The 110,939-nt window shown below is 40.2% G+C and overlaps 6 protein-coding genes and 1 non-coding gene across 7 annotated transcripts; 4 read left to right on the top strand and 3 right to left on the bottom strand.

Annotated features, from left to right (window-relative positions):
* Positions 1 to 1,564: 1,564 nt before the first annotated feature.
* On the bottom strand, positions 1,565 to 23,623 carry LOC139452275 (lipid droplet-regulating VLDL assembly factor AUP1-like). The gene is made up of 12 exons (XM_071233680.1): positions 23,456 to 23,623; positions 20,430 to 20,567; positions 18,435 to 18,585; positions 17,583 to 17,694; positions 16,142 to 16,214; positions 14,913 to 14,949; positions 13,943 to 13,987; positions 11,948 to 12,021; positions 9,400 to 9,578; positions 7,957 to 8,124; positions 6,869 to 6,993; positions 1,565 to 6,171 (listed from the first exon to the last, which is right to left on the bottom strand). The coding sequence occupies exons 1-12, from the start codon at positions 23,485 to 23,487 to the stop codon at positions 6,037 to 6,039; spliced, it is 1,269 nt and encodes a 422-aa protein (XP_071089781.1). The 5' UTR covers positions 23,488 to 23,623; the 3' UTR covers positions 1,565 to 6,036.
* A 39-nt stretch (positions 23,624 to 23,662) lies between these two features.
* Positions 23,663 to 45,383, top strand: LOC139452506 (TATA box-binding protein-associated factor RNA polymerase I subunit B-like). The gene is made up of 15 exons (XM_071234009.1): positions 23,663 to 23,717; positions 25,268 to 25,395; positions 26,169 to 26,280; positions 30,968 to 31,068; positions 31,530 to 31,636; positions 32,215 to 32,299; positions 32,868 to 33,083; positions 34,309 to 34,436; positions 35,626 to 35,722; positions 37,212 to 37,341; positions 38,752 to 38,923; positions 40,341 to 40,387; positions 41,842 to 41,932; positions 42,562 to 42,674; positions 44,427 to 45,383. Exons 2-15 carry the CDS (start codon positions 25,309 to 25,311, stop codon positions 45,212 to 45,214), a joined length of 2,274 nt encoding a protein of 757 aa, XP_071090110.1. The 5' UTR covers positions 23,663 to 23,717; positions 25,268 to 25,308; the 3' UTR covers positions 45,215 to 45,383.
* Positions 45,384 to 51,042: 5,659 nt separating this feature from the next.
* LOC139451987 (cytochrome P450 26B1-like) lies at positions 51,043 to 54,177 on the bottom strand. Its single transcript, XM_071233267.1, has 5 exons — positions 54,071 to 54,177; positions 53,594 to 53,816; positions 52,863 to 53,360; positions 52,030 to 52,434; positions 51,043 to 51,426 (listed from the first exon to the last, which is right to left on the bottom strand). The coding sequence occupies exons 1-5, from the start codon at positions 54,175 to 54,177 to the stop codon at positions 51,043 to 51,045; spliced, it is 1,617 nt and encodes a 538-aa protein (XP_071089368.1).
* Positions 54,178 to 67,955: 13,778 nt separating this feature from the next.
* On the top strand, positions 67,956 to 76,436 carry LOC139453100 (cytochrome P450 26B1-like). Its single transcript, XM_071234724.1, has 5 exons — positions 67,956 to 68,023; positions 73,061 to 73,280; positions 73,645 to 74,142; positions 74,494 to 74,898; positions 75,562 to 76,436. Exons 1-5 carry the CDS (start codon positions 67,974 to 67,976, stop codon positions 75,913 to 75,915), a joined length of 1,527 nt encoding a protein of 508 aa, XP_071090825.1. The 5' UTR covers positions 67,956 to 67,973; the 3' UTR covers positions 75,916 to 76,436.
* A 911-nt stretch (positions 76,437 to 77,347) lies between these two features.
* Positions 77,348 to 78,383, top strand: LOC139451986 (uncharacterized). The gene is made up of 2 exons (XM_071233266.1): positions 77,348 to 77,354; positions 77,506 to 78,383. Exons 1-2 carry the CDS (start codon positions 77,348 to 77,350, stop codon positions 78,381 to 78,383), a joined length of 885 nt encoding a protein of 294 aa, XP_071089367.1.
* A 2,959-nt stretch (positions 78,384 to 81,342) lies between these two features.
* LOC139453379 (cytochrome P450 26B1-like) lies at positions 81,343 to 83,855 on the top strand. Its single transcript, XM_071235060.1, has 4 exons — positions 81,343 to 81,663; positions 81,916 to 82,413; positions 82,635 to 83,039; positions 83,427 to 83,855. The coding sequence occupies exons 1-4, from the start codon at positions 81,343 to 81,345 to the stop codon at positions 83,853 to 83,855; spliced, it is 1,653 nt and encodes a 550-aa protein (XP_071091161.1).
* Positions 83,856 to 88,975: 5,120 nt separating this feature from the next.
* On the bottom strand, positions 88,976 to 89,048 carry Trnar-ccg (transfer RNA arginine (anticodon CCG)). The gene has a single exon. It is a non-coding gene; the product is annotated as a tRNA-Arg (tRNA).
* Between the last annotated feature and the right edge of the window lie 21,891 nt (positions 89,049 to 110,939).

Below are 110,939 nucleotides of genomic sequence, written 5' to 3'. Positions count from 1 at the left end.
CAGAATTCCAGTCTAGTTTGGCAAGGGTGGAAACTGGACTTTTGTGTTTGGAAGATGGTGAGTGAGTGAGTTGGGTTCAACACTGCATGAACATTACATCATTGCATGTCAGCTTCGGAGGAAAGCCCGTTTGACACCAGTCATATATGTTTACCCAATATCCGGATGAGGCTTTGATTGCAACCTCTGGATCAAAGGACCCTATGGGGCACCACTCAGCATGCAAATATGGCACCTTAGACCATTGGGACATGTGAATAGCATGGAGCCATTCAACACCAAGCCACAATCTAGGGTGTAATCTCATGCATAAGAACCCCTTGCATCATAACCAAACACTTGTTCAATCGGGTCGGGCTCGATGACTTGGTTGATGCATGTCATTGATCCCAATTGCGTAGATCGATGCTAATGATATCAATCACTGGATTGTCTGGTCCAGACTTTATTATTTGCAGACTGCTCTCATAAAGCTGGAATATTGCCGAGTGCGGCATTAAACAACTGTCAAACAGGTGTACTGACTGGAAAGATTGACTTGAAAATGTAATAATGAGACTGAAGATTATTAACTCAATCCATATGGTTATGTGGCAGCACAGATTGTTGTAAGTACATTTGTGGCGATTGTTAGTGGCAGTACATGATTGAAACGTTCATAAAATGCTTAATGCTGCCGTGGCCACATTTTAATAGAAAGAGTGATTAGAGTTAGAGTTGGAGTGTGGTTGTTGTATTGCCTGTTTTGATTGTCAACCTAAAACTGTTGGTTCAATATAATTTATTGATTATCCATTATCTTGCGGTCATTTACTGACTGCACAATCAGTTCTGTATGTCAGGTGAGTGAGTGAGTGAGTTGGATTTAACTCCGCTTTTAACATTATTCCTGTTTTATCACGGCGTGTCAGCTTAATGTGGGAGGAAAGCCCGAAGTGATGCAGGTCTAAGACTTTTACCACTTCGGTGAAACCCATGAGGACGGGTATGGTGCTGACAAACCTAGAAACATACTTGGGGCGAACCGGGATTCGAACCCACAATCATAGGTTTCTGGTGTGCCAAAGTGACGCAACTCTGCACAGCGAATCGCGTCGCCTTAGAGGACTCTGCCACACGTGCCCCTGTATGTCAGGTGAGGTGAAATGCATTCAAGATTATTGCATATTGCACTAATATAGTGACGTGCATGCAAGTGTGTGTGTGTGTGTGTGTGTGTGTGTGTGGGTGTGTGTGTGTGTGTGTGTCTGCTTGTACTATAGTCCGGACTAATGCCGATTTATAGTGATAGCACACTGAGATACCATGCTGCAGTTTAACATGAGACACAGTATACTGACTCTAACCGACCAGTCCTTGTTTTAGCCCCTTATTGCCGAGCGCCAGACAGGGTAACAACAAATACCATCTTTTAACATCTTTTGGTATGATGTGACCGGGGATCAAACCCCGGACCTTCCACTCTCCGGGCAGACGCTCTACCTCTAGACAACAGAGGCAGTCCGAGTTCTGTACGTACAGATTTCAGGGTTAACCTTTGCCATTTCAATTGGAAATCACCTCGTAACAATATATCTTTATTTCCAGAGCTTATGAGAAAATTAGCCCCTCAATACAATTTCCATACATCTCAAGGGGACTAAAATGCTATTTTCTAGGCTCTCAGGCCAACTGCATAAGCAAAACATGTTGACAGGAAAATAGTTTAATTAAATAAAATTCTCATCCTCAGGTACCACATTTTCCCCCAAATAAAAACAGGTTTTCGCAAGTTTTTGCCCTATCACCATCCAACCTAGGGAATGAAATAAGGGTGTCTTAAGGATTGTGTGAGTGAGTGAGTTGGGTTTAACGCCGCTTTTCACAGTATTTTAGTTATGTCACAGCGTGTCACTTAATCACTTAATGTGGGAGGAAAGAAAGCCTGAAGTGATGCAGGTCTCAGACATTTACCACTTGAAACCCACGAGCACGGGTATGGTGCTTACAAACCTAGAAACATAATTAAATAAAATTCTCATCCTCAGGTACCACATTTTCCCCCAAATAAAAACAGGTTTTCGCAAGTTTTTGCCCTATCACCATCCAACCTAGGGAATGAAATAAGGGTGTCTTAAGGATTGTGTGAGTGAGTGAGTTGGGTTTAACGCCGCTTTTCACAGTATTCTAGTTATGTCACAGCGTGTCACTTAATCACTTAATGTGGGAGGAAAGAAAGCCTGAAGTGATGCAGGTCTCAGACACTTACCACTTGAAACCCACGAGCACGGGTATGGTGCTTACAAACCTAGAAACATAATCGGGGCAAAGCGGGATTCAAACACACAATCATAGTTTCTGGCATGCCCAAGGGACGCAACTCTGCACAACAAATCATGGCGCCTTAGACAACTTGGACACTCGTACCCGCAGTGTGTCTTAAGGAGAAATATCCTGAATATTATCATGATGCGTGTGTTTGTTGTTTAACGCTACATTCTGCAATATTCCAGCCATACAACAGCAGTCTGTAAATATCGTCTGGACTGTTATACTTTAAAAACTGAAAAGTTATATCACCCTATGAAATGCTGAATGAAATATTGGTTACTTGAGTGTTCACCAAATTTCTGAATCATCTGTATGGATGCATGTGATACGTCAGTCACGTGTACCCACTGATGGTTGATCCCCAACTTGCTTCCATGAAAATATAAAGTATCATATTGGCAGCTCGTTATATTATAAGTACAAAATGAAACAATCATAAACCTACAGTCAAGTCTCGTTAATCCGAAACTTATTAATCCGACAATCGGTTTTAGCTGACACTTATGATGGGAACCTATTAAGTCAGTGCTATTTAGACCCATTAAACCGACAGTCTCGCACTCCTACCCCGACACACCTAATTTGCAACAGTCTCGTTTATCCAAACACAGTGATCAGCGTACTCTGTGGTCATCTGCCCATGAGTACACAGCCCGGTGATGAGAGACGAGTTGACGAGTAGCAGCATATTTCAACGGCTGCAGAGATAAACTTGCTTAACAATAAACAATTACTGCTTTAAATAAACAAAACAGGATTAATCACACGCCTAGATTACCTCGATCTCATTAAAATCATATATATGGTGTATGAGGGTGACATGTAACACAGTTTGTACAGACAGTCGAACCACTCCTCCAGGTCCTCACGTTTGACACGAAGTGCAACTGAATATTGGAAAATACTGTTTTCTGCTTGTATGTACACTATTTCAGTATTTGACTCAAACCTACTAAATATGTTTCAGGTGGGATTGATTTCAGTGTCTTTGATGACGAAAAGTGCAATATTTTATGTACTGTATCGTGTATTGTATCGCAACTTGCTATTGAAATATGTCTCGTATTACAGCAAAGTGTATCAATGAGTGAGTGAGTGAGTGAGTGAGAGTGAATATGGCTTTACGCCGCTTTTAGCAATATTCCAGCAATATCACGGCGGGGGACACCAGAAATGGGCTTCACATATTGTACCCATGTTGGGATTCGAACCCGTGTCTTCGGCATGAAGAGCGAACGCTTTAACCACGAAGCTACCCGACTGCCCGTGTATCAATCAAGCCAACAGGGACCAACCATTTGATGTTCGGATAATATTTGATTAATGGTCTGAAGCAGTGATCAAAAATAATATCCTGTACAAAATTGTGGCGTTTTTGTATGTTATTAAATATGAAATACAATAATATTCAAAACATCCACAGCCAGAATATTAAATGGTTGGTCCACTACAGATAAGGGTTGTGGCTTCACAGGTGGCAGCCATTGTAACTGGCAAATAACCAAAAGTCATTTTCTTAATCATAATTATGCAAAGTAATTGTGACATGTGTTGTGATCATACAATGAATTATGTTTAATTACAGAGTTCAGAATCAGAAACCATCCTCCTCCTCCTCCTCCTAACAGCCATCCATCACCACACACACACATACCTGCCCATTATCAATAAAATATGAGTTTCCCCGAAGATGTCCAGAGTTATCAACTAAGTGAGTGAGTGAGTGTGTATGGTTTTACGCCACTTTTAGCAATATTCCAGTAATACCACGGCGGGGGACACCAGAAATGGGCTTCACACAATGTACCCATGTCGCGAATCAAACCTGGTTCTCCGGCGTGACGAGCAAACGCTTTAACCAGTAGGCTACCCGACCGCCCCTAATCAACTAAGCGCTGAGGACAAAACTATATGCTCCCAACCCAGACTTACAATTTCTGCTATTACAGGGGCCTGGTTCCGAAACAAACTATCATCACCTCAGCTCAAGAACAATTCCCTCATCTACATTTTAAGTATTCTTGCATTTTGACTGAGTGAGTTCGGGTTAACACAATCACCCATGACCGGTGGATCCTACCACGTCTAAGGGACATAACTATACAGTGAATGTAAGAGTTAAAGCCCACATGATCTCATGTCCCTCTTGCATGTTGTGGGCTCCCGTGGAGTGACATTTATGTAGAAGTATGATGCAAGTATGGTCCAGCTCTTGACACTCTAAGTTTACAAATCTGACAACCCCAAACTGCTTGTTCAAATTCGTCAAACGCAAAATTTCTACATAATAAAATGAATAATGTAAAAAAACCAAAGCAAAAAACTACAGAATGTACTGAAAACTTTAAAGTGATGCATGGTGCTGGTGCTGGTGCAGGATCCCAGCATGACTATGTCTGTGATTCTTTTGTTAAATAATATCTTGGTCCTCTGGCACTATGTCTGCGCTAAAATGATCTATATTTGCTAAGGCCAGAACAGTTGGTTTTTTTTCATTATACAGACAACGCCAAGGTGAGGGGGGCCAAAAACATAAAAAATGATTAAAAAAAACAACAAAAACATTATTGCAAGAGATGATTCAAGATCTAATAGTGTGAATGTTTAGGTAATATTCTTACTAATCTTAAGATTCAGGATGTTTTCTAATCGGTAACATTCAATCAAAAAAATATTTTAAATTTTTCTCCTAATTTTTTTGCAGTTTCAATAAAAATAATGTTAAGGGCAGTATGATCGATAAAACAAGCAAAGAAATTAATCTGGCATGAAACATTGAATCTGACACCCAAGAAGCTCTTTTTTTCACACCAAAATAAAAGAGTCTATACCTCTATAAATTTTCAACAGTTGTTACCTGAGAACATCAATATGTTGTTATTTAGATGACCGACACTCAATGTTCCTTAAAATATAGGTTAGTTTTACAACATGCTCAATGCACTAACAATATCGTCTCAAGAAAGTATTGCATTTGATTGTCCAGGTGAACACATCATCAAACAACACACCAACTGTTTGGTATCCAAATGTCATGGCATGTGAATATGAGAAGTCTGACGACTCTTCACATTATAGGAAGATGATCCACAGTTCAGCATGTTGTGCCAGGCCCTCCCTTTCTGTTGAATGCCAGATGTTGTGCAATGCTCTCCCTTTCTGTTGAATGCCAGATGTTGTGCAACGCTCTCCCTCTCTGTTGAATGCCAGATGTTGTGCAACGCTCTCCCTCTCTGTTGAATGCCAGATGTTGTGCAACACTCTCCCTCTCTGTTGAATGCCAGATGTTGTGCAACGCTCCCCTCTCTGTTGGATTCCACATGTTGTGCCACGCCCTCTCTCTGTTATATGCCACGCCCTCCCTCTCTGTTGAATGCTGCATGTTGTGCCACACCCTCTCTGTTGAATGCCACATATTGTGCTATGCCCTCATTCCCTGTGGAATGTCACAAGATGTTGTGTCATGCCCTCAGTGTCTGCTGAATGTCACAAGATGTTGTGTCACGCCCTCAGTGTCTAGCGAATGTCACAAGATGTTGTGTCATGCCCTCAGTGTCTAGCGAATGTCACAAGATGTTGTGTCACGCCCTCAGTGTCTGCTGAATGTCACAAGATGTTGTGTAACGCCCTCAGTGTCTGCCTAATGTCACAAGATGTTGTGTCACGCTCTCAGTGTCTGCCTAATGTCACAAGATGTTGTGTCACGCTCTCAGTGTCTGTTAAATGTCACAAGATGTTGTGTTTCTCCTTGTACCTCTTCCGGGCTGCCTCATACATGGCTTTCTTTCTGTCTTCTAAAGACATCTGGCGGTTTCCTGCATTACGTCCGAAATTGTCCGACTTGAACGTCAACTGTGATGGCTGGAATGAAGAGTGAAGCAGTTGTCAATACTGAAAAATTGCTGAGTGTGGTGTTAATCACGAAACAAACAACCCAAAACTTTCTCTGGCTTTCAACAGATATGAATGAACAATTATTTAGGGTGGTGTGAGCCCAAACACCAATATATTATAGTTATATAAACCTTCAGATCTATTAACCCACCTCATATGACTAACATGGGCGATTTATCAACTTTGGTTAGACCCACACACACTGGTGTGGCACAAATGTTAACTTTCGTTAGGTGAGGTGATGTGAAATGGGTTTAATGTCCAAGATTATTGCACTTATATAGCGACGTGCATGCACGTGTTTGCTTGGCTGCTTGTTCTTGTCCGGACTGATACCGATTAAAAGTGCTTGCTCACTGAGATACTATGCTGCAGTTTAACATGAATATCCCACTCAGACACAGTATACTGACTCCAAGCCGACCAGTCCTTGTTTTAGCCCCTTAATGCCGAGCGCCAGACAGGGTAACAACAAGTACCATCTTTTAACGTCTTTTGGTATGACGAGGCCGGGGATCGAACCCCGATCCTTTAAATCTCCGGGCGGACGCTCTACAACAAGACCACGGAGGCGGCCCGTTTACCCCTGAGCACAGGTATGGTGCCATATCAACTTTGGTTTTAACACAGGTAGGGCACTATATCAACTTGAACATGTTCTTACACAAACTGTCTGTTGAGTTGGGGGTGATACTGAGTTCCCATCGGGGGCCTGTACTTCCTCGGGGGTGAACTCAACATTCCCCTCCAGAATGTTGGTGATGACAACGTCCACATCTTCACACCTGTCTGAAACACACATCAAAATTGTCTAAAACACACATCACACATGTCTGAAATACACATCACACCTGTCTTAAACACACATCAAACCTGTCTGAAACACACATCAAACCTGTCTGAAACACATATCACACCTGTCTGAAACACACATCACACCTGTCTGAAACACACATCACACCTATCTGAAACACACATCACATCTGTCTGAAACATACATCACACCTGTCTGAAACACACATCACATCTGTCTGAAACACACATCACATCTGTCTGAAACACACATCAAACCTGTCTAAAACACACATGAAACCTGTGTAAAACACACATTATACCTGTCTAAAACACACATCAATCCTGTCTGAAAGACGCATCAGACATGTCTAATACACACATCACACCTGTCTGAAACACACATCACACTTGTCTGAAACACACATAATACCTGTCTAAAACACACATGAAACCTGTGTAAAACACACATTATACCTGTCTAAAACACACATCAATCCTGTCTGAAAGACGCATCAGACATGTCTAATACACACATCACACCTGTCTGAAACACACATCAAACTTGTCTAGAACACACATCAATTCTATCCAATATACACATCATAAATTTCAATTTTCACTACAGTCTGTGAATGTTGTATCCACATCAAAAAGATAACTGTCAGTGATGATACATTATCAGAGGGAGTGATTTGAGATTAATACAGACACAGCTTATCAGACCATAGTGGGAGAAAATGCCAAAGTGATGCATGTTGTTTCTACGTTGACAAAACCATAAACCACAGGTAGAGTGCTGATAAACGATCCTCATCAGGGCAAATCTGGGATTCAAACCCATGATCATAGGATCCTGGCAGCCCTAAGGGACACAACTCTGCACAGCAAATTGCAGCTGCTTAGATGGCTAGGTCACCTATGCCCTAATGGAATGTGAGACATGTTGCTTTCATTTACCCAGCTCAGCTATGATTGTGGCAATAGGGACATGAGGCAGGACAGTCTTCACTTGATCTACCATGACCTTGACCTCCGGAGCTACTGAGATCGGATCAGCTGTGACTGGTGGTGACGGGACTCCTTGAGATTGTTGTTTAGCTGCCGGAGCTTGTGTTATTTCAGCAGCTGAAGAAAATTGATTCTGTTGTCAATACAATCATGAATTCTTGAATCATTAGTTCAAGAAAATTGATAAAAATAAACTTCCCATAAACATTACAAAAGTAGTTGTTGAGGAACGTTGTGTATAGGTTAGAGCCCGGTTGATGGGCAATATAGTTATTATATCATACATTTATATATACGGCAGGTATCAAGGTACTAATAGTTGCTCAAATGTGGTTTTATTTGTTATGTTTGCAGTCCAGTTATCATTCTCAACTCCCAGGGGAGTATACAACCCAAGCTGACTATGGGTGCAAGAGGGTTTTTACATCCACCTCACATATTGGGTATCCATTCCCTGCTGGGTGAACAGAGGCACATTTGAACTAAGTCACTTGCCCAGGCTGACACGACACATTTTGACACTTGTGTCTCGGGTGCATGTATGTATTTGTGTTTCCACCATTCGTTCATCTACCGTCGGATGAGTAGGTTCTTCTGAGTGTACAGGGTGAATGTATACACTATGGACTGTCATCTGTTGAGGTCCATAAATACATAAACATATTGAAATCAATTCTAATCAGTAAATATGTCAGAAATAAAAACTTCACAAAAATCTGATTTAATCATCAACACGCCAAAAACTGGACACAATAATATAAAATCAGTGTCATCGTTCAGCTCAATAATGCAACACAAGCCCCTCCCATTCTATTGTCACCCAATCAGGAAACAGTAGTCCGTTAGTGGGCGTGACCTGACATTTATTAAATATTTTTTTTAAAACAATAAAAACAACTGCAAGGATAGCCAATCAAATACCAATCACATGCATTTTACATATTGTGATTTAAAAATTCTTTTAGACCAATCAGAATCGAGTATTTTGGGGGGTTCACAAGATCTACTTATGTTTGACCAGTGGTCGATAGTGTGAACAACAATCCATGCTGAGACATGTTGCAAATGTCATAGATGGAAGTGCAAAGTCAAATCCTAACAAGCATGAAATACTCATATCCTCCACCAATATGACATGTCCGGTTATGTGCAAGGCATTAGCACTCCAGAAACGAGCACTACTGCCATTTTCAGTCAAAGTCTAAGTTGTTGCCATGGAAACTAAAAACTTATCAAAAATCCCAAACTGTGTAAAGTTTGGTTAAGATATCTATCATGTTTTTTTAGTTCTGCTCCGGAAACGAAATGGGACAGCCGGAAGGACAGACAGCCCCGATTCCTATATCCCCCTTCCGCTTCGGATGATTATGATAATCATGCTGCCACACTTACTATTATTAGGCACTGGTGTAGCTGGCAAGGGGTAAGACTGCCTCTTGAGGTAGTCAGTTTTATCTGAGTGGGTGTACGAGGTAGCTGCGACACCCAGACTTCGACACATGTTTTGTCGGACTCTTTCCGAAAACTCTTCACATAACTCAGCTTCCTTCTTCTCAGTCACTGGCAAATATCTGGAACACGTGGCAAAGTGGTTTTTCATGTTATCAAGGGAGTGAGTATGGTTTTACAGTTTTAGTAACATTCCAGCAATATCAGGGCGGAGGGACACCAGAAATGGGCTTCACACATTGTCCCCATGTGGTGAATAAAACCCGGGCCTACGATGTGACCAGTGAATGTTTTAACCACTAGGCTACTCCACCGCCCATCATGTTATCAAGAGATGAGTTTACAGAATAAATACAATACTGTTTCAAATGCTAACCATGGAACATTTAGTGATAGGTTTCTGTAGATACACGCAATGACGCTCACCTCAAGTGGCATCCATTCTTCAACCACATGAATTAAATAAAAAATGATGACTTTGAAGTTTTGTATATACAGTAAAAAGTTCTTATTTTAAATTTTATTTCTAATACCAGCATATACATGATATAGAAGTGGATTGTTTTATGAAATAATACAACCTTACTTAGTTATGATAAATTGTGGTAGAAGTAACGGTATAACCTCAAGAAGTAGAGCATAGAACATTGTCATAGCTTGCACTTTATGAGTCCACTTGCAAGGTATTATTATTATTATAAACATTATTATTATTGCGGTGCACCAATATTTCAGTGAATCTTGCCTTATCCAATGTAAGCTACAGCCTATGCCATAGGGTTAGTGAGTGAGTGAGTTGGGTTTAATGCCGCTTTTAACAGTATTCCAGTTATATCGCGTTGTGAGGGAGGAAAGCCGGAAGTGACGCAGGTATCAGATGTTTACCACTTCGGTGAAACCCACGAGCACGGGTATGGTGCTGACAAACCTAGAAACGTAATCGAGGCGAATCGAGATTCGAACCCACGATCATAGATTTCTGGCGTGTCCAAAGGACGCAACTCTGCACAGCGAATCGCGGCGCCTTAAGACGACTGGGCAACCCGTGCCCCCCATAGGGTTAGAACATCTGTTGTACAATGCCTGCTGTAATTAAGATGTGTGACCTGACTAACATGTTTATTTTCTTCAATTCTTGTTTAACGACACATTCAGCAATATTCCACCATGATGGTGGGCTGTAAATAACCAGACAATCTCGTGATTGACATTATGAGCATCAATCTATGCATTTGGGATACGATGACATGCATAAACCACGTCAGCTAGCTTGACCACCCGATCCTGTTAGTCAGCTCTTATAACAAGCATGGGTTGCTGAAGACCAATTCTAACCCAGATCTTCACAGGGGTCAGCATGGGTAGTTGAAGACCAGTTCTCACCCTGATCTTCATGGGGCAGACATGGGTAGCTGAAGACCAATTCTAACCCGGATCTTCATGGGGGACAGGCATGGGTAGCTGAAGGCCAAATTCTCACCCAGATCTTCACAGGGGTCAGCATGGGTAGTTGAAGACCAGTTCTAACCCAGATCTTCATGGGGGACAAGCATGGGTTGCTGAAGACCCATTCTAACCCAGATCTTCATAGGGGACAAGCATGGGTAGCTGAAGGCCAGTTCTCACCCTGATCTTCATGGGGGACAGGCATGGGTAGCTGAAGGCCAATTCTCACCCGGATCTTCATGGGGGACAGGCATGGGTAGCTGAAGGCCAATTCTCACCCGGATCTTCATGGGGGACAGGCATGGGTAGCAGAAGGCCCATTCTAACCCGGATCTTCACAGGGAACAAGCATGGGTTGCTGAAGATCAATTCTAATCTGGATCTTAACAGGGGGATAGCCTAGTGGTTAAAGCGTTCGCTCGTCACTCCTAAGACCAGGGTTCGTTTCCCGACATGGGTACAATGTGTGAAGCCCATTTCTGGTGTCCCCCGCCATGATATTGCTGGAATATTGCTAAAAGCAGCATAAAACCATACTCACTCACTCTTCACAGGGGACAAGCATGGGTTGCTGAAGACCAATTCTAACCCAGATCTTCATGGGGGACAGGCATGGGTAGCTAGAGGCCAATTCTAACCCAGATCTTCATGGGGGACAAGCATGGGTTGCTGAAGATCAAATCTAACCTAGATCTTCACGGAAGAGGTACTGTTACTTAATACCGTGTTCCTGAACTATGTTGTGTTATTGTGACCCAAATCTTCACTGGGGGACTAACATGTACCCTTGATAGCATGATTTGTTTCTAATGCAATAAACAAGCACTTGTCTGGTCCAGATTCTAGCATTTGCAGCCTATAGTGACGTTACCACATTACAATAACTCACAAACATATACCAACTGTCAGCCATGTAACAGCTGAGAGCAAACAGTCTGAAGGCCACCAGTTATACTGACTATATTCCAGCTATCCATGAAGCCACGCCACGTTCAATATTGACATGAGGACCTAGCTACTCGTAAACACCACAGAAACAACTCACCGTAATTTAAATATTGTGTATGGAACAAAAAGGCACCAGAAAAGGTCACTCCACCAAGCACTCTTGACTGTGGACTGAAACATAACGAAAACAGGGTACTGATAATACAGCCATCTTGGGAACTCCACTATATACTAACATCAACTAACATCATGATGTTTTGTTTGTTGTTTAATGCCGCACTCAGCAATATTCCAGCTATATGACGGCGGTCTGTAAATAATAGAGTCTGGACCAGACAATCCAGTGATAGATATCATGAGCATCGATTCAAGCAATTGGATCAATGACATTGGATCAACCAAGTCAGCGAGCCTGACCACCCATTCCCGTTGGTTGCCTCTTACAGCAAGCATGGGTTGCTGAAGACCTATTCTAACCCCTGATCTTCATGGGTCACATCATGATGTAACAACAGCTGATGATGTACAATTTGTGTGACTGTTGTAGACACTTACAGCTAGGGCTAGCTATCGATATAGATCATGAAGATTGATAATTGCTAACTAAATATCGATCAATTATCAATAAATATCGGAGAAGGAACTTTAAGCAAAAATGCAAGAAAGTCACGAAAAAAATCAACAGATTTCACGCTACTGGTGAGCAGTGACACATGGATTACTTTGTGGACATTTGAGATAAAACAAAAACAGTTGCCTTCCGTCTTTGACAATTGACATTATTGTCTGTTTCAGTAAAATTATATTTAATCACAACAGTTATTATTGATGGCAACAGTTTCATATTGATAATTGTTAATAATTCTTCCCATCAACGATAATTCCAATTATCAATCTTTTTAGCCAGCCCTACTTACAGGTCAGAAGGAAAAAATTCAAAATGGGTAAATTTGATTATGACTTAATACCAGCAGATCCTGAAAGATTGGTTGGTTGGTTTGTTGTTTAACGCCGCACTCAGCAATATTCCAGCTATATGACGGCGGTCTGTAAATAATCAAGTCTTGACCGGACAATCCAGTGATTGACATCATGAGCATCGATCCACACAACTAGGATCGATGACATGTATCAACAAAGTCAGGGAGCCTGACCACACGATCCCGTTAGTCGCCTTTTACAACAAGCATAGTCGTCTTTTACGGCAAGCATGGGTTGCTGAAGACCTATTCTATCCTGGAATCTTCACGGGTCAGATCCTGAAAGATAAGGGTGGTAACTCTGTACACCAGATTCCCTGACCTCAGACTACAAGGCTTGACTTCTGCCTATAACTTGTTTGCTGTTTAATGCCACATTCAGCTATATTCCAGCTACGTTTTAAGCAGGAAATCACGATATATATTAAAAATATGGAACTTCGCGAATGTATCGTGCTAGGTTACGAGCTGTGACAAAGATTTTTCATGCATATATTTTTGCATTAAACATTGTGTCCGAGCCGAGAATTCAAGGCGACGAAAGCCGAGATGTCATTTGACTTACATTACACGCGATCGCACGAAACGATGGAAATAATAACTTAGATGTAAGTTTGATTACTTTTAGATATATTTTTGTTGATTTTATTTATCACTTTGTATAATATATTTAAAGATTTGTTTAAAACGTCTTTATTTTGCTCTTTGATGTGGACCCGTTGTCGAAATGTGTGTCCGAGAATTTTATTTTCAATAACATCGCGGGAAATAGTGAATAATTTTTTAATTTATCGATTAAAAATGATAAATTGAAATGGAATACGTATTTCAGACATTGTGAAATGTGACAGATTTAATAAATGAATGATATTACAGGTAGATCTAGGTCCATAAAAATATATACTATTTTGATGTGACGTGAGATAAACACATATTGATGATTTCAGATTTTCCGAGCGCGCGCCTTCGCCTCGGTTAAACGGCTCATCGTCTATAACGCCCACCAATTATTTGGACCCCATTGGTAGCGTTATAGCGAGCGATCACTGTATATGATTGAGGCTCCTGTTGTGACAAACGCAACAAATGTTAACATGACATCAGATACTTACAACATTTACTTTGAAAATATCTATTCTGTTTGCTTGAATTGTTATCTGAAACAAAGAGACATAATAACACTAGTAAACAGTATAGTGTAAGGCGCTTTGAACAATATTGAAGTTATATCACAGTGTGTCAGCTTGATTGTGGAGGAAAGCCTGAGGTGATGCAGGTTTTAGTCTTTTAAAACTTTGGTGAAACCCACGAGCACGGGTATGGTGCCGACAAACCTAGAAACATAATCGGGGCTACCCAGGGTTGGAACCCACGTTCAAAAGTTTCTGGCATGTCTAAGGGACACAACTCTGCAAAACGAATTGCAGCGCCTTTGATGAATAGATTTTCACCCATTTAATATGGTTGGTTGGTTAGTTTGTTTGTTGTTTAACGCCGCACTCAGCAATATTACAGCTATATGACAGCGGTCTGTAAATAATCGAGTCTGAACCAGACAATCCAGTGATTGATATCATGAACATCGATCTACGCAATTGAGATACGATGACATGCATCAACCAAGTCACTAACATTGCTTAACTTCACCTGATTTGTGACTTGTGCACTGTAAACAGGACCATGTGCCACCATTTGAACCAATGTGAGGAATCATACCGCGGGCGTTACGACAAATCGTGCTATGACCGATGCTCATCATGTCAATCACTGGATTGTCTGGTCCAGACTTGATTATTTACAGACTGCCGTCATATAACTGGAATACTGTTGAGTGTTAAACAATTATGATCACATAGCAAAACATGGCCCACTTCATGATTTTAATAAAATCGTAATTATTTTCTATATGTTTATCCTTTTCACAGCTTTCTGAACTAGTTCACCCAGTTGGCTTCCAACCTACTTCAGAGTGATAGTTGTTACCAAGGTTACTTGCATATTGTTGCATAAAGTAGGGTTTCATTTCCACATTAGAAGACATACAAGCAAAAACCCCAGGAAAGTTCAACAGGAAGCACTCACAGGTTGTATTAAGTGTCCTAATTCAAATGGCAGTGACCTGCAAAAAACATAATTGCCATGAAATGATATACAGTTTTTGTTTGTTTGTTGTTTAATGCCACACTCAGCAATATTCCAGCTAAGTGATGGCGGTCTGTAAATAATCAAGTCTGGACCAGACAATCCAGTGATTGACATCATGAATATCGATACATGCAATTGGGATACAATGACATGCATCAACCAAGTCAGCAAGCCTGACCGCCCGATCCTGTTAGTCGCCTTTTACGGCAAGCATGGGTTGCTGAAGACCTATTCTCCCACGAGTTGATAGACAGAGAAGTGAGTATCAACATTTATATGTATGCAACATTTATTTAAGAATGGGAGTGAGTGAGTTAAAGTTTAACATCGCATCAGCAATATTTAAGAATTGGCTTTCACTTTATGTGAGTTCATTGGAGTTTGAATCTTCAGACAGTTTGTCTCGCACTCCATGAAGGTTCCCTCTCCAATGAACTCACACAAATTGAAAGTTAATTCTTCATTACCTTTTAAGAAGAGCTTAACGCAACGGGGAGATTTCTGAAGCTGTCAAAAAACCTGTAGCTATTACAAGCATCAGTCATTATTGATCAATTGGCCGATCATTCAACAGGGTTGAAGTCATAGTGAGTGAGTGAATGAGTATGGTTTTATGCCGCTTTTAGCAATATTCCAGCGGGGCGGACACTAGAAATGGGCTTCACACATTGTACCCATGTCGGGAATCGAACCCGGGTCTTCGGCATGACGAGCGAACACTTTAACCACTAGGCTACCTGACCGCCCCTTTTGAAGTCATAGATTGCTGTAGAACATTGTCGGGTGTCAGGGTCAGTCTAGGCACAGATTGCGTTGATAGTTTGCATGTGCATGTCTTCGTTCCAAAACTTAAGTACCTAAATGATCAGAAGCAATGATCTGTATCAATTCGTGCTTGGGAATTCCCAGGGTTTTCTTGAGGAATGTGTACATAATCCATCAGTGCTGATGTCATTTCAATAAATAAGTCTCATGAAAAGCACAAAAATGTCAAAACGTGGCGCTAATACACACAGGGTTCAACTTCTGATTGTAAATGTATGTCTAGTCTTATGATATTTTCTCAGAAATTTCAGCAAAATGGAACAGGTTGGCATCTCCAGGTTGCATAGCAACACATTATCATTATAGCATATATGTATTGTTATCTTGAGTGCTAAACTTACCAAAATTTTAAAAGACCTATTTTCCCACTTGTTGTGGTCTTTTCTGGAAAAAATAATAAGGGCAACGTTGTACCTGAAAAAAAGACGATACAGATTCACAGTGATTAGATAGAATCATACGACATCACGCTCGGAGATCAGAGATCAAACAAATTCACAATGATGGGATATAATCATAGAATGTCATACCCACCAGTGCTACATATTACCGATCAAACTGCCGATCTGACTTAGGGGATCCCTCATAGTTTGTAGATTTTACAATTCTTCTTGAAACTTTTCTTGCTATGAGAGTTAGGGAATTATTATTACTTTTTCATAATATTAATATTAATAATAAAAATAATAATAATAATAATAATAAAATAATAATAATGAATAATGATAATAATAATAATAATAATAATAATAATAATAATAATAATAATAATAATAATAATAATGTTATATTTTTTTTTAGATATATCATTTGTGGACCCTTATACTTATAAACACATAAAACATATTGTATCAGCATGATCAGCATATATACTACTCAAAAGAAGCTAAAGAACACCTGATTCTTTCATGGCATGACAGATTAGCTATAGTAGCATGGAAAGCTATATTATCGTGGTAGTCAATTTGTAGTGCATCATAATGGTGAATGCTTACTAACATATTAAATATGTCATACGCAAAATGTTTCTTGTTCTTTATTCAACATGACATTATTATGACATATCAATTGAGATTGATCGATGCTGATTTTCTTTACCGAGTTCGGTAAACAAAGTACCTAGCATTAGCGACTCAAGGGCGGGCAACTCTATATTATCACGGTATTACTATCTTGTGGTGTGATATGTGTGGATTATGAGGTTTATATCACTTCCTGTTTTGGATTATGCATAATCAGTGTACATAAGACCTATGTTGGGTCAAGGGACATCGTCCAAATAAGTGGATTCTTTTTTCGAATTGAGTAAGGGGTAATTCCACTTCAAAAACATTCCAGAAACTATCATAAAAATGTTAACATGTATATTTACTAGTAGTCGTGACATATCGTAATGAGTCCTGTATTCGTTCATGCGATGAAATATCATGCTTAGATTTTCATAAATAAACAGTCAACAGAGGGTTTGGATTAGGGGATTTACCGTTACTGCGATAATATAGAGCCCACGGTAATATAGAGTCATACTGTACTACTCAAAAGAAGTTAAGGATCACCCGATTCTTTCATATTGGTAAAGTTAATCTGCCATGGCATGAGAGATTAACTAATGTAATATGAAAGAATCAGGTGATCCTTAACTTCTTTTGAGTAGTATATAATATGAAAGAATTTGGTGTTCTTTAACTTCTTTTGAATAGTTTATATCAGTTGTGGCTGACCGTGATTTTGATATTTTCATCATGTGTTTAATAACTCATCAGGGTAGGCAGTATTCCTTACCACTATATATAGATTTTACATATTTGACCACTTCTTCTTTATTTTTATCAGGGCTGATTTCCTGGCACCCGGTGACCCACTGCAGCAGTGATGAAAAGTGCCAGTCCAGCAGCTGCAACAGAAACACCAATTGTGGATGATGCTACACATGCCTGAGGAAGAATGGCAACAAGAACTATTTGTTACAAGGTAATTTTAGTCACACCATGGCGTGTCTGCTCAATGTGGGAGAAAGGCCCAAAGTGATGTCGGTACTAGAAATTTACCCCTTTAGTGAACCCCTGAGTACGAACCAAGGGACATAATCAAAGTGACAACAACAATAAGCCATTTATATTGTGCATATTTCCATACCTCACAGGGGCATGCTCAAAGCGCTATTATTACCCCAGTCACTTGATCAGTGTGAACTCAACAATCATTCTCAGCTCGCGTGGCATGAAAGAGACATAACTCTGCATTTGGAAGGGCTAAAATGGATGGGACATACATCTCCCTTATTTCTTACATCATAATATCAATTTGTTGTGGCTTAATGTGAAAATTCAAGGAAGGGAGTGGTCATTTATTATACTTATTATAGGGTGGGGATGGGGATGGCATTGGTCTTTTTACTGGATCATGGTTTGTTTACTCCACTCCCGATGTAGGAAACATTCTTTCATGACTCTTATATTCAATGTCCCTTGAAGTCAAAATAGAGACCGTCAATTTTTTTCCAGGTACACCCCCTCCAACACACACACACACACTCCAGTCCCTAATGTTATGGTTACTTGCACAGATATAAGCATGATGATGGGGAAGGACTAAGTTTATGACAATTGTAAACTGTTTGAGGCCTGAACTTACACAGACATGAGGTACAACTAAGCTTGTGACCAGATGGTCTAGAGGTGAAATGTGGTCACAGACCAGGATTCTGGCCCGTTTGTCCCGATTCTCATCTCCGTCTGTTGATATTATAATGCCAGCGACACCAAACATAAACCTCAGGACCACACTGGAATAAACAAAAATATCAAAACTCAATCTCATTAAAATCAGATCTTAGTTCTCGCTATCGCTAAACAAAGATCTGAGGACTTCCGATTACGGGTCTCATCAGAACAACCTTTCATCCGACCAATCAAAGCGTCGCTTACTAGATCGTGACAGTCGGAATGTGTTTCCTAATCATGCAACCTCGAAAACGTTAACACGAGGTATTCCGGACGACAGTTACAACCTGTATGACTGATTCTGTCAAAATCTCCCGCTTCCATGGGATAAACATTTGAACGGAGTAGGCGTTGCACAGTACCTGGGAAGCACTGCCATACAATCTCAACCATATATTAGACATTCCGGAATGTTCGTTTTATTCAGTTTTCAGAACTTTAATCGAGAATTTTGTCAACATATTTTTCAAGCGTAGTCTGAAATGGAAGTCACCAGTTTGAAACGAGTGCCGTAAAGCTCGAGAAAGCTGCTTTCTAATTGGCTGATGTCAACTTCTTGTTAGTCATTTCAGTGGTGGGTCAAAGTTCTCGAAAGGTCGTTCTGACCCGTAATTGGATGTCCTCAGATCTTTGTTTAGCGGCAACGAGAACTCAGATTTGATTTTAATGAGATTGTATCAAAACTTGAAGTAAATACAGATGGTGTCTCATTCTGTGTTTGAAAATAAACATGTCAAGAGGGTCCTGGGGCCCTTATCTCTGTTCCAATAGTATCTGGATCTAGGGACCCCTGAACCTACCACTTTTAACAAGTAGTGAGACGATACACCGATGCATGACGATTTTTTACTTCTTGATACAAGCATTGATCACAAGTGCACACGAAGTAAAAAGGATCGTTTATTACCTTAAATGCATTCTCTAACAAATGCTACACCAAACACTAATCATGCTAATTACTAGTGAAAATGAGTAGTGAAAACGTAAATAATTTCATCCATTGCACCATACTTGACACTGCCAACTGTAAATTGTTAGTGTACCAGGTATTTGATCATCCTGTCTATGAAAAAGATGGCTTACGCACCACAGATAAAAGCACATACATGTATCGTGATATGGATCACATCGTGAGCAAGGTACTGTGATATGTACCGGATCGCACAGTTGGTGTATCGTCCCAGCCCTACTTTTAACACTAGGAATATGACAAGAAAATCCCTCCAATTCTACCAGGTTGTCAGTTGTTATGAATCTGAAGGATTCCCAGTCGTGGATTACTTGTAATCTGATTGGCCAGTTGCTGTCTTGTAAAAATCGATACATGCCGATTGACCAGCCTGTACGGTTGGTTGGTTTGTTGTTTAACGGCGCACTCAGCAATATCCCAGCTATATAACAGCAGTCTGCAAATAATGGAGTCTGGACCAGACAATCCAGAGATTAATATCATGAGCATCGATCCACGCAAATGGGATTGATGACATGCATCAACCAAGTCGGCGAGCCTGACCACCCGATCCTGTTAGCCTCCTTTTACGACAAGCATAGTCACCTTTTACGGCAAGTATGGGTTGCTGAAGATCTATTCTACCCCGGAATCTTCACGGGTCCAGTCTGTACGAACATGGAAGAGTTTCATCATGTTCATATGACAACATCGCCTTGTCCCTTCATAACTGACCCTGTAGGCTGAACACAATATAGTAACATACAAACCCACTGGGGGTTCATGGCAGATGTGATACAGTCGCAGCAACATTTCACTGAAAACATGTATCTCGACTCGAGAACACATGATGATAAATTTGTCCTATGTGTCACTAACTGAACCTTTGTGTAAACCTCGGGACCAAAGACCAAAGAAAAATAAATGGTCACTAACATTGAACTTCTTTCTGCTTACCTTCTAATGAACCATGTTTTGGGGAGAAGGAAGGACACGAGGAGAGCATGCAGAGAGATGAAGAACCGCAGGACTGCCAGAACTAGCCCTAGTGGGAAGTATAGTATGATTGGCACCATAGATATCCCATCTGGTAACCTGGATACAAGAAGAAAACGTGTTCAGTAAAAGTATGTACAAACATGTAGGGATTCAAAACAGATTAATGTCGCTTTCAACATTATTGCACTTACACCATTGTACACAGCAATGTGTGTGTGTGTGTGCACGTGTGTGCTTATACTAGTCCGGACTACTGCCAGTCTTACAGTGCCAGCCCACTGAGATAGTGTTGAAGATTGATGATTGATTGATTGAGAACAGCAACATTGTACATTGATAGCATTTCAACCAAATATCAACTTGGGCATGTTACATGGCAGTTCAAGATTTGTTTCAAGTCTGCCTGTCTGCAAGAAGTTGAAGGTTATTGGAGCACTGCACTTTTTTTTATCCCACTTAATGCGGCAGAGGTAGAATCAGGTTAGAACTTAAAGCTTGGCTTGGCAAAGGAGTTGATCGTTATTTAGCCAACATTTTACAACAGAACCACAAGTGGTATCTCATAAACATGATGTAAATAGTCCATGTTTACCTTGTGAATAACACCCGATAAACACGATGTAGTCACTTGAAAAAGAAAAAATGATATGTACTTATCTTTCAAAACGTGTTAAAAGAGGCAAGATTGACAACTCTTACTTTAAACACATGCTAAGTATAAGATAGTGGGAGGGTGTGTGTGTTGGCATATCCCTAAATAGGGCTGACTCTCGATAAAGATTATAGAGTTCGATAATTGCAAACTAAATACTGATCAATTATCGATAAATCTTGGAGAAGGTACTTTAAGCAAATATGCAAGAAAGTCCTGAAAGAAATCAACAGATTTCACGCCACTGGTGAGCAGTGACACATGGATTACTTTGTGGACATTTGAGATAAAACAACACAGTTGCTTTCTGTCTTTGACAATTGACATTATCATGATTATTAACAAAAACAATTCTGTTTCGGTAAATCTAAACTTTATTTCATCAAAATAGTTTCTGTAAGTTATTGTCGATGACTACAATTTCATATTGATAATCGTTAATTCATCAAAATAGCTTCTGTAAGTTATTATCGACGACAATTTCATAATCGTTAATATTTCTTCCCACTGGTGATAATTTGGATTATCCATCTTTTTAGCCAGCCCTTTCCCTAACATAACCATACCCTATGGAGGCACACAAGGTCTGTGAAAAGACAGCCGCAGATAATTTGTGCAACATGGCTACGCCCGTCAAACTGCACATATCTTGCCAAGGCAAGTCAATCCTTAGTGACAAGTCACATTCCTTCCAATTATGTCTTTCTCATGCATGTCAAATAACCACGGCGACATACCTTGAATACAGTCACATTCATCTTAGACACCGTAACTTAGTTAAGCTTTGTACTCGTAAAATGAATATGTATGTTTTATGTTTATCAGCTGTTTATCTCTTGTTACTTAATAGGAAATGCACTGAGCTCAAAAGGTAACATGTATGTGCATATGATGATATAGGACAAATGACACATTTCCTAGGTTTAAAGAGTACTTAAGTTACAGATTGTCTGACTATATACCATGTATACCGGTACTCTACAACATTACAACCTTGGTTTCTGGTCACGTGGCTACAGCATGTACAGAACTAACTTTCTGAACGATAAAAAAATATGAATTCATGAATGTTGATGCATATGTGCATTTTTTCCGATCATGGATAGTAATGAAAAATGAAATGTAATCACTGCGCTGGAGCGTGCCAGTCATACTAAAGGCTCCACAAATCAGTCACAATATCCCATGACATAATTTGTTAAAAATTGGCTGCATGCACACCTGCTAACCAAAGCTGTGTGATGTCAGTCTAGCAACAAAGTTTCTGGGGACATGGAGTGTGTGTAAACTCTTCACACTGATACATCATCTCTATATCCTCAGTGATTGGACTGTAAGAGTGATGTTTAGATTTTTCAATAAATAATTATGACAAATTGCCAAGCGCTACACACTATTTCACCATGTTCACAAGTTCAATACATTAATTTTGTCACACTGATTTTAACTATCTGGAGTTTATTTTTGTAGGCATTTGTACATGTTGTAGCGACCATCTGATATGCTCTCACTGCTTATGTTGTTTGAATATGAAAATCATGAGTATTGAAAAGGTCCACTGGCTACCACAATTACAGTGGCTTCCATTACCATTATTATGCAAAAACAATTATGTGTCTAGTTTTTCTGCACACTGCAACTGCATCTGTTCTCCTCTTTTTGAAACTCTAGTACCAGAGAGTGAACAATTGGAAATATCATCACCAGCCATAAAAATGTTTTCACAATTTTGTATGTCTTAATTATTTGTTCCAAAACAGCAAGAATCTAAAAATAGCATAAATAAAAGAAATGAGAATAACTACCAGTTCACCAGATATAATCAACCTGTTCATATCTTGTCAGATCTTTCATTACCATTCTGACACTTGTTCTCCAATTCTTCCACCTATATTCATTTTTGACTTTGCACTTAGATCCCATTATCACTGATTATAATGTTTATTATCATAAAGTTATTATTTCTGATGCAAATACTCATATTGACAATACAAAAAGATGCTGAATGAAAACAAACTAGTGATAAAGTGCAAATCCCTACATTTAATTATATTTTGATGACCATGGTGTTCAGTGATACTGAGTTGTTTTCTGACATGGTCACTGAATTCCTTTTCTTTCTAGGCTTGGATGAAACATATCTTGAAACTTAATCTCATATTTGCAAATATTTTGCATTGTCATAAATTGATGGTTGCCCAGTCCTACATTACCTACTCGAGTAGCATTCTCCATTTCCTGTTGCGTTCGCCCTTAGGTTTTTCACCTATGTTACGTACTAGTGAGAGACCCTGGGCTGAGATTGTCCCAAATATCAACACAATATTCTCACCTGTTGAGTTCAAACAAGCTGCGAATTTCCATCTTCCGGGTTACAATAAACACCCACAGGTGTCAATTATTATATTTCTTTTTAAATTTCTCTACACGAATGAATTTGTAACGGGTTGTATAAATGATTTCTTTCTCATGCAACCCAAAACACCATGGGCGCCGCCATGATGGGCGTCGAACTATGGGTAATGTACGAACTTCCGGTGTTAGACGCACATGTCAGTGTTTTGACATAGCGTCCTGTACATACGTTTGGAAAAGTAAGTTTAGGGATATTTATTGAAGTTTGGCATTACGTTCAGAGATAGGTGTCCTCTAGTCGTTTTAGAAAATATTTGTTGCTGTGGTGAAATCCTTGTTACTACCAGCGTCGTAACTGGGAGCGGAGGCAGACGAACGGCACCATGTAACTCGCCTAACTACTACAAGGATTCATTCATCATCTCGTTATCCGTCTTTCAACACCATATCATGACGTCATCAGTCAATCAACAGCGCTACAATAATAACTTGTCAACTTGACGAACGAACGAAAAAATATCACCGGTACAATAACAACTTGTCAACATTATGAACGAATGAAAAAATATGTAGATCTACAGTACTTTATTTATTATGTACACAGTATTTTCATTGAAAACCTGGATGTCGCAAACAAATTTTAAGGTGCCAGATTGCCTGGTTTTGACTTGGACGGTCTTGTCACGCCTGGTTTTGACTTGGACAGCCCTGTCACACAACTCTGTCTAGTTGTTGTGTGCCCCTGTATTAGAACAAACAAATGTAGTCAACTTGTGTCAGGTATAATGCAAGTGTACCAACCTAATAAAGAATATGACAATAATAAAATGAGCACTAGGTTGGAATAGGTCGCCAACAGCCTTGCTATTGCTTGTTAAAGAGGTGATTGGTCATCCTTGATGACTTCGTTAATCACTCAACACTTGTAAACCGACTGCATGGGACCGTACTCATTATATCAATGACCTGTGAAGATCTGGGTAGAATAGGTCTTCAGCAACCCATGCATGCCGTAAAAGGCGACTTATGCTTGTCGTAAGAGGCGACACACGGGATCGGAGGTCAGACTCGCTGAATTGGTTGATGCATGTCATAGTATTCCAATTATGTGGATTGATGATCATGATATCCATCCAGAGCTTCTGATAAGCTGCGTATTTGCGTAAAATCCCCAAAATATTCAAAACCCAATTACTTTCAATTATATTGCGTACAAAAACATATGCAATAAAGGAAAAACTCAAATGTATAAAAACCCAATAAAGCTTTTTCAGGATGCATACAATGGAGCTAATTTCCGAAACACAATTATGAGCTAATTTACTTTCTGAGTCAAGCCTATATATTCAGAACAGTTATGTACATCTAAAACTTTATTTGATTTTTTTAATATCTTAAAATGTTCACTAATTTTGGGAAAAAAACATTAGAATGATGAATGGATGAGTGAAATAATATTGGTTACCCAGTGAAAAATGTTATAACCCTTATTAAAATAGAAACCCTAGAAAAACTCAATTGCTCAAAAAGTTATCTGGAGCTCTGTCCATCACTGGATCGTTTGGCCCAGGCTAGAATATTAACAGACCGCATCAGTCTTGCATGTTTCAACTTTTATGAACTAGATGATGCAATTCACTAGGAGTAGTTCATGTATTTAGGATGTTTCCATTCAAAATTACTTGAGATGCTTGGATTTTTTCTTCTATGCGAATTAATCCATGATAGTCATTTATGTAATGATTTCAAAGTTGATAAGATAAAGACAAAAAAAACCCTTGTTTTTTAGGAAACATGGTGAACCTAACTTGAGTGTGATCCCAATGTACAATGCCTCAGTGTGTGGTGTGTGGGTTGGAGGACTTTGAGGAGAGAGACGGGCTGTTCTACTGCACCACCTGCCAAACTCAGACTCAGGTAAATTATCATAGCTGTTACTTAAAGATGAAAGGAAGCTTTATAATTATTTGGTCTCTTATGAATAAAAGTTCTGAAAATCTTAATTTTTAAGTCCATTTCGTGAAATTTGAAAAATGTTATAATACTTGATTTTTTCTCTCCATATAATCAGGATAATGGAGTCATTTGTGTGCTCAAAATGTAAAGCAAGACACACCAAAAAGGAAAAGATTTGATGACAGTTATTTTATGTGACACCCGTGGGTGAAGAATAAAAATCATACTGACCATGTAGAACACATTGGTATGGTACACATACTACTGGCATACCATTTAGTATTGTATCACTTTTATCAAAGTATTGATATTCAAGAGGCACTTTGATCTTTCATTGGTTTTGATTGAATGTTGCTAACAAATTGAAAAAATGTCATGTACTAAGTGTGTTTAATGTGTATCCACAAAAGTTCATTGACTTTTGACTTCCATCAAGCAGGGATGCCCAGGTGTCTATGGCGCCACACTTTGCTGTGCAGAGTTGCATCCCTTGGGCATGCCAGAAACCTATAATTGTGGGTTCAAATTCTGATTCTGATTCTGTCAGCACCATACTCATGTTGGTTGGTTTCATCAAAGTGGTAAACGTCTGTGACCCGCATCACTTTGGGCTCTCCTCACACATTAAGCTGACATGTTGTGAAAAACTGGAATACTGTTAAAAGCGGTGTTAAACCCAGTCACCCCATAAAGCATATCCATTCCCCCACTGTAACTCTGTATTACTGCTGTAGGACTTGATAGTTGAAGAAGATGAGTTTGAAGAGAATGTTGACACGGGACAGCCTATTGTGGACCACAGACGGCGGATCAAGCAGGCCAAGGTGAAGGTCGACAAACCTGAAGGTACAGACAAGGGAATGCAAGGATATCACATGAGTACCCATGATATGTTTACAACATGATACCTGGGACAAAACAGAGGATGTACTAGCTCTAGCACCCGTAAAGATTCAGGTTAAAATTGGTCTCCGGTGACCCATGCTGTTGTAACAAACAAACAAACAAACAAACAAACAAACAACATCCTAGTTTCATTACCATTCTGTAATAAGGGCATGTTTGGGCAATTCTGTTGATCTCCTTGTATTATAAAGTGAAACCCAAGGGGTCTCGATAAAATGTCAGGTAGTTATTATCCCCCGCCACGAAGTGGAAGGGGAATATAGGAAGGGGTGCTGTCCGTCCGGCCGGCCGTCCTTCCATCTGGCCGTCACATTTCGTTTCCGGAGCATATCTTGAAAACCATACCATATTTCTTCACCAAACTTGCCACATAGATAGATCTATTGGTGAACTGGTGCCTTTTGATAGTTTGGGATTTTAAAAAATGTTATTTTTCGAGTTTCCATGGCAACGACTTTGATTTAGACTGAAAATGGTGGTAGTCCTTGTTTCTGTAGCAGATCTTGAAAACCGTACCATTTTTCTTCACCATATTTTGCACATTGATGGGTCTAGTGGTGAACTGGTGCCTTTTGATAGTTTGGGATTTTTTTTAAAAGTTATTTTTCGAGTTTCCATGGCAACGACTGTGATTTAGACTGAAAATGGCGGTAGTCCTCGTTTCCGGAGCAGATCTTGAAAAACGTACTACATGTCTTTACAAAAAGGCCCAGTGAACATAGTTCACAGGAGCTAATGCATTGCACACACCCGACATGTCATATTGGCAGGGGATGTGAGTATTTCATACTTGTTATGTACTGAATTCTCCCCATTACTATCTCTGCAATTAAACGTTGGGGGTAAATATATTAATTGGGCATTTAACTGAGGACATACATGGTACATACAGCCATCACAACATTTTGACCACCCTCCTACAACAAGCATGGGGCACTAGGGACCTATTCTACCCCAGAAGCCCCACAGGGTTTATTTACATACAGGGTACTTTCGGAAGATATTTGACATGTCCGGGTTAGAAGAGGTCCACTTCTGGGATACCTACTTAGATAAGGTCCCTATCCAGGATTCCGTGTTAGAATATGTCCCCATCTGGGATTCTGCATTAGAATAGGTCCCAATAGGAGATTCTGGGTTAGAATAGATCCCCATGAGGGGTTCTAGGTCAGAATGAGCCCCTATCTGGGATTCCAGGCTAGAAAAAGCCCCCTTCTGGGATTCTGGTTTAGAATAGGTCCCCTTCAGAGATTTGGGGTTAGAATAGGTCCCCTTCCGGGATTCGGGGTTAGAATAGGTCCCCTTCAGAGATTCGGGGTTAGAATAGGTCCCCTTCTGGGATTCTGGTTAAGAATAGGTCCCCTTCAAAGATTTGGGTTTAGAATAGGTCCCCTTCAGAGATTCGGGGTTAGAATCGGTCCCCATCTGGAATAAAGTTTAGAATAGGTCCTTTTTTCAGGTTAAGGTTAAAATAGGCCCCCAACAGGTATTCTTGGTTAGATTTTGTTCCTTGCAATCTGTGCTGATTGAATGATGTGATTTAATGGATTGGTCAAGCTCTATGACTTGGTGGGAATTGTTGCCCAGAACATGCCATTATGTCAATCACTGGTTTGTCAGATCCAGACTTGATTATTTACAGGCCACCATTATTATAGAGGAGATCAGGGGTTGAAAAATACCATTGCCCGACGCCCGTGGCAAGTAAGGTTTAGATGTCGGGCGTGTAATATACGTTTACTAGCGAGCCCGTGGACAAGTAGAGCACACAAAATGAACTGGGTCAAGTTTCACGCGAATGTAATCATGTGATCATGTTACGGTATTTGATTGGCTAATATTTTGTTAGTGTCCCAGACTGACAATGTAATTTGGATACAGGTACACCAGTCAACCATTGGGATTAATACATTTTGATGTCAGGCAGGGTGCCGTTGTACAAAACAACCTTTACTAAGGTTGAACTTAGTTACTAAGGTTAATCTTAAGGTAACCTTATCAAAAAGTTACGCCCTTTGCACAAAACTACCTCAGGACAACCTTAACGTGGACAGGATACTTTGCGGCAACCTTAACTAAGGTTGAACTCTTTAGTGTGGGAGACTCAATTATGTCCGTAGTTACAGTTGAGAGTTATCTCCCCTGCTCGCATCTGCAGACGACTAATATTGCTACTTCAACATGACACAACCGTCTACCAGCACACAGAAACGGTGTCGGCAATCAAACTTTACATCAAATGAGCTGACACTCTTGGCCGATGAAGTCAAGTGTCGCAGCCATGTTTTATTCGGCTCATTTTCTTCAACAATCACCAATCAATCCAAAATGAGGGAGTGGGATGCAATAGCTGCAAAGTAAGTTTCGCCATACATTCAGCCTAGCTGATGTAGCATCGTTACTTTGTAAATGAGATCAAATTTATGTATCTCTCATTGATATTATATTTGAAAGCATGACATGACATCCAGTGGTGTTAGAAGAAATGTATTAATTTTCATTTTATATCGAATGTAATTACAGACCAAAATAAATAAATAAATAAATATTCCCCCACAACATTAGATCTAGATCTATATATTTCTATTTGAGTTCAAAATGTTTAATTTTGAACAGGATTTTTTTTCAGCCCAAAGTGGCAATGGAAAAAATAGAAACCCTTCATACCGGGCCGGTTTGCGAAATATTTGGATAAAATTCAATGAAGTATCAACCTTAGCGTGGCTAAGGTTGGGTCTAACCAACCTTAAAATTTTCACCTTAACTAAGGCTACCTTAGCGTAAGGTAGTTTCATGCAACAGGGGGTCAACCTTAGTAAAGGCCTAAGGTTAAAACTTAAGGATATAAGGTAACCTTAGCGCTAAGGTTGTTTTGTACAACGGCACCCAGGTCAACAACGAGAACCAGACTTGTTTCATTGTTAAATCGTAGTAACCCTTCCATATATGGCACAAGTTTCTTGGAAATTGTAACGCGAGGTTGAAACATTTTCCGACTTTAGATGCTTCGTTAGGCCTAGCTTTGATGAAACATAATTTTGTCGAACTACAACAAACGGAACTTTTAACGAGTGAAAGTATGGCATTTATTAAATATGTGTTTCTTTTCGTTGTCAACTAAAGTTCATTCGAGGCGCTGACTGTGGTTGCTGTAAATAACGGCGAGTTGTGTGATCTATCGACCCCTTTACGCATGATTTCGGCAAAATTGATCTAAACTGTATTGAATGAAATTTTAAATAAAATTAATAAAATATGCTACAAACATATGTCAAGGTACAAACATGGTTTCTTTTATAATCAGATAGTAATAATAGGATTTAATTGCGGAATTTGTTGATTGGTATTTTCGGTGTTGCGTGCAGGTGGTAATGTTTTTGCAATGGGGAAATGACATCGTGTCAGTGACTTGAGTTTACTAAAAGTGTATACATTACATTAGCCTAGTTAGTTACAACATAGTTAATTGGCGATTACATTACTCACCATTGTCTCTTATATGTTATTACTTCATAAATGAATTTTATTTTACGGGCACCAATTTGGTGTCGTACCGTGTAAACACAAAATGGCGATGTGTGCTGGAGTTACACACGCGACCTATCATTGTAGAAAAAAAAACAACGCAAGATAAACATATTTTTATTGCATATATAAGGTTTGTGTGCGCACTTGTGATGTGTGCAAAATACGCATCAGTCAGAAAGCGCACGTTAAATCTCCAAAGTAACTAACTAACTAACTTGTGATGTCCGTGTGCGAAATACGCTACAGTCGGAAAGCGCACGTTAAATCTTCTATATCATTAAGACTTGTGATGTGTTTCATTCCCGGTCGCCTTATACACGGAGTATAGGATTTTGGGTTGATTTTTAAGGCGAGTACAGGGGGGTCGTCTTAAACGTGGGGTCGCCTTATACACAGCGATATACGGTATAAGTTTAGGGAACCATGTGTTACCGCACACAATAACCGAGTTAGCGCTATATTGAAGAGTGCAATAGCGAGGGATAACTGTAAGTAAATCTGTTGTTTCAAATGAGTAAGCTAGTAAAGGACAGAGTAGCCTCCCTTTGCCTCATTAGCACCCAGGGTATCTGCAATAACAATTTATATTGCCAGTACCGCACATGGCCGATCATGTCTCAGCGGTCTATTTTAAGTTTCTTTGGCGGTGGGGACGAACTTAAAAGGAAGGCAGAGGGAAATTCCGAAAGTTGTATATCATAGAAGTATGACGAATGTAAACGAAAACGAACATTCATCGCTGGGTGGAAAGACCAGTTTCCTTGGGTTGCGTATGATGACACAGCGAAAGTCATGAAGTGCACCATTTGTTCCAAGTACCCAAACATACACGCTTGCAATCGTAAGAGAACGTTTATTGACGGATGTTCAAATTTCAGAATTTTATTCTCAGTTCTGCAGCAGTAACATTTTACTGAATTTGTTAGCTTGATTTTGGGCTAGTACATTTTAATATAGGGCAAGTGAGAATGTTGGTCATACTTGCCCTTGGTCAAGTAACATTTTTAATAATTTTTCAACCCCTGGGAGATATTGGCGCATGACGAGTTGAACAACATAGAATCATAATTGTGTGTAAGATTAATGTTTGTCTTGTCAGAATACAAGGGCAGACCATGGACTATCTACGAAGCCTATCAGATAATCCTCAAACACCAGGTACAGGCCTTCATCAGAAAAGGGGCACATCAAAAACTGGAGGTATGAGTATACGCATTGATGGGTTGTTATGGTGCAATTCACAGTGCAGAGTTGCGTCCCTTGGGCACACCAGAAACCTGTGATCATGGGTTTAAATCCAAACCCTATCTTATATAGCGTGATGTTTCCCAAGATACCAAATGTAACTTGTACAGCAGTCCACTAGCACCCCACCCGTCAATAACATTTTATTCATGAAGACAACATTATGTACAGACTTACCTGAAGTTCCGCCATATTGACAACTGCAAAGCATGAATAAATAAATAATTCTGGATAATAGGGTTGGTGTGCGGGTGTAGAGAATGGCAGAGAAGTGACAATATCAAAATGCATGTTGCATCAATGAAAGCTGGAGAACGAGTGCTGTGCGAGCTGATGTTAGTAAATACGTCATACCCAGACTGGACATGACCAAAACAGATTTAGGCTGGAGATGATGGAATAATGGTACATTTCAGGAGTTTGTGTTCCGGTTATGGGCTGTTTACCTCTCCAAACTCAAGGTGGCCTTCTCGGAGGATGAACACATCTACCCAGAAGCCCTCAGGAAACATGTCAGACATAGGTGAGTGTGAGTGAAAGTGATCGAGTGAGTGAGTGAGTGAGATGTGTTGCATAAGCTGTATTTTAAAATACAGCTATGGTATTCTTGCCAAATTGACATGCAGCTAGCTTTTGAAGATGTTTGTGTTGTTATAAGGGATTAACCCCTAACAGAATTGTATGCACCTTGTTTTTATCCGGACCCGACAAACCTGTCACTGATCCCGTAGTGAGTCATTCTTATAATTGGTTTGGACATGCACTGAGGCCATACGATCTGCAGATGTCAGCTCTTGTTACACACATAGGGTACTGTTGAAGGAATCTCTGAAAAGATAATGAGTTAAGGAAGACGAAAGAGAAAATCACAAACATTTAATCAGTTTCTGAGCTGTATTCATGCAGTCTGTGACTTTAGTTTAGTTGGAGCTCTAGTTTAGCTTCTTCCAGTCTAGTGAGCTTGTAGCCTGTATTTAAGGAGAAACACTTCTAGAAACACACAAAATGATAAGTTTGTGTTAGTCGCTATATAAGTGCAATAATCTTGAACACCTCACCCACCTCACCTGTTGAGTAAGTGCAGGATTTGTTTTGTCGTAGGGAGAAGTACTATGGTACCCTGGAGAACCCCATTGTTCCAGCTGTGAGGAATATCAGGATGCACAAGAAGAGGAACCCCAACAGGGTAGATACTATGTTCATGTGATGTGTACTTCGATTTGATGAAACCATAAAACCTTGACTGCTTATATGTTTTAAATGTAATACTGACTGAGAGGTGGAAATGTAGTCCTATGATGAGTTTACAAACTTAAACACATACAGTGTTTGCAATTTAGCATGAAAGTCAAGGTGACCTTATGATAAATTTAATGTCAAAAGTTAAATATTTATACGGTCCCTAGATTCAAATACAATACTAGAAGACCCCCATGTCCCCTCTTTATTTCAAACACTGAAATATTATGATAAAGTGTCTGTCACTTAACCTATTTGACTTGTGTTTTGGGGGGATCTAGAAGTTGGTGAGTATGTAAGAAACGACATCCCTATGGATAACAACTTCTGGTTTATTGCATATAGCAACGTTTTGATGTAGATTCTTACACCGTTAACAAGCTGAAGTGACAACAACCAAGTGATGAGGGGTATATGTGCATGACATGTTGTGATAATAAATTGGTTGTTGTCACTTCATATTGTTTGGGATGATGTAGAGACGACTTCAGAACCACATTGCTGACATGTCACAGGTAGTGGATGCACTCAACCCAGTCTCAGTAGAAGGTGAGGAATTCTACGAGGGGGACGATCCCACCCAGGTACCTGATGAGGTGGACAGGTACCCCAGCTCGGAGTCAGAAGAGGATGTGGAGGAAATGTATCCTAAATCAGCTGACAAAGTCCGAGAGAAGGACCCGGATGACCTGTCTGATGTGTCTATGTTTGATGATAGCTTCATCTTGAAGGTACTCATCCTTTATCATTAGGCCTTATAAGAAGTGGTTGAGTTTCTGGTAACCGACCAATCCATCATTTCATTTGGGATCTTAAATGTTCAGCTAGTTTTCACAAGAAACTTTCTCAGAACAGTTTTTAAATATAGTTGTAATCACTTTGCCTATGTACATATCTGTTAAGTATTTATTTTCTAAAACTTCATAGCCTTTTTATTCTAGATGGCCTCTTCTCTGTTGAGGCTGTAGTATGCTGTGATATATCTGTAATATTACTGTGATATACTTGTAATATCGCTGACTGATATATCTGTGATATTGCTGACTGTAATATATCTGTATTATTGCTGACTGTAATATATCTGTATTATTGCTGACTGATAAATCTGTTATGTATCTGACTGTGTTATATCTGTTGCTGACTGTGATGTATCTGTAATATTACTAACTGATATATCTGTAATATAACTTACTGATATACCTGTAAAATGACTGACTGATATATCTGTAGTATTGCTGACTGTTATATATCTGTAATATTACAGACTGTGATATATCTGTAATATAACTCACTGTTATATAGATCTGTAATATTACTCACTGTGATATATCTGTAATATTACTGTCATGTATCTAATATTGCTGACTGATATATCTGTAATATTGCTGACTGATATATCTGTAATAATGCGGACTGATATATATCTGTACTATTGCTGACTGTGATATATATGTAATATTACCGACTGTTATATATCTGTAATATTACTGACTGTGATATATCTGTAATATTACTGTAATAAATCTGTAATATTGCTGACCATGTTATATATGTTGCTGACTGTGATATATCTGAAATAATTCTGACTGATTTATCTGTAATATTACTGACTGATACATATTTGTGTAATTGTTGACTGTTATATTGCTGACTGTGTTATATCTGTAATATTGCTGACTGTGATATATCTGTAATATTACTGACTGTGATATATATCTGTAATATTACTGAGATATATCTGTAATATTGCTGACCATGTTATATATGTTGCTTACTGTGATATATCTGTTATATTGCTGACTTATATATCTGTAATATTGCTGACTGTGATATATATCTGTAATATTACTGTGATATATCTGTAATATTGCTGACCATATTATATATGTTGCTGACTGTGACATATGTGTATTGATGCTGATTGTGAGTAATATTGCTGACTGATAACTCCACCAGACCAAGTCGTCGCTGAACCGAATGATGGCCCTACAAATGGAGTGGTTGAATCTCCCCAAGCTGCTGTCGCTGTGTCAGCTAGGCCTTCTTTATACCAACAGCATAACAACAGCAGCCGATATTGTCAGGTGGGAGACTATGTTACCAAATTGTGTTTGCAGTTTTAGGATGCTTTATTGTGATGGGACAAACTATGACTGTATCTGAACAATTACTCGCATAACTGTTATAAATCTTTAGAATCTTGGATTGGTATCCTCTTTTCTTTGATAGTAGATGCATTTGCTTCTTTTTTAAAGTTGGTTAAGTTAAGATTTTGTTTGATGCAAGTCTGGTATACTGGAGGTGTAACGATATGGTGGGGCACAATATGATACATTGAGTGCAGGGAGATTTGTTTCCCAATACAGCGCTTTTGTTGTTGATATTCTTTCTTTTTGCAGGTGAATAGCAACACTGATTCTTTAGTTTTTAGATTCAGAAATTGAAGATGGGGTATTGTAGGGCAGAAACATATGTTATGCTGCTCATGACCAACCAGGAAATACTAGACAGCATTAGAAATTGGCACTTGTCCTGTAGTCCTTGCCAAAATGCCCAATAGTTAAGGTATCATATGGACTAGTAGAAATTTACCATTTTTTAAGGGTTTGTTATGTTTTATCATTATAAGGACTAGTGGGCTAAAATTGTTAGTTTCTACTGCTGCTAGATAATATGCATAAGCTGGTTGTTGAACAGTTTGTGTTATAATGCACTTTGTTTTTGACCCTATCTAACTTGTAATGTGTCATTTGTATCGTAAAACTTGAACGTCGAGTATTGTAATATACCCTTGGAAATCATGATGAATGAGAGTATCCTTGACTGGGCTCACTACTAGTATCTGCTCATATATTTATTATTATGCAGATTTAATATATGTTCAAAATATCGATTTTGTATTATGTAATTAGTGGTAAATCTTTCACCTTAATACGGTACATTTCCATTCAGTGTAACAATGCGGATGTTGCACATGTTAATTAAATGCTCGTGGATAGGTAATCTGTAAATACACATGATCGTATAATTAGCAAAACTATGCCTAGCCCTTTTAGCATCAATACTGTTTCGTACCAGGGTCAGAAATTAAGTTTTGTTTGCACTAGCCACCAAAATGATCTGCTTTAAAGTTGCCATCTGTTTAATAGTTAAAGTGGTAGTCCACAAAGAAATGTCGCTAGTCCTTCCCGAAGTTAACTAGTCTCTGATCAGTTTAGAATCACAATTTTGTTCAGTGTCCCCACAATGTGTACCCCATGGTTTATGTGGCAGGTTGGTGGAAGCAGGGGAGATCCCGTACACTGAGGTGACCACACTTCTCCCTGAAGAGTTCCAGTATGGCAGTTACGACCCGCAGCTCTTTCTTGCTGTAAGTAGTTAGAACTTGCTGTAAGTAGTTAGAACTTGCTGAACTAACATATACTTACTTGATAAAAAAATGGATAGGATAAAGCAGTGAAATATCTTTTCCCAGACATATATAAGCTGAAGTCAGTGGGCTTTTTGCCTTTATTTCTTTATTTTATAACAAAATGCAGTAATCAAGCGATAAACCCACTGTGTTGTCAATGTAGAGCTATGATACTTTTAGAATTAACAGCGCTCTCTGTGTTTGGTTTCAAATGTTAAATTTTGCTTGGTTAAATCTACAGGTAACCTAGCTCTACATTGAAAACACAGTATGTTTATCTCTTTTCTACCATGACGAAATAAAATGTTTGCTCTTGGTATTACCTAAGATACCGAGTGAACTGGCACCGAGTCCAATGATTTTAGTGGTTGTCTATCTGATTTATAACTGTACATGAATTATTTATAAATGCCTTCCAACAATGACTGAGAAGGAAATACTTTTCTATAAATATCAGCTTTTGCTGTGAAGCAGACGTCAAATCGGCTGTTTCTATCTGGTAGTTATTGTGATTTGAAACCTCTGAATGAGCAGTCAGATACCTGTTGAATATATAATCGCTGACTTATGTATAGGCATACATCACTGTACTAGTGAACTGTTACATTTTCCATCACCCTTCCCACTTTGGCAGTGAGGTAGCTTGGAGATGTTTGAGTGCTAGTCAAATACTTTCACACTTTGTTGTTAATGCAGTCAACCACTCGTGTGCCTATCCCTGGTTATTTACAGGCTGCCATGGTGTGGTTTGAAAATTACTGGGTGCAGCTGAAGCTGCAATCACTCTGAGGCTACAGGGTGTGTGCCCCTCTTTTTGTAGCATACAGGACCGCCTCCGTGGTCTAGTGGTAGAGCGTCCGTCTGGAGAGCGGAAGGTCCGGGGTTCGATCCCCTGCCGCATCATACCAAAAGACGTTAAAAGATGGTACTTGTTGTTACCCTGTCTGGCGCTCGACATTAAGGGGTTAAAGCAAGGACTGGTCGGCTCAGAGTCAGTATACTGTGTCTGAGTGGGGTATTCATGTTAAACTGCGGCATGGTATGTCAGTGGGCTAGCACTATAAATCAGCATCAGCCCTGTCAAGTACAAGCAGCCACACACACGTGCATGCACATCACTATATAAGTGCAATAATCTTGGACGCGACGTTAAACCCAATTTCACCTCACCTTGTACCATACAAAAATAAGAAATACGTATACTTCTCAAAACAGGTTACAGAACACCCACAATAGGAAGGCTGTGTGTTGCAGTACCCACCAGCCTTGAAAGAGTCATATGAAAAAATTGTGTTCTTTAACTGTTTTGGAGTTGTACTATGTAAATATATCATTTGGTGAGTGTTTGCAACAAATATGACATGAGTACCAAATGCAAATTGTTTGGTGAATTATATGCAGACATCTAGCATGTTGTCTCACACACTCATGTCGTTGTGGCTTTCAGGAAATACCTAAGCCTCATGCCTTGAGGTACCTGACAGGTAACATGGCTCACTTCCTTGGTATCAGCACCCTGCCGGAGGTACCGGTCAGTCAGCTGGTCAGCAAATACATCCTGATGCTGGATCTCCCAGGTGAGTGTTAACCGGTACACAGTTCCCACATCACCATAGGCAAGGGCGGATCCAGCATTTTTAAAAGGGGTTACAAAATATCAAAATCCTCTCTCAGATAATTTTACTGCCTACACCATACTACATTTGGTTTAAGGGGGATAGGGGGTGCCTGGACTCCCTGGACTCCCTGGACTCCCCCTCTAGATCGGCCTATGAGCACAGGTCCACTCATGGTCTTAGAATCTGTCGTTGTACCTGGTAAGCAGGTCATAGCACCAAGCCTGTCGTAACAGTAGTACTTACACTTACAAGTAAACAATGATCAAAAATTGTCTGTAATTCCCAAACGGAAGCATCATGACTCCTCTTGGCATGTGTCTGTTCTTATCTTCAACATTCTTGTCATTAGAGGCGACTAACGGGATCAGGTGGTCGGGTCGCTGACTTGGTTGATGCATGTCATCGTATCCCAACTACGTAAATCGATTCTCATGGTGTCAATCACTTTATTGTCTGGTCTAGACTTGATTATTTACAGACTGCCATCGTATAGCTTGGATATTGCTGAATGCAGCGTTAAACAATAAACAAACAAACAAGTCTTATGTTCAAATATGATTTAATCGTTATGTGATCATACATTACGTATTGCATTCCCTTCTGTGTCACGTCGGAAACATGACTGGGAACGTCATACCTTTAGAGACGGTCTAAACCATTTGCACAGAAGGCATGCAATACGTAATGCAGGATAACCATTTCATATAAAATATGTCAGATATTAATAATTTGAGAACCAAAACTGCTGCCCAAAATGATTATTACATATTAAACAACATTCTAAAGGAACTCCTTGTAATATTGCAAAATAAGATTTGCTGCTGTTCTCAATACAATTGTTTCTTTTCAACAAACTTAGTCACTGAGTGGAATAAATGTGTAAATGACCCCACAATCTGTTAGTGTCAGACAATCTCTTTGGGTTAAATAAAAAATATGCTGCTTCCCTCAATGACTGTTCCCTTATGTCTCTCCATCAGTATAGGGGCGGTTGGGTAGCCTAGTGGTTCAAGTGTTCGCTCATCACGCTGAAGACCCGGGTTCGATTCCCGACATTGGTACAATGTGTGAAGCCCATTTCTGGTGTCTCCCGCCGTGATATTGCTGGAATATTGCTAACAGCGTCGTAAAACCATACTCACTCACTCACCATCAGTATAGCAAATTATCAACATTGATCAACAAAACATTTTATTTTAACCCCCCCCCCCAAAAAAACCTTTGAGATGGTTCAGATTAGTTCAGGCTACTAAGTGCAATATCAGGAAAATTGGAAGTGCCCTGTTGGAGATTTTACTCCAGCACAGGATGAAGAAGAAGCGTTTTGTGAGCGTACACACTGGTGACCTGACCATCTCTCTGTTTCAGGAGAGTTCCATGGGCTAGTGATGTCTGTTGTTTCCCAGCACCCCCCACAGTGCCATTTCTCCCCCAAAGCTAAAGGAGCAACTGCAGGTCTCCCCTTCTTCGATGGCCTTGCTATGGCGTACATCATCCTGACTCTCAAACTCTATTTTGGCATTGATGACATTACAGAAGTGTGAGTACTATTGTGTCAGAAGGGTCCTCTGTACCTTATGCATGTTGTAAAAGTGACTTCCTTGGATATGCATTAATCATGTGACTGTATTGTGTGTCAAAATCGAATATGCTTGTCTGACTTCACCAGTCTCATACTGAGAATTTCAAGGCCTCGATGCTGATTGGCTGATTAAAAAGTTCACCTTCCAATGGAAGTGTCCTAAGATCTTCATGCCGAGAGTTGAATCGTTTAATCATGTGACTGGAGAAAAGAACCACAATCTCTCGGGATGATGACACACAATACAGTACAATGACACATATCCCTATCTTAATCCAGCCTTACCCTAATCCAATCGAACAGCAAATAGCACCGCTTATTAGAGCTCATTAGAGCTCATTGGAGCTCATAAGAGCACTTAATTCCTTTAAAACTATTTACAGTGTTTTCCTAAAAACAACACACACTTAATATGTTTATTCTGTTGACTGGCATTAAGGCTGTTCAAATGCAATAAAATAGTTGAACCAACAACAGTTCACTGATTCGTATGCGGAGAAGGTGTCAACAAACTTGAAGGCTGATAACAAGACAAAGGCTGTAGATCTGAGGAGTGTGATGAAACCTATTGGGCCTTTGACAAAGTGTTGCTTGGGTGGCATCTGTCTGGACTGCTGGAGTGGTCAATGATGCCTAGTTTGACTCAAGTGGGTAGAACTCTTGACCCCAGCAGTGATAACTCACTGCTCATGTTAATTTCAAGTTTTACAGAATGCTTGTCTGACTGATTCACCACTTGTACTGAGAATTTGGAGGCCTTGATTCTGGTTGGCTGATAAAAAAATTCACCTGATGAGATTTCCTAAGGCAGTGTCCTCAGATCTTCATGCAAAGTATCCGATGATCTTAATGAGAATGTAATAACATTCACTCAGCAGCATTAGTTTATCATTGGCAGTGGATGTTAACAATTTACCTATTCATCGTCTGTGATCATAGACATGTGACCATGGAATGGTTTGATGAGTGAGTTGTTGACTTATTGATTCTCATTATGTCAACCATTGGTTTGCCTAATCAAGACAATCCACGATGCGACCTGTGGAGATTCCGGGGTAGAATAGGTCTTCAGCAACCCATTCTTGCCGTAAAGGGTGACTATGCTTGTCATAAAAGGCGACTAACGGGATCGGGTGGCCAGGCTCGCTGACTTGGTTGATGCATGTCATCGATCACAATTGCGTGGATCGATGCTCATGATATTAATCACTGGATTGTCTGGTCCAGACTCGATTATTTACAGACCGCCATCATATAGCTGGAATATATGCTGAGTGCGGCGTTAAACAACAAACCAACTAACCAACCCATCCACGATGCCTAAGCTGGGACCTTGCTCACTGGCTCATAATTTCATGGTGTTTGTTCATTTCAGGAAACTCTCAGACTATTCAAGAGAAGTCAAGCAGCTAATTCAAGACAGTAAGTGACATAGCACTACAGATCAGGGCCCTGTTCCACAAAGTGATCGTAGCGCTAAGGTGATTGTAACTCCCATAACATAGGCGGGGCGGTGGGGTAGCCTAGTGGTTAAAGCGTTCGCTCGTCACGCCAAAGACCCGGGTTCGATTCCCGACATGGGTACAATGTGTGAAGCCCATTTCTGGTGTCCCCCGCTGTGATATTGCTGGAATATTGCTAAAAGCGGCGTAAAACCATACTGACCACCACCACCATAGCATAGGCTTACGACAGTCATGGTGCTGCGATTGCGTTGTGGAATGGGGCCCTGGCAAATTTGTAGTTAAATGCTTCTTTTCTTGTACCCTGAAATTTGGTGTCTGTTCACAATTTGTTGCAGCTTTGTTTCATCAACATGGTTAAAACCACAATCTTTATTAAGTTAAGATAATCTCTCCTTGAGTGGAGAATGTAGTTGTACCACATTAATTCTTTGGGGAAAGATATTCCATTGTTCTGAGTGTTGATCAAGTTGTCTTTTTGTCTCAAGATGAATCTCGGTTTGCCCGATTATGTGTTTTAGTTTGTCAGCACCATACCCATGCTTGTGGATTTCACTGAAGTGGTAAATGTCTGAGACCTGCATCACTTCGGGCTTTTCTCCCACATTAAGCTGACATGCCGTGATATAACTGGAATACCGGTAAAAGCTGTGTTAAACACAACTCACTCACTCACTCACTCATCCATGACCTCATCCACTCGTCCTTGACCTTTGTTGACATACATCAGCTGAGTTCACAATGGTTCAGATCCATAGAATGGTCTTATGCAATATTAACTTTGAGGGGCGGTCGGGTAGCCTAGTGGTTAAAGTGTTTACTGGTCACGCCGAAGACCCGGGTTCGAATCCCGACATGGGTACAATGTGTTAAGCCCATTTCTGGTGTCCCCCGCCGTGATATTGCTGGAATATTGCTAAAAGCAGGCGTAAAACCAAACTCACTCACTCACTCACTCATTAACTTTGAAATATTACCCATAACAGCGTTTTCTCAAGGCAAGAGTGTCCAATAGCCTATGTCAAAGCCTACTTCCTCCCCTTCCCATTTCAAGCCAATGGGACAGGGAGGAAACCTGGTGGTTTAAGGTGTTCGCTCATGACGCCAAAGGCCTGGGTTCAATAACCAACATGGGTACAATGTGTCTAGGAATATTGCTACAAGCAGCATAAAACCATTACTCTACCACAAATTTGGAAATTACTCGATTCTGATTGGTCAATCAGAGGTGATTGAATAACAATTTCCCCCTTTGATTGAAACAGCCAATTTGACGGCCACATCACCCCGTAAGATAATATTCATAGAATAGTACTTTTTTTAGTCATTGTTGGTAGGTATATTTAAATAATTATATCTACAATTGTAGTATGTACGTCATGTACTTGTATAGAGAAGTTATTGTTATTTCAGAACATGAGCTGTTTGTGTTTGAAGACTGGAAGAACCACCTGACAGAGAAGCGGGCTGAATGTAGGGAACATGTCTCTCTCTTCAGTCATGTGTAAGTGTTACAATTATTTCAAAGACATTTTCAAGAAACATTTGCCTGGATAATAGATTTCACAGACCCAAAACTTTGTTTTCTCTAAAAGCAGGTATTGTGTTATATATAACTCCTTGTAAGATGCAGATACAGACATGATATTTCCATCTAAAGTTTGAATTTCGTCATTTAGATCTTTTTGATTTTGATGTTCTTGTTTTGCCTTTTTCAGGAAGGAAGACAAATCTTAATGGTATTTCTTCAATCACATGCCTATAGATAATGAAGCTCAGTTCTACCATGTATTAAATAAATCCTTGATTTTGATTTGTTAATCAGTGGTTTCAAATCGACTAACCACCTTCGAATGGAACAGCTGCTTGGATGGCGTTCGATTCCAAATTCAAGTGACTCACTCAGCAGTGAACAAGTAACAACCTGCATGGAGAGTTCCATGTGACCACACAACTATATCATGATCAGTGCATGCCTGGTACTGGTTTTGTGCAGTTGCACCATAAAATCAACTTGTCAAATCTATGCTTGTCATAAGAGGCGACTAATGGGATAAGGTCAGACTCGTTAACTTGGTTGATGACATAATGTTTTTGAAGATGAAAAGAATAACCTCTTGTAATTTCCTGCAGTGATCTGACAGATGTGAACAATATCGACGTCCTGCTAGAGAGCTACTACAAGTCCAATCAGCATCGTCGACGCACTCCACGCTACTACATGGGCAAAGGCAATTCAAAGGGAGGTAAGTACTTAAAATTGTTTTATTATGCTACATTTTGAACTAGGGGTGTGCAATATGACTAGTATACCTGTATACTGCAATATGGCCATCAGCAACAACACATATCGCAATTCAACCCGTGTGTATCGCTATTTTCCAATACAGTCACAAAAGAATTGATATATAATCATAATGATTTTTATGTACTATATTGAGATATTTGGATCGACTGGGTTCTTATCTAAAACAGCACACGTCTTGTTCTGTTTACATTAACACTCCATATTGATGACGTCATAGGTATCTCATCCATACTGTCACAACCAAATTCACAATCTGATGTCTGGATTATTAAGTGAAGAAGTACCATTTGAACAGTACAAATATACAGTCAAACACCATTATGTTGAACTTTGATGTGTCAAACTGATGGTTGTCTCGATGTGAAAGCTTGGTCCATATGTATTCCTTCTCTATTCATCATTTTCGATTGTGTCAAACCTCAGATAACTATTTACGTAGGTCCCTTCAACTGCGACTTCAACTGTTTGACTGTATATGATTTGAGCCCCAAACATACTGCAATGTGATATGTGTGCCAATACAACAGCCCTTTTTTGAACACATTTATCATGTTTATGAAGGCAAGGTTTTATGGCTGCGTAAATTTTAAGATATGTTTTGATTGAGATTGATTACAATGGAATTGTTGTAACAAATAATGTATCAACATGTCCCATTGAAATTCCATGTCAGAGTAGGTAGGTACTCGGTTTACCATGCGTTCTAACAGCTCACTAAATGGATTAGGTTGTTACGATGTGTGACACGATTGCCATCTTACGCAAGCGTAGGGAAAGTTATTGTAAAAAAAGTTGTTAGTCTGATTCTCGTTTGATTACACACATTCACTAGTGCGACGGGGTAGCCTAGTGGTTGAAGAGTTGGCTTGTCAAGTGAGAAAAGTGTTTGATTCCCTATGTAGGTTCTATGTATGAAGCCCAAGGTTGTGTCATGCCGTGCCGTGCCGTGACATGACATGGCTAGAAGATGACTCAAGTCAACACTACACATTTATTGCCTAAGTGCACCTACCATAACTTTTGTATGAAAACATGAATCTTTTGTGGATAATAACGGTTTTATTGTTTGTAACAACCTTACACATACAACAAAGAACTTGTTATCCTTAAAAGACTTTATGTTCATTTGACTTCTAAATGCCTATCAAAGACTTAAGTAGCTATCGTAGTTACAAGGAAAACCTATTAATTATGCAGCGTGCTTGTGAGGCATTCGTTCCTAAAGATGAGTGATCATAGTTTCAAGTTTGCTGTTATTTGAAATTTTATTAAGGGGGGGAATTATGAAAGTTATATGCCACCCTACATACAACAAAAGGATATGACATTTAGTTTCCAGTACTGTGGGAGAATATAAAGTGTTAAACAAAAGGACACTCCCAGGACAGGTATCATCTAATAATATGTTCATCATGTTCATCTGTTTAGATGTTGACTACTTGTTGTAAGACTGGTTGTGTCCCAGGTAGCACTATCAAGTTATATCACAGTGGCCTGTAAATGTGTCTTGGACAGACCAACCAGTGGCTTCAATGAGATGTCATCAGCCTTTCCTCATGACAATTTCAGTCAGGTCAGCAAGAATGTGCTGGGGACCTATTCTCACCTGTATCATCATGCAATGAGCTCTCATGTAAAACGCATTACATAAAGCCATTTCCAATTTCTAAATTAGTGATTTGTTTTGTAGATGACTACAATCGCTACCAGCAGAGAACGAAGGAAGACTTAGCTCATCCTTTCAAATTAGTAGCTGAGAAGATGCAGAAGTCTTCAGATATTCCACAAGGTGAAGTTCGTGATGGAGGGGAAGGTCATGAAGACAAGGAAAGATCTATATCAAAGGAAGGTCGTAAATTCATATGTAGCAGCTTGAAACATATCACAACGCCAGCAACATTTCTCGATGACCTTGACCGTCATGGATTATCGGACGACACTATCTACAGCTCATGCATGGAATCTGAGGATGAAGAGGATTATGAAGGCGGTGGTGGTGATAGTGATGATAGTTCTTTATACAGTGGCGCTGAGCCCATGTCAGTCGACTCATTTGATAACTGTCCGACCCAAAGACCTAAAAAAAAGAAATCGGCTGTGAAACAAGCTGTAAGACATGTCATCACCAAGATGGAGTTGCACGAGAAGCTTCACATTCCACATGTCAAGATGGCTGAATGCATGAAAAAACATATCAGTGCTAGTGAGAACTTTGTGATTTTCAAAAAGATTCTTTTAGATGACAGGAAGAAACCTTTGGAGTTGTACCGCCCCAAGTCCTTCTGTTGGCTCCTGAACATTTGTGGTGAGATTGTCCGATGCTCACCTTATGAAATGGATGTGTTTGTCATTCAGCTGTCCTACATCTATTTCAGCTTCAAGGCGCTGAGACACAACCTTCCAGGGAGAGACATCAAGAGATTCAGAGAGAAATATTTTGCCCATGAGGAGGAAGAAGACAATGATTTTGTTATTTAGGTATTGATGTCTTGAAGAAGATGGTGATCTTGTTCTGTAACAATATCTGAAAGGAGGATGGGGCACGAGCTTGGTCTAAAGAAAGCTGAAGTTGAAAAGAGTATGAAAGCTGATAAAGTTTTGGACGTTTCCATTTGCTGAAGAATTTCTACTGTTTCTTCTGTAAGAGAATGGTGAACTTGGGGAAGTGATAGGCACTGTACACACTTCATGCAATTACAATTTATTCAGTTCTTTGTTATTATTCAAGGAGAATAACATTAAGAAATGTTATCAGTTGTTCTATTTCAGGAAATTGACATAGTTCCAAAGTTATAAACATGATGAACATTTCCACAGTATCTTATTACAAGTTGTGGGAACATTTAACTCTGTTGTTGAAGTGGTGATTTAAGATGCCTTTGTGTTACTGTTCATATTGAATACTTCATCAGACATCAACTGTGACAATAAAATTAAAGTGAATAAGTTAATGTTCAGTGTTTTTCTTGATTTTGTGCTTGATACCCCACTTCTGATCTCTCATGCTCATTGCCAGGTGTGAGTGAGGGATTGAGTTGGGTTTAACGCCGCTTTTAACATTATTCCAGTTATATCAAGGCGTGTCAGCTTAATGTGGGAGGAAAGCCCAAAGTGATGCAGGTCTCCGACGTTTACCTCTTCGGTGAAACCCACGAGCACGGGTATGGTGCTGACAAACCTAGAAACATAATTGGGGCGAACCGGGATTTGAACCCACAATCATAGGTTTCTGGTGCAACTCTGCACAGCGAATCACGGCGCCTTAGACGACTGGGCCACCCATGCCCCCTCATTGCCAGGATATCCTTTGTTGTAGCTGTATTGGCTGATGCACTTCTCCTTTTCCTTCATAGTTGAATGTTAAATGTTTGTGTAAATACCAGATGTGTATGATAAAGTTGAAGTGAAGAGAGTGATTAAACTGTCATAACTCTTTTTGAACTCTGGGGGCACGGGTGGCCCAGTCGTCTAAGGCGCCGCGATTCGCTGTGCAGAGTTGCGTCCCTTGGGCACGCCAGAAACCTATGATTGTGGGTTCGAATCCCGGTTCGCCCCAAGTATGTTTCTAGGTTTGTCAGCACCATGCCCGTGCTCGTGGGTTTCACGGAAGTGGTAAACGTCTGAGACCTGCATCACTTTGGGCTTTCATCCCACATATTAAGCTGACACGCCGCGATATAACTGGAATACTGTAAAAAGCGGTGTTAAACCCAACTTACTCACACTCACACTTGTTTGACTGGTCCATTGTCTGTTTAAAATTATGAATTCTTTCAGATGTGTGCGTCCACTTTGATTAGGTTCTTGTTTTATGTGGTGTCACACCTACTGCTTTTGCTGAGTATGTAATAAGTTGGTAGGAGAAATATGCTAATATATGAATGGAGACTGAAAATAGATCTAGCACAACCTTCCAGGATAAAAGCAATTTAGGAAGCACTTCAAAACTTTCCTATCAGATAGAAAACCTAAGTTTCGAGATGTGCCCCGAAACCCTCAGTAAAACTTGAGTGTATAATGATGACATTGTCAAAGAGATGTGTATCTGACATTCAACATTTGAACTGCCTCCTTATTCCATATATATTGCAAGTTCCTAAAAGAATAGCATGGCTGTGAAAATTACCAAAATGTAGGTCACTTCTCTGCAGGAGGTTTCAAAAGTCGTTGCTCACAAACTAGTTGCTTTAATTTGTTTCAGTTTAAGAAGTTTCCCAGTACCAAGCTTTTATTACAAGTACGGAGTATTATTGATATCAAAAGATAAAAAAAACAAAACACATCCATGAAAATATGTGTTCAGCACAATGGAAGGATGCCCCTTCCAATGCCACAGGGGGCATGTGTGGCCCAGTCGTCTAAGGCGCCGCGATTCGCAGTGCAGAGTTGCGTCCCTTGGGCACGCCAGAAACCTCTGCTTGTGGGTTCGAATCCCGGTTCGCCCCAATTATGTTTCTAGGTTTGTCAGCACCATACCCGTGTTCGTGGATTTCACCGAAGTGGTAAACGTCTGAGACCTGCATCACTTTGGGCTTTCCTCCCACATTAAGCTGACACGCCGTGATATAACTGGAATACTGTTAAAAGCGGCGTTAAACCCAACTCCCTCACTCACTCCAATGCCACCGTAAGGAAGTGGACATCAGAGTTTAAGCAAAGCACGGAGAACCTTGAAGACGATCCTATCCTGTCCTGGAACGCCAGTGATGTCAGCAACACCAATACTCAAGACAATCTACGATATGATGACGAGCGACCGTAGAATGACCGAGTGTCACATTGCTAGTTTACTAGGCATTTCCCATGAGATAGTACATTTCATCATATCACAGGAATTCGGCAATGAAAAATATATAAACTCGTTGAGTTCCAAAGCATCTGGCATCTGATCAAAGGGGCACCAGGCACATGTCTCATGGTAAGCTTATTTGGAACTGATCCAGAATATTTGTTACTTTGGATGTTACCGGAGTGCAAACAGCATTCTGCAAGTACTTGATCACTCCACATTCCTTACAGTTTGTCCATGGTCCATTTTTCATGGATCACAGCGAACAAATTTGCTCAGTTGACTGGTCGGGGGTATAAAGTTTTACCTTCTATGTTGGCGATTACTTACAGACCTCCGTCATATAGCTGGAATATTGCTGAGTGCGGCGTTAAACAACAAACAAACAAACAAACAAGCAAATTAGGGCCTATCAATCAATCTCCACATGTATTTGGATTTACTTCGTTTCAGCAGTTTTGTGTTTTGAACAGTGTAATTGTTATGAATACACAATTGTTACTGAGTAATTTCGATTTACAGATGGACAGAAAACCTGATATTACTATCAGAAGAATATCTTGTTCATTCAAGAGGAAATAAAGATGAAGACTTCCCGTAGATCCCAATTCCGTTATTAGAAAACACCAATTGACAACCCTTCATTTTGCAAATGTAAAACAATATTGATGGTTGTTAACTTCTATGACGCATTACAGTGTTTGTACAGAATTTGTTTCTTGTCATATTGATCCTTAAAAACGAATCAATTGCTCTGGCCTCACAATCACACAATTCTAAGATCAAGTTGTTATTATACAGATAACTTGAACATATTTGCAATCAGGATTTGGAGTGAGCCCCATACATGACCAAAATCACTTATAACATAATTCAGTCATAACAAGCTCAAATGTTTATTTCAATCAGGTTAAAACATAACTTCAATATATGTAAACTCATTACTGACTACATGTTGCAACACTTTCCCTGTCTTTTTCAGTGATTTTGTTTTTTGACTTGATGACATCCTATATTTTTGAAAAGTCAATGGAACACGAAAGTGAGAAGCCATAATCTTTGCGTTTTAAGTGACGATCTAAACTGCCCCTGAATCCAATGAGTGAGTGAGTGAGTTTGGCTTTACGCCGCTTTTAGCAATATTTCAGCAATATCACGGCGTGGGACACCAGAAATGGGCTTCACACATTGTACCCATGTCGGGAATCGAACCCGGGTCTTCGGCGTGACGAGCAAACCCTTTAACCACTAGGCTACCCGACCGCCCCTCCAATGAGTGAGCTTGGCTTGTATTCGGAGCCATCCTGTTTTCTAACGCCAATGAAAAACTTGCACATGATCGTGTTAAGTTCAGTTGGAGGGATAACTGCAACTGGGCGTTGCTCATTCATTTTGCCTGAAAGAAATTGTTTGACAACTTGCATTTGAGCATTGAAATCCTGCTCAGGAAAGTTCTATAACCTCGGGGCCATTATAGTGTTTGCATTTTCATTTTCCGCCAAACGTTTGTCAATGTCGCCATCATGTACATCAACAAATCTTTCTGCTTGTCTTGGAACATCAGGGATGTTATTCGGGACATCCAAGAAATCATCATCGATAATGCATCCAAAATTGATTGACTTAGACCAAAATATTGTGTATTCCATTATCGTAAACAAAATAAAATTAAGTTTTTTAGAAGGCAATATATCTACGTATATATAAATGTTCATATATTTCGAATATGGTATACATTACATATGGTATACCATTACATACATATCATCAGTGTATCAGCAGATGTCACCGGCATAGCTTCTTGATATTGATGAATTATGATCTGTTAAGTGTATTAATTACCAAATGAGAAAATGTATAAAACTCCCCTCCAGTTACCAAAACACACAGTTGGTCGGTTGACTGGGGTTACTTCATACTTCATACTCAATCTGCAGGGTTCACCTGAACTAGTCCAGGATCAAAATGATAAGACTGTCTGCCTTACTCTTTAATACGAGTAACACCTGGCTAACTTGATCATATGCTGACTGGCATGTTGACTCAGTTAAAGTGATCAATGTCACCATTGCCTCGCTTCTTTATGTAAAGTGAGTGAGTGAAAAATGGAACTTTGCAGATTGAGATTAGAGGTCTCTCCAGTGTGAATTTTGTCTTGTTCAAAGCTGCAGGGAAGTGAGTGAGTGAGTGAGTGAGATGGGTTTAACGTCGCTTTTAATAGTATTCTAGTTACATCACGGCGTGTCAGCTTAATGTGGGAGGAAAGCTCGAAGTGATGCAGGTCTTAGACGTTTACCACTTCCGTGAAACCCACGAGTACGGGTATGGTGCTGACAAACCTAGAAACATAATCGGGGCGAACCGGGATTCGAACCCACAATCATAGGTTTCTGGCTTGCCCAAGGGACGCAACTCTGCACAGCGAATCGCGGCGCCTTAGACGACTGGGCCACCCGTGCCCCCATCTTTATGTAAAGAACGCTGTGATAGGCTAAATTCAGTTCAAAGCAATGTTACCAAGATAATAGCCTATAAGCACGACCTACTACAGATATTTTTCTGTCCCAAATGAATTAATCTGGCAAGTCGGGAGTCTTGGTGATATGACATACTTGAATGATATGACAGCAATTAGCCATGCAAAAGATAGCAAGTTGGTCACTTGTTAGTCACCTTATATAGCTGGAAAACACATCATTCCCCATTTTGAAAACACGTTCTCGTTCTAGCTCCTGATGTATTGGTTGTTTTGTTATATATGTATTGGTAACCTCAAGAGGGTGATAATTTGGAAGTGCTCCCCCCTTAATCAACGCGAAACGAAAGTTGACCAAGGGGTAGGCATTTATTAATGGATAAAAAAAACTGTAAAAAAATAAAACTGCTCTTGGCAGAGATTTCTTATGAATAGGGAAAGGGTTTAGTCGCTTTTATTTATTTGAAAAATGGAACTTTGCAGATTGAGATGAGAGGTCTCTCCAATAGGAGTTTTGGCTTGTTTATGGCTGCAGGGAAGTGAGTGAGTTGGGTTTAACGCCAGTTTTAACAGTATTCCATTTATATCATGGCGTGTCAGCTTAATGTGGGAGGAAAGCTCAAAGTGATGCAGGTCTCAGACGTTTACCACTTCGGTGAAATCCACGAGCACGGGTATGGTGCTGACAAACCTAGAAACATAATTGGGTCGAGCCGGGAATCGAACCCACAATCATAGGTTTCTGGCGTACCCAAGGGACGCAACTCTGCACAGCGAATCGCGGCGCCTAAGACGACCCGTGTCCCCCTGCAGGGAAGTAGCATATGAGTTGATGTAAAGATTATGCAAAACGGAGCCCAGTGTCAAATAAAATCATGGATGGCTCTGTCTGTTATTGGCCAAAACGGGACGTGGGGTAGTTTAGTTGTTAGAACATAAGCTCCCGGGTTTTGATTCGCCACATGGGTACAATCTGTGAAGCCCATTTCTGATGCCCTGTCTTGTAATACGAGTAGATAGCACTTGAAATGAAATGAAGATTCAAAGTTTGTCCTCTACGTTTTGTTGCACATCCTTGTCAAGGTCCTCGCGAAGGTGAAAGGTCACAGGGAGATTATCTGAAGGCTTTGTAACTGGAAAGTAGGAAATCTTAGGGTTTTTGTTCTTCAGTTCCCATGTGCATGTCTTGATCAGTTCCACAATGAAGATTTTCAAAAACATCCTGGCAAACTTTTCACCAGGACATGCTCGGGCTCCTGCACCAAAAGGAATGTAGTGGAACCTTTGGCCACTCAAACGGGTCTCCTTGTCCATTTCATTCCAGCGATCCGGTTGGAATTCCTCCCTGTCTTCAAAGAGTTTGGTGGTTTGATGAGTGTCCCGGATACTGTAGATCGCAGACCATCCCTCTGGAATCTGGTAGCCCTGAGGATGGAAATCAAGAGTGTATGAGTGAGTTTGCCTTTGCAACCAACATGAAGAACTGGACAACTCTGACAAGTACTCACAGTTAAGGTTAAGTAAAGCTAACTATTTAGGTGGTCGTTGTATTAATAACGCCTCGTATGAGGCTTGGCCATTGTCTTTACATGTTTAGGCTTAGTTTGTTCTAGATTGTTCCAATCCAGGAAGCGTTGGCTAGCAGATCAGTTAATTGTGCTTCAGTGAATTATTCAAAGCCCATCACGATCTCTGGAAGTAGCGACCAATACCCTTTAGGAAAACTGAATCCTACCTGGTGGATTTCATAGGACTAAAATTTCGACTTGGTGTATGCACACAGGAAACTTCAATTTGCCCACAGCTCTCTTCGGATTAGTTTTTGTGTGTAGCAGAACTGGATTTTACCAAAAACAAATACAAGTATTTTGTTTTTACCCAACTAAGGAACACGTCATCTCGTTTAAAGCTCTTTTTGAATTAGTTTTTGTGTGTAGTGAAACTATACTTCATCAAAAACAAGTATTTCGTTCTCGACACTTTTGCTGGAAAGGGACAAATGAACGTTTCTTAATATTTTCAATTTACCTCAATCTCCATTGTTTTCTTGACCCTCCTGAAGCCACCACCAACAGGCGGATACACTCTGAGCACCTCCTTTACCACGTGATCTACGTAGGTCAGCTTCTTTAAACTGTCAAACGTCAGCTCGTCTTCAGAATTCAATAGTCCGTTCTCGGCCAGTTCTTCTTCGATTCGTTTTCGGACACGGTCATCTTTACCTAAAGCCAGGAGTGTTGAATTTGACGTGCTGGAACTGGTGTCGTTTCCTGCGAACCATAATTCCAAGATGGCGTCTGCCATTTCGTCTACTGTGAGTGCAGCAGCCGTTTCATCAAGATTCTTCAGTTCATCAACTAGGGACCAGTGTTGTGTCTCACTCTGCAGTCTTTTCTTAATCTCCTTTATGAGCTGTTCTCGTGCTTTTAGACCCTACATCGAAAGAAACAGCTTTCATTAAGGAAAAAAACCCAATAGAATTTTGAATATTGCACCACCCCTATTTCAGCACATACTCTGGTTAGGATTCTGGACCAGAATGTGTAACCAGTACTCCATGTTTAGTGTAAGAAGGACGGGTGTTCATATTAGACCAGATTAGTCTGGGCAAAACTCGATTACTTACAAGCCGCCATGATAATCTGGAATATTGGTGACTGGTGACGGGAGTTCATATTAGACCAGATTAGTCTGGGCAAAACTCGATTACTTACGGGCCGCCATGATAATCTGGAATATTGGTGACTGGTGACGGGAGTTCATAGTGGACCACATTAGTCTGGGCATGCATTTGTTAAGTTGGTTTTATGTACAAATGTATGTCCTACGCCTGTTCTGCTGAGTAAAAAAATAATACACACCTTGGACAGTCCTGATCCGGGTAGTTCCCATGGCAATGAGAACAAGTTGCCGGTGAAAGTCTGGAAAGAGCTGATTATTGACTGGAGGTTCTGATCATCGACATCAAATCCAATAAGGATGTTGGCAGCAACTGACATCGCCAACCTTTTGGAAATATCTGTTCCAAATTCTTCCCCCTTGTTGCACCAGTCCAATATGTGGCTTCTGACAAGTTTTTGTATTCTTGGAACATGCCCTTGTATTGCGGCAGGAGCTAAAGCCTTTAGGAGTGGCTTCTTCCTGATCCTGTGACTGTCAGGACTTGCATTCACTAGTCCACCAGGCCCCATTAAACGCTTGAGTGATTTTGGCCAGCTGCTCTCAACAGTGATGTGTTCCCCCATCAAAATATGACGCACATTATCAGCTCCAATGACTCTGATGGTAGGCTGTCCCAGTATGTGAGTCTTGTATACGCGGCCGTACTGTTTCCTCCGAGACAGGTAGTAGTCAGAACCCTGAAGGAGAAACAGTTGTCCTTGTTAGTACAGTTAAACCTCCTTAGTCCTTGGACTACACGTTGTTTCCAGTGAAATGTGAGCTAGCAGACCACCACTCGACACACTGATACATTGAAAAACATCGAACAAGCCACCAAAGCTTTTTGACCTGGATTACATCTTTGAACTCAGCAACACTGAATTAGATACAAATATTACATTCTTTACTATGCATTCTTACTAAGACTTACTTTAGTTATCAAGGACAGTGTTTCGCCCACCAAAGGAAAGCCCATTGACCCTGGGGGGAGGGGCAGTTTGCTGCGGGGGTCCCCGGCATGCCGGTAATACTGACGCCACAGCCAGGTTGCCAAGATGATGGCGAGAAAGGCCCACAGTACGAACCGTGAGACGTCATCGAGGATGCCGTCGTCATCCTCCAAGGAGAAGTCCTGGGCCCTCTGCTGAAGCTCACTGAGGATAGAATTATGCAATTCGTGAACAACTAAAATCATGGAGTGAAATGTTTGCCAAATAGATTACATTGTCTTGACGTTGACTTGCCAAAGGAGCTGTTAATCCAAACACCACTTAATGTCAAAGCGTTTGTTAATGTGCATGCCACGGTAGCAACTATCTATATATGATATCAGAGAAACAGGGCATTTTGCCCGCTAATTAGTTATAATATGGTAATTATATGTCATTAGCCACCCTGAGACACTTACCATGTGTTTGGTTTTTTTGGGAGTACACCGAAGACGTTCCAACTTTTCTCGGAAATCAGAGACTTGCAAAGCGCCTTGTCGTGCACAAGGTAGCGTGTTGTTACCATCGTGAAAAGAAAGTGGCTTACTAATGACTAGATATATATATATATATATATATGTAATATTTATATATATAAGAGCTGGGAGCCAATGAAAGCATCGCGAACTGGTACGTCATTGTGCGTAATTGAAGTCAGTAGTTGAACAAAAGTTCAGCTTCATAATTCGTAAACGGTTGAAATTTAGGTTATAATAACAGAAGGCTCACGGGGTCTTTTAGTGACCGCGATTTCTGTATTATATTGATACAACTGAATGAGTTCAAAAAGGTTCATGATACTGTTGTTGACAGCTATATTTGATGACATAATATTTCAGTATTTGTGTCATTTATCTCGATTCTGATTGCTCTTGCAAAGTATCTTGATTTTGAAATGAACGTTTCTAACCTCATTTACACTCACAGTGAACGTATATGTTGTATTGACGAGAAATACTAATTAATCTGATGTAACATTTTTTCAAACGTGACCTTGTTTTTAATAAATAACATGATGACATGTAAAGCGCGTTGAAATATTGCACGGGAACAGAAAATACATTCACAAAGATTAAATAGTTTTGACTTACAAAGCAACTATATATTTCTTTTAAGAAAAAGCTCAAGATGTTTTAATATCATAACTTGTTGTAGCATCGGTTTGTACGCGCAGAAATGTGTGAAGATATTAACAAATCTAGAAAGTATTCTTCAGCATATCCTGGCTACGACAGCGTGGACTGCAACGTCATGAGAAGCGTCTTTTTGCCAGGGCAATATAATTTCGAACTTATTTGAATATTGACTTCAATTTTGACTCTTGTGGCTTCATAGTTTTCAATAAGCACGAATAATAAGAAGTCATGTATAGAAATAAAACAACAAAACCCTTTCCATATCCAATAGAAATCTTTGCATAAAGCAGAGTCGATGGTACGATTCCGATATGTCTGCAATAAAAAAAAAACGTTTTGAAAACTTTACTGAGGCCTTGCGAGCAAGTGTCGTATGACGCACTTTAAAATCTTAGTAGAAAGAGCATGCTCGACTGTGACTCAAACGTAAAATGTAAACACCAAAGGCTGGAGCTGCCTAAATATTGCTCTACATGAAGGGAAAGTTGAAGTCATCCCTTGTCATACAGTCTTGTGGCGGAGGCGGTCTCATTGGTCTCATTTATCTCTAGTTCAGGTGGGTAAATCAGTCAAAGGGAATTGGCCATTCGATTGTTATTGAACGATATCAGATCATCGGTATAACTGAAGCTTAAGTTAAACTTTTTTTTGCCAAATTACCTTGTTTTGACTTTGCCAATCTGAGCAGAAATTCCGATTCATAGGCATAAAGAAACAGATCCGCAAGAAGGGCAGCAGCATTGATGCGGATGCCTACTTCTTTCCTCAATGTCTTACCCCAAAATTTACATCGAAGTTATCAATGAAGAAGTCCAGTATTTACATTCTGATTTCTCGGGAAACTTCTGGTTGCATTTGGTTTAATTTTTAACAAATTGTCCTGAAACTCTGAATATAGATACGTAACTGCCCCATGGGTCAAAGAATGAAGTTTTTCCTCAACTTTGTCATATGGGATAGTGGTATAAAATGTTGAAAATCAGATGTTTTGACAGAATGGAACTTGGTTCATTTCTGAGATTGCAAAAAATCAAGCAAATCCTTTGAACTTTTGAGAATCCACATGATATTAATACTACTTGTCTCAAATACTTATGTGAATATAAAAAAAAGTCCTTGATTGTATTAAGGATTATGGTTAGTCTTTGAGACAGGTATTTCGTGGTACATTTGTTGGACCCAGCAATATATCTCTCTTTGTGCCGATTTTTAGTATCAGGAACAAAAGAGCTTTGGAATCCAGTACAAAAGAGAAATGAACATGAGTCAAGTCAAAGTTGATAGAACTGATGCATGGTTTGGGCTGATTTCTTCCTCAGTTAACATACTCGCCCTATATGTGGCATTAGTTGATAAGTCCTTTATACCAAGTTCTCTGATCAAACAATTAATGTAGTGATGCTTTTACCTATAATGGTTATGTTATTTGAGGCCTTGTCAGTGCGAACAAACTACAGACTTTTTATGTAGGGTAGCCAGACTTTGGATGTGGCTGGGGCATAATTGGTTTATTCCAATTCCGTTTAAAACCTCTTTTTAAGTTTGTGCATTCTACCAATCACAACATCACGCACGCGCTTGACCAACTCTGAAAGACATGCAACAGGTTCCTCTTTTTTTGGCCCATTTTTGGCATGTCTTCGACAGCATCCATAATCATTATAAAGATGTGATCCCAATAGGTAGGAGGTTGCTCACGATATTTTGGTCCATATTTGAATAACTGACGAAGGTTGTTTTTGTCAACAATAGAGATGTCACCTGTGATTATATGACCTGCAAGTTGATAGCAGTGTGATGAGTCTTGGCAGCCACAAGTAGTGGAATGTACATCATGAGCTGCCCAGTCGACTTTCTGCAACACGTTCCTATAATTTAACAACCTGGATGAAATTGTGTTCGTTTTGGAAAATGAAATTGTTGGTGGTTCCTGAAATTTGAAATTTTGTGGGACATGTGTATTAGCTAAATGGGATATAAGACCCTGAATGTGTCTTGGGAGATCTATATGGACGATCTATATGGACGAAAAAGGGCTAGACTCGAAGGCCAGACTGATATTCAGCATTTATTGTTTTGTTAGCAGATAAGGAAAGAGGTGTTCCAGTGTTCTGTAGCTAATTTGCTGGTATTGCCAATCTGCCGACCATAGTCACCTTCAATCTGAAAGTGGGGCTGACTGTCTGTAGGCGGGAATGAGGTGTGAGTTAGTGAGTAGGGTTTTACGCCGCTTTTAGCAATATTCCAGCAATATCACGGCGGGGGACACCAGAAATGGGCTTCACACACTGTGCCCATGTCGGGAATCGAACCCGGGTCTTCGGCATGACGAGCGAACTCTTTAACCACTAGGCTACCCGACCGCCCCGGATGAGGTGTGAAGGAGATGGTATACGTGGCTTTAGAAATTTCTGGCTGTTGTGTGGCACGATCTTTTACCGTTTACCACAAGCCATTCTGGACATATCGGGTGCACATGTAAAAAGTTACTTAAATGTGCGTTTCTAAGATGGCCCCACGCATAAATAGTAGAACTAGAATAATATTCTTTATTATCTGAAATTATATATTCATTCACAACTTACATGAATTTCAAAAGGGCACGTGTAACAGACCGAAAACATTTAGCTCTCCCCCATCTCTCTCCCCATGTTCATCTCCACAACATTTGTCTTCAGCAACAGCAATTTCTAACTCCACTGGCGCCGAATCGCGACCTCTGTGTCGCACATCTGGTGTTTGTTATTCTGTATTGCTGTGATTCATGTGGTATGCAAGGTTCAACTTGCTTATACGCCATACTGAACTCAATAGTTGAACAAAAGTTCAGGTTCATAGTTCGAAAGTTGGAATTTAGGTCCCTGTAACAGAAGACTCACGTGGTCCTGTTTTGGTCCATTATTTTTTCATTATATTGACACAGCGTAATGGATATAAATATACGAAAGGTTCGTATGAAAGGTTCATGATACTGTTATCAGTATTATTTTGTTATTGTAATGTTATTTATCCCGATTATGAAGGCTCTTAAGAATTATGTTCATATTTGAGGGGAAAAAATAATTATCAAAATAAAATTAATAATAACAACAATTTTTCCCAACTCAAAGCCACATAGGGTTATGTTGTACCCGTCCTTTTTCGTATTATTTTGGTTTTGTTGTTAAGACAGAACAAAGAAATTCACACATAGAATCATGTCAGGCAAAAGTCCCACCACCCTCGCTCTTCCCTCATTCGCTCAAATTTACCAATCATAATGGGAGGGCGTGGTTTGATTAACGTGGAGGCTCATCATGATAATTGTGTGCACTTTCGCACATTTGTATTTGTCTTGTGATCCTCTTGACAGGCAAGGCATTCTACAGTGATTTTAAACGAGCCAAGAAAGTAGGACATAATCTCAATGTCAATGTATTTTATGGTTCTGTACAACTGGACGGTACAGACATGAGGGTCAACAAAATGCAGTGCCATATCAAATCGGCACAGGCTCGGTTACTCAACGTAACGACCACATCAGTTTTATGTGCAGTGTGTTGAGAAGATTAGAAACCCTGCAGGGTCCTTGGATGTCGTAGGCTTGCCGGAAAAGTGAAACAGTCACTTCCTACTCGAAAACGTCAAATTGTCAATTTGCATCACAATGTAAATATTACTCATATAGATTGTCCAATGAATTAAATGAGACTGTCCATATCATTGAATTCTCTGTCCCTCTTAACACTAATATGGTTCACAGGATTCAGGAACAACATGGCAAATAATCGGATCAAGCCTATGAAATGTCACGCTTGCACCCGAAGTACCAAGTTGTCCGACTTCCCATCGTTCTCGGTGTCTTAGTTTTGGTACCTACAAAACTTTTGACTGACATTGGGAGAGTATCAGGTTTGCTTTCAAGAACAAAGCTATTCTGACAATCTGTCGATTATGTGTGTTTGTTTTTACGATGTCACGTCACTTGGAACTACTACGGGGATTGGTATAGGTCACTTGTATAGTGGTTTGTAAGTTTTTTGATTTAAACATATTTTATCCAGATTGAAATGGATTGGGAACAAGTTATCCAACTTAGGACTCCCTCTCCATGGTATTTACAAAGCTTGTACAGTAAATCATATACAAGGAAAACAGAAAAGAAGATGAGTGTAAAGATAACAAAAGAAATGTACTAAAGAGAGACTAGTATATGTACATTAAAGTGTTACCCAAATCTCTTTGTATGACTTATAGACATTTGCAATGCTTTAAAGATATGTTGATTTTCGATAATGGACAAACATTCATTTCCGTTTAACATCAAACTTAAATCTAGTTTAACATTTTTGTTCAGGGCGTTCTGTAAAATGTCCCGAATTAATATTAACATAGTTTTTCTTTGGTGGACGTACAATGGACACTTTAATAAATAATGATATGCGTTTTCACATGGATTACCACATTGACATATTGGATCACATATTATCTCTATTCTGTATAATTCATAATTTAACTGGCTTTTCATGTATCTTAATCGAGTATGATAAATATTCAACTTTCTAACACCGTAGGAAAAATATGGAGGTGCAATGACTCGCTCTTTTTGTATGTATGTCTTGAATTGGGATGTAGATGTACAATTTTTACCTGCTGCAGGAATAGTGTTCCATAACCTTACAGTTGATGGAATAAAAGACAAGGTTGGGTGTTTTGATCTAGTATATGGAATCTCAATATTGTCTGAATTTCTTAAATTATATGATACATTTGAACCTACAGTGGTTGGTACAATGACTTTAAGATACGTTGGGGCAATGTTACTTTGTATTTTGTAGAACAAACATAGCTTACGTTTCCTCCTTCGTTCTATTAACGTTTCCCATCCTGTTTCATAATACAGATGTGTGTGCGAAGTATACTTTGGGAGCCCAGTAACTACTCTGGCAGCTTCTAGTTGGAGATTTTCTAACTGAGTTACACCCATCCCACACTTCACACGCATATTCGAAATGGGGTCTTATGAAAGTGTATATACTTTATTTAATGTATTTCTGTTCAAAATGAATTTTAATTTTCCCATTGAATTTATCATTTTTGATGTTGATTGAATTATGTTATCTACGTGACAGGACCATTTTCCGTTTGATGTAAACGTTATACCCAAATGTTTATGACTTTGAACATTCTTAACTTTACATTCATCAAAGTACAAGGTAATAAGGTCTGATTCATCTTTTAAGGAAAATATAACCGCTTCTGTTTTATCTGGGTTGTATTTAATTAACTAGCGTTTTGCCCAGTTACACAGCTTGCTCAGATTTAAATTTAGAGTTGATTCAACAAGTTGATTGTCTAGTGAAGAAAAGCCGAGTGCTGTATCGTCAGCAAAGAGTCTTGTTATGCAATCTAATTCACCAGCAAGGTCGCTAACAAATACAAAGAATAAAAAGGGACCTAACACCGACCCCTGTGGAACGCCAGCCTTCAAAGAGTTTGTTAGTTGTTTAACGCCGCACTCAGCAATATTCCAGCTATATAACAGCGGTCTGTAAATAATCGAATCTGGACAGACAATCCAGTGATCGACATCATGAGCATCGATCAACGCAATTGGGATACGATGACATGCATCAAACAAGTCAGCGAGCCTTCGACAGACATTATCGTCTCTTACAGCAAGCGTGGGTTGCTGAGGACCGGGTACATTGATAGGGTATAGATGGAGGACAGGGGACATATTTAGATTCTGCATCAATTCAACATTCCAGGATGACTGCAATCTAGTGAGCAGTTCAAAAGTGTGTTGATAGATAAGAAGAACTTAATCCCTCATGTTTTGAGACACTCCCCAAACAACTATACAGATTAGTTGAATTAGGATTTAAAGTTCACAAACCGAATCACCAATAAAATAGCAAAATGACAATAGTTTCAAGAGTTTATTTCAATCAGGACATTCTGAGTAGATGTAACCTTTACATTCATACACACATTCTGTCAGACATTTATGTCGATTACGAAACAATAAAAGCGACAAAAACCGTCTCCATATTCTCGCCAAAAGCAGAGTCGATTATACGATTCCGACTATATAATGAGCATGTGTTTATTACCACCAATAATAAACCCAAGTATGACGTCCGAGGTTTGGTACCTCCTGATCTCATGGTGCAGATAATATGGGTGCCCAGGTTCTCAACCAGAAGCGCAGTTCTTCTGACAATCTCGGTAATCAACAAGGCTGCTGTGTTGAGTCTCTGATTGTCTCTGACAATCTCAGTGGTGCACGAGGCTGCTGTGGTGAGTCTCTGATTGTCTCTGACAATCTCGGTGATGCACAAGGCCGCTGTATTGTGTCTCTGATTGTCTCTGATTGTCCCTGACAATCTCGGTGATGCACAAGGCTGCTGTGTTGTGTCTCTGATTGTCTCTGACAATCTCGGTGATGCACAAGGCCGCTGTATTGTGTCTCTGATTGTCTCTAATTGTCCCTGACAATCTCGGTGATGCACAAGGCCGATGTATTGTGTCTCTGATTGTCTCTGATTATCCCTGACAATCTCGGTGATGCACAAGGCCGCTGTATTGTGTCTCTGATTGTCTCTGATTGTCCCTGACAATCTCGGTGATGCACAAGGCCGCTGTATTGTGTCTCTGATTGTCTCTGATTGTCCCGGACAATCTCGGTGATGCACAAGGCCGCTGTGTTGTGTCTCTGATTGTCTCTGACAATCTCGGTGATGCACAAGGCTGCTGTATTGTGTCTCTGATTGTCTCTGATTGTCCCTGACAATCTCGGTGATGCACAAGGCCGCTGTATTGAGTCTCTGATTGTCTCTGATTGTCCCTGACAATCTAGGTAATGCACAAGGCTGCTGTGTTGCGTCTCTGATTGTCTCTGACAATCTCGGTGATGCACAAGGCCGCTGTGTTGAGTCTCTGATTGTCTCTGACAATCTCTGACAATCTCGGTAATGCACAAGGCTGCTGCATTGTGTCTCTGATTGTCTCTGATTGTCCCTGACAATCACGGTAATGCACAAGGCTACTGTGTTGTGTCTCTGATTGTCTCTGACAATCTCTGACAATCTCGGTAATGCACAAGGCTGCTGCTTTGTGTCTCTGATTGTCTCTAATTGTCCCTGACAATCTCGGTAATGCACAAGGCTACTGTGTTGTGTCTCTGATTGTCTCTGACAATCTCGGTGCTGCACAAGGCTGCTGTATTGTGTCTCTGATTGTCTCTGACAATCTCGGTGCTGCACAAGGCTGCTGCGTTGTGTCTCTGATTGTCTCTGATTGTCCCTGACAATCTCGGTGCTGCTCAAGGCCTCTGTGTTGTGTCTCTGATTGTCCCTGTCAATCTCGGTGATGCACAAGGCCGCTGTGATGAGTCTCTGATTGCCTCTGACAATCTCGGTGATGCACAAGGCCGCTATGTTGTGTCTCTGATTGTCCCTGACAATCTCGGTGATGCACAAGGCTGCTGTGGTGAGTCTCTGATTGTCTCTGATTGTCCCTGACAATCTCGGTGATGCACAAGGCTGCTGTGTTGTGTCTCTGATTGTCTCTGACAATCTCGGTAATGCACAAGGCTGCTGTGGTGAGTCTATGATTGTCTCTGACAATCTCGGTGATGCACAAGGCCGCTATGTTGTGTCTCTGATTGTCCCTGACAATCTCGGTGATGCACAAGGCCGCTGTGGTGAGTCTCTGAATGTCTCTGACAATCTCGGTGATGCACAAGGCTGCTGTGTTGTGTCTCTGATTGTCTCTGACAATCTCGGTGATGCACAAGGCTACTGTGGTGAGTCTCTGATTGTCTCTGACAATCTCGGTGATGCACAAGGCCGCTATGTTGTGTCTCTGATTGTCTCTGACAATCTCGGTGCTGCACAAGGCTGCTGTATTGTGTCTCTGATTGTCTCTGACAATCTCGGTGCTGCACAAGGCTGCTGCGTTGTGTCTCTGATTGTCTCTGATTGTCCCTGACAATCTCGGTGCTGCTCAAGGCCTCTGTGTTGTGTCTCTGATTGTCCCTGTCAATCTCGGTGATGCACAAGGCCGCTGTGATGAGTCTCTGATTGCCTCTGACAATCTCGGTGATGCACAAGGCCGCTATGTTGTGTCTCTGATTGTCCCTGACAATCTCGGTGATGCACAAGGCTGCTGTGGTGAGTCTCTGATTGTCTCTGATTGTCCCTGACAATCTCGGTGATGCACAAGGCTGCTGTGTTGTGTCTCTGATTGTCTCTGACAATCTCGGTAATGCACAAGGCTGCTGTGGTGAGTCTATGATTGTCTCTGACAATCTCGGTGATGCACAAGGCCGCTATGTTGTGTCTCTGATTGTCCCTGACAATCTCGGTGATGCACAAGGCCGCTGTGGTGAGTCTCTGAATGTCTCTGACAATCTCGGTGATGCACAAGGCTGCTGTGTTGTGTCTCTGATTGTCTCTGACAATCTCGGTGATGCACAAGGCTACTGTGGTGAGTCTCTGATTGTCTCTGACAATCTCGGTGATGCACAAGGCCGCTATGTTGTGTCTCTGATTGTCCCTGACAATCTCGGTGCTGCACAAGGCCGCTGTTGTGAGTCTCTGAATGTCTCTGACAATCTCGGTAATGCACAAGGCTGCTGTGGTGAGTCTCTGATTGTCTCTGATTGTCCCTGACAATCTCGGTGATGCACAAGGCTGCTGTGTTGTGTCTCTGATTGTCTCTGACAATCTCGGTAATGCACAATGCTGCTGTGGTGAGTCTCTGATTGTCTCTGACAATCTCGGTGATGCACAAGGCTGCTGTGTTGATGAGTCTCCATATCCTGCGGAAATGTCTTGGTAGGTTCGACTTGGGAGTGCTCCCTAGATGTCAGTGCCATAGTGAGTTAGCATAGTTACATCCAGCTCTCTGTAGGGGACGCCAGAAATAGGCTTCACATATTGTATCTGAACTGAACCGAATTCACTTTCAGGCCTTGGTCCACGACATTAGAAGGTCACCTACATATACAATACAAGTACAGTAAACTACGTTAATAAAGAACACGCTAAAACGAACTGTAGGATATCACGAACTGGCTTTTTTGGTCCCAGCCATTTGATGTATGTATGTTGTATATATGTTTATAACGAATTACAGTTATAACGAACTAAAATTAGTGGTCCCTTTGAGTTCGTTATAACCGTAGTTTACTGAACAACATTCGATGTTATTCTGAGGACAGGCAGTTTTGCAACATAACAAATAAGAGTTCATACAAGATATAAATGAGCATATTATCTAAATTGTTGCGTGAAAACTTTTCATTTTTGACTTTGAAAAAACAATTATGCCAAGAACAGTATGCCAAGATATTTGTATGTATTTGCGCTTTGTAAAACAACACAACATAGCTTAAAAACGTGCTTGTGATCTTTCTTTGTGCCGTTAAATATAAGAACTTTAGTTTTTCTCGAATCTATAGCAAATATATTTTACTTAAAGTCCTCTGCAAACGGGGATCATTAGCATGGTCTGAAATCAGGAGAGTATCGCCTATATCGTCCCAAGTATTACAAGAAAACATTGATGCAGAGCATCAAAGTTCCCCGCTATATGTGATGCCTCACAAACGTATAATTATAATGTTACTGAAAGGCATTAAGGAGAATAATTATATCAACCACAAATAACACAAAGCTGTTGTGGAAAAAAATATTTATTTTGAGTATTGGACAATACATTTGCAGACGGTACGTCTCATGTGGTTTACTTGTAATAATAACTGGTTTGAGTTCATATGTTGATGATTGATTGGTTTGTCGTTTAACGCCACACTCAGCAATATTCCAGCTATATGACGGCGTTCTGTAAATAATGGAGTCTGGACCAAACAATCCACTGATTAATATCATGAGCATCGATCCACGCAATTGGGATCGATGCTATGCATCAACCAAAGCCTGACCACCCGATCCCGTTAGTCGCATCTTACGACAAGCATAGTCGCCTGATAAACTGTTAATATGTAACATAACAATTCATCCATACTACTTAACAGAAGTAAAACTGCTTGTCCATTCGGATCAGTCTGACCCAAACCATTCCGCTGATGAGAGTCAAATAATGCATATGAAACAAAATCCGTAAAAATTGCAATGAAGACATTATCAAAAGTTACCATGAGTGACTGGGATATCAATATTGCTTGTTGAAATGATTCTATGAAATTTGTTTTCCCTGCTTCAATATTTGGTGCACCTTTGACGGGACCTTAAAACTGATCTGTTATGTAGACAATATCGCTTGAGGCAGTGGCTGCTTGCAATCTCATTAAAATCCGATCTTAGTTCTCGCTGCCGCTAAACAAAGAACTCGCGAACTCTGACCGACCAATGGAATTACTGACAAGAAGTTGATATTAGCCAATCAGAAGGCAGCTTGTTCGTGCTTTACGGCACTAATTTCAAACTGGCGACTACGCTTCGAAACATATTTTGACAAATTCTCGCTTAAAAATTTGAACCCTGATCAAAAGAACATTCTCGAATGCCTAACATATGGTCTTTATTGTATAGATTCAGTCGTTAAGCCCGTAACTATCGTTCGCAATACCCCGTGTTAAAGTTTTCGAGGCTGCATGATTAGAAATCACATTCCGACTGTCACTTTCATGATCTGGTAAGCGACGCTCTGATTGGTCGGATGAAAGGTCGTTCTGACGCGAACCCTAATGGGATGCCCTCAGATCTTTGTTTAGCGGTAGCGAGAAATAAGATCTGATTTTAATGAGATTGTGGCTGCTGGGAGCTGATTATGACCTAAATACCCCTCATAGCCTTCGGTGTTAACTATGTGACTGTAGAGAGCTGTGCCTTCATCCAACAGATTATCGAGGTCAGTGGAACACGGTACAGAGGCAAATAGATTTGAGCCATGGGACACAAAATATATGACAGCGACCAGATCTACGGCTGAACATTGAATTCCATTAAACGGTTGAAACATACTACAGCCTTGATGCAAATTCGCCGACACCCTACTCCGATTTTGCTTTGACTTTGCTAACAAACGTTTCACATGTGGCTATGTGCGGTGCACTGATTAAAAAAACAACATGGGGGACTGGGTTAATTCAAAATGCGGAATATAACTATTCCAAATATTTCCAGTGAACATGAGCATCCAAACAATCAAAAGTGTGGTATGTAGAATGTGGAATTCAGCAATATTACATTTAAATTGAGATGTCGTCGTTGTTCATGAATAAGCTATTCAGAACATACTTTTTTAATGCTGTTATTTACGATCTCCGGAGTACATTTGTATACACCGTGAAAATCAGATCGGATTACACATGAATGTTTTAATAATGACCAGTAACGGTCAGATGCATCAATTAACTACATAAAGACGTTTTTGAAGTATCTCTTATTGTTGGAAAAGAATAGCATCAACATTCCACGCACATGATTTGTATGTTTTGTTTCCATAAATGCGTGGCTTGAAATTTCAAATAAACCAACATGTCGACATACATGCTACAAAATTAACGTTTCCCGTATACCTCCCAGCCTTCAGGGCGGGAAAGAATAAAACATACAGCCACATTCAAAACACAATCAAAGTTAAGAATTATAACGCCATGGCACATCTTGCAGTGTTGAAATACTTCTACATCATTAAGGAACAAAGATAAAAGCAAGGGAGATAGATTTCCGCCTTGCCTTACGCCGATACAAGGAGAGAACTAATTATTATTGACTATGCAATGAATTTGTACCTTTATCCATATTCATACTTACCATGAGGCATGTCCATGTTTTCAATATGTATATGTAGGTGGGCAGAAATAGACATGGCACACATAATTGACTTTCCGGTAATACGTTTTATCCATGGAGGCATTCTGTATGTATTAATGTTTCCGTTCATCCTTATCTTGTTATTCAGACTTACCAAGTATATTCAATTTTCTGAAACTATTTATTACAATATATTTCACATGAGAGTCCTTGCAGTCATGTAGAGGGAGGTAGGGTAGCCTTGTGCCCTAGGTTCGATTCCCCACATGGGTGTATTGTGTTTAAGCCCATTGCTCGAATATTGCTAAAAGCGGCGTACAACCATACTCACTCACTCACTAAAGAGTTGGATATCAACATGGCAATAAGTGTTGTTATGGATAACCTGCTTCGCACGAGGAAAGGGAAAGAAGCATGTAATAAAGAAGTTGTTATCCATTATCCTAGTTTTTGGCAAGTATATAATTCACATGTCATGCAATATATTTGACGGAATATTTTTTTTATCGTCTGTCAATCACCATTAGAATCAGGAAATGAAATAGTCAGCTGATAGCATTAAGAACAAGATGACATAGTCGATTGATTTTTTATCATCTTATTTTTCCAGGCAAATATATACAAAATATATAACAACTTGGCTGTATGTATTGATAAACAATCAGACCACCACAACATAGACTAGGCATCATATAGCCGTAATCTTAGATGGACTTTGGGATTTCTTCTACCTGTGAACGTGTACCACCAACTAACCTACTTTTAACCCCCTGAATATACACTACTGGCATCATTAGTATGGCTCAATAATTCGGTTAAGGAAATAGGTCAAGTTATATGATAGATAGGCCTTTTCACGTTTCACAGCATTGAGATCCCAAAGCGGTCTATTACACACCGCGTTATTCATTCTCGGTCACATGCACCTGTTTCAAGTTTTACTCCACCTTTAAGCTACAAATTGTTATTATTTTTGTCAACCTCCATTGCACAGATTCCAATGCTGGATGGATATATATATATAGTGCCCTAAGTCACCTCGACCGAGCGTTATCGATCGTTCACTCACTTCAAGCTAACAAGTATTCGTAACGTTTAGCATAACCTATTCTCCACTGTATAACAAGCCGTCAAATGAAAGTATGTCTAATGTGTATCTTATGCTGGATGCTATCTGCGCTTCTGTTGTTTTCTTTGTACGGCCTACTCAGGTCCCACGTGAGAGGAGAGGTTGAACCAGTCTTACCTCGTGACCTAGTGAGCTAAATGTATTCAGTGACCCAGTCAGGTCATGTGGCTATTCCAATTGGTGTCGTTCCACCCTCGTTAAGTGTCAAATTTAAGAACGGGGTGGCGGTGGTGTCTTTTATCCACGAAACACTGACACATAAGGATCGGGATTTATTATACCACGAGATATGGCAGAGTCGGGGTTACTTCGGTTTACTTCGGTTTCCTACATATGCAGGTAAGAATGCTTGTCTGCATGCATCCAATAGAAACAAAATGCACTGTCATTGATATTGATGTGTAATCTAAGAAATGACACATGGGTTGGTCTTTGGTGAGGATTTATATAATATTATGATCGATGTGCACGTGAAAATATAATCTGTAAAACTGGTCGAACTTTGCGACACTCCACACCCCGTATCTAATTAAACAAACATTGCGAGGGTTGTCGGGATACGACCCAATTCGTGGCTGATGAATGAGTGCATTTCCGCGATTTTCTCCACGAAGAATGTTCCGAAATTACAGTCGTGGGTGATACTTATTGTACATGACTATTTCACTAATGACAGGTGAACTTCAGGCCACAGGAGTGCGTGCCCCTGAATTAAATGCGTGTGTCTGCGTATGTGTGTGTGTATGTGCTATCACTAGTATGTCCAGGTGATCTTCAGGCCACCCGACGTGCACGTCTGTGTGGTGTGTAGGTGTGTGTGTGCATGCGTGTGTGCGTGCGTGCTTGTGTGTGTACTAACTGTATGTCAAGGTGATCTTGAGGCCGCAGGGATACTCATCCCCGACGTGCACGTGTGTGTGCGTGTGTTGTGTATGTGCACGTGTTTGTGGTGTGTTTTGTGTGTGTGTGTGTTTTGTGTGTGTGTGTGTGTGTTTTGTGTGTGTGTGTGTGTGTTTTGTGTGTGTGTGTGTTTTGTGTGTTGTGTGCCACCACGCCAATCCACCCGTCATCCCCGCCTACAACCTCCCCACCCAAGTATGCCACCACTCATCCCCGCCTACGGCCAACCAACCCCACCAACATATTCCACCACGCCCATCATTCATCTCCATCAACCAACCAAGCCCACCCACGTATGTCACCACGCCCACCCCTTGTCATAAGACAAATGCCATGACTCTATTAAATTCTCGATGCTTGGTCTCGAACTGTGTTTACATTCTCCAAGTAGAAATTGAGTGTGTATGCGTGAGGTTTATCCCTGCCAAGGTTCAGATAACTTCAGTTTAAATTCTTTTTCTTCCGCGTTGGAGGTCTGATATACAGGTACCCCAATAATCGAAAATGGTATGAATGATGAAGTGATGCAGGTCTTAAACGTTCACCGCTTTAGTGAAACCCGCAAGCACGGGTATAGTGCTGACAACTGGTACAACATACAAAGGAGGTACATTATACCCATTATATTTTAAAACAAGTGCATTATAATGATATGATAATTTTAGCAAAACTGTGGTAATATTGTACATTCAAGGAATTTGTAGATATGATAACAGATCTTGGAAATTATTATAATTGTTGCCTTTAACTGAGTGTACCAAATTCTTTATCATGATTGAAGAATATTTTTGATTATTTTTGATTCCCTTTCTTGGTTGTATTTTTGTATGTTGAGAGAAGTTGTTCCAATGGGGTTGGTCTTTTAGTATATCTATCAGTTTAAAAAAATAGTTTGTGAATACTTAAACGACGTTTTTTAGAAATATGACCAATGAGCTTTTTTTTTACAATATGTAAGATAATTCTCAATATTTATAGATAACTTGATCAACCTTTATGTTCTTAACTTGCTGTTGGATAAATTGGAATCCCTAATGCATGATTGAACATATGTTAACATTTGGACTGAAGTTTATTTACAATGGATTCATTACATATATTTGTGTTTACTTTTTCAAAAGTTTGTTTTATTTAACCAAGCCAACAATTTGACATGAAAGATTGATATTTGCTGCCAAAGCATGTTTAAGAATGTCATTTGATATTATTTATATTATTGGTACAAATAGTGGTTATATACCAAGTTCTGCCTGGCAGGCCCAGTTATGTGTTTTCTTGCCTTGGTTTTCCTTGTGCTGACCATTTAAAGACATTGTTTCTTTTATTGTGCTTTCCAAGGATAACTGCAGTAATGACAACCTATTTGTACTTTAGACTAATCCTTTCCTTCCTCTGCATATGACATAATATGGCGGAGAACAACTGATCGACTGCATCAACCTCGACGTAAGCAGAGTATGGAAAGTCGACAATCAGGTTACTGGACAAGTATTTTACAAAAACAACCTTTTGCCTCTTTCTGTTCACTCTTTTTAAAACTTACCAGGTGTGTCATATTCGTAGAGTGCAACCGGCAAATATAAATTAATCAATTTCACCGGGCTCTACGTGCATTTCAATTTTTAGTGCTTCCAGATCATCCTGGAGAATGAGTGTGGCTATATCGCCACGACAATTCCTAGATTTCAACACTATTGAAATTAGACCGGCTAAGACGTTAATATTTAACAAAGATAATTGACGCAGTGCATAATTAACCACTGACGTTTGATAGGTTATATGCAATGGTGTCTTGTTTCTGAATCAACGGATGGTTTTGCTTCCAAACATGACTTTGGCCGCCAAGGCCCCAGTAGAGCTTTCAACAAGTTTTATGGTAGACATGTGGACACTTACAAAGTTGACGCTTCAGTGACAAAAATGATGTCCGATGCATTTCCTTATTTTGACTTGTACCACTTGCTCAGCTTTTCAGGAACACCTGGTATCATCACGTTTTGATAGTAATTTATAAACATATACTCATGATATAGTCGGAATGGTACCATCGACTCTGCTGAGATTTCTATTTGATACGGAAAGGGTTTTGTCGATTTATTTATTTGATGAGTGAGATACCATGATTAATTCTAAAATATAAAAGTAATTTGAGTATTGTGTCATTAGTACTGTGCCTCGAACTAACATATGTCATTACGCTTGCATTCCAGGCACAAGACTTCAATTATTAATTATCATGTTTCTTCTCAATCGAGCAATATCGCGGACTTAACAGTAACTAAGGCCAGGCTTGAAACAATTTTGTGTCAGATACATTATGATTTTTCATATTTATACATAAACGTTCACTCTGAGTGTACATAAGGTTAGAGATTAAAAGATATTTCGTAGGTGCCAGGGCAATGATACCATTGCTCAATTCTCATGAAATCAAATTAACTTCTAAAGAACATTATCATAAAGGTTTTAGATTGATATTCATTAAGTCAACACTTCGAGCTTAGTGGTTAAAGCGTTCGCTCGTCACGCCGAAGCCCCTGGTTCGACCCGACATGGGTACAATGAGTGAAGCCCATTTCTGGTGTCCCCCGCCGTGATATTGCTGGAATATTGCTAAAAGTGGCCTAAGACTCACGCACTCACTCGAACATGCAGATCAGTATCTGGTGTGTCCACCATGTTGAGCGATACATGCACGACTGCGATACATGCATACTGATGATTAACTTGCGTATAGTCACCCTTGTATTGCCCGCGATACCGTCCGAAGTGCTAACTCAAGCTGAGCCACGTTGGCGGCTGCTGGGTCTCTGTCGTAAACTGACCTCCCGAGAACATCCCAAAGATGCTCTCTTGGGGACATGTCAGTGGGCTTAGTGGGTCAGTCTAGTGTCCGTATGCCTTCTCGTCGGAGATAATCGTTGACGACCTGGGCACAATGTAGTCTGGCATTGGCATCTTGCAGTCCATTACGTCTGCCGATATTTCTTGCGAATAGACGAACATATTGCTGACCAGTCAAATGTTCATTCACAATAACCAGATCAGTTCGCCTGTCATGTGTGATACCCACACCATGACACTATTCAGAACATGGTCACCAATGTTGCCCTGGCATACCGCTCGCCTCTACGTCGCCAACAATGTTTTCTGCCATCTGTGAATCAGAGACAAAACACTGTAAACATGGTGTATCGCCATTGGCGCACAGCCCGTCCCTGGTGTCGCCAAGCCCACCAATATCTTTGCCGAGTATGGGTAAAACCCTTGATAGTACGCCTTGCTCTCAGGCGGGTTGCATGAAGCTGGCTTTTAACAGTAGTTGTTGAATTTCGCCTTCTTGTCATCATCTTCCCTTGGCAAGGAAGTTAACTGGCTTTTAAAGTCCAGCCTGGAATTTTCAGGCTCAATCGTAGCGCCACCCTATGGACCAAACAGATTCCATCTCTCGTATCGCTTGCAGATACAAGATGGAGGCGCCGAGTAAAGACGATCTGATCGATAATCAAGATCTATATTGTCATAAAACGCCCACTTGACGGTACACATGCTTTGCAAATCCTGCAGTCGACCGCAATCTGCTCGTTGAAATCCATGTTGTTTACGAACCGGATGTCTAGATCGTTACGCGATTTTGATCGTTAGTCCAGCCAAAATGTAATTCCGGAATTCCAGCCTAGTTAGGCAAGGGTGGAAACTGGACTGTTATATGGACTGTTATTGTACGCCAATCTCTTTTGATAATGGGAGCAGATTTGAATCTATTGCGTTATTGCACGGTTTCCACAGGTTTCACGGTACTTGTCCAACAGTCGATAAATTACACTTCTTGATTTGCCAAACTATCGGGCAACTGGGGATGTTGACGTCTCCCCCCTCCACTAACGAACCAACAATAGCCATTTTGTCTGTTCATTGAGAAACCGTCTCTGAGGCTTTGTCTCTGCTTACCTCATTTGCATTAGTAATTGTGAATTCCCCTATGGGCGCAGACACATAGGCTTCTGTATGCATGTGCATCACATGCTCCTCAATTATGGCATGATATTTCATTGTGATCAGATGTTGCGTTCAGATGCAACATCATATATACTTTAATACAAAACACAGACAGTGGGCGGATATGGGAAACAAAGCTACGTTCAGCGTGTCCTTGATATGCTAAGGGATGCAAGAGTGCACAGCAATTTTAGCATCTAAAGGTGTGAGTGAGTATAGTCTTACGCAGCTTTTTAGCAATATTCCAGCAATACCACACCAGAAATGGGCTTCACAAATGAACCGATGTCAGGAAACGAATCCGGGTCCTCGGCCTGACGATCGAACCCTCCCCGGCCGCCCCAGAGCCTACAAGACAAGCCATGTCATACCTACACTTTACGTACTTGTACACTAGATTCATCTTGTAATACTGTTTTGACATTTATTTCACTATCTGGTTTTAGTGGTTGAAGTATTGTAGTATTCCTTCCTCAGTGAGCTGCAGCAGAGGGCCCAGGACTTCTTCGACGATCACGACGGTATTTTTGATGACGTCTTCCGGTTCGGGCTGTTTACCTTCCTCGCCGTCCCTGTTACAACCTGGCTGTGGCGTCAGTGCTACCAGCATGCCAAGGACCCCCGCAGCAAACTGCCCCTCCCCCCAGGGTCTATGGGCTTTCCTTTGGTGGGAGAAACATTGTCCCTCATAGCTAAAGTAAGTCATCCTTAGTAAGGATAAAAAATTATGTAGTTCCATGTTAATGCGTTAAAAGATTTACTCAAGGTCAAATAGGATTTTATGACGCACGATAGTTCATTCAATGTCGTAGGTATGTAGCAGTCAAAATGTTGATGCGACATAATTCTGAGTTGATTTAATCTTTAATTTCAAGTACTACACAAGCAGGTCATGTTGACATGTACGATATCTTACTCAAGGTCGCACATATGCTAGGTAACGTATTAACTCATTCACTCTTACTCCATAAAAATATCCCATCCCATCACGCTGCTCCGATTATCGTGTCCTTACTAAGGAGGTTTAGCTGTACTAACAAAGACAACTGACTCCCCTTCAGGGTTCTGACTTCTTCCTGTCTCGGAGGAAACAGTACGGCCACGTATACAAGACTCACCTGCTGGGACAGGCTACCATTAGAATCATCGGGGCTGATAATGTGCGCCATATTTTGATGGGGGAACACATCACTGTTGAAAGCAGCTGGCCCAAATCACTCAAGCGTCTACTGGGGCCTGGTGGACTACTGAACGCAACTCCTGACAGTCACAGGATCAGGAAGAAGCTACTCCTCCAGGCTTTAGCTCCTGCAGCAATACAAGGGCATGTTCCAAGAATTCAAAAACTTGTCAGAAGCCATATTTTAGACTGGTGCAACAAGGGGGAACAACTCGGAACTGATATTTGCAAAAGTTTGGCGATGTCAGTTGCTGCCAACGTCCTTATTGGATTTGATGTCGATGATCAGAACCTCCAGTCAATAATCAGTTCTTTCAAGACTTTCAGTGGCAACTTGTTCTCAATGCCATGGGAACTACCCGGATCAGGACTGTCCAAGGTGTGTATTTATTTCTTACTGAGCAAACCAGGTGTATGACAGATATTTTTACATAAAATCAATTTAACAAATGCATGCCATCGCTTCATTGATGGTCTTTCATGATATTATGTGAATGCATGAGGTAATGTTTATATGTTGCAATCCAGATTAATATTCGAGATTTATCATGGCGGCGTGAAAGTAATTGAGTTTTACCACGACAAATCTGGTCCAATGTGATCTGTTCCATATCTAATACACGCACATAGCTGCTTTTTTCAATGAAGTGGATTGTTACCTGTTTCTATTGATGTATGCAACATTCAAACCCTTTTGTTTTTTTAAAGAAAGCTGTTTCTTTCGATGTAGGGTCTAAAAGCACGAGAACAGCTCATAAAGGAAATTAAGAAAAGACTGCAGTGTGAGACACAACAATGGTCCCTAGTTGATGAACTGAAGAATCTTGATGAAACGGCTGCCACACTCACAGCAGACGAAATGGCAGATGCCATCTTGGAATTATGGTTTGCAGGAAACGACACCAGTTCCAGCACGTCAAATTCAACACTACTGGCTTTAGGTAAAGATGACGGTGTCCGAAAACGAATCGAAGAAGAACTGGCCGAGAACGGACTATTGAATTCTGAAGACGAGCTGACGTTTGACAGTTTAAAGAAGCTGACCTACGTAGATCACGTGGTGAAGGAGGTACTCAGAGTGTATCCGCCTATTGGTGGTGCCTTCAGGACAGTCAAGAAAACGATGGAGATTGAGGTAAATTGAAAATATTAAGACACCATCACTTGTTCTTTGTCACGTAAAAGTCGATGGAAACTACTCATGATCGATTTCGATAAGTTAAACGTAGGAAAGACTAACGAAGGTTTTGGACGATTACAACAACAGACAAGGAAGGTGTGGTTCCTTCAAGACCAAGGTTCATCCTGGTCAAATCTGGTTTTCATAGCCACAATTGCACCCTGGCATGGCTAAGATCAACATTTTAGTAGTTATTCTGGTCAACCCTTAACCCTAGCTGCGATGTCTGATCAGAAGTGTCTACATTTTGTTTGCAGAAGCATCTAAAACGGAGACCACAATCCTAATAGAATTGGCACATCTACAGCCTTAAACAACATAAAAAGAGGGACTATGTAATAATTTGTATGTTTAAAACGGTAAGATTGATGCATGGCAAGTACTGCCAATTGAGCCCCATCTTTAAATCGTGTTTTCACAAAGAATATGCCCCTCAGCACAGTTGCATCCCTTACACTTTGGCCAATAATTCTGGTTCTCCCTGTTTGGTTCCTCTAGGCTTTCCAGCATCCTACCTGTAAGCTGGTTGGCTTTCGTTCCACATATAGCTGACACGCGTAGTATAAGAGAAATAATTTTCAAACTCACGCCTACATTTTTGTTGATTTCCATCCTCAGGGCTTCCAGATTCCAGAGGGATGGTCTGTGATCTACAGTATCCGGGACACGCATCAAACCACCAAACTCTTTGAAGACAGGGATGATTTCCAACCGGATCGCTGGAATGACATGGACAAGGAGACCCGTGAGCAACGGTTCCACTACATTCCTTTTGGAGCAGGTGCCCGAGCATGTCCTGGTGAAAAGTTTGCCAGAATGTTTGTGAAAATCTTCATTGTGGAACTGATAAAGACATGCACATGGGAACTAAAGAACAAAAACCCTAAGATTTCCTACTTTCCACTAACAAAGCCTTCAGATAATCTACCTGTGACCTTTCACCTTCGTCAGGACTTTGACAAGGCCGTGTAGGAAAAAAGGGTAGATGGACAAACTGTGGTGATTTTATTGCTGTAATGACGATTACAATCGAAACTGTACAAGGGACTTTTCAACTTAGGGGACCTCCAGGTGGTAGAGACAAGTCAACCTGAGTTCCAGGTGATGTTTTAAGATACGTTTAAGCCATCGGTTGGCTAACTTTAACACAGTCTACAAAAGAAAAGATGGGCAACGAAGATGAGTAGTCCAATTGAGGTCACGGAATGGTGACAAGTCTATTTTCCCAATTTAAAAAAATTCATATATTACCACATATTACAGCACATGCTCATGAGACACTTCATCCATTTCATCAAACCACATTTGTTTGACCCTTTGATGATCTTCAGACGTTCATTCGTGTATTGACAGTCTATTTAGTTATGACTTATGTTTAATTTAAGTGCTATCTGTTTGTGCCATGCCATACTTGCCCACTTGTTGATATTGATTGATAAGAGCTCTCTTTTATGATTATGATGCCGCATTGTAAGTGCTATTTACCTGTGCCATATGACTTTAGTCCCACATACCACTATGCATTAACATTCAGTGCACTGAGTCCCATCAACCATCCTAATTCAGACACATTAACTCAATCCCAAGTCAAATGCGATGTAGAAATTAAAAAGTACATCTCATCGATTTGTCCTGTGTCATTGAGACAGGGAGTGAGGGCAAATTCGATTGCGGAAGTAGAGGTATACCACTTCACATCACATATGTGTATGTAGCAGTTTAGTGGGTGTCTTTTAGGAGTTAACAAACACATACTACGGGGTTGAGGTCTTTATTGCAGATGCCAAAGATCAAGGATCTAAGAGTGAGTGAGTGAGTGAGTGAGTGAGTATGGTTTTACGCCGCTTTTAGCAATATTCCAGCAATATCACGGCGGGGGACACCAGAAATGGGCTTCACACATTGTACCCATGTCGGGAATCGAAGCCGGGTCTTCGGCGTCAAGGATCTAAGATATCAAGCACCCTGAAACACATAATTACATACAAATTATAGGTAAAACATTATCATCATTTCTCGATACATAGCATAGGCTTATTACAAGTAATTAATACATGTATCAGACATCCATTAGACCACTGGATAGACTGTACGCTAATCAATTACAATAGAACATATGCAGAAATATACATGCAACACAATACCGACACCCAAGGGACAACTCCTTGACTTTCATTTGACTATAATATATACACAATATAAATACATATCGCTTACACATTCTGTGTACTTATACAATTCTTTAAAACAGAAATTAATGATATTATGATATTACATTAAATGTGGTCAGCACTTTTATATACTTAGCATACTGTTTTCTTTTGACCATGTTGATTTTACAGGAAATGTTTTCAATCCTATCACTAACACACTATATATAAATGTAAAACTACATCTATTCAGGATGGCATGTGAGAGCCTGATTGAAATAAAGTTTTGAAATTGTAATTATTTAGTTGTCGGTTTAATATTAGTGATTTAATTAATGTGTGGTGCTTTCTTACAGTCCTAATTTCAGATCTTGTACGTCTACAACTTGATCTTAAAGTTGTGTGATTGTAGGGCCAGAGCAGTCTCCCCTTCATGATAGGGATTTAGTTGTTCCCATTGGCAAGGCCTACATCCTGCAGCCAGCCCCACCCATGTATGGAACCACACCCACTTCTCATCCCCGCATACAGGCAGCCCCACCCATGTATGCCACCACACCCACTTCTTATCCCAGCATACAGCCAGCCCCACCCATGTATGCCACCACACCCACTTCTCATCCCCGCATACAGCCAGCCCCACCCATGTATGCCACCACACCCACTTCTCATCCCCGCATACAGCCAGCCCCACCTATGTATGCCACCACACCCACTTCTCATCCCCGCATACAGCCAGCCCCACCCATGTATGCCACCACACCCACTTCTCATCCCCGCATACAGCCAGCCCCACCCATGTATGCCACCACACCCACTTCTCATCCCCGCATACAGCCAGCCCCACCCATGTATGCCACCACACCCACTTCTCATCCCCGCATACAGCCTACACCGCGTCACCGCGCTTATAGCCACAGCCAGCCCCACTCCCAAGCACACCACACGCCAAAACGTCACCCCGCCTATAGCCACAGCCAGCCAGCCAGTCCCACAACCAAGTATAGCACCCGCCAACCCGTCACCCCGCGTATAGTCACAGTCAGCCCCACTTTGAAGTACACCACACGCCAATACGTCAACTCGCTTATAGCCACAGACAGTCCCACACCCAAGTATACCACACTCCAAAGAATCACCCCGCCCATAGCCACAGCCAGCCCTACAACAAGTATCCCTCATGCCCCTATACCCGTCACCCTGCCTACGTCCACACCGCACCCTGTTCCTTTCAATACAAGACTGTTGTACCAGTATCCATATCTAGTTCACAATGTATATGCATTTTAATATGAATAATCCAGTGCGATGTTGTTGAGGTAAACAACGTTCAGTTGGCCACAAACACATATTTTGTAAAATGTAGTGTCTTTATCACTGGTGGGTGAATGTAACCGAAAGTAGAACGTGACGAACTAGATAACCCCAGACTGACACATACAGACAGTCAGGTACTTGGTGTCCCCTAATCACATACCTACGAGCTCGTATCTGTATTTAAAGGTGGACTTCGTTTTGCAAATTTGCAGTACAAGCAGCTTTGATTCAAGATATTCAAACACCAATTGGTGATCTGCTAAAAACATATTTATAGTGTTTATCAGTCTGACAGATAATTACAATCTAGAGACAATATCCCAGTCCACACAGCACAAAATAAAAAGTCTAATCCCAGATATGGGCTCCTGGAATTCGAGCCTAACCCTCTTATTTTCTCTTATAGATTTCCCTTGAAATATTCTGGGTTTTCAATCCCATTTAGCTACTCAACATGCTTTCTGTTGAAAACTCACATCACTTGCTTGCCCTCAGAATCCAAATGATGACAAACGATTAAAAGTTGTGGACAAAAATCAGGACCAGGTGCCCAGTTTGTTATTGTGGCCTACATTTCAACTGTTCACGAAGAATGATGCTGAACTTTTGTTGAACCACTGAGTTCAGTTACGGACAATGACGTATTAGTTTTCGATGTTTTCATTGGCTCCAAGCAGTTATATATATTCTACATCTACAGCTAGTGATTATCACACCACCTTTCTTTCACGATGGCAACTGTACAGTACCTCGTGCACAACAAGGCTCTTAGCCAGTTACTGATTTCCGATAAAAGTTGGAATGTCATTGGTGCACTCCAAAGAGTCAAAAACACGAGGTAAGTGTCTCTAGGTGTCTAAAAACATATACTTACTATATTAGGACTAATTAGTGTGTCATATGCTGTCTATCATGTATCATGTACCAATTGTTCATTGCATGGCATGCGCTTTAACGAACGATTTGACATTAAGTGGTACTTGGATCAACAGTGCTATGTGTTGTTAGCGTGTTTGGGTTACAGCTAAAATAGCTTACAGAGATCAGTAGTGAGTGAGTGAGTACGGTTTTACGCCGCTTTTAGCAATATTCCAGCAATATCACGGCGAGGGACATCAGAAATGGGCTTCACTTATTGTACCCATGTCGGGAATCGGACCCGGGTCTTCGGCGTGACGAGCGAACGCTATAACAACTAGGCTACCTGACCGCCCCTACAGAGGCCAGTAAGTAGATAGAGACAACTAACAGACATGTGATTGGTAGCCATTACTGCATTCAACTACAACAGAGTTACATGAAAAACTGGAATTCACAACCTTTGATTTCAGAGAGATGAAGTCCTATCTTTATCCAGTTCAATGTTATTAGTTCGAGGTCTTGAATTGCTTTCAAACAGATGTTTGAATTTGTTTGAAACAACCAGAAACTTCACTGTGTGTTCTTCACCAGACTTAGGGTTTCTGACTAACAGGTCAACTTCACCTTTTGGCTCTATCATAGTATCATTGAATATGCGCAGGGTTGTATTTGTACATCAAACTTGGCTTTTACGTACAAACTTCTTGTTGATGACATTCACGTCTGCTTCAATGTCACGTTGAGATTGAACGTCACAGACATTCACATTTATGTGCGCAGTTAACATGTTCCTGTTAGACTTGATAGAGTTGAGCATATTCAACCTTGCTTCATTATAGGAGTCATCAGTGTTGTCGCTAACTTCTGCACTGACAGTTCTCACATTCTTGTTTTTGCAACACTTTGCATAATGGTTGGGGCTGGGCACTTTTCTTTCTTCATAGGATGAATGTTTGTACAGAATTTGCAATTTTTTCCCATTTACCTTCCTTTCATATGATTTAGTTTTAGGTGGCTCAGGTTTTTATTTGATTTTGTTCAGTTTACTGTCTTTATTTGGTTGTTTCAAGACACTTACTTGCTTATTTGCCTGTTCATACAGCTGTCAAATTTTAATAGCTTTCATCCAATCAACTTTGTCATGTGGTAAGAGAAGTTGTTTAACTTTTACAGACACGCTGAACACTATCCTGTTACGGATCATTTGTTCGTCTTGATTACCCTCGTCGCTATATGTCTGAAATAATGCCGATGTGACGTTAAATTTTAACTCACACACTCTGGATCACCAGAGTTACACTGTGCCGCCATAGATCAAAGTTAAGTGATGAATTGATCAAAAGGTGCAAAATATGGAGTTTTCAGTAACTTGTAGGACTCTACCACTTCGTCTTGACGAGGGTAACAACAGTCCTTGCAAACACATCCTGGGGATCATTCTTATCTCTTTCACCCAATTCAACATGTTCATAAGCTTTCATGAGAGCCTTGCCTCCAAGATTGAACTTCAGGTGTAGTTTTAACACAGCCAGATGTTATCATATAGAAGTCAGAATGATGTTTCCAGATCCTAAAATTCTCAGGGAGATTACCAGTAGGCAGGTTCAGTTCAGGAGGGAGTCTGAGATTGGTATTGATAACCCGTGGTACAGGAGGAGCTTGTGCCATATTTAGAGAATTTACGGTAGGAGGTTGTGCAACAGGAATGTCTTCAGCATCTGACATATCAGTTATGCACAGAGAGCATGTCAGCTCAGTCAGCAGACATAGTTTACAGGCTACAGTTCACTCCAAATAGAGAAGCACATGTCCTCTAAACGCGATCCAGTTCGAGTTCATCAGTTGCATATACTAGAACAACTAGCACAGTTCTCACATATACAGAGAGAGAAAAGCTTCTTACCGCGGCCACCATAATGATAGCTTAAAAATTTACGGTTAAAATAGCTTATTGAGGTCACTAAGTAGATAGAGACAACTAACAGAGACGTGGTTGGTAGCCTTTACTGTATTCAACTGCAACAACAGAGATACATGGAAAACTTGAACTCACAAGAGCACATGTGAAAGTATGAGACAGAAACACATTCTGGTAATACAGTTAAACCAATCTTATCAACAGTATGGGCGTCAAAAGCAAGACGTAATCTATAGACGTACTATCCTCAGTGAGCTGCAGAAAAGGGACCAGGACTTCCCCTTGGACGATCACGACGCTATCCTCGGTGACGTCTTGCGGTTCTTGCTGTGGTCCTTTCTCGTGGTCATCGTGGCAACTTGGCTGTGGCGTCAGTATTACAAGCATGCTGGGGATCCCCGCAGCAAACTGCCTCTCCCCCCAGGGTCTATGGGCTTTCCTTTGGTGGGCGAAACACTGTCCTTGATAACTAAAGTAAGTCATGCTAAGAAAGCATTAAATATTTTCATGTGTGGATTGGTTAAAGATTTAATCAAGGTCAAATAGATTTTTGTGTCTTGTACAGCTGTCAATTTCACAAGTTTCCTCGCATTGCCGTTTCAAGTAGTAAAATGATCTCAATTACCAATCTTCAGGATACACAGATCAAATTATTTGTAAAGAAACACAGTAATCACCCAGATTACGTGGTGTCCGAACTAACAAGGACAATTGTCTCCCCTTTAGGGTTCTGACTACTACCTGTCTCGGAGGGAACAGTACGGCCACATATACAAAACTCACCTACTGGGACAACCTACCATCAGAATCATCGGGGCGGACAATGTACGCCATATGTTGATGGGGGAACACACTACCGTTGAGAGCAGCTATCCAAAATCACTCAAGCGCCTACTGGGGCCTGGCGGACTTCTGAGTGCAACTCCTGAAAGTCATAGGATCAGGAAGAAGCTACTCCTCAAGGCTTTAGCTCCTGCAGCTTTACATGGGCATGTTCCAAGAATTCAAAAACTTGTCAGAAGGCATATTTTGGACTGGTGCAACAAGGGGGAACAACTTGGGACAGATATTTGCAAAAGGTTGGCGATGTCAGTTGCTGCCAACATCCTCATTGGATTTGATGTCGATGATCAGAAACTACAGTCAATAATCAACTCTTTCAAGACTTTCACCGGCAACCTGTTCTCATTGCCATGGGAACTACCCGGCTCAGGACTGTCCAAGGTTGTATCTATTTATAAGTAAAACAGGCGTAAGACTATATTTTTACAAAAAATCAATTTATTATATGCATAGGTTACCACAATAAGGCAGTGAAGCTCTGTGTAGACGTTTTCCTGACCTTCGGGTAAGTTCCATATTTAACACAAGCATTAACAATTTTGTTACATACAAACTCAATTCTTTTCAATGACGTTGACTGTTATCTGTTTCTATCATTTTAGGGTCTAAAAGCACGTAAACAGCTCATAAAAGAAATTAAGAAAAGACTTCAGACAGAGACGCCACACTGGTCCCTGGTTGATGAACTGAAGACTCTCGATGAAACGACCGCTTCACTCACAGCAGACGAAATGGCAGATGCCATCTTGGAATTATGGTTTGCAGGAAACGACACCAGTTCCAGCACGTCAAATTCAACACTACTGGCTTTAGGTAAAGATGATGGTGTCCGAAAACGAATCGAAGAAGAACTGGCCAAGAACGGACTGTTGAATTCTGAAGACGAGCTGACGTTTGACAGTTTAAAGAAGCTGACCTACGTAGATCACGTGGTGAAGGAGGTGCTCAGAGTGTATCCGCCTGTTGGTGGTGGCTTCAGGAGGGTCAAGAAAACGATGGAGATTGAGGTAAATTGAAAAGATTAAGACACCGTCACTTTCACTTGTTTTTGATAAAATCCAGTTCTGCTAATTATATACATCTAATCTTAAGGAGCTGTGGACAAATTGAAGTTTATTGAGTGCATAGGCCTGGTCGAGAATTTAGGCCGTTTAATTATTGATTCATAACTGTTCTGAGGTGTATGACAGTTTAATGCTGGAATACCTGACGAATGTCTTTGACGATAAAGACTTTGTTGAAACAGACAAGGAATGTATAGTCTTACAAGTCATTAACATCAAGACGATAACTGAGATCTCTTGAACTTCAGCTAAGAATTCTGGTCCGAAATAGCCAGTTCATGCTGGCTGCAAAGGCAAACTCACTCATGCACTCTTGATTTCCATCCACAGGGCTTCCAGATTCCAGAGGGATGGTCTGTGATCTACAGTATTCGGGACACGCATCAAACCTCCAAACTCTTTGAAGACAGAGAGGAATTCCAACCTGAACGCTGGAATGAAATGGACAAAAAGACACGTTTGAGTGGTAAACGGTTTCACTACATTCCTTTTGGAGCAGGTGCCCGAGCATGTCCTGGTGAAAATTTTGCCAGAATGTTTGTGAAAATCTTCATTGTGGAACTGATAAAGACATGCAAATGGGAACTAAAGAACAAAAACCCTAAGATTTCCTACTTTCCAGTGACAAAGCCTTCCGATGATCTCCCTGTGACCTTTCACCTTCGTGAGGACAAAACAAAAAGTGTAGACTTCCTTGAATCACGTGATATATTCCCACATAATACATATCGGAGACTGATCCCAAGATTTCAGCTCTGAACTAGATTGGTCTGTCCACTTGTTAATCTTGGTTAGTGCCATCAATCACTGACACAATATATTTATGACTGTGATTCTGCATTTACCCATCGATTTGTGCTATAACATCCAGTGCTTGCAGTTATGGTACTAAAATCTTTATCTGGTAATTCCGATCATTGAATGGTGCACTATACTAATTATTCAGTGAGCAAGCAAGAATCGTTAAGGTTATTTCAGTTAGATCATAGCTTCTCAGATTTCTAAGGAATAACAGTTATGCAAAGGCATTTGTCATTTTGACCTGTAGTGAGTTAGGGAGTGAGTTTGGTTTTATCCCCAGGTAGCAATATTCGAGCCGTATCAAAGCAGGAACCATGTTGGGAATCAAAACCAGTCCTTTGGGGTAACAAGTGAACGCTCTAACCACTAAGCTAACCCATATTGGTAAAGGTGACTAAACTCCTTTATGCATAATCTTTACATTTACCTGTATGCTTCTCTCTTGCAGGTATTAAAAAGAGAAAAGTCTTTTATCAGAGATCTTATCACACAGGTTAATGCCTCTAGGCTTATCTGCTAAGTTCCAGTTTTCAAAGAAATCAGATATTGAAGAGGTTATTTCATTATCATTTAAGTTTCTAGTTGTACAAATTCTGATCTGGTAATACCCTTAAGAGTTGAAAATAAAATCCTTACCCCCTGGTCAGCTTTCGTTTCGCTTCAATGAGCACTTCCAACGTACCACCATCTTGAGATTACAAATAGAAATGAAAACACAGCTACCCAATCTACAAAGTTCCATTTTTCAAAGAAATCAGATATTGATGTGTTTGGCCAAGAGTGATGCTTCCATTAATATTTTTTCGCTCTAGTTTCAATTTTTTCAAATTCTTATCTGTGGATACCCTTACACATGGAATAAAAATGCCAACCCCTTGGTCAACTTTCGTTTCTCGTTGATTAAGGAGAGAGCACTTCCAACGTACCACTCTCTTGAGATCATTGAGAAATGTTACAATACAACCAATATATCGGGAGCTTGCAAGAGAACATGTCTTCAAATGGGGAATGATGTGCTTTCCAACTTTAAAGTGAGTGATAAGTGACCAACATGCTATCTTTCAAAATTCTGCCTATTATTCATGATATGTAATCTAAGACAGCAACAGTCGCTAAAATTGCAAATATTAACATCTTTATTAAAGGAGCTCTTTTCCCTATAAAACAGTTGCAGTCAAAATTAAAACATCTTGCTGACACCGTTAACTTTAAAATGTTTGATTCTCAAATACACCTATTCTGTTGTATTCATTCGAGGTATGGGGTTAGCATGAAGGGGAGGCATTGGAACAGTTTAATGTAAAATATTGTAAATATGTTCAAGGTGTTGACAAATCTTCTTCAACTGCAGTGTGGTCGTTGTAATATATATTGTTATTCACTCACAAGATGCATTAAATATTGGTGTAAACCTTTAAGTATGCCGGATACTAGCTATCCAGATGACATGTTATGAAATGTTGAGAAGATTGGACGAGCAAGGCAGAATTACATGGGTCTCAAATGCCAAAAAGTACTTTATTCATCTGGTTTTAATTATGTGTGAAATGTGTCAGTATTTTAGAATTTCAACAAAGCGTTCAAGGCTATTTAGTTCAATCTCTTTTTTCAAAGCTAAATGAGCATTCAAATTTAGATTTTTACTCCACTATGAAGTCATATTTACTTCATATACACCAAAGAGATCAAAGAAGATATTTAACATCATTAAAATTAATGAATTACAAATTATGAAAAATATAGGGAGAAGGAAAGGTGAACCTAGGAACCATAGGTTTTGTCCTTTTAGTAAAAATATTAAAGCAGATGAGTTACATTCTTTGTTCGTATGCCCAACTTTTGATATTTAAAGACACACATATTTTCCCAACACCAACTTTAAAAAATTAATATTTTCTCAAAACTTTCCTACAAACTAACATTGACACCTTGTCATTATGTGTCATATACATTGAATATACCATATCTTTACGTTCTTCATTATTATAATTCTAATTTGTACTTTAATTGCACTGTGCACCTCTTGATACTGTACCCCCACTTTGTATATAATACACGTATCTATATTGTACTTGGGCCTGTGGCATTGATTTGAACAGTATTCATCTCACAGCGTTCTTTACGTGGTGACAGTGATCACTATAACTGGGTCAATATGCCAGTCATCACATGTCTAGTGGTACCAGCATGATCAAGTTGGCCTGATGTTACTCTCAAGACTGAGGTAAACAGTTTTATCACTTTGCTCCTGGTCTGATTCAGGTGAAAGTTAAATAACACCAGTAAACACACCAACTGGTCTGTTAACTGGAAAAGAGATTTTATACATTTTCGATTTTTGTTAAAACACTTTACTGGTCATATTTCAACAATATCAAGACGTTATTCAAGTGATATTTGTAGATACACTGTTAATATGTATAATAGAAGATGTATACCATGTATATGCCATATACAGTAAACTACGTATATAACGAACACGCATATAACGAACTGACGGACATAACGAACTTATTTTTTTGTCCCGACTATTTGCTGTACTTGCTTATAACAAACTACGGATATAACGAACTAAAATTAGTGGCCCCTTTGAGTTCGTTATAATCGTAATTTACTGTATATACAATTTCATATACTTGTACTGTCTTGTATTGATCTTGTTAATTATGCATGGAGTTTTCACAGGTTTCACATGTTACACCAGTAATATGCCTGACAGAATGTGTATATAAATGAAAAAGTTACTTTTACTGATAATGTCATGAGATAGCCTGATCTAAATAAAAGTTTGAGATTATTGTCATTTTGTTGTGTGTGTCTGCTTCCCAAATTGCTTTCATTCTGGTATGTTGTACTGATGCACTATTGTGGCGAGGGTACGGAATCGGATTGGAAATGAGTATTTTACAATAAGTTATTTGTTTATCCGTTTTCCTACAATAGGTTTGTAGTCATTTTCCAAAATATCATCTGACCTCGTGTTTCTTATGTTTTGCGTGCTTAACTGATGCCACTATAAAAACAAACATATTTGAAAGTATGTGGTATTCTTTAAAATTTGAGCGAGTGAGTGAGATGAGTTGTGTTTGACGCCACTTTAAACAGTATCCCAGTCATTTCGGGGCGTGTGATCTTGATGTGGAAGAAAAGCCGGAAGTGATGTAGGTCTCAGACGTTTACCACATTAGTAAAACCCACGGCATGGGTATGGTGGTGACAAAGCGAGAAACATAATCTGGGCGAACAGGGATTCGAACCCACAATAATAGGATTCTGGCATGCCCAAGGGACACAACCCTTCACAGCAAATTGCGGAGCCTTGGGCTACTGGGCCACCAGCGCTATCCCTACAATTTGAACATGTGATTACGACCGGTCACACACATTCTAAGGTTAGACTAACTATGTTTTATGTTCCGGTGAGTTACTATCGGCTGCAGTGTGATGAACTCTTTGTGGGTGTTATCACACCAATGGATTTAGCAACAGCTTGACATGCAATCGATTTGAACGCTGCTTGAAAATCTTAAACATGAATTGACTGTTTACAGTGGTGACCTTTTTACTCCATATTGAAAATTCTGAAACATAGTTTATGTCATTTTATATCGATATTTGTGATTGTTTTCTAACCTGTCTACACATCGAACAGTGGTGGTATAAATCTTTTATATTCACCCGCTGGCGCCAAGCCTCCCTAAAAGCCATGGAAAGACCATTTTCCAGGCATTTTATATGCCGCTTCTGTTGATTTGGTACCCCATATAGTCAACACCGATTCGATTGTCAAAGTGTAATAATGAACCAAATTCTTACATAACCAGCCATTGTATAACCATATCCAATAACTAGTAATTGTCTGATGAAACAGAAATCACGAGACAAGTTAGATTCATTTGAAAAATGCCAGATCCACAATGTATGTTTAAAGTTGTAATATATATCCACATCCCGTCCTTGACGATCCCTTTTGAATTCAAAATGGATTCCTCCTGACTTATGCAAAGTACGTTGCTAATGGCTTTCAAAGTGTTGAGTCTGGTTTCAGAAACTGTTCACGTTCTTGGTGAGAATGCAGGAAGATTTGCTGTTATTCGAGTTTGCCGATAAAATGAGTTATCTCCCTTTGACTATCAAAACGTGATGTTAAGTTTGACTGAAGTTTGAGTAGGTCGATCGCGGGGATTCGGGTTATGTAAAACATTCATATTGCCGATTCGATAAAGTGCATGACTGGCGTCTACAAAGCTTCGTTGTTTGTTTGAGTTTGATTGATTTGTTTGATTCCCCACAAGGACAAAATTGTACTGAAATTACGTTTTACAGGAAGAACATCTTCGCAAAACATTTAAGACTTTATTTTTGAGGCACAAGTGCTTTGAAACCCCGAGTGAGGGAGAGGGTGAATGAGTCATTTTGGGAAGTATTTCAATTATAGCACATTGGGTCATCATATTTTTAAAGATATCTCCAGTAAGGCGTTGACCGCGTTGATTAATCGACGGATTTAGTGCTAACAAAAAAAAGGATCCCAATCGGATTCCATTCTGGATTCTAACCCACCACAAGCAGATCCTAACACGGGTAAGGGAAGGAACTCCGGCTATTAACCGCGCTAGGCCTCATGTGTCAAACACCGAAGTAATGCATGTTTCAATCAGTGAGAGGATCCTGTATCTTGATAGGCCATGACACTTATCAGCTGTTTTCTCTTACTAAAACCCAAATCACACACTCACTCACTCCAATCGGAGCAGCACGGAACCTTTAAACCTATGTCATGTTTAGACCCAGTGATATACCGAGATGGTTTTTCAGCTTGATAAAAGAATGTTTGTTCTTCACTAGCCAAGTTAAGGAAAAAAGCAGAAACAACGGTAAGAACATTTGATTAATTCATTGCCCTCACATTTGGCATTTGAGTTGAACCTGATAAATCGATACCGTACTTCAAGTGTTTCCACACTGAGACAGCTCCAAGCTCGCGATGTTGTTAGTTTTAAGATTTTATGAATTTCTACCTCAATTGGATACATTCCATAACTACCAAAACTAGCTCTTCCATTAAAATGTTGCACCGACCTTGATGGGACTCGAACCCATAATCTTCGGCTCCGGAGGCCGACGCCTTATCCATTAGGCCACAAGGCCACCGATGAAAAGTTTCTATTTTAAATATTAAAAAGACTTTACGAAAAATCACCATTAAACTCAAAAAGGGTTATATTCCACTCGATTGAGTTAACGCCGCTCCACCAATGTTTCGGATATATAGCCACCACGCATTATGTTTCATAATATATAGTGACAACGCATTGAAGAACGACCTTTCAGTCATGCAATATTGAGATGTTTAGCGACCACGCAACGCGGCACAAGCCTTCTTTCACGTAATGTTGAAGACAGACGAAACAATTTGTCACTCACACAAACTTGTAGCGCTGCTGTTGTGCACACATAGACAAGCCTTCTTTCATGCAATGTTGAAGACAGACGAAGCAATTTGTCACTCACACAAACAAAGTCTTGTTCGATGGCATGACCCTGCAAAGATTTGGATACGACGGTTGTATGAATGTTGTTTTGCGCCGCTGTGAGCGACCTTCAAGATATATCATTAAATACTCAGCAAATGGGCAAACAACTTATCGATATAAGCAAAGTTCCGCCTCGTCGGGGACGATATCCACCTCATAATCAGAGTCGACCATGTGATACTGGGGAACATATTCTGACCCCCACGGGGGCCAGGAAGATCAGACAAAGGTCAGACAGATATTTTATTGAAGTGTCACCTGTGAAATGTACACTGTCATGAACCACTCGTTTACAGTCATAACTCGCTTTCGGTAACATTTCTGCATTAAATATTAATATTAATTAACGTTTAACTAATATGCTTAAAAATAATAATATCAGCTTGCATATGACAATTAAGTTGAGTTAATCTCTTCAACCATGGGGTAATTGTAACCACAATGGTTTGGGCATTCTTGCAGCAGCTTTTAGGTTTTAGTGGTAAGATTAAAAAACACATTCCTTAATGAGTCTGTGTGAAATAGGTTTCTTTTCACCAGTTCTGCCATATTGTTTGGAGTTGAATCAAAACATACCACGATTAATCATATAATCCTGGCGGTAAAGAGATATATCTATATAACTAGAATAAAAGCACACTGTCCATGGTGGGAACCTTTCACAAACATCCTGAAGGATATATTCTGGATTAAAAAATACATAGCAATAAAGAATAATAACATTCCCAATTTCAACAATAAGTGGCAAGAATTGATGAACAGATTATAATGTTTGAGTATACATCTGGTTTAAACAATCCCTAATCATAGTGTGCATGAACATATATTGCAACTGATCATATTATATGATGTAAACAATGTATAGTGTCACACGCCGTGTCTTTTCTGTATATGTTGCTGTAATGAATAAAAGCAGTGAAAAAAATAAACAAAATTTAAATGCAATCCAACAGCAGGATGGAGCGATGGAACATTCTCAGGGCAGGACATTGTGTGTTGAGCATTGCTCTGTATCCATTTTCCCAACTGACTACGTTACTGTGGAGATTACAGTTAATGTTCCGCCACTTTAACACTGTCCGAACCTTGCAGATCACCACAGGAACAGACACAATTGGCATCACACACTCTACCCAAATGGGGAGTCGAACCAGGTTTTCGGCATGACAAGCTTACACTGTAACCACTAGGCTAACCCACCGCAAAAAAACCCATAATTTAAGGGTTCTAAAGTAAATTGTAATATGATTATATTACAGAAATATACTCTTAAAAGAGTGAAATATAAATGTTTAATGAAGTATTAGAACAAAGATAGGTGTTGACGACAAGCATCCTATGCAAAAACTTTTGTGTCTGTGAAACACGTGCGTAGGGTATCATCCCTGATTTTGACGCTTTCAAGGAACGACGTTTAATCTTTGTTGACCATTATGTCTGTCAATCGTATTGATTCTGCCTATCATACAGTTGTGATTTACTTAATTGCATTCACTACTTGTGATCGACCCCGTTCGGGGCGTCCCAGGTCAACGACAAGAGTACAGGATCGATTGATCCGAATAAAGCTCTAACGGCGAATCAAATTGCTGAAAACTTCCATCAGGCGACTGGGGTACGAGTTACGGGTCGGGCGATTTGAAATCGTCTACATGCAGCCCCTTACAAATCGCCATCTTGCCAACATTTATCAATGGTGTGTACACAACGTCAAAACTTGGCTAATCGCCGCTGGTCACGTGTCATGTTTTCAGATGAGTCCCGAATCCCTTTGAGCCTCATTGATAGGCGTGGTCGTGTCTAGTGACGTCGAAATAAATGTCAACCTGAGACATGACAGATTTGGCGGTGGATCGGTTATGGTGTGGGGTTGCATCACTATGACGGACCAAACCCCACTCCATATTGTGCAATGAAGGGTCACTGGACAGTACTGTTGGGACAACATACTAACACCCTTTGTTGTCACGTTTGCAAGGGGTGAAGAAAGACGTTTTGTTCAATCGTAAATCGAAAGGTCTTCAGCAACCCATGCTTGCTTGCCGTAAAAGGTGACTATGCTTGTCGTATGAGACGACTAACGGGATCGTGTGGTTAGGCTCGCTGACTTGGTTGATGCATGTCGTCGTATGCCAATTGCGTGGATCGATGCTCATGACATCAGTCACTGGATTGTCTGCTCCAGACTCGATTATTTACAGACCCCGAGTGCGGGGTTAAAAAACAACCAACCAACCAACCAACCACTACCGGTTGTCATGTGTTTCTAATTTGTTCGTTATTATCATACAAGTATTACAGAAAAATAATATCTTTTATTACTTTGGAAATTGTAAGTTATTTCCGTGTATCCCTACTTTGGAAAGAGTATCATACAAGTGTTGACTAACACCGTTGACCAACTAGTGTTGGAATGAATGAACAATGTGCTGTCTGGAATCTTCATGTATTCTTGTGTATGGGGACAAAAGATTAAATACTTGCAATCGTTCTCTTTTCATTCACTTTTTCTAACAAAATATTTATACTTTAGAATATTTAAATCTGATATATATTCCGAGCAGTTGATATACATATATAGACATACCGTACTGCTTTGGCAAGGGGGGCACGGGTGGCCAAGTCGTCTAAGGCGCCGCAATTCGCTGTGCAGAGTTGCACCCCTTGGGCACGCCAGAAACCTATGATTGTGGGTTCGAATCCCGGTTCGCCCCAATTATGTTTCTAGGTTTGTTAGCACAATACCCGTGCTCGTGGGTTTCACCGAAGTGGTAAACGTCTGAGACCTGCATCACTTCGGGCTTTCCTCCCACATTAAGCTGACACGCCGCGATATAACTGGAATACTGTTAAAAGTGGCGTTAAACCCAACTCACTCACTCACTTTGGCAAGATTGCGATGTTCCTGTCATGCTCTCTCCATCCAGTATCGTCGATATACCAAAGTTCCCAGAAGAGAACGGAACGCTATCGAGGACGAATATCACTTTCTACTTTTATGTCCTTATTACGGAGAAAATACATTAATGAGTATAATATTATTTAGAATGTTATTAAAAAATCCAAGTTTTGTTAAAGAGTAAAGATAAGCAAAATAAACATAACATGTACAAACATGTACTGTATGTACTTTAGACCTGTGGCCTGGAAGTGCTTGAATAAAGATTGATTGATAACCCTTTTAAACGTTAGAAAGGAGATGGATCTCACAAGTCAGACAATAACATTGTCCCGATCAATAATGAGCAACTGGTTTCGCGTTGGGACAGCAGCGATCAGTGAACATCGTCCGGTCGAGACCGGAGCGTCAGTCCTCCTTGAAATAGTTCTTGCCGTGACAAGTTCACAGTTTGAAACTAACTCCATACAACAAACACGCAAACTGCCAATTCTTCAATAAGGTGAGATTGAACACATACCAAGAATATGGTCAATGAAAACTCATTCCGTTATCACAATTCCCCCTTGGGACGCTGGGTCGGAATAGCTCCGTTGTACACCATGCCAGTGTTTCAACTGGGTTTCCGACCCGTGGAGATCCGGGGTAGAATAGGTCTTTACCAACCCATTCTTGTCGTAAATGGCGACCATGCCTGTCGTAAGAGGCGACTAACGGGGCGGGGTGGTCAGGCTCGCTGACTTGGTCGATGCATGTCATCGTATTCAAATTGCGTGGATCGATGCTCATGATGTCAATCACTGGATTCCAGACTCGATTATGTACAGACCGCCGACATATAGTTGGAATATTGCTAAGTGCGGCGTTAGACAATAAACAAACAAACATTGGGTTTCAAGAACGGAATAGTTTCCATACCTTCCAGAAAAGATCTCAATTATCCCATGCTTAGAAGACGAAAAGTGTGTATATATAACAACTTCTTATTATACAGTGATAGCGACGTTTCGGTATATATCCTTATACCATTAAGCACGCCAGAAACCTATGATTGTGGGTTCGAATCCCGGTTCGCCCCAATTATGTTTCTAGGTTTGTCAGCACCATACCCGTGCTCGTGGCTTTCACCGAAGTGGTAAACGTCTGACATTAAGCTGACACGCTGCGATATAACTGGAATACTGTTAAAAGTGGCGTTAAACCCAACTCACTCACTCACTCCTTATACCGTTGTCAAGCAAGACTGAATAATGAATACCCCATGCTTGCCGTACGAGCTGACGCAAGGACGATCAGCTGGCAATCGTGCCTGGTCACTGCTTGCCATGAAACCCTTGTGTCTTAGAACGTTGCTCATGCTGTCAGCCTGGGCTCGTTTCACAAAACAACCTGAGGGTTAAGGTTGGCACACCGAGTTAAGATTGACCTAAGGTTGCTTTGAGAAACGGGGTCCTGGGCCCACTTGCACAAAGCGATCGTAGCGCTAAAGTATGGGAGTTACGATCATCTTAGCGCTAAGATCGCTTTGTGCAAGTGGGCCCTGGTCCAAATTCATCAGTTTTCAAATGCCGTCACTAGGGAGTACAGAAGTGGCAGGAATTCGAATATTGCTGCTTGCGGTGTATAAACTATATTCACTCACCGAAGTTTATTAAATCATAACTTACACTGTCTTGACGCCATAGAATATGAAATAGTTAATGAATATCCCCAAACTCGTAAACACAAAGTGATAGAGGATTCAGGGAAGTAAGTTAATGATGTTTTATGTTGCACAGGTCGAAGTGGCAACGTCCACTACCTCCGTCACCTTGGGTTTCCTCCCACGCTGAGCTGGCATACAGTAATCTAATAACACAGTGTAATACAAAGCAGCACACCTAACCCCCTCACACACGCGAATAGGGGATGTTTCAACGAAAGGAAGCTAAAGCTATATAACTATAAACAAATGTTACGGAAAGGTGTTGGTTATGAAGTTCCTGAGTGAAACTGACAAACAACTATATTTACGAAAAAGGTCTCGGAACCAGAGCCATTTGAAAGATATATGCCTTTCTAAGAAGATAGTAAATGCTGTTATGATAGATGCATCATTAAAATTCAAAAGTGGCATGAACTTATATTTGATTGGACTTAAGGTTATGAGTGAGTGAGTGAGTGAGTATGGTTTTACGCCGCTTTTAGCAATATTCCAGCAATATCACGGCGGGGGACACCAGAAATGGGCTTCACACATTGTACCCATGTCGGGAATCGAACCCGGGTCTTCGGCATGACGAGCAAACGCTTTAACCACTAGGCTACCCGACCGCCCCCTTAAGGTTATGGGTAGAACTATCATGTAATAAGGGCTTCTATTGGAGCGTGTTAACCTTTACAGAAACATGCTTTACAATGGTCATTATTTGCAATATAACGACGTTATTGCACTTTGTCATGGACCACGCAATGTACAGAATATTGTTAATTGATGGCTTTGACAAGATAATTCATTTATGTAGTGTAGAAGTGATTTATACGACGAATACACCTGTTGAAATGGAGACATACTATTAACACCATATATTAAATGTTCATAAGACTACATTTTGAATACGGGTGTGAGGTATTGGATGTTTATACTGAAGGAAACAGTTAGAAATGAGAACAATTACAATTAGTAGCTGCACGGATTGCAACTGGTCTACTTAAATATGCCTTCAGGCATTCGTCATAATACGAAACCGGTTGGGAACCCTTAGTGGAGCGTAGAAGAAACGTAAACTTTAGTTTTTATTCAAAATAAATCAAAGTTTGTCTCCGTCCTATCTAACTGATGTTCTACCTAAACTCGCTGCTGCATTAAACTCATACAGTTTCAGAAACTCTGAAACCATCAGTGTTCCTCGCACAAGACATTCGTGTGAATCCTTTTACCTATCGACTATCCGTTTGAGGAACTCTATTCCGTCATCAGGCCGAAATTTTACGATTTCTTGTTTTAAAAGTTCTTTACAATATCACCACAACGTCACCTGTGCACTTCGGACATAGAAAGAGAAACTATAATATCTTACACCTTAGACAACAGGGACACCTGTGCCCCCAAGAAAGAGAAAACTTTCAGCTAGAAAGGAAACTTCGTGGCTTTAGACAAACTATATGGTATACTTCAATCTCAACAAATGTTGACATTGAAAGACGGATAGTTGTGGATGTGTGTTTAAGAATTAGAATGGCAACTCTTTCCTATATCTACACCATCAAATAAATGCTCTTCCGCGACATTAAGCCCCACTCGCGTCAGTGTTGTGTTTTCTTGGTACATCTTTGCCAATGATGAAAAAGGCAATTACATTAAAAGACGCCTCTGGGATGAACGTGTGGATTGAAGATCGCCATTTTATATACCATCGGTAGTATTTCCGCCAGGACACGGAACAACATTCTTTTGTAGAAAGTTTAAACCCGTAATTCCAGACCTGACAATGTTTTTAGATCTTGGAAGAAATAACAAAACTGAGACTTGAGCTGGGGCGATATTGACACTTAGTCGCTCCAAAGAGATGAAGGGCAAATCTCAGTTGATTTAAGAAGATAAACAGAGTCAATAAAATGTGCAAAATTGATTTGATTAATTGTCTGAGGAGGTTGTGAATGTTGTACTTACATGATGATAGCTGGGGGCCGTCTCGCTATTTTGTTTGTGTTTTTTAATGCAAACAAACTAAGAATCTGTAAAAGAACTTTCTTTCGAAGAACATTAGTATTTTACTGATTCAAAGTTTGATTTTACAGGTTTTCACTTCAAGAGACAAACGACAAGACACGTTTATTTCTGTGAGAAGGCCTCATGGCAAAGAGCACATACTGAGACAATATGTTTTTTCTGCGCACACTGACAAAATAATTTAATAGATGCTTACCATTCAAATCGGAAAGATTCTTGTCAAGAATATATCAACATTTTTAATGTAAGCAATAACATTTTCACTTTTCTTCATTTGCAAGGTACTGCCGAGTGGATTACTTCAATATACCGCGTACTATTGTCTGTTCTATTTCGTTGTGTGGGAAGTAAATAACAATAACAATCTTTTGGCTGGTGGTACATTCAGGTGCCCTTGATCTTGTTTCACCTCTTGAACTGGCCAGTTTTCTTAGCTTCAGATTGTTAGAATGGATTTGCCATACATTTGGAAGTCGAGTCTTAAGAAGTTTCAAAGTTATACATGAAAAGATTAAAATTACTTTTGAAATGAACCCCAAAATACGAAACGATCCGCCATGTTTATCAATTTCGATTGATCAAGGTCGTTGATTGGATCGGTGAGATCAAAGAGCAACTCACGTGCTCCTAAATTCTAGTCTGGCTTGGTATGCAATGATGTCTCGACTGTGTAGACACACGAGGATTATTTCACGAGAACACCCAGTTAAAGGGGTTACCTTATAACAAACATCAAACAACTAATTTGTTTGCAAACTCAACCGCTTGAAGCACCACAAGTAAAAGGAGAACGACATTTCTCATGAATTGAAGCTTGAAGAAAGGGTTGTCAATGGTTTTATGATAAATATTCATATACTGAACTCGAGAGAGTACTGACAGGTCAGGGAAAATCACCATCACCAAATATCATCACCATCACCAAACACCATAACCAAACATCACCACCATCACCAAACATCATCACCATCACCAAACACCATAACCAAACATCACCACCATCACCAAACATCATCACTATCACCAAACATCATCACATCACCAAACATCATCACCATCATCACCATCATCAAACATCATCACCACCACATCACCAAACATCATCACCATCACCATCAGCCCACATCATTTATTTATTTAAGTATTTTGTCACTTTCAATGAAACTTAAATGTAAAGAGGAAAACGAATTCTTACAAACTCCAAATATGTGAAATCTTCAGTTATATAAACAAAAAATGCGCCGAAAATAACTGACAACTTCCAACTCAAGTAGTTCCAACTCAGGCTCCATAACTCACCGACGACTGACCTTGACAACATGGCGGACAGAGGATATTCCTTTCGTGTAATTAATTTCCGGCAATGATCGGCTAGGATTCTTCCTGCTTAATATTGACATGTTTATTGTGTATTTTATCACTCAACTGGCGGAGGAAACAGATATAACGATGTAATGTCTGGTCATATTGAATGATGGACACCACGCATCCACCATAAACCTCTCCTGGAAAAAAAAACTTTACTCATCTCATGACTCTCTGTACGGCATATATTGGTTCAATCTCATTTCAGTGAGTGTTATGCTTGTCTAAGCTTACATAAAGACAGCTAAACTGTCAGAGCATTTGTGTCTGAGTCTGACATGAGCGTTTCGGAATATTTAATTTAATTTACGACATCAAAATTCCCATACAGAATAAAGCAGTATGTTACTTGGGTCGTTTTTCGGCAACGTTCATGGTCCGCCATTTTCCAAAGGCCAAGATGATTATGCAAGGGCATATTTCAAGCCGCTAACCTGATAGTAAAATAAAAAATACCCCCTTTAATGAAAACAAACTGGCTTAATACATCAGTTGGGAATGTTAAAAATCACGAAAGAATAATTGATGTCTGTAATTCGATTTATGGACATATTAAAAAAATTAAACATGACCTTGACGTCAATCTAAGAATCAATACGGACGAACATGCACGTAAACTTTCAAGGGTGTCGGCCTTGCAAGGGGCTGGGCTTACGTACTGGGGACTGACGCGGGCTGTCAGACTGACAGACTGTCGATGGGCAATCGTGGGAGGCGGAATGTTCTTGAGCTGATGTTCAGAGCAGAGGTCAGTCGTATTGTCCTTCCAATTATCAACATTTCATTGTTTACTGAGACAGTATTGACGGAGTGTCATCTGACCAACTTTTTAACCTCTGCCACGCGTGGGGCGGTAAGACTGCAGCCAGCGGAAACGTCACCGTCAAATGACCATTGAACACTGACCTTTCATAGATCGGGGGTAATCAGTCATTCTGTTGTCGATCTCATATGAGATCCTGGGCAACAGTTGTACTATTGTGTCTTTAAGTTTCTGTATTTCTGGTGTTGAAATATCGCTGGAATATTGCTTAAAGCGGCGTAAAACCATACTCACTCACTCTCTGTATATTTAATCTCCAAGGCATCGTCTGAATAAACGGCCCGGATGGTCGCCTCAGTTTGCAGAGTCACGCCAGGATCTGCTGAGTCCCGAAGATTTTGTGTATGGTTTTACGCCGCTTTTAGCTATATTCTAGCAATATCACGGCGGGGGACACCGGGAATGGGCTTCACATATTGTACCCATGTGGATCTTCGGAACCCGGATCTTCGACGTGACGAGCGAACGCTTTCATGTTTGTTTGTTTGTTGTTTAACGCCGTTCTCAGCAATATTCCAGCTATATGACGGCGGTCTGTAAGTATTCGTGTCTGGACCAGACAATCCAGTGATTGACACCATGAGCATCAATCCACGCAATTGGGATACGATGATATGCATCAACCAAGTCAGCGAGCCTGACCACCCGATCCCGTTAGTCGCCTCTTACGACAAGCATATTCGCATGGGTTCTTGAAGACCTATTCCACCCCGTATCTTCACGGATCGAGTCGAGAATGTGTCATGATGATACTGGAACATTTTAACAACGGGGTTCCATCTGGTGTATGTGGTTCCCGTGGTCGGGATGAAGATCAGTTAAAGCTACAACGCCCATTTTTTAATCTCATCAACGACTTTCTGCTGTATAAAGACTTGTCACTAAGCAGGTATAATAGCAGAATAAATGACGATAACCGTTTGATTCCATACATATTTACAATATACTGATTCCTGTATCCTAAGAGGAGTATTTTCGGAATCATAATTGAGTTTGACATTAACGCCACATACCTTGAATCGTAACAAGAGGAATTTTTACAAGACCTAAACACATTGAGATCTCATTGAAGACAATTTAGAAATCGGTTACATCTGAAGGATATTTCGTGTCGGCAAAGAATCATTTCCGCAATGAATACGTGGATATAATCTTCAACAAATTGCAATTTGATGTTGCACTGAGCGAAATTGTTTGTTAATCAATGAAGGGAGGTTACGGACCTAGTTCATCCAAGTCCTCCCCAAAGTGATAAAGACGCCATGTTGGATCTACAATACGAATTATTATAGGTGTAGTATCTACTTATGATGGCGCTGACAGCTCTCTTCGTCTCACACAAACACTAATCACCCCTTTCATCTCATTTCCTCATTTTACACTAAACTGGGCACCAAACCGAGATCCAGTCGGGAATCGCCCTCTTGTAGATTTGTTTGCCCTTACCGCCAGGGACATTTCTCTAATTGAACAATTATGTGCAAAGGTGTCAGTAAGTAAGTGTCCGGTGATTGTAAATTTGCGACCTCTTGTCGTATCACCTCTCATCTGTGGAATCCCTCCGCGACATCGGGAACTAGTTCTGAAGCTTCCAGGAGGTCATTGGTCAGTGGGAACTAGGTTTATGGTGATGAAATGTGTTCTTCCGCACTAATAATGCTCGAAGGCAATACAGAGGTCCGAGAGAGGCTATCTTTCTCCATCTAAGATGCAAATATAATCATATTTGGTGGATGAATTAATACTTAATGTTCGGAACGTTACTATGAGAATACATATAATGCGAACCGAAAAAAAGCTTGAAATTGAACCAGTTTGCGATTTTTTAACACGTAAAAGTGACAAACTCGTAAGTTAGTTTGAATTGTCACTCCTGAATTGGTTTCCCATGTGCATGTTTGAATGAAACCAGGTTTGACGTCCCAACACTTTCACAATGAGGCTACAACCCCGCAACAATACATGATTGTTAATGACATTATTTTCAGTTAAAAATTATAACTATGAAATATTAAAACTATTTGATAATAATCAGTTAAATTTATAACTAACTTTTTACAAACACCGGGTATCATCACTTTTTTGATTCATGAACACATGCTTATGACGTAATATGTAGTTGGAATCGTAAAATGGACTGATGATAATGGAAATGATTTTGCCGCTTTTATATATTAAAAATTCTTATTGTGTAGTGGAACAATGTTGTATTATCGAACACATGGTAGTGGTTTACATAATGAGATTGTTGAAAGGACATCGAGTGAGTGAGTGACTATGGTTTTACGCCGCTTTTAGCAATATTCAAATAATATCACGGCGGGGACACCAAAAATGGCCATCACATATTGTACTCATGAGGGGAACCAAACCCGGGTCTTTGGCTTGAGGAGCGAAAGCTTTAACATTTTGACTACCCCATCACCCAACTGGATATCGAAAAATTTATGGAATTAGACAGAAAAGTTTTGAAAGTGTCACAAACAGAGAAAACAAGTGTCTTCAACAGTCAAGTGAAGTCTACTGTTTGTCTTTATTCTTTCATTAGATGTCGGCTTGTTCTGTAAACAGCTAATTTTCAGGTGAAACGACCAATATGGCACTGAGGATGCGCTTAATGAGTACTTGTATTCTAAAATCGTAATATAGTGCCACACGAAGGCTGTGCTAACCACCGATTGGGTGGCACATTGTTTACATCCGATGGGGCAGGATTCACCTGGTATCATCTCTATGTGACAGTGAGTCATAAAATGATATGGTACACTGTACGATTCCCACGATGTGTAAGCATGACTTTGTGAATCACTATCAAATAGTAAGGATGTAACAGCTGGATAGAGCCGAGAAGACCACGACCTGCTGTGGGGTTGGGAATCCGTTTATTTGTTCCAGACGTAGAGGTATATTTATAACCTGTAAACATATATAGTAATTATGAAATATATGAACATCACAGTACGGTTCATATCACAGTGGTATCACAGATTCGAGAAAACAAGTGAGATAACAGCGACACACTTGTTACATGTAAATTATAACATTTATGCAAAAAAAAATTCATTTTCAATTATTTCACTCACATAATGATACATGGTATATGGTAGATTCACACACAGGACATATATTCGCCACATGATAATGTAATTTACATCTTAATATTTCTTATTCAAAATTAGTTCACCCGTCTATGACAAAGCCAGTCCGTCGTCTCTGTTAGACGGCAAACTGATTCCATATACCTAAATGAAAAGTGGCAACACATATACACAGTTTCAACATGCGCTTATAACAAGTACACGTTACCAATAACCCACTACTCCTCACATTCTCAGAAACTTTCATATTTATTGAGGTCTTAATTAAAACACCATTTTTTTTCAACTATGCAACCTAAACCAGTTTATGAAAACAGCGACACGTTGACATCTAGAAAATGCTAACATCGAAATTAGTTAAATAGTCGTTTTAGTCCAGACCTTTAGTTTATGTACAATACTAACCATTCTAAGACCTAATAACATTAGACCTTTTTACAAAAAAACATATAGAAACTAACCTGGTGACGGCTATTGTGTTCAGCCTCCCATGTTCGGCTCCCATAATGCAGCAGAAGCTGTACGAAACCATGAGGTACAATTTCATTAAAGCAGACGATCAAATCAGCCAATCAAAATCCTCAATATTATCACTAAGATTCCCACTGACATGAAATGCACGTGCGATGCATATTCATTCACCTGGCCTAGACAAAGAACAATTAAGAGAATACCATGAATAATACTGTTGCCTACAAAACTGTATAACACGATCAAGAATACCAAGAGCGAATTCTATCCCACCGGTGGCACCTGTCACGAATAAGTTCAGATGCAAGTCAAGTACACACCTAAACAATACCCCACGGGAACCTATGGTACAAGTCAAAGTGAGGAATTGCAGACCAACTGATCAATCCAAAGCTTTCTACCACACCGCGGCTTTCGTTTCATAATTATCGATGAATAATCAACCTGTTACATGTGAAACAGAGATTAAAACAAATTACATTTAGATAAAAAAAATAAACTCATGATTCAATTTTTCAGGTCAGTGGTTTGTGAAATTATTATTTGTGAACTAATTATAAAAATCGGTTTCCAATTTCACCAATTATTTCCAAGAGCATGTATTATCAGAAAATACTCGTTGACTTGGTGCTATCAAACACAGTAAAAACATTGTTGTGATGTATTACACTTGTTGTGGTGTATTACAAAGGGTAATATCGACACAAATGTTAGTTTGTCATTGTTGGGAAATATGAAACTGGGTAAAGTGTACACGTGGCTAAAAGGTATGATACATGAAGAATTACAACAACGATTACGGATGTATGGATACATCTTCTGTACCAGGTCAACGGGTGAACACAAAGATTCTTCAGCATTAGAGTAAATTTTAAACAAGAGTCTTCACTTTTTTGTTATCGATATACGCACTCCCTAAACATATCAACAAAGGGATTGCTCATGTTAACAAACACTTCCAGAACATTCTGTCACTCTTCACTTATTTGCTCTGTGTATCTAATATGTTTCGGCGATTAATATCAAAGATCTATTATACTTGGATTCGAACTACGAACACACTGAAAACCAGACAGAAACATTTGCCTACATGTTAGATAGGAACGACAAAAGTATTGCAATAAATCATAAGAAATCTCGTCCATCGTACGATTCCGACTGTATGACAAAGTGTGTTCATGAATCACTGTCAAATAGTGATGGTTCAAGGTATTTGCAAAAAAGATGATCGTTTTCTGCCCCATCGGTGGCACCCGTCACAAACACATGCAAAGGTAAGTCAAGTGTTCACCTGTCCAAACACGGGAACATATGGCACATCATTTTGGTCACTGATACATCAAATTTGGCAATGTTGTCTGAACGTTTCTGAGACATTGAATGTTGTAACCCAATACCCTTTGATCAAGCGTTGTATCATGCTCTTTGACATCTTCGTAGAAAGAGCAAGCAGGTAAAGTGTAGACATCAAAGGTTGGAGCTGCTCGAATATTGCTCGAGATAATGAGAAAGTTGACTTTTGGAAAGTTGAAGTCATCCTTCTTGTCATACAGTGATATAGAGTGGGTGGCTTTTTGATATATTTAAATATGAAACAGATGAGGTGGTTTCTCTGGTCTCTTTCATTTCGAGTTCAGGTGGAAACGAATTGGCTCTTTGACCATTATTGAACGATATCAAATCTTCGATATACTTGAGATTAAGGTTAAGCTTCTTGCCAACATCAGGTGTTTTCAATTTGCCAAACTTAGCAGAATGTTACATACAAGTTGTCTATGGAGAAGTTCATATAACATATTGTTTTCGAAGTAAACCTCAGATGACATTTTGCTTTCAGTTGTGACAAAGTATCCTGAACCGATGAGTGTTATGACAGAGTCCTTCAAAAGACAGATAGTTTCAGTGATGACTCAGAAAGAGGGTCAACCACGACCAAACATTAGTAAAGCCGTGAAAATGGAAGAGGTACTGGGCTTTTAGTCTGACCTGGATTTCCCAGGTGGTGAGATTCCGAAGAGCAAATGATGGATGTGTGGCGGTCTTGTTGAGCAGATGGTTAAATTGTGGACGACACGTAATTATATAGACAAACTGTCCTAACACTAGAATACAAACGTACACAGATAAACGCAGGTGCAACTGACAGAAATCCATCCAAGAAAAAGAAAAAACCGAAGCACAATTACTGCTTTTACCATCGCAAGACAGATTCCGGTCAATTGACCATGGTCATCCAATCATCGTTGATTTCCGCCAGTATCGATGCTGCTGTCCAGTGACTCGAGATTACGCCTTGGTCCAGACGCATTTGTCTTCCTTTCATCAGTAAATGAGGGACAAGAAAACGCCGATGGGGTTCGAAGGAAATCTGTGACACATATCCGACACAGGTTAACATTGTCATCGTGATGAAGTGCCGTAGATAAGTCATCCTGAGTACAGTAATGGTTGAGATACGTGGGATATTGTGGATATTGTGACATGAAATCGATGTCAGTTTGAAAAATGCTATGCTTCATCATCCATTTAGGGAGCGGATAAAACATGATAATCTTAAAAATGTATATTCGCTGACAGTGTTTTATGCTACTTGATACTTGTTACCAAAGGTGGATTGATATATGATCACCCACTTGCCATAACTCAGAGGTTGCACGCCTTTGGGAATATTCCAGCAATATCATAACGCCCACAGGCAGTTTCAGTAACCACACACGAGAAGATTTGATAAAAACTCTAATCCTACAATGCCATCTGGGATAACACTTTTTAGTAAAGTACAGATTCTCGTACATTTAGGGGTTGAGTCCCATCCGGTAACCATTGGCCTTGGAAGACACAAGGATGAGAGTTTGCTCATTAGAAGTGACTATTCTCCATGTCCGATATCGCTATAGGTGACTGTAATAAGAAAACCATACAGTGAAACGTCCTGTTAAATCGTTCAGTCAAATGTCAAGTTAAATCCATATTTCTTAGGAGTTAAACCTCGTGTGTTTTCAATAGAGATTTCCGATGTAGATTGAATACCCGTGTCACAGTACTTGGCAGAGTAGCGCCAAATGTCCAGCAGTCATGAAGTTATACATGTGGGAGGTCTAAGCATTGTGACGCAGTAGACATGACGTCACAGTACTTGGCAGAGTAGCGCCAAATGTCCAGCAGTCATGAAGTTATACATGTGGGAGGTCTAAGCATTGTGACGCAGTAGACATGACGTCACAGTACTTGGCAGAGTAGCGCCAAATGTCCAGCAGTCATGAAGTTATACATGTGGGAGGTCTAAGCATTGTGATGCGGTAGACATGACGTCACAGTACTTGGCAGAGTAGCGCCAAATGTCCAGCAGTCATGAAGTTATACATGTGGGAGGTCTAAGCATTGTGACGCGGTAGACATGACGTCACAGTACTTGGCAGAGTAGCGCCAAATGTCCAGCAGTCATGAAGTTATACATGTGGGAGGTCTAAGCATTGTGACGCAGTAGACATGACGTCACAGTACTTGGCAGAGTAGCGCCAAATGTCCAGCAGGCATGATGTTTCTGAACCTTACGTTACACTCTAAGTCAAGATGCAGCCTGAAATATATGGCTACAGTAGCTACAAATAATGTAGGAAGAGCAATAAGTTATTTAACAACATTAAAGAAAAAAGATCGCCATTTGATATTGCCAATTGGGCGGGTTTGAGAAAGAAGTGTTTCTGAACAAATATTTTCTTTCGCGGTAATGCGGTCATCGACAAGAGCATGTTGTAATGTAAATTTGATACCTCTGTCGAAGTTATCAGAATGCAGTATTCTAAAATGCCATGATAGAATGTGTAATATCCTTGGTATGAATATCTACTCACTCGACAGTAATTCGGAATTAGCGGGGTCCGGAAAAACGAGGGTCAACTCTATCAATCATTACAAAACCGAGCCTTTTAACAAATGGTAGCAACTGTTTTACAGTGACGTAAACACGATCTTCTCACGATTTACAGACTGATTTCACTAGTTCTGTCTACTGACTCGATCACGTTGAAGTCGATGATGTATGCGAAAACAACGTTGTAGTGACAACGTTTTAAGGAATGACAGTGCAGTCTTGAAGGTTAAATTACCCCCGAGCACGCAGGAGAGATTTGAACAATTGTATACAGGTGTGACATTGACAATGTTGACAGTAATCATAGCTATTGATTATATATACATTATGGCGTGAACGCTCGCGTGCTATGGATACGGGTTTAAGTTCTACAATAACATGGTATTAAGGAGCGGTAGGGATCATTGAGTAGTCTAGGTCAGTTGGTCAGTTGGCCATAACAAGTGCTCGATGTCAGAACATATTCCCTGAGTGAGTGAGTGAGTGAGTGAGTGAGTGAGTGAGTGAGTGAGTGAGTGAGTGAGTGTTGGTTTCTCGTGTCAGGTTCGGGTTTCATTCCTCGCAACAGGAAGTGTCACAAAATTGTTTATGTCGCCTGTGGTGATGTTTTCACGTTATTTCTGTTTGATGTCAAACCAGTGAGTTCACACAACTCTCCTAGTGATCTGATTTCCGGGATTTCTAGATTGTTGATGTCCGGTGTAAGGAGGTACCAACCCTTTGATGGGCATTTGAAGAGAACTCTTGTCAGTTGCCTCTGTATACCTACCCGGATAACGGAAGTGGGTTGTTCGATGCCCGACCGCGTCATACCAACTGACGTTAAAAGATGGTATTTATTGCTACCCTGCCTGGCCTCCCCTCGGCACACAAGAACAGGTCGGCTCTGAGTATTCTGTGTATGTGTGTGGAATCCATTTTAAAAGTGCAGGTATCTCAGTGGACTAGCACTGTAAAACCGGTATTAGATGAGACTTGTACTAGCAGCCACACACACACACACACACACACACACACACACACACACACACACACACACACACACACACACACACACACACACACACACACACACACACACACACACGTGCAAGTCGCAATATAAGTTTAATGATCTTTAATAGCCACTAACTCCCCATAACCTCAGCACAACATATCGTGTACACTCTGTCGTTTCCAACAATAGCTCCCTCTTGTAACAAACCCCAATAAATAAAGTCCGGAGGAATGACTATTTGCACACCACACCTCTCTCATTACCCATCATCCCTTGCACCAGTGGTCAAAGTGGCTCCCCTTGATGGACAGTTGACACCGGAAGTAGCCGTAAGGGAAGTAAATGGACCGACAATTAATATCCGGAGACATTTAGTGTCAAGATGGACATAAAATCAGCATCATGGGTTTACTGCGACTTGACGGTGTCCGGGAAACTTAGATCTCCGTGACAGATATGAATATCAGAGGGCAAAATAGACGACTCCGCGGCCTCCAGGGTTCATTTGCAACCGGCGCATCAAACCAATTTAAAGGGACGTAATTCTTAGAGGACCGTATTAACATTAAAGTGCATCATAAGCGATAACGGTACTTTTACATAAATCTAAACATTAATTCAAATGCTTTCATTAATTACCGTCATAAATAATGCCATTAACTGTTATAAAGTGGTATGCAAGCTTCAAACGCCTTAATGTTGCTAAGATAAAGTTGATGCAGGTCATTAAATGAAGTTAATAAATGCATATTCCGTTAATTGACAAATTATTGAGTAGGCAAGGCACGATGAAGCCCTGATAAGCCTAATCAGATATTAGTTTTATGTAATTATGAGAATAATAAACCGCTGTTTGGTAGTTGTGACCGGCGTCATAACCAGAGCATGTATCTGTTCGTACCGGGATTCATCTGAAGCCATTTATATCAGTGTCCTTTTGCAAATGATAAATGATTAAATAATTGTATTTTAGGAAACTTCCCCCTTCCCAACATAAACATATTACAGTCATATTACACATTTTTTGTAAAAATATATTGCCGGAAAATGTTATTGACAGACTGCCATGATTGTAAATCGCAAATTTGGATAAACTACTTTATTTTTGCCTCAATTCAAGTGACGAAAATGCTCGGTAAATAAACAAATCCAAAACATGGAAAAGGGAAGTAAACACCCGAAGCTCAGTATACAATTCTATTTTTGGGGTCGCATTTAACAAACTCTAGACAGTCTGTCAAATACGCCAATGATAGTCTCAGACAATTTGTATATGTGCAGAAGCTGTTTTGTTTACTTTACGTTTTCCGGTGGCCCCTTCAGACGTCGTTTCCCGCGGCCCCAACAATCACGCCTGCTCACGTCCTCTGTTATCATGCGATATATTCTTTAAAAATTCCATACTCACAGACATAGTTTACTTATTAACATGTTTTGATTGATATTTAGATACATTTTCTACAAATAGCTTACGTGTAACATCTACATAGTCTTCATTTTGTTGCTTTCATTTTTACTGGAATCTGAAGTAAGGAACATTCTTGTCGAAAGAATCTCGTGATCTCAAGCTTGTAACCCCTGCGGTAAACTGCAATAAATGGTTTGGGCATACTCTGGGTGGAGTTCTGATGGCAGCCTTTGGGACCAGTAGTTAGCCATTACGCAGTGCTGTAAAGAGTTGGTCCAGATTGTGAGGCCATAAAGGACTTGGGCTCATATCATGTCAAAGTATCAAGACTGGCTTGAAACCACATCTGGGTACAATGTGTGAAGCCCATTCTGGTGTCCCCCGCCGTGATATTGCTGGAATATTGCTAAAAGAGGCGTAAAACCATACTCACTCACTTAAAACCACATCACAAATATCTGCGAGTCAACCATCAACACGTCACGTTTATTCTTATATTAATTGAAAGGAAGTGGTCGCTTATATTTTTAATTATATTCTAGTCGTATTGCTGCGAGGATGTTCAATATTGGTCTCACACATTGAACCCATGTGGGGAATAGAACCCGTGAAGACTCGACGCTGTAGCCACCGGGCTACCCAAGCTTCTATATAACTGGAACTTAAATTTGTTGAGTTTTGATGTGAGGTGAGGTGAAATTTGGTTTACGTCGCGTCCAAGATTATTGCACTTATGTAGGGACGTGCATGCACGTGCGTGTGTGTGCGTGCGTGTGCGTGTGTGTGCGCGTGTGTGTGTGTGTGTGTGTGTGTGTGTGTGTGTGTGTGTGTGTGTGTGTGTGTGTGTGTGTGTGTGTGTGTGTGTGTGTGTGTGTGTGTGTGTGTGTGTGTGTGTGTATGTGTGTGTGTGTGTGTGTGTCTGCTTGTACTAGTCCGGACTGATGCCGATTTATAGTGCTAGCACACTGAGATACCATGCCGCAGTTTAACATGAATACTATACTCAGACACAGCATACTGACTCCGAGCCGACCAGTCCTTGTTTAAGCCACTTAATGCCGAGTGCCAGCTAGGGTAACAATAAGTACCATCTTTTAACGTCTTTTAGTATGGCGCGACTGGCGATCGAACTCCGGACCTTCCGCTCTTCGGGTGGACGTTCTACCACTAGACCACGGATTCAATTTAAAAAGCTATTTTGTTCGTTTACAATGGTATTATACACACTGAATGCAGTACGACTTGCAGTACAGGAAAAGAGAAGTCATTCGGTCTATGTGGTGAAGGAAAAACCTTGTACTGCCATATATTAATAATTATCCTGGTACCGTCATTAAATAGTCTTTAAAAAAGCAAGAAGGAAACCCTAAGCTTCTCTCATGGCCACTTAAACGTTGAGGAAAAAGAATCAATAACCGGTCCCCAAACGATTTGCTGCTCGTGTAACTCCGGAACAACCCGATACAGTTCGTGATAACTGGGCTTACTTATAGCGAGCGCTGCCGAATGCCAATATCTCATATCATCGATTTCATTTTGCAGGGATACAAACGTATTACAACAAATCTGTCTGTAGAAGATGCTGAATAAATGACATATTATACATCATGTTGAAACTCTGGTTCAACAAGGACACATTGTTCCAAGCTAATCACATAAAGGCCATTCCCTCATCCGAACATGATATCAATTCCGATTAAATTGGATGAAAAAGCGAAAACAATTTCACCATAATCGAAAAAGAAATAATAAAAAAAAAATCCCGTATTAATTCCTCACGATTATTTCTGTGTGTGAAGATGACTATCCATGATGCAGATACACAATGGGGTTGTACACTCATGATGTAAGCGCTGCTCACTCCACACTGGGTATTTGTTTAACGTGATGGCTTCCCTCTTGTATGGCTCTGATGAGATTGTCAGGGCAGCCTCTATCATATGCTGTCTCTCACAGGGCTTGACAACAGTAATAATTCACTCTACTCTTCAGGTTAATATGTTTATGTTGGAGACTTGCTTGAGTGAACAATTTACTGGCAGGAAACACATTCCAGAAAATTGAAACACTATTTTGAATGATACATTACTTCGTGTTACCACTCCATATCATGACCGTTCATAACCTGTTTTAAATGATGGCCGTTGTTTGATCAAGTCTGTGTCTGTGTTAATTTGCTAAGCTTCACAGAATGTACACATTCAAAGAATCTGTACCAAACAGGCCGGAATCGAACAATCGACTCTGCTTTCAGCAGATACTTTTTATGAATATGGAAAGCCACATTGTCGCTTTGCAAAAAAAAAAAAGTCTATAATTCTTTTATCTAAATCAAGGAAAATGTTCTCCTGTGTAGTTTGACATTTGACTGATGTTTGACATTTTCAAAGTTCTTAAGTTCTATTTGGCATGTATAGTCTTGGGCCACTAGTGATATCACATGATCCGTGATGACATAGTATCACATGATCCGTGATGACATTTTATCACAAGATCCGTGATGACATAGTATCACATGATCCATGATGACATAATATCACATGATCCGTGGTGACATAGTATCACATGATCCGTGATGATATAGTATCACATGATCCGTGATGACATGATAGTATCACATGATCCGTGGTGATATAGTATCACATGATCCGTGATGATATAGTATCACATGATCCGTGATGACATAGTATCACATGATTCGTGATGACATAGTATCACATGATCCGTGGTGACATAATATCACAAGATCCGTGATGACATAGTATCCCATGATCCGCGATGACATAGTATCACATGATCCGTGATGACATAGTATCACATGATCCGTGATGACATAGTCTCACATGATCCGTGATGAC

Source organism: Haliotis cracherodii, unplaced genomic scaffold (genome assembly GCF_022045235.1).
Source record: "Haliotis cracherodii isolate W230 unplaced genomic scaffold, xgHalCrac1.p SCAF_9, whole genome shotgun sequence".
NCBI classification, from domain to species: Eukaryota; Metazoa; Mollusca; class Gastropoda; order Lepetellida; family Haliotidae; genus Haliotis; species Haliotis cracherodii.
Note: the sequence above shows the minus strand (reverse complement) of the source record. Positions and strands in the feature narration are given on the sequence as shown.

Coding starts and splice junctions, on each gene's coding strand:
- LOC139453100 (XM_071234724.1), top strand. CDS start 67,974: ATGGCAGAGTCGGGGTTACTTCGGTTTACTTCGGTTTCCTACATATGC. Junction 68,024..73,060: donor TCGGTTTCCTACATATGCAG/GTAAGAATGCTT, acceptor TTCCTTCCTCAG/TGAGCTGCAGCAGAGGGCCC. Junction 73,281..73,644: donor CATTGTCCCTCATAGCTAAA/GTAAGTCATCCT, acceptor ACTCCCCTTCAG/GGTTCTGACTTCTTCCTGTC.
- LOC139453379 (XM_071235060.1), top strand. CDS start 81,343: ATGAGACAGAAACACATTCTGGTAATACAGTTAAACCAATCTTATCAA. Junction 81,664..81,915: donor CACTGTCCTTGATAACTAAA/GTAAGTCATGCT, acceptor TCTCCCCTTTAG/GGTTCTGACTACTACCTGTC. Junction 83,040..83,426: donor AGAAAACGATGGAGATTGAG/GTAAATTGAAAA, acceptor TTCCATCCACAG/GGCTTCCAGATTCCAGAGGG.
- LOC139452275 (XM_071233680.1), bottom strand. CDS start 23,487: ATGGAAATTCGCAGCTTGTTTGAACTCAACAG. Junction 17,695..18,434: donor TAGTTGTACCTCATGTCTGT/GTAAGTTCAGGC, acceptor TTTCTGTTGCAG/CTGCTGGACTGGCACTTTTC. Junction 8,125..9,399: donor TACACCAGTGCCTAATAATA/GTAAGTGTGGCA, acceptor AATTTTCTTCAG/CTGCTGAAATAACACAAGCT.
- LOC139451987 (XM_071233267.1), bottom strand. CDS start 54,177: ATGGTAACAACACGCTACCTTGTGCACGACAAGGCGCTTTGCAAGTCT. Junction 53,817..54,070: donor CCAAAAAAACCAAACACATG/GTAAGTGTCTCA, acceptor TTCTATCCTCAG/TGAGCTTCAGCAGAGGGCCC. Junction 53,361..53,593: donor CACTGTCCTTGATAACTAAA/GTAAGTCTTAGT, acceptor TTTCTCCTTCAG/GGTTCTGACTACTACCTGTC.
- LOC139452506 (XM_071234009.1), top strand. CDS start 25,309: ATGCCTCAGTGTGTGGTGTGTGGGTTGGAGGACTTTGAGGAGAGAGAC. Junction 26,281..30,967: donor GAAGGTCGACAAACCTGAAG/GTACAGACAAGG, acceptor TTGTCTTGTCAG/AATACAAGGGCAGACCATGG. Junction 40,388..41,841: donor CAAGCAGCTAATTCAAGACA/GTAAGTGACATA, acceptor TTGTTATTTCAG/AACATGAGCTGTTTGTGTTT.